Source organism: Cibotium barometz, chromosome 23 (assembly GCF_041138505.1).
Source record: "Cibotium barometz isolate CiBa-2024 chromosome 23, ASM4113850v1, whole genome shotgun sequence".
Classification (NCBI taxonomy): Eukaryota; Viridiplantae; Streptophyta; class Polypodiopsida; order Cyatheales; family Cibotiaceae; genus Cibotium; species Cibotium barometz.
In genome coordinates this window covers 19,737,367-19,853,105 of record NC_141068.1, presented here as the reverse complement: position 1 = coordinate 19,853,105, position 115,739 = coordinate 19,737,367, and the positions used below count along the sequence as shown (strand labels likewise).

General features: G+C 44.9%; 2 protein-coding genes across 5 annotated transcripts; both read left to right on the top strand.

The window, feature by feature from the left end:
- Positions 1-3,215: 3,215 nt before the first annotated feature.
- On the top strand, positions 3,216-74,549 carry LOC147625720 (uncharacterized). The gene is made up of 6 exons (XM_086817238.1): positions 3,216-3,552; positions 3,637-3,777; positions 48,263-48,371; positions 48,534-48,595; positions 73,936-74,039; positions 74,159-74,549. Exons 1-6 carry the CDS (start codon positions 3,460-3,462, stop codon positions 74,259-74,261), a joined length of 612 nt encoding a protein of 203 aa, XP_086673364.1. The 5' UTR covers positions 3,216-3,459; the 3' UTR covers positions 74,262-74,549.
- Positions 74,550-98,201: 23,652 nt separating this feature from the next.
- Positions 98,202-104,368, top strand: LOC147625719 (putative boron transporter 2). Of its 4 annotated transcripts, none has more exons than XM_086817236.1 (14): positions 98,202-98,323; positions 98,774-98,887; positions 99,190-99,272; positions 99,376-99,568; positions 99,869-100,007; positions 100,125-100,290; positions 101,706-101,872; positions 101,973-102,146; positions 102,320-102,415; positions 102,548-102,685; positions 102,764-103,080; positions 103,160-103,430; positions 103,531-103,684; positions 103,903-104,368. In XM_086817236.1, exons 2-14 carry the CDS (start codon positions 98,784-98,786, stop codon positions 103,932-103,934), a joined length of 2,034 nt encoding a protein of 677 aa, XP_086673362.1. In that variant the 5' UTR covers positions 98,202-98,323; positions 98,774-98,783; the 3' UTR covers positions 103,935-104,368. The 4 variants fall into 4 exon arrangements, with proteins under 4 accessions (XP_086673362.1, XP_086673361.1, XP_086673360.1 ...); XM_086817235.1 differs by having other exon boundaries at positions 98,211-98,536; XM_086817237.1 differs by having other exon boundaries at positions 98,232-98,302.
- The last annotated feature ends 11,371 nt before the right edge of the window (positions 104,369-115,739 follow it).

Genomic DNA, 115,739 nt, shown 5'->3' with positions numbered 1-115,739 from the left:
TAGTATGGGGAAGAATTATAGTGGACAACCATAAATTCTTCTAAGAGAAACTCCACCACTTTTTTCCCTTGGTCACTAATGAGTTCAGGGGGACATCCAAACAAGTCCTCATGAAAAACTTTTTTCTAAACCGATCTAAAAAAGGACAAGGTTGAAGCCTACCTGATTTTCATTAATAAAAATCTTGCTACTAGTCGGTTTAACAACTAAATATGTAAAAAATTTGCAGGTTTTTTTAAGGATGAAGCTAAATTCTTGCTAGGAAATTTGAATTTCAGCCGGTTGAAAATACATTAAAGGTTGATTTTCTGTGAGCACTGATCCAAACCTTGTGATGACATTTTCATAAAGGACCTTGGCAGTCATCCTAGTGTCATGACTATGGCTTTAGCCTTGGCCCATTTGGTTACATAATCCATGGTCATGATAATGTATCATGCTTGCATGCTTTTAGTTGTAGGGCTAATGGGTCCTACTAAACCCATTCCCCATTTAGCAAAGAGTTTGAAGAACATTATTGGTTGTAGAGGTATTATGTCTTTTTGTTATGGTATTGTGAAGCGCTAGCACTTGTCACATCTTTTGACATATTCAATGGTGTCTCCAAAGTGAGGGTTTACCAACAACAACTCACCGACATAGAGGACTTCTTGGAGCGGTGATTATGTCACTTTGTTGCATCTTTTGACATATTCATTGGTGTCTCCAAAGACTGTTCCACCAACCACAACCTGCTGACATAGAGGACTTCTCGGAGCGATGATTTCACCTCTAAAATGTCCTTCACAACACGACTCCTACATGAGCTTGTTAAATAATATCAATGTGTTCACACATAGAGTCTTAAGACATCATCTTTTCCCTTTTTATAGAGCTAGCGACCCACCAGAAATGAGCATGTAAAGGGGTTGTTGCCTTCACATGTTATCTTTTTCTTTTTAAGGACATTGATTCCTCCACCCAGAATCCATGGTCAAGAATTAAGTGATTTCATAGCTCTATCTTGGCACTAGACCGCTTTGGAATGAATAGAGGAGTGTTCAAAAGATCATCCTCAACTCCCATTAGTGGTTCTCCATTAACTAATGGTCATCTCTTACATGTGTTGACCCTTTTTTATCAAACTTAAGAAGAGTTATGAGATAAAGTAAGGCCTAATAGGGTCAACACAAAATATATACTTGTTTGCTAAAAGATAATGGTGAAACTTCTTTACAACATTAACTATTGACAATCCGTATAAATCTTCTCAAGCTTGTTCAAAGTGTTTACTTTGCATAGAAGACTAGAAAATCCATGTTCTTTTCTCCTAGTTGAGCTAATATGGGTCCTCTAATATGCATCATGTGGCATAAGCCGATGCATCAATGTGCACATGGAAAATAACATCCCATCTCAGTGCTCTCAAATCAAAGCTTGTTTTAGCTTGTGAAATGCTTCCTCGCATTTTGCAGTTTATATAAAACATGGCAACTTAGGTCTTGTGATCTCGGCATACATAAATATGAATCTTCTATAATACCCCTGTATGTCTCGTAGATCTTTGGGCGGCCTTTTAGATTTTTGGTCTCTCAAGTCCTAAAATAACTTAGATCTTCCATTCATCTATTGTTATTCCACTTTGGACACCACATGTCCTAAGATTCTCACATGCTTAATAGTGAGTTTACAAGTATCTGGGTTTAGGCTTAGCCTATAGTATTGAAATCTCCCAACCACTATGGATGAGGGATATGCTCAACTTTGAGTTCACATAGAGGTCATCCATGAAGACCTCTAAGAACTTCTCTAAGAAATCCTTGTAGCGGTGGACACCAATCGTTGTAAATATAGATGACATGTTTGTTAGTCCAAACATCATTACTTTATATGTGAACGTTTTTACAAATGCGATCTTATGTTGGTCCTATGGATCTATGGATACTTGGTTGTATCCTAAAAATTTGTCGAAGCTGTAAGCAACTATTCTCACTTGTGTAAAGCTTTCTTCTTCTTATCTTGTGCTCTTACCCTTTTGCTTGCTTGGTGGCTTGCATGCTTTGTGTGAATGCTGGTGGTATGTTGAGTGTGCATGCCAGATAGCTTGAGTCAGACAATGATTGTTGAGGTAGCGTAGAGTGGAGAGTGGTTCAAGCTTGCTAGTTAACCATTTCCATAGGAAGGTTTGTCATGGAGGATTGAGAGCAAACAAGAGGGATTAACACACCTCTTGGCCTCTTTTGCCTCTCATATTGGGATTTCATAATCCAAGATAGGTGGTTTTTTCCACTACCGTATGATTCCTCGTATGAGGCAAGAAGGTTCTTTAACATGAAAAAACCTCCCATGTCCACTGCCTCACAAAAAGACAGTGTGTCGAGGCCTATAGAGATGATTATGAAGCCTCTTCCTCCTGATACTGATCATAAATCACTTGATAATCAATAGGTCATTTAGACTTTCCTTGGGAACGAGTCTAAATAAACTTACACACATATATTTAAGATATTCTTTTCTACCTCTCCCTCACCCCTCCCTCTCTCTTTCTTTCTCTCTCTCTCTCTCTCTCTCTCTCTCTCTCAAATAGTTAATGTGTTCAAATATCCCATTTTTGTCCCTTTAATAGAGTTTTTGTTTAGGCTAGTTATATACTTACCCATATTTTCTATGTTCTTTGTACAAATAAAGGTTTTCCTAATATGTTTAGGCTAGTTAATCTTGTTGGCACCTACCTTCATTACTAATACAATTTGTTTATGATGGTGGCATGTATAGGAATTCTACCTCTAAGCTTGTATAAGCATTTTTGAGTTTTACATTTTCGTATGCAAGGATAATACAATTTCCTATAACCTTTGTAGGATAATACAATTCCCTATTACCTTTGTATTACAATCTCATACACCCCTACCCCGTCTCCCCGCCCAAGTTTGTAGCGACAAGGAGCTCCCCATCCATCTTTTTGTGTACTAGCCGGCTCTCCGGCTCTAACTCGTGCTTCACACGTCTCCTCAAACTTCCAAATTCAAGTTCTGCCCCAACCTCCTCGAACCTCCTCTTCCCAAACCTCCAAAATCGTGCCATGTGGCAACTTTGTGAAACTCTTCCTTTTATATATAGAGAAATAATACATATAGAGATAGACGCTTTTAAATTTTGGAAAAGCCGTCTTCCAAATTTCCACGTTGGCCTGTATTTATGTTTTATACACACACCTTCTTCTTTCAGCTACACTCTTTCTACGAGCGGGAGATCTTCACTAGATCATCACGATCATTTCTTCATATTTTCTCAGTATTAGTGGTGGGCGGATTTGAGAATCATAAATCAATTCGCTACTGTGTGCTGAACTAGTACGATATCTGCACTTGGGAGCGATCACCTAGCTTCTGAGAATAACTTCTGAGAAGGGTTGAGAGCCAACGCCATTCAGATCTCTCTCTCTCTCTCTCTCTCTCTTTCTGTGCAGGAGGAGAAGGGATGTTCTCTCTGCTATATGGCCTGTGGAAGTACCTCTTCAGCAAAGCAGAATTCCATGCCCTAATTCTGGGTATAGACAAGGCCGGCAAGACAGTAAGAAACCCTAGTTTTCTGTGTTCTCTTTTGTTTTGTGCGGAAACCCTATTGAAACCTTTAGTTCTTGCTCTGTATGTGCAGACCCTTTTAGAGAAGCTCAAAACGCTCTACTCAGAGATTGAAGGGCTCCCACCTGATCGCATAGTTCCAACTGTTGGGCTCAACATTGGCCGGGCGGAGGCCTATAAATCAAAGCTTATTTTCTGGGATTTGGGCGGCCAGGTATGCCCACAGAAAAACCTTATCTTTCATATCCCATCTATGTAGACTTTACTGTGCTGTATGTGCTTTAGTATGCTGTATGTCACCTGGGTTTTCAACAGATTCATGTTTGAATGTTTGGAGTAACTGAAAGATTTGCTGTATGTGCTTTAGTATGTCACCTGGGTTTTCAGTAACTCTAATATATTCATGTTTGAATGTTTGGAGTAACAAATATGATTAGAAAGCACATGCCAAAGTCTGGGATTCACAATTTTGGTCCATAAAGCAGTGGCCACCAAAGTTAGTAGGTTGAGAGACTAGGGGAGGAAAAAGCAAGCTTAGGAGCAGCAAAAGTGTTCAGCATATTGTGTGAAAATGGCATTTTTCCCAGCCCTAAAAAGGGTTTTTTTTCTGGGTTTTATTTGTTTTTTGGTTTTATTTGGGTCTTGCTGCTGGCTGACAGCACCTTTTCTGGGCCGGCCAGCAGTCCTCCCCTATATATAGCATTCACCTCATCATTCCACATCCTGTACCTCTTCATAGACCATATCTGGTACCACACCTGCTGGTTGTTGCTGCTGCCGGGGCCTGCACTACATCTGCTGCATCATCATCGCCTCTCTGCTCCAGCACATCAGCGTTTTACATCAGTTCATGGGACAGCAGCCCTCTCTGCTACACATAGCACACCAGCGTTTCATCCATAGAAACATGGGACGGGGAACGGGGAACGGGACGGGGACGGGGCAAAAGGCCGTCCCGGGGACGGTGGAAAAAACGGCAATCTGAAAACGATTGTTTTTTTGCAAATTTTTTTAACACACTTGATTTACACTTAGAAACCAAGACATTAAGCACAAAATTGCACCAAAAAGAGGAGAAATGCATAGTCGTATTAGCAAAAAACTATAATGGGGCGCCGATGGCATGATAAACAAAAGTGAGTGTACAATCTAAACAAAAATGCCAAATGGCATAATGAAAGGCCCAAGGAGGGTGTACACTCAAGGCAAAATGACTAAGTGCCAAGATACAAGATTGCTAGCAAAAAAGTGGGGCAAGAGTCGAGACTCGAGACTCTAGACTCAAGAGACTAGGCAAGAGGCTGAAAAGGGTGAAGATCAATCGTGACCTCCTCAGTGAAGTCCTCCATAGGCTGGTCCTCAAGTGGGAGGGGAGGGGGAGGTGGGGGGGACAATGCCTCGGGCACAACCTCAAGCTCCTCTAAAATCTCGGCCCTCTGCTGATCAGAGAGATGTGGGTCCTGCTGTGCCTGCTCCCATTCGGTGAAAGGATCTGCCTTCTTTGCCAAGCCCTTGCAAAGCATTCGCAAGTTGGCACTGACAAATACCAAATCATTTGCACGCTGTATACCAAGGCGGTTCCTCTTCTTAGAGGCAATGTGGCTATAAACTGACCAGAGTTGCTCTAGGCAACTGCTACTGCAAGCTTGTGAGAGTACGCGCACAGCAAATTCCTGCAACTTTGGAGTTTCCGCACCATAATCCTCCCACCAAAGTGCAGACCCTACCTTGAAGCGGTCCGCCTGCGCATCTGCCAAACCAAAAGCCCCCCGCTTCTCTCTATAAATCTGCAATTGGTCCTTGATTGTGCGGCGATCCTCCTCACTAGTGTAAAGGCGATCCAAGGTTTGTCGAAGGCCTTTGCTCACCTCTTTGTCCTTGTGTTGCCCTTTGCCTTGAAACTCAGGATCAACAATGTAGGCAGCAGCATGGAGGGGAGAGTGGTAGGCTTGCCACCTTTTCAAACATAGGGATTTGACCTGTTTATAGTGAGGCTTGACTTTGAACATTGCTTTTAGCTTCTCTGTCATGCGATCCATTGCCTCGTACACTTTGCCAATGCATGGTTGAGTGGAATCCACTACCCTAAGGAGATCAATAATCGGTTGCACCATCTCCACAAGCGCCTTGGCCTCCTCCCACCATGCCGCATCATCCGCCCTTTCCCTGCAAAATTTGCCGACCGTCGTGGAAGCCTCTGAAGTGCGTGCAAACTCATCACTGAGGAAGAGTCCCCTCAATGCCCCGCTACATGTACACAAGCGGCCTAGCATGAGAAAGTTGAATGCAAACCTCGTCTCGGAATACTTAAGAAGAGAGAGGCTTGACTTCTTGGAAAACTCGTGCTGCACCCTTTGATGGTTGAGGACAAAGGTCACTATTTTGTTGGCACCCTCAATGACAGGTGCAACCCAATCCAAGGCCCCTATGTCTTTGATAAGGTTGTTGAGGCAATGGGCCATGCAAAAGCACACGGTGATGCGAGGATAAGTTGCTTGGAGAATTGTCCCCGCCGCCCTATTTGCCGGTTCTCCATCCGCACATATGGCAATGACATTCTCCTCCCCCACTGTCTCTAGTGTTGTTGCCCACTCCGTAGCAAGTATCTCGGCACTCTTCCCCGTCCCGAAAGCATCATGGGAGTCGACAAAGTATGTCTCCCCTCGTGAGTAGGCAACAACTCCATGGATGGAGCGCTTTCTAGTGTCACTCCACCCATCAACGACGAGGGTAACACCATTTTCAGCCCATTGCTCTTTCATGTGGTTGGCCGCCACCTCCACGCTTGCCTTCTCCTTCTCAAGGAGAGAGGTGCGGATGGTCTCCGAAGAGGGGGGAACATAAGAGGGTCCATACTCCGCTATCAATTTGCACATGGCCCGAAAGTATGGAGATCTATCCAAAACACCATATGCAAAACACAAACAAAATTCATATTTTTACCATCATTTAGTCTTTTAAGTTTTAGTCTTTAGAGCATGATATTTGAATTTTGAATAGTACATGAGCATAGTGCCAAGGACTTACCGTGCCGCCCGAAATGCTATGTGGTCATGAAAGAAGAATCGTGCCACCGCCATGTCCACCTCCTCTTTCAATTGAGGGTTCCAATTCTCATCAAGAGTACTTTGGCGTCCCCGGGAAGCGGATGCCTCTCTTGATGAACGAGGTACATGCGGCATTGATGTCCTCACAAAGGATGTGGGGTCGACGGCCACTTGAGGATTGCGTTTTGCCAACTCGGCCGCCTCATAAACCACAAGCTTTTCAAGGAGCTCCTTCTTCTTCTCGGCCGAAACCTCCTTGCAAAATTGCACTTCGTTGCCGGGCTCATGCAAGAAGTGAGCACGCACTTTGTGGGCACCGCTGGTTCGCTTGTAGCCGCAAAGCTTACATACCCATGGTCTTGAACCACCCCCTTGACCGTATTGCGAGCACTCTACCTCATCCCACCAACTCCATCGATGCACGGCGGGCCTCCTCCTTCGTGATGGAGCGGGTGTTGAAGTGGTGGAGGTGGCGGCGGACCCGGGTTGAGGAGAGGAAGGGGTTTGAGAAGAGGATGCCATAGTGATAGAGTAGAGCTTGAGATGGATGGTAGAGCTTGAGAAAGAGTCAAGACGGAGAATCGGGATGGAGATGTTGGAGAAGGAGAGCTTGGACAATGGAGAGGGTGAGCTTGGAGAGGGAGAGCTTGGATGTTGGAGAAGGAGAGCTTGAAGAGGGTGAGCTTGGAGAGGGAGAGCTTGGATGTTGGAGAAGGAGAGCTTGGAGAGGGTGAGCTTGGAGAGGTTGGAGAGGGTGAGCTTGGAGAAGGAGAGCTTGGAGAGGGAGAGCTTGAGCCTTGGGTCTTGGAGAGGGAGAGCTTGGAGAGGAGATGGCTTGAGGAGAGCATGGAGGTCTCTTATATAGAAGAAGAGGGGAGCCATGTGGGAGAGAGAGACTCAAGGAAGAAGCCTTGGAGCCTTGGAGAAGTTGCGCATCACCAAACGGCTAGACAGATAGCCGTTGGCGCCCCGCCAACGGTCAAAAACTGCCGCCAACGGTCAGTTTGACCGTCCCCGTACGGACAGGGAACGCCGTTCCCGGAACGTTCCCGGAACGCGTTCCCGGCGTCCCCGTCCCGCCGTCAGGCAGCCGTCCCCGTCCCTCCGTCCCGCGGACGTCCCGCCCCTGTCCCACACGTTCCCCGTCCCTAGGGTCCGTTCCCCCCGTCCCATGTCACTATGGTTTCATCTCAGCTCATGGGACAGCAGCCCTCTCTTCTATATAGAGCTCACCAGCATTTTATCTCAGCTCATGGGACAGCAGCCCTCTCTTCTATATAGAGCTCACCAGCATTTTATCTCAGCTCATGGGACATCAGCCCTCTCTCCTATATAGAGCTCACCAGCGTTTTATCTCAGCTCATGGGACAGCAGCCCTGTCTGCTACATACATCACCTCAGCATTTTTATCTTCAGCTCATGGGATAGCAGCCCTCTCTGCTACATACAGCACCTCAGCGTTTTTATCTTCAGGTCATGAGACAGCAGCCCTCTCTGCTACACAGTACAGCACCACAGCGTTTTATCATCAGTACATATCTTGGGACTGCAGCCCACTCTTTGCTATAGTTTATCATCATTTTTCTTCTACAGTTTACCTTGGGACAGCAGCCCACTCTCTGCTTACCATCTCACACCACTCGGGACGGCAGCCCTCTCTGCTCCTCTCCATCCCTCAGGTATTGCATCACCCTTGTCACCAGAGCTTGCGCCACTTCCACCACTCAAGACGGCAGCCCTCTTTGCTCCTCTTCTTCACAGAGTCTCCTCGCATTAGAGGACCTGTTGTACATGTTTTCACTACCATCATATATACACTTACCCATTTCATGCTGTGTTGTTTTGCTCTGATCTCCTGTACATCTGGTCCTTTCGTCCGTTTGCCCTCACATGGTTTCAAAGCTATCGTGAGCAAAGGGATTCAAGACCTCGAGAGTACACAGCATGGATCATCTACCTGCACTCCTGGAGGACCAATTGTTCTCACGAGAAGTTGATTCTCCAAACTTTGATCTAGACCACACAGGGAATGGGACTTCTTACTCAAAGGAGAGCCCCGTTCAAGATCTTACACTGGGAGATGATCAACCCATCTACATGAACTCACCTTCACTACCTTTGCCATCACGATCTCCCTCTCTGACTTGGCGTCCATCTTCTTCTCTCATCTTCTCTCATGGTCCCCTTTTTGGGCCTAAGAGGGGGTGTGAAAATGGCATTTTTCCCAGCCCTAAAAGGGGTTTTTTTTCTGGCTTTTATTTGTTTTTTGGTTTTATTTGGGTCTTGTTGCTGGCCAACAACAGCTTTTCTGGGCTGACCAGCAATCCTCCCCTATATATAGCATTCACCTCATCATTCCACATCCTGTACCTCTTCCTAGACTATATCTGGTACCACACCTGCTGGTTGTTGCTGCTGCCGGGGCGTGCACTACATCAGCTGCATCATCATCGCCTGTCTGCTCCAACACATCAGCATTTTACATCAGTTCATGGGACAGCAGCCCTCTCTGCTACAAAGAGCACACCAGTGTTTCATCTCAACCCATGGGACAACAGCCCTCTCTGCTATATAGAGTTCACTAGCGTTTTATCATGGGACATCAGCCGTCTCTGCTATATAGAGCTCATTAGTGTTTTATCTCAGCTCATGGGACAGCAGCCCTCTTTGCTACATACAACACCTCAGTGTTTTTATCTTCAGCTCATGGGATAGCGGCCCTCTTTGCTACATACAATACCTCTTGTACATATCTTGGGACAGCAGCCCACTCTTTGCTACAGTACTTCATCATTTTTCTTCTATAGTTTACCTTGGGACAGCTGTCGGAATACGCAGCGGATATGAGACAAACTGCTGAGAGCACAATGTAGCAAGACACCAACATGAAGATGAACAAAGAACCTCCAGCAGGAAAAACGCTGAAGTGTGTATGGAAGAGAAAACGCAGATGAGAGAGTGAGGCTGTGTGAACTTTGCACTATATACAAGATCTGGTACAACAATACCCAACTAAGAGTGTGGGGGGGCCAAGGGGCCATTTTATATGGCTCCAGCTGTTGGTCGGCCAGTCTAAAACAGGCCAACAGCAGCAACTGCTCACGACCAGCACCAAGTGTGCACACGACCAGAAGTCGGCGTGGTCACCAGAAGGAGTCGGGTAGCAGAATCAACAAGTCGGCCAGCAATAGGATCAACTGACAGTCCTCCACACCTCAAAAAAATGGGAAAAAATACATGGAGAGGGAGGAAAAATGGGGAGACACCAAAATTGGGCAGGTACACCCACAACAAAGGCCCTGGTATAATGTACAGATAGGAGATGACCTCCTAACACTCCTTCTCAGCTCCTGGATGTGGAACCAACCCCAAGGAGCTGGGGTGCTGCCGGAGCATAGCCTTAGGTAGAGACTTCTTGAAGAGGTCTGCCTTATTTTTCTCTGTTGAACAAAACTCTAGCAAGATGTCATCAGCAAAAAACTTCTCACGAACAAAGTGCTGCCCACAAGCAGCCCGGTACTCTACCTCTGTAGACGACAAGGCAATAGTCGGCTGCCTCTTGCTGCTCCATGAAACAGCTCCTGAGCTGAGGGTAAAATTGTAGCCTGATGTAAATCTCCTCGTGTCTCGATCTCCTCCCCAATCTGAGTCACTCCAGCTGTGGAGTATGACTCCATCCGTCGTTCCCCCTCTAGGATCACAGTAGAGTCCAAGATCCTTTGTACGTTGCAGAAACCGCAAGATTCGCAATCCTGCGTCCCAATGAGTCTTCAAAGGCGTCCGTAGAAATGAGCTCAACGGCCCCACCGGGAAGCTAAAGTCCAATCTGGTGTCTAGCAACCAAATCAATGAACCAAACCGCTTCCGAAACAATGAGGCACCAACTTACTCACAAGGATCGTCAACTGTAACTTTCGTATGCCAAGTCCTGGGAACCTGGTAAAGACTATACAAGGCCTTCCGGAACCTATAAACCACCCCCTCTGAACCCGGAACCTCAAAGCTTGGAGGCTTCTTAACATCCTCCTCCACGTGCAAGTTAGCATCTCCTACTTGCTTGGCTTTCCTACAAGTCCCCTGGGAAAGAGCTTCCTCAATTGCAGGAGGAAGAACTAGAATGTTCCTGCCTACTGCTGCCAACATCTGGCAAGCCATCCACCATCTGGTCTCGGAAAGCTTGCTGCAGCGTATCCACATTCAAGTGGTCATGACGAAACTTTCAGACTATGCAGCGGAAATGATAACCAAACTTGGGTAGACGAGAGCAAGTAGAATGCAGAAAATAGACAGCACAAGAAACACAGAGAGATAGGTGTGTAAACTCTTCTCTATACACAAGATCCCGCAAACAACTGAATGAGAAAGTGGTGCGGGGCATGGGGCCTATTTATATGCCCCATGCAAGTAGTCGGCCTGCTGTAAAAGCTCTCCACGACTGCATACAGCAGTCGGCCAGTAGGTAAATGGCCTCCACGACAGTAGGAGCAAGTCGGCCAGCCACCACCACCTCCACGACTGCTGAATATGCAGTCGGCGAGCCACACGACTGCTGAATGGACAGTCGGCCAGCCAACCACCTGGCATCCATCCACACCATGGAAAAAAATTGGAAAAAATACGGGGAGTGAGGAAAAATGATAAAACACCTTATACAGGGCGGGCACACCCACAACAGAGGCCCTGGTGTATAAATATAGACAGGAGATGACTTCTAACACCCCCTCTCAGCTCTCCTGGCTGGGAAATCAACCCAAGGGAGCTGGAGTGCCACCTGAGCGTAGTCTGAGGTAAAGACTTCGTGAAGAGGTCCGCTGCATTGTCCTGCGTCGAACAATAAAGTAGCAAGATGTCACCAGCCAAGATCTTCTCACGTACAAAGTGATACTGTATCTCTATGTGCGTGGTCCGGGCATGGAAGACCGGGTTCCGAGCAATAGCTATACAACTCTGGTTATCGCACTGGATGACTGTGGGCTTCGTCTGTGGAAACCCAATCTCGCCTAGCAGCCTCCACAGCCACACAACCTCACAAGCAGCAGCACAAGCAGCTCGGTACTCTGCCTGTGTCGAAGAAAGGGCAATAGTTGGGTGCCTCTTGCTGCTCCAAGAAACTGCTCCTGAGCTGAGGGTAAAACTGTATCCTGAAATAGATCTCCTCGTGTCTGGATCTCCTCCCCAATTTGAGTCACTCCAACCTTGGAGCTTGACTCCATCCCCTCCCGTGTAAGAGAGTCCTAGATCCTTCGTACTCTGCAGATACCGCAAGATTCGCAATCCTGCGTCCCAATGAGACTTCAATGGCGTCTGCATAAAAGAGCTCAACAGCCCCACGGAGAAGCTCAAGTCCAATCTGGTGTTCAGCAACCAGATCAATGAACCAACCAACTTCCGGTACTGCGAGGCATCAACTGGCTCACAAGGATCAGTAACGGTTAACTTTGTGTTCGGGTCCATCGGCGAAGTAATAGGCTTGCAGTTCTGCATCCCAAAGGTCTCAAGCAACTCATGAACATACCGCTGCTGAGAGACGAAAAACCCCCTCTGGGACTGCCAGATCTCCAATCCCAAAAAGAAGTGGAGTAAGCCTAGGTCGGTCGTCTCAAACTCCTTTGACAAGGCAGCCTTCGTCACTCTAATGTGCTCCACATGACCGCCAGTGAGAATGAGATCATCCACATAAACGATGATAAGCGTGACCATGCCGCGTTCCCGAAAGAGATACAGGTTTGGATCTGCAACCGATCTCTGAAATCCAGTCCGAACAAAGAAGGAATCAATCTTCTGATTCCAAGCCCTGGGAGCCTGCTTAAGACCATACAAGGCCTTACGTAACCTGTAAACCATCCCTTCAGATCGTGGAACAATAAAGCCTGGAGGCTGCTCAACATACACCTCCTTCTGTAGGTCACCATTAAGGAACGCAGATTTTACATCCATTTGATACACGGGCCACCTGTGAGAAGAAGCAAGGGCAAGAACGGTCCGAATCGTGGACATCCGTGCTGTCAGTGCAAAGGTATCCTCGTAGTCGATGCCTGGCCGCTGAGCATAACCTTTAGCCACAAGTCTGGCTTTGTGTTTGTCCACCGATCCATCAGACGCATATTTGGTCTTAAAGACCCATTTGACACCAATGACTGACCACTTCGACGGCCTCGGTACCAACTCCCAAGTGTTGTTCTTCTCGATGGCAATACGAGACATCAAAGCATAGTTCACCTGAAGAAGCTCCGCTGTATTGCTTTTATCTTGGACTCTATGTGATCCATACATCCATTCACGTCAATCCACATTATCCACACATCAACCCACATCATCCATACATCCATTCACGTCAATCCGTGGGCGAGGCCTCGACGAGTGAGAGACTCTGCCCTTAGCAAGAAGTGCTACTTCCGCTGCTAGCATCCCCGAATTCGTTGCGCGGAGGGGGCAGGGATCATACAACTGGTACAGAGCCAATTGGCTAAAGTGGATCAACCAAGAAGCAAGAAATGTCAAAAATTTATGAAGTACCAGTAAAAGATTGTAATGGTGTGATGAAATTCATATAAATTGATATTCAGAAATGGTCTTTGTGTGATTTGCCTATTGGTAAAAAGGCCATTGGATGTAAGTGGGTTTTTAAGTTGAAACGAAAGCCAGATGGCAGTGCTGATCGCTATAAGGCTAGACTTGTTTGCAAAGGGTTATGCTCAAGAAAAGGGCATTGATTTTGATGAGACCTTTGCTCCCACTTGTCGTATGACTACCATTCGTAGCATTTGTGCATTGGCAGCTCATAATGGTTGGAATGTACATCAGTTACGGATGGGTAGTAAGATAGGTATCAAATCACCAATGATTGTTGGACTCTATCTTACCACCATAACCATACTCCCGAAGGGTGTCTAACAACCACCTAGGTACTCGAACAGATCGTGGAGCCTCCTGTGGTCGCGGGGGCTCTACTCCAGCTGCGGGCTCAACCTCCTGTGCTGACTGAGATTGATCAACTGGAATGATGGTTTGGGAATCATCATCAGACTCCTCTGGATCTCCAAGAAGTGGCGGCTCCTCGACAGTGGATACTGGAACATGCTCGTCAAAGACCATATCCCGGCTGACAACAATCTCGTTCCTGTCTGGATCATACAATCTGTATCCCTTGGAAAGAGAATTATACCCCACAAATATAAGCTTGCGGGACTTGGAGTCAAGCTTCCCCCTCTGCTTCTTCGGAATATGACATACGCGCTCCCAAAGACACGGAAGTGCGAGACATCAGGTTTCCTGCCAAAGTATGCCTCAAATGGAGTCATATGGGGTACGAAAGTCGTCGGAGATCGGTTGAGGGTATGGACAGCCGTTGCCACAACCTCTCTCCAAAGTGGACGAGGAAGATCACGATGCTCCAGCACGGTCCTCGCCATCTCCACCACAGTCCTGTTCTTGCGTTCGACAACTCCATTCTCCGAAGGCGATCCAGTATTGGCCAGTTCCCTTTTGATGCCATGATCTGCACAAAATCTGAGAAATACAGTCGAGGAGAACTCACCTCCTTTATTAGCCCTGAGAGTCTTGACCTGAAATCCAGACTCTTTCTCCACCATCATGTGCCAATCCTTGAACCGAGCAAAAGCTTGGTCCTTTTGGGAAAGAAAGTAGACCCACGTGAATCTGGTACAATCATCAAGCAGCAGCATAAAGTAGAGAGATCCTCCCAAAGATGGTGTCTGCTGAGGTCCACACAAGTCAGTGTGAATCAACTCCAATGGTTTCGAAGCCCGCCTGGAAGCCTGCTTCGGAAAGGATTCCCTGTGCTGCTTACCATGTATGCAAGAACTGCAACGCCCTTGCGTACTACCAACATCTGGCAAGCCAACCACCATCTGGTCTCGGAAAGCTTGCCTCAATGCATCCACATTTAAGTGGCCAAAATGAAAGTGCCACAAATCTCCGACCTGAGAACCTGTCAACGAGGAGAGTGCAGAGAGCTTGTAGATACCATTCTCCACACCGCCTTCCCAAACAACCTGGCCAGTCTCACGGTCCCGTAGAGCAACTGAATGCTCCTCAAATTCCACCCGAAAGCCAGTCTTGCATACTTCATGCACTGATAGAAGATGAAAACCCAGAGCAGGGACATAAAGAACACGGGAAGCATGCTTGCCCCCCTTGCCGTCGGGAATAATCTCCTTTCGGTCCTCACTATGTATCGGAATAGTGGAGTTGTCGCCAATAAAGATGCGACCTGACTGCTGTTTCAGATCCAGAAAGAAGTCACGGGATGGAGTCATGTGCCTGGAAGTACCACTGTCAAGAATCCATTCCCGGGTATCCTTCGCGGTGAAGCCAACTGCCTCCTCGCTCGAAGATGATGAAGCGTCGGAGTCCATCATCTCTAAGTGCACAAATGCCGGAGTCTTTGCAGTTGAGGCTGAGGAATCAGCACTCTTCCTTGTCTGCTTAGGGCACTTCCTCCAATAGTGGCCTTTCTCGCCACAATCATTGCAGAATCTTTCGGCCTTCAGCTTCTCGTTCTGAGTCATGCTTCTTCTCAGAAGACTTCTCCGGTGAAGCCTTCCCTTTGCCCTTGTTGTTATTCCGACCTTTCGACCGTTGGCTAGTTAAGGCCTCCGAACCGCCGCTGTGAGGAGGGTTCGTGAAACGTTCCTCCTGGTCCAAGACCATTGGCACAAGCTCCTCCTAGGTAATGGTGCTGAGCCTGCCACTCGTAATCAACGAGTAGTAGAAAGCAGAATACTGAGCACGCAAGTGGGACAGCAAAGTGATGGCCATGTCTTCAGATGATCTCTTTCCCAGCTTGTAGGACTTCCTGCTGAAGGGCCTGCAGCTTGTTAATATGTTCCCGCATCGTCGAGGACTTTGCAGGGTTCATAACCCGTATCTGCACTTCCAAGGAGATCCGTTTCATGGGTGATACCCTGTTATAAAGAGAAGCCAAGTGCTCCCATATGCCTCTTGCCAGCGTCATGTGCTTTACATGATTGATCACTTGTGGTGTGCAATTGAGGAAAATAAATGACCGGATCCTGGCGTTGACACGATCCCACATGTGTGCCTGTGCCTGTGCCTCTCGGTCCTTCCTCATCGACAGTAACTCCCCTTCCTCTGCTTCGGCCGTGGAACCCCGATGATGATGAAATCAGCAAGGTCATATGACTCCAGCACAGACTCCATCATGACCTTCCAGATGCCGTAATTGGACCCGTCCAACTGACGGTCCACTGGGAAGGTGGGGAGAGTCGGAATCTTCACGTGCTTCTCAGCCATCTCTAGTAAATCTGCCATTGCGGGGAGTAAACTGAAAGGGTGGGTGGGTGGGAAAAAAAATCTGTAAAACCTGCAAGTGGCTGTCCAGCCTCTTAGCCCGCCTTTCTCTTGCACCTTCTCTTCCCAAACAGTCCAAAACAGTCCACCAATCAGCAACCTAACGATCCCCCTCTTGCTCAGAAAAACTCCCAAGATCTATCACGAGCCTGATGGGGAGAAAACAGCAATTAGGGTTAGAGTTCATTCATGGGAGACATACACAGAGAAGCAAGGGAGAGAGAGAGAGAGAGAGTTGTGGGGATAAGTCAACTCATGAGGCATGAGTGTGTGACTCCCCTATCACACATGTATATTGCACTAGTACACATAGTGCACTTAGTACATTAAAAGTACTAAGTGTACTATGTACTATAACTTATGGGCTTGTACACACTATAAGGGTGGGCATAACGCCTTTACCCCAACAACCTCCCACTTAAAGGCAAAGTGCCCTTAAATGAAGGAAAAGAAAAATCAGCATGTACATGATAATATACAAGGCCATATCAAGGCTGAAACTGGCCTCATCCAATGCCCATCAAGTGTCTGCAATGAGCAAACCGCTCCGGAGGCAAACTCTTCGTCAACAGATCAGCCGGGTTGTCATCCGTGTGAATCTTAACAAGCTGAATTTGCTTGTTCTCTATCACCTCTCTGATGAAGTGATACTTCACATCCACATGCTTCGTCTTTGCATGAAAGACAGGGTTCTTTGCCAACTGGATGGCACTCTGACTATCACAATGCAACAATGGAATATCCCCTGTATAACCCAAATCAACCACTAACCGAGATAGCCATAATGCCTCCTTGCAAGCCTCTGTGGCTGCAATATACTCGGCCTCTGTAGTAGATAAGGCTGTGCACTTCTGCATCCTGGATATCCATGACACAGCACCTCCTGTGAATGTAAATACATAACCGGTAGTAGACTTCCGGTTATCTGGATGACCGGCATAATCCGAATCCGTGTAACCATGCACTAATGCATCCTGTTTGCCAAAGCAAATGCACAAATCCTGTGTGCCCTTCAGGTATCTCATGACACCTTTCACTGCTTCCCAATGCTTCTTGCCAGGGTTGGCCATGTATCTAGAAACCACTCCCACTGCAAATGCAATGTCCGGCCTAGTAGCAACCATGGCATACATGAGACTGCCACAAGCTGAAGCATACGGAATCTTGGCCATATCAGCCCTGTCTCTATCCGACTGTGGGCTGTCCATAGCACTGAGTTTCACATATGGAGGCAAAGGAGTACTAGTCTTCTTCCCCCCGTCCATATTGAACCTCTGCAAGACTTTGCCAATGTATTCCTTCTGAGACAAATACAACACATGCTGATTTCTGTCCCGAAGTATCCGCATACCCAAGATGTGATTTGCATCACCCAAATCCTTCATATCAAAGGTTTGATGCAGCCTCTGCTTCAAGGCATCTATCTCTTTACGAGATTTCCCGGCAATCAACATATCATCAACATACAAAATGAGAATCAATAGACTGCCATCCAAAGCTTTCTTGGTGTACAAGCAGTGATCTATGTCACTTCTCCTGAATTTCTGTGATTTCATGAATGTATCAAATTTATGATACCATTCTCTTGGTGCCTGTTTAAGCCCATAAAGACTCTTTTTCAGCTTGCATACAAGCTTCTCCTTCCCACTCACTGCATAACCCTCTGGCTGCTGCATATATATCTCCTCATGGAGATCACCGTGAAGAAAAGCAGTCTTCACATCCATCTGAATCAAGTCCAGATCATCATGCGCAACCAAAGCCAACACAGCTCTAAGTGTGGTCATTTTGACCACTGGAGAGAAGATCTCATCAAAGTCCACACCATATTCCTGCTTGAAGCCCTTAGCCACTAACCTGGCTTTGTATCTTGGCTTTGCATCTGATGCAACTTTGAGCCTGTATACCCATTTGCATGGCAAAACCTTCTTGCCTGCAGGCAAAGGCACCAACTTCCAAGTTCCATTTTTATGCAGAGAATCCATCTCTGACTTCATGGCACGCTCCCATAGAGCCTTGTCTGCCCTCTGTAAGGCCTCCTTATAACATGAGGGCTCCCCACAGTCAGTGAGCATCAAGTAGTCAACCCCTGGAACAAACCTGTCAGGGGCTCTGGAGGGTCTAGTGGACCTCCGTACCCAATGACCATCATTTGCAGGTTGCTGTCCAGCCTGCATATCACCCATTGGTGGCTCCTGTTCCATGCCATAAGGCTGAAATATAATGCCCGGTATCTCCTCTAACTGTGGTATATCCATAGGGATATCTTCTGCCATCTCTGGCTGTCCATTTGGACCATTTTCAGCACCATTTAAGGGCTGGTTTTCTTGCTGTAATGGCTGATTTACAGCCCTTTGTTGTTGTCCATGATGTCCATCATCATCAAAGATGACTCTGCTAGGCTCCTGTTGCCTTGCAGGCTCCTTATACATGCATGTTTCATAAAAAATGACATCATTGCTGCGTATAATCTTTCTATTTATGGGATCCCAAAGTCTATACCCCATTTCACCTCTGTCACCATATCCTAGGAATATGCATTTGTGAGACTTAGGATCAAGTTTGGTGCGCATTTCCCTGCGTATGTGCACGTACGCAACGCAACCAAACACTCTCAAGTGCTTGTATGACGGAGGCTTCCCTGTCCATACTTCTTCTGGCACTTTTCCACCAAGCCTCGTGTTAGGTGACCTGTTTATAAGGTGAACGGCTGTCATTACAGCTTCAGCCCAAAAACCATGAGGTAATGCAGCATGTGACAACATAGAACGGACCTTCTCCTGAATGGTCCTGTTCATCCTCTCTGCTGTCCCGTTTTGTGGAGGATCATAAGGAGTAGAGAGCTCCCTCTTGATGCCTTTAGCATCACAAAAGTCCTGAAACTGTTTGGACATATACTCTCCACCATTGTCGGAACGCAAAGCCTTCAGTGTTTTGCCAGTTTGATTCTCAACATGAGCAACAAACTTCTGAAACACTGAGAATGTATCACTCTTCAGACGAAGAGGATAAACCCACACCTTGCGTGTGGCATCATCAATAAAAGACACAAAATATTTTGCCCCTCCCAAAGAAAGCTGAGGCATCTCACATACATCTGTATGCACAAGCTCTAACTGAGCATCTTTCTGTCCAAGAGCTTTCTTGTGGGGGCACTGCAGTTGCCTGCCATATATACAATGCTCACAAAATTGAAAACTTGAAAACTTTAGAGAAGGCAAGTAACCCAAACGAGACAATTGCTCCATTCCCTTGACACTCATGTGTCCCAACCGGCTATGCCACATAGAAATTTCCGGCAGCTCGGTTGCATTTACATTAGCATGGTGACAAACACCTGCATGCATAAAGTAAAGAGTGTCCACCTTAGAGCCTCTGGCAACAACCAGTGAGCCCTTACTAATTTTCCACTTTCCACTACCAAATGTGGTAACATAATCAGCATCATCAAGCTGTCCAGTAGAAAGCAGGTTCTTCTTGATCTCAGGCACATGCCTGACATCATGGAGCATAAGCTGTGAGCCATCTGAAAATACAAGTCTCACATCACCTCTGCCAAGTATCTTGCATGCATGGTTATCACCCAAATAAACCACTCCTTCATTGCCAGCAGTGTACCTGACAAACAAGTCTCTGCAACCTGTGACATGAAAGGAGGCACCTGAATCAATGATCCATGAGTGCATACCATGACCACCTGTAAGAAGTGAATGGGCATCAAGTGAAGAAGTAAATAGGACCTCATCCTCACTGCCACCTGCATGTGACACATTGATTTCTTCGATCTTGACTCCACTTTTGCCCTTTGGCTTTACATCTTTGGCTTCATCCTTCTCTTTGTCTTTGCCTTTTCCCTTTTCTTTTTGATCATTTTTCCATTTGTAGCATTGCTTTTTGATGTGTCCCTTCTTGCCACAATAATGGCATTCCAAATCCTTTTTGGAGCGAGACTTGCTCCTTCCCCTTTCTTGGCTTTTCCCCCTTTGCTGGGATCTCCCACGTGCATTCATTGCATTGGACTTTCCAACAGAGTTGTTCTTCCTGTTCATCTCTTCTTGAAGAAGAGCACCCTCAACTTCTGCATATGACAGCATAGCATTCGAATTGCTAGTGGCTGTCCTAAATGTGTCCCAACTCTCTGGCAAAGTGCATAACAAAAAAGTGGCTTTGAACTCATCGTCCATTGCCAACTTTTGATTAATGACTTGGCTGACAATACCATTAAACTCATTGAGATGGGCTGTCATAGAAGCCCCTTCCTTCATCTGAAGACCTATGAGTTTCTTCAACCAATACACTTTGCTTGAGGCACTTTGTTGGGCATACAAGTCCTGCAATCTCTGCCACATTCCCCAAGCTGTCTTCTCTTCACGAATGCTGAAAAGTAATGAGTCTGACACAGACAACATGATAGTAGATCTTGCCAGCTCATCCATATCTTCCCACTCTTCAGCAGTAAGAGAAGCGGGCATTACACCCCTTTCTTTGATAGGCTTGTGCTGCTTTTTCTGGAGCAACACATTGTAGCACTGGGTTTGCCAAATATCATAATTATGCGAGCCTTCAAGCTTCTTGATGTGAAGCAATGAAGAGCTCTCACTTGTGGTTGCCATAGCAATATGCAACCTTTAATGCCTGACTCCCTGCAAATGTGCAAACACTGCACCCAAGATGTGCAAACACTGCACCCAAAACACACAAAGTGCTCACAAATGTTCTCCCAAGCTTTATCTCCCACTGCGGAAGCAAGAATGCAACTTTTCTCCCACTTTTTGTGATGAAAACACCAAAATCTGGTTGCTGCAGATTTTGGACAGCACCTTAAATGTGTTCTTTTGCCCTTCCAAAGTACTGTACAGCAGTACTAAGTGCTCACCTGTAATGTACCAAACCTGTACCGGCAATTTCAGCAGCTGAAATTGAATCTTTTGGTCACTCAAAACAGTGTACAGCCATGCCAAAACATGCACAAAGCTGTGCCAAATCTGTACCAGCAGGTACAATAGCAATAAATGCTCTCCTGGCTGTCCAAATGAGTGAAAATCACACTTTTACAGTCCTGTACACTGCATAAAACAGTCCCGAACAGAAATTGGGCAAAAGCCCCTTGACTGCAAGCTGATTTTTGATGATTCAAGGCATAAATGTCTTGCCTGCTGCTTTGCCAAGCTCAACAAGCATACAAACTTGAAAAGCCCCTTGATTTGAGATCAATTTCTGATCATACATGGTACATTGACGCACATGAAGGCATCCAGAGTGTTCACGATGCTTCCCCCTGGCCACATATACATCAAATACATGAAAGCCCCTTGATTTACAGGCACATTGAGTGCTTGTAAGGCATCAGCACATTATCCACAGCATCAAATGCGATCGCCTGCATGCAAATCAATTAAATCGGCACAAAAGCCCCTTGATTTGCACTGCAATTTGCTGCAATTTGCTGCAATTTTGCCCAAATGTGCGATTTTTCACATCATACAGCATGTATGAGTGCTTAATTGCACAATTACATCAAAAGCCCCAAATTTCGACATCCAATTTCCTGCAAATTGATCCTGATTTGACCAATTTCCTGCAAATTTATCCTGATTGTGACCAATGTCACCCAATTTTGCCAATTTTGCTCAAAAAATTGAGCAATTGGGCACCTGTACCTGCTCAATTGTTGATTGTACTTGCTCAATTGCAAATCCCAAAAAAAAATTGAGGCAAATACCTTGTAATTTCTGATTTTCCTTCAATTTGCAGGCTGTTGCAGGAAGAGGGGGCGTCGATTTTTGCTGTTGATGAGGTGCTGCACACACTGACTGTGTGGATGTTGAAGGTACTGCTGATGCGAGGACGACGTGCTGCTGGTGACTACTGTTGAGCTGGCTGTGCTGGTTGGCTGGGCAGCCCTCTGCGCTGCCTGATTGGGCAGCCCTCTGCTGGGCAGCGTGGCCCTACCTGGCTGAACCCCACGATCAGCTCCCACGCTCAACGTCACGCTGAACTGCTGTAGGCGCCTGGCTCTGTTGCCTACGTCCAGCAATAGCGGCCACCTATCCGCCTGCGTGTACCAGCCGGCGACTCACGTAGCCAACAAATAGACGCCCATCGCTAATACTGAAGTAAGCGTAAGTTGACGGGCGCCGGGGCCTAGTAGCCTTCGCTTCGCTCGCCTCCACGCTCAAGCCTGCTTTCGCTCACGCTTCGCCTGGCTGATGACGTCTACACGCGACTTGGGCTGGGTTTTGTTTGCTTCGCCGCCTAGCGCCTTTACGCCCAGCGCTAATGCGCTTTGCAGCCACTGCTATCTTCTTCGCTCGCTTATGAGCGCAACCTGCTTTGGCTACTGCGACTGTTGGGCAGCGTAGACTACCTGCTGGTTCTTCTCCTGTTGGGCGCAGCCTGTGTGGTGCTCTTGTCGTGTCCTTGCGACCAGTTGATGTAGGCGCCTCACCACATTCACACGAGCAAGCCTGCTTGCACAGAGATTCGAAGGGCACCGGCTCTGATACCAGTTGATGGGGAGAAAACAGCAATTAGGGTTAGAGTTCATTCATGGGAGACATACACAGAGAAGCAAGGGAGAGAGAGAGAGAGAGAGAGTTGTGGGGATAAGTCAACTCATGAGGCATGAGTGTGTGACTCCCCTATCACACATGTATATTGCACTAGTACACATAGTGCACTTAGTACATTAAAAGTACTAAGTGTACTATGTACTATAACTTATGGGCTTGTACACACTATAAGGGTGGGCATAACACCTTTACCCCAACAGAGCCTAGGGCTCTGATACCATGTCAGAATATGCAGCGGAAATGATAACCAAACTTGGGTAGACAAGAGCAAGTAGACTGCAGAAAATAGGCAGCACAAGAAACTTAGAGAGATAGGTGTGTAAACTCTGCTCTATACACAAGATCCCGCAAATAACTGAATGAGAAAGTGGTGGGGGGCATGGGGCCTATTTATATGCCCCATGCAAGCAGTCGGCTTGCTGTAAAAGCTCTCCACGACTGCATACAGCAGTCGGCCAGCAGTAAATGGCCTCCACGACAGTAGGAGCAAGTCGGCCAGCCACCAGCACCTCCACGACTGCTGAATATGCAGTCGGCCAGCCACACGATTGCTGAATGGACAGTCGGCCAGCCAATAGGTGCTCTTGCCAACCACCTGGCATCCATCCACACCATGGAAAAAAATGGGAAAAATAGGGAAAAATACAGGGAGTGAGGAAAAATGATAAAACACCTTATACAGGGCGGGCACACCCACAACAGAGGCCCTGGTGTATAAATATAGACAGGAGATGACTTCTAACAGAAACTGCCACCCATCACCTAACTGAGAACTGGTAAGAGAGAGTGCTGAGAGTTTGTAAATCCCATTCTCTGCCTTCCCATACAACCTGGCCTGTCGCTTTGTCCTGGAGAGCAACAAAATGCTCCTCGAACTCCACCCGTACACCAGTCTTGCCTCATGCACTGACAACAGATGAAAACCAAGAGATGGGACAAAAAGAACCTGGGAGGAATGCTTCCCCCCTCTGCCATTGGGAACGATATCTAACCTGCCCTCACTGTGAATAGGTATAGTGGACTCGTCACCAATTAGGACGTGACTTGCGTGCCTCCGAAGATCTTGTAATAACTCTTGGGAAGGAGTCATGTGCCTAGAAGGACCACTGTCAAGAATCCAATCCCGAGTGTCCTTAGCGGTGAGTCCAACTGCCTCCCTGCTCGAAGAAGATGAAATGCCGGTGTCCATAATCTCCAAGTGCACAAAAGCTGGAGCCTTCACGGTTACTGTTGAGGAATCATCACCCTTCTCGGTGAGCTGCTTAGGACATTTTCTCCAATAATTGCCTTTCTTGCCACAATTGTTACAAGTCCTCTTTGCCCTTAAGGCGTCACGATCCACGTTGGGCTCTTGCTCGAAAGACTTCTCCTATGAAGACTTCCCTTTGCCCTTACTGCGGCCTTGCGACCGCTGGCCAGTCAAGGTCTCAGAACCTCCGCCTTGTGGAGGGTTCGAAAAACGCTCTTCCTGTTCCAAGACCATAGGCACAAGCTCCTCCCATGTGTGTTAGAAGTCATCTCCTGTCTTTATTAGACACCAAGGCCTCTGTTGTGGATGTGCCCGCCCTTTGTAGGTGTTTTATCATTTTTCCTCACTCCCCGTATTTTTTCCCCATTTTTCCAGGGTATGGGAGGCAGTATTGGACCTGTCGGCTGTACCAGATACTGGCCGACTGGTCACAGGCAGTCCCAGATTCTCTGTGTTGCTGGCCGACTCCACACGTGTGAGGGCCGACCCTGAGAAGCTGGCCGACTGGTGATATTCACTGGTCGTGGGCATTTTTTGTCCTGTCGGCTGTCCCTACTGCAGGCCGACCCCATATATGGGGCCATATAAAATGGCCCCATGGCTCCCCACTCATTGTATCATCTTTTCATTGCGGGATCTTGTGTATAGAGAAGAGTTACACGCCTATCTCTCTCCTTCTCTTGTGCTGTCTATTTTCTGCACTCTACTTGCTCTTGTGGTCTCAGATTTTGTTATCATCTCCGTTGCGTATTTTGACATGGTATGCGTGTGTGGCCCTGGGGCGGCTCAGGCGTGTGTGGTCCTGGGGGCGACCCCCTTCCGCCTCGGTGGCTTGCGGAGCTCGAATTGAGGGAGGGTGTTGGAAGGTTGGTGATTTCGAGCATGTGATCTATGGCTAGAAGGTGCCTTGGATTATCCCATAAGTGGAAGCATGGGAAGTTGAAGAGCCATATATAGGCTAGAGTGGCACGTTGTCATAATCATCTCCTCCAACCGGTCTTTTGGGAGGTAGCTCACCGGGAGATGGGAGCCCGGTGGAGGGATGCTGCAGTGCCCGTTGGGGGTGTTCATGGAGCTCGATGGTGATGTGTCTCCTACGTGCGTTAGTTTTCCGCTGCGCATTCTGACATGGTGGCACGTTGTCATAATCATCTCCTCCAACCGGTCTTTTGGGAGGCAGCTCACCGGGAGATGGGAGCCCGGTGGAGGGATGCTGCAGTGCCCGTTGGGGGTGTTCATGGAGCTCGATGGTGATGTGTCTCCTACGTGCGTTAGTCTTCCGCTGCGCATTCTGACATGGTATCAGAGCCCTAAGCTCTTGAAAGATCTTGGGAGTTTTCTAAGCAAGAGGGGGATTGTTACGTTGCTGATTGGTGGACTGTTAGGGACTGTTCGAGAAGAGAAGTAGCAAGAGGAAGGTGGGCTAAGTTGTTGGACAGCCACTTGCAGGTTTAAAGTTTTTTTTCCCACCCACCCACCCACCCTTTTCAGTTACATCCCCGCGATGGCAGATTTGTTAGAGATGGCTGAGAAGCATGTGAAGATCCCAACTCTCCTCTCCCCACGTTCCCAGTGGACCGTCAGTTGGACGGGAACAATTACGGCATCTGGAAGGTGATGATGGAGTCTGTGCTGGAGTCGTATGACCTTGCTGATTTCATCGTTATCGGGGTTCCACGGCCGGAAGCAGAGGAAGGGGAGTTACTGTCAATGAAGAAGGACCTCGAGGCACAGGCACAGGCACAGGCACAGATGTGGGATCGTGTCAACGCCAGGGTCCGGTCATTTATCTTCCTCAACTGCACATCACAAGTAATCAATCACGTAAAGCATATGACGCTGGCCAGAGGCATATGGCAGCACTTGGCTTATCTTTATAACAGGGTACCGCCCATAAAGAGGATTTCCTTGGAAGTGCAGATGTGGGTTATGAACCCTGCAACTTTGTCACATTTCTTTATATTTATTGCTTGGATACATGACCATATATGCGAGTAGAGATCTACTTATATAGGGTAGGGAAGTGGCTGACCAACTTCATTAGCTAAAGCTGGTTGATTTGCCTTGTGTAGTTTTTATCGGCCTTTTGGCTCTAGGTACTGAGAAACTTTAGAGAGTGTCACGTGCTTGGATATGATTGGATATGACTATTTACGTGAGTAGAGATCTACTTATGTAGGGTAGGGAAGTGACCGAGCAACTTCGTTAGTGTTTGATTAGCCTTGTGGCGTACTTTTTATCAGCCCTTTGGCTCTAGGTACTGAGAGACTTGAGAGAGTGTCAGATGCATCATAAGCATCTATCAGTTGCTTGTTCCAAACTTCCATGCTAGGTTACCAATTAGGGTTAGGGTTAGGGTTTGACAGAGGAATCAGCCTATGTTGCAAGACAAAGGATGAAGGAGGCTATTAGTGTGAGGCAGAGTGCCAAGAATGGGCAACAATAGGCTGTCTACCAAACTAAATCTTTAATCAACTGTGAATGCAACTAATGCAAGACGCAAATCAATGCAAATAACACAAATTATAGCAAGTAAGATTACTTTTTGGAGGTTGCCATTCGACCATAGTCACATGGGTCGGGTGACGGGAACGGGGACGGGGAAGGGTTTGGGGATGGGGAACGCTTGGAGGTAGGGAACGGGGTCGGGGGGTGGGACGGTACACAAGAAATGCATCAATATATCCATCAAATGTTAAGTATTTATATTACATTTGAGTACTCTGAAAGAAAGCACACAAAATAGCACAATTCATGATTCATATTACAAAAATAGTGTACTGCTAACTGTGTACACAAAACACAATACAACTGTCGAGACTCATGGCTGAAGCATAGTCTACTGTCTCTAGAATGTAGATACTAGAAAATAAACCATGTCTACATAAATATAGCTTGGGTAGAGGGCCCTAAAGGCTGAGCTCCACATGTGACATCCAAGGTTGAAGCCTACGGCATTGCACTAATCAATCAGAGACGGAGGAGAGGCTGAGAGCAAGTGTGCACAAGTGACAGCAGAGACGGAGGAAAGCACTCAGCAGAGATTTCTCGCACAACAGCACAGACGGAGAAGAGCAGAGACGGAGGAGAGCAAGTGTGCACACTGCACAGGTTAGAAGGTTGATTTAGGCTGATTTAAAAGCCGACCAACCCACAACCCCTTTGCGTGGCTGACTAGCTCCGAGATACACCATCCAAATGGAGTCATCAAGCATTTCTGCTTTCAAGGCTCCTCAATGCACACGAACACAGGCGTTTGGAGAGGGAGAAGAGATCTAGCAGCCAGTGTTTTGAGATCAACGGTAGCTTTGGCGGAGGTCTGCAGGAATTGATCATCATTGGTACTTTGAGTTATTCAGTTGTATTTTTATTCATTGTACATAATACAGATTAGTGTTAGGATTACTAGCATGTGTATTGTGTTTGCTTGTCTTTGCTTTACTTCTCTCATACTTTCCCTTTTACAATTGGTATCAGAGCCTAAGATGAGTGCAAATTTTTTCTTTTCCAGAATTCCATGTGTTGCATGCCTGGTTAAGGTTAGGTCAGAAGAACGGTAGGGTTTGGGAAGAGTCAGTTCGGGTATCTTGCTGAACCATAGTTTTCAGTTTTCTTTGTGCATCACGGACGTGGAAGCAATGATGGCTGTCGTTTTCAGCATGATGTCACAGTGGATGGTGGCTATGTAGTATGAACCACACACAAGTGGAGCAGCTTGCAGCCATGGAAGCTCACATCTAGGTGTTGGCCTTGGGTCAACGTGGGCATCACCCTCTTGGAGCTGGAAATTTAGCCTCTGTTGCTGCTCGTGACTTGTAGTGGATGATGACCTCGAGAGTAAACTTTGTTCAATACGTTGTGTGCATGATTCTAATAAAGTGTGTGCATGTAAATCCACAAATCCGTGATCTCCCGCATCCATATAAGCCATATTGGTATCCAAAGATAGATGACCACCATGCTGCTGACCCTCAGGGTGCTCGGAAACTTTAGAGGTTATGGTAACAAATCAAATTCGTATGCAACAAGGTAGGATCAAAACGTACGTACGGATCCAATCCGTACCGTACATCCGTACCGTACGGATCGATCCGTACGTTTTTTTTTTGGGGAGGGGGGGCCGCGTGCCTGCGTCTTGCGTCTGGACTCTAGAGGCCGTACGACCTCAACCTTTCGGTAAGGGCTAGCCGCCATGCTCTCTCCTCTCTACAGTCGCACTCCCTCTCTCTTCGCTGCTGTTGCCGCCGCCCTTATTAAGTATGATTGACGACTTGTGATTCTAATTTCTCACTTTTGAATTAGTAGGTTTGTGACCTTGTTGTGTCTCTATTTCGAAAGTTTTATATGTCAATGTGGACATGGATTGAAATTTTATGTAGGTGGCTGAAATTTCTGAGATTTTATGTATTTTTACCAATGGTACGTATTTTACGTACCTCAAAATTTTTTTTCCGTACCAAACAACGTACAGTACATACGGATCCGTACAGTACATAACGTTTGGTACCACCTTGGTATGCAAGATGAAGACTAGTACCTGACTAAAACCGGCTCACCGAAAATCAGACTTTTGCTGCTATCTCTGAAGTGATGCGGCTCGTCTGCACACACTCCTAGTTGTTGTTTGGCGTAGCCTTGCTGTTGACGCCGTTGCAGCGCGGCTGTGTGTTGTGTGGGGCTTGGCCACTCTCGTCCCCTTGCTGTGTGCGGGTTGTAGAGAAATAGAGAGGAAAAGCCTCCTCTCTGTCGCGGCTGTAGAGAAAGCGGGAGAGAAATATTACTCTCTTCATAGCTCCCCGTGCTAGCGCTGCCACGAGCTGTTTGCTTGCTCCTTCCCGTGTTGACAAGTAGAAAGCGAGAGAGAAATATTACTTTCCTCACAGCTGCCTGTGAGAGCGCAGATAGCAAGAGTAGTAACTCTCCTCCACGATCTGTGAGAGCGCACAGAGAGAGAGAGAGAGAGAGAGAGAGAGAGAGAGAGAGAGAGAGAGAGAGAGAGAGAGAGAGAGATTTGTAGGTGACGGCGTTGGCGCGGTTATTTGGGCCGTCTGCTGAGGCTGTTGTAGTTGCTCTTGTGGCCGGATGTGGGTGTTCTCCTCCTCCCGGTTGAGGGGTGTTTGACGACCTGTATACGGCAACTTTTACACTATTGTGGTCAGGTGTTGTAGCAAGTAAAAGAGAAAGAGAGCTTGTTGTTAGACATCATCCCCTTGTTGCTATGCATTCTATCATGGTATCAGAGCGTCGATGCTATTTCAGTCAACGTTTTGCTGATTTTGGAGCATCTATACTTGCATTTTGTTCCTAGCCTACATTGTTACCCGGTTTCTTCATGTTCCTTGCCTTTAGTTGGCGGTGGAGTGTTGTTTTTTGTTGGACAACAGTGTTTTGGCTGCATTTTGCTTCCCAAAGGAGTTTTCTACACTCAGAGGGGGCCCATTCTCCTTGCGGCTAGTGCGCTAGCGTGGCTGCTGGCTGCTCTTCCACGGCTGATGCGAACAAGGCGAGGTAGAGACTGTTGTTCGCCCTTCAAAGACCGGCACTGTGGTGCCGTGGGGGGTTGTGGTTGGGCGATGGTAGCGCAGTTGGCTAGCATGTAGATCTCATAGTTTTGATACCGATGTGGAGCCTCCATGAGACCTCCTAGAAGAGAATAGGGCAACTCTCCACCCAACCGCCGGATATAGACCCTAGCCGGCTAACTATAGCCTTGGCCGTCCACACTTGTCCAGACTCCCCTAACCGCCCGACTCCCCCTAGTCCTACCCTTGTCCTGACAACCACAAACTTATGCACGACTCTCCCCCCCTCTCTCTCTCTCTCTCTCTCTCTCTCTCTCTATCTATCTATTGTGCACATTAGGCTTTGCTTAACTCAACACGTATGTCCTCCACGCTCATCCTTTGGTCCTAAGGAAGCAGCCTCTTTGGATTTCTCCTCCGTTGTTCTTGGACAACCCTTGGTGTGCTCAATGCAATCACACTTAAAACATTGATTGGCTAGCCACTTAGCTCGGAATTCTTCCTCAAAGGATTGTAACCGCAACACTCCCCACTAGAACTATTCTTATCTTTTTAGTCCTCACAACTCTAACCTTTGGGATCTCCTTACCCTGCTACTGCTGCATCTCAAAGCTCACAAGACCGGTGTGCACGAACATCTAAGTGCAAGGACAATTTCAAGACATCCACAAAACACGCTACTTGCTCTAAGGGTCAAACCGTCGTGTGAAGCATCAATAACAGCAAGTCATGTAGTCGTTTACCTGCTCTACTTGATAAGTTCACCCATTGCTTCCACAATCTATCAAAGTAATCAACAAAGGTGAACTCGTTTACAATTGCACCCTGGTAGTCATCCCACTTCCTTACCACATAGTGCGTCAAGTACTCTTCCCACCATAACAACGCGGCCATAGTCAACACCATCCACACAAGTTGTAACTGAAAGGCATCAAACCGCCCCCCACAAGAACACTAGCAAATATCTCCCTGGCCTAGTTTGTGACCACTTAGCTTTCCCATTGAACTTGAGAGTTTAAGTAGCTTCAACAATTGGTTTTTCTCCTCTCAAGGTATGAGACTAGAGTCCTAATTCCTGTAACTTTGCCACGATGAACTGGGGATGGAGATTGAACATGACGTGGGGGTATCCCATTGAAAGGAAAGGAGACTGCCAACGCCACTCAACCAAATGGCAGCTCTCGTGGCAACTTGCATGATGCTCCAAGTACTGCCATTGGTCGGGAATGGTGCTCCAATCAATGTGCACAAAGAGAGATGGGTGGTCCATCTCCTGTGTTCTTTCTCAAAATTTACAGACCATGCAAGCAACTCTCCAGCAGTTGGTCGCTAGTTTAGGGTTTCGGAGTGTCCCGATTGATACTCCAGGGGCATCTACCCTTGGGGGCTCAACTCAAGACATTGAAACACCCGGGAATCAGGAAGTGGCTGCTATGCTCAAGAGCAAGAAGCCTCTTGTGTTTTGCAGGGAAGAGGAGCGTAATAAAGATGCAGTGAACACTTTTTTACTAAAGTGGACGGACTTGCACCTTTTGAAGCGTTCTCGTGATGCTGTTCGCGCTCTCGAGGCAAGTCTCACGCTTGAGGGCAAGGCCTACAAGTGTGGATGAGCCTCGGCGAGAGCGAACGACCTATGTCATGGGCTGTTTTTGAGGCACTTTTTTGGAAAGAATTTTTACATGAGAACGAGAAGGATCGCAACTGGGATGCTTGGGACAATTGTAAGATGGAAGGTCTTACATTGAACCAATATATCTAAGTATCCCAAGATAATTCTCAAGCTTGTTTAACACTTGTTGATACCATCAATGCATATCAAAACACTTAAACATGGCCACAACCTTAACACATATCCATCATCACTTTGCATAAAACATAAAAGCTGGACAAAACATCCACAAATGCTGAAAATGGATCTTGCACATGTGACACCACATAGAGGCCGGAATGGGCCGACCCCCCCCCTTGGAGTATTTTATTACCCAAGGAGAATAATATCATGTACAAGCTTTGAAGGCCTTACTCTCCCCACGGGAGATGCCGGATTATCCATATACAAATGCCATAACACAGCCCAACACGAGGTAACCAAGCCGGAACATAGGCTGTAGAAATGTCGAGCCAACAACATAATCCATATACCTCCGTGTGGGTACTGATTCTTCCCCAAAAACCACGGGTCTTCATGCAATAGAGCTGGTACAGCAAGTACAACTCTCCATTCAGCCGGTGCAGCAGGTACAATGGCTGGTACAGCCGGTACAGTGGTTGGTATAGCAGGTACAGTGGTTGGTACAGTTGGTACGATGGTTGGTACAGTAGGTACAGCAAGTACAAATGTTGGTACATCATGTATAGTGACTAGTATAGTAGGTACAGTGGTTGGTACAACAAGTACAGAAGCTCGTACAGTCGGTACAATGGGTGGTATAGCAAGTACAGAAGCTGGTACAGCCGGTACAAGGGCTGGTACAACAAGTACAAGTACAAGGACTGGTACAGCCAGTACAATGGCTGGAACAACAGGTACAAAGGTTGGTACAACAAGTACAATGGCTAGAAATCATAATAAATGATTAAATACCCTTGCCTTAAGTATTTCTTCGCGATGGAAGCCTCCAAAACAGTCCCCAATAGCCGGTATTCTTCATGGGCAGCCTTCAAGAGAGAGAGAAAGAGAGTAGCCATCATTAGGGCAGCCTGTAATGGTGGTAGAGGCTAGTGTGCAGCAAGAGAGCCTCTATTAATGAAGAGAGAGGGCTCCAATTTATAGATTTGGGCCTCCCATGAGCTAAAATGGCAAGAGAAGGCTACAATGACAAGTGGAGAGCCTGGTCCACTTTCTTGCTACATGTCTCAATCTAAGAGATGGGTCCTTCCATAAACTTTATATCTAAAAATATCCCAACTGGTAGACATTCTGTCATAGGCACTTTGCCAACTCTTGGTATCTGCTCAATGCCAGATGTAATGACGCGAACAAAATTTCCATCGGAGTCGGGCCAAAAATAGCAACTCTCCTAAATTTTAGGAGTGTGGTCCTTTGTATTCTAGGATAATCCCCCATTCCCAAAGCTTGTACTTTCCAAATATTTAGACATCCTGGAGTCCACCAACCCTTTCATACTGGGAAATGTCCAGGCTGGTGACAAAGACACCTTGGGTTGGAGCATTTGACTTCCATAGTTCTAAGGGGAACAAACGGAAAAGGTAGTGACGCGGTTAAGAAGGCTAAGGGGCCAAGGGGTCCCTTGTCTCCGCAAGATTATGAGCAAGCTAAAAAGGAAAAATTATATTTTATTTGCATGGCTGTTGATAACGATAAACAGAATTGTCCCGAACCGTGGCAAAGATGTCGATAAGGGCGGTAGTAAGGCAGTGTACACGGTGCAAGTCTTGCCACTTGAGGCTTCTCAAAATTTTTTTGAAGTTCAAGTATGCCATACTGATGCCACGCATGAGTGTTGTGTAATCTCTACGATGTGGGTACCCTCTTTCGGGCTTTATGATTTGGTTCGGATGCATGGATACATCAACGGACGAAGAGTTTGTGTCATGATTGATGATGGGACTACACATAACTTTCTGAATTATCACTTGGTTAAAAAATTAAAATTGCCACAAAGCCCTAGTGATCATAAATACATGGTATCTCTTTGCTAATGGGCATAGCATGTATGGGCCACCGTGGTTAAGCAAGTCCACTCATTATTTAGATTTTCAAGCTATGCATATTATTAGAGTTGATGTTATTTTGGGTAGTGAATAGTTGTTTCATTTAGGACCATCTCTTTCTCATAGTTATCTAGATAATACTTTTGATTTTGATGTCAATGGTAAACAAGCTCGTTTGCAAGGTGCGTGCGATGTGTCCCCATCTCCACTCATTTGTTCTGTTGAAGTGGACCACCTTGTATATGCTCATGAAATAGAAAATCGCTTTTTGTGTTATATGTCTCCTTTAGTTTTGTCTCATGATGATGCTAGTTGTGGTGATTTTAATTCCAGTTTGAGTATTAAATCTCTCAATTCTGTCATATGTGAACAACATGTTAGTGCTATGTATAATAATGAACAAACTAAAATTTTTCCCAAGCTCACTCAATAAGTTTCTAACTCTTTGCAAAGTCTTTTGCTTGGATTTCATGATGTGTTTCCAAGTGACTTGCCGTCTGGTTTGTCTCCTTCGCGCAATGTCCAACATGCCATTGAAGTGCTCAAGGATGCTAAACCAGTTTGCAAGCCTCTGTATCGGCTTAGTGCTAGTGAAGTGAGTGAGGTAGAGCGTCAGTTTGCTGACTACCTCTCCAAGGGCTTCGTTAGGCCTAGCAATTCGCCATGGGCATCACCAATTTTATTGGTGAATAAAAAAGATGGGTCTATGCGTTTATGCGTGGACTATCGTGGTCTGAATGCAATTACGATAAAGATTATCCGTTACCACGAGTTGATGAGCTTTTTGATCAATTGCATGGTGCGCAATACTTGAGTAAGATCGACTTAAGATCATGCTATCATCAAGTTCGCATCCGCATGGAGAATGTGCCTAAATAGCTTCTCGTACCAAATTTGGGCATTATGAGTTTTTAGTTATGTCGTTTGGTCTAACTAATGCTCCAGCTACGTTTATGACGCTTATGGATAGTGTATTACGCCCGTATCTTGGTCGATTCGTTGTAGTATTTCTTGATGATATTTTGATCTTTAGGCGCACCGAGGAAGAGCATTTGCAACACTTACGATTAGTGTTTGATTTGCTAAGGCAAAACACACTTTGTGCTAAAGAGAGCAAGTGTGAGTTCTTTGCCTCAAAGATTCATTATTTGGGTCACATAATCTTGGCAGAGGGAATTTTGATGGATCCTACGAAAGTAGAGGCAATCCTTAAGTGGCCTCATCCAACCAATCTAGAGGAATTACAATGATAAGCAGGAGGGTGAAGCTGAGGGACAGACAAAGGCTTTCATTCGTGCCTATGGCATTGTAAGGGGACAACAATTTTTTATCCTCTTTGACATGGACAGTTATGAGGATGCCATCTCTGTTAGCAGTCATCTCCTGTCTGTATATTTACACCAGGGCCTCTGTTGTGGGTGTGCTCGCCCGATTTAGGTGTTTCTCATTTTTCTCCACTCTCCATATTTTTTTCCTATTTTTACCAAGTGTGGGAGGCTGTTCTGTGGCTCCTGGCTGATCCAAACATTGGCCGACTGCTGGTCTGGGTGTCCTGGATGTTGGCTGATTGCTTCTTCTGGTGCCCGACTTGTCCTATGTGCTGGCTGACTTTGAGCAGCTGGTTGACTGGAGACTGACCTGGTCGTGGACATTTTTTGTTCTGTCGGCTGTCTTTTGAGCAGGCCGATTGGTTGATGGGGCTATATAAAATGGCCCCATGGTCCCCCACACTTTGTATTCAGTCACCGGGATTTTCTTGTGTATATATAGCAAAGTTACACGCCTCTCTCTCTCTCTCTCCTTCTCTATTGCTGTGTTTTTCTGCAGTGCACTTGCTCTCGTGTTCTCAGATTTTGTCTTCATCTCTGCTGCATATTTTGACATGGTATCAGAGCTCTAGGCTCTTGATAAATCTTGGGAACTGTGTGAGCAAGAGGGGGGCTGTTGTGTTGCTGATTGGTGGACTGTTCTGGACCGTTTGGGAAGAGGAGAAGCAAGAGGAAGGCGGGCTGATTTGCTGGACAGCCACTTGCAGGTTTAAGTTCTTCTTTTTTCCCACCCACCCACCCTTTTCAGTTACACTCCGGCAATGGCAGATCTACTTGAGATGGCTGAGAAGCATGTGAAGATCTCGACACTCCCCACGTTCCTAGTGGACCGTCAGTTGGACAGGAATAACTACGGCATATGGAAGGTAATGATGGAATCCGTTTTGGAGTCTTACGACCTTGTTGATTTTATTGTTGTTGGGGTTCCACGACCGGAGTTAGAGGAAGGGGAGTTACCCTCGATTCGGAAGGAATGCGAGGCACAGGCACAGGCACAAGCATAGGCACAGTTGTGGGATCGTGTCAAAGCCAGGGTCCGTTCTTTCATTTTCCTCAATTGCACACCACAGGTAATCAATCGTATCAAGCATATGACGCTGGCTAGAGGTATATGGCAACATTTGGCTTCTCTCTACAACAGGGTATCGCCCATGAAGAGGATCTCCTTGGAAGTTCAGATGTGGGTGATGAATCCTGCAAAGTCGTTTGACGATGCGGGAGCACATCAACAAGCTGCAAGCTCTTCAGCAGGAAGTTCTCTAGGCTGGGAAAGAGATTGTCGGAGGATATGGCCATAACGTTGCTGTCATATTTGCCCCTCAGTACTCCGCATTTTACTCTTCTTTGATTACCAGTGGCAGGCTTAGCACCATCACATGGGAGGAGCTTGTGCCCATGGTCTTGGACCAGGAGGAAAGATTCATGAACCCCTGTACCTTGGTACCTTACCATTTAGATGTCGACGGGTTTACACTTGGTCTACGTACACATCTCTCTCATAAAGCTCAATAGTTTGAGTTTCAAGTTCAGAGGGCAACATTCCAGTGGAATTTCATTCTCCCCTCTTTTAGGATGTGACATGATCCTCGAGATCCAGTGGTTTAGACAATATGCACCCATTCTTGATTGGAGGCAAGACACTTATACTATCGTCGTTGAAGGTTTTCCTGAGCCCATCATGATTCGTGAGGATCGGCACATTCCTGGAGGCTGGAATTCCACTCATTTCCCACATTTAGGCCAAATGAGCCATCAGAAAAGAAGCGGAAAGTGGGTTACTATATGTTTGCTCTTAGTCTAATGCAATTCAGATAGCACCCGTAGTGGAGCAGATGGCTGGTCTTTTGCCTCAATACAGCAACATCATGCTGCGAGATGACCTCCCACCCAATCTCCCACCTCATAGACCTGAGGACCATTGCATAGAGTTGGTTCTTGGTTCAGAGGCTACCAGCAAGCTCCCCATTCTAAGGCATTGGAGAGCGAGCTGGAGCAGCAGTTAGCCTAGCTACTCCGGTCTGGATTTATCCGACCGTCCTCCTCTCCATTTGCTGCTCCCATTCTGTTTGTCCAAAAGAAGGATAAGTTCGCACGCTTATGTGTGGATTAGAGGGCGCTCAATAAGCTAAAAGTTAAGAATAGATTTCCCATGCCCGGGATAGAGTACATCCTAGAACGGCTCAATGGTGCAAAATTTTTCTCCAAGATGAGATCTTAAGAGTGGCTACCATCAGGTTCGGATCTTTGAGGCAGACATTCCAAAATCCGCCTTTAGGACCGAGCACGACCACTACGAATTTGTGGTGATGTCCTTTGGACTCACCAACGCACTAGCAATGTTCAACAAATGATGTCTCAAGTTTTTTGAGATCTCATTGGCAAATGCGTCTTCATCTTTTTAGATGACATCCTTATCTTCTCAGGGATTGCAGAGCAACATGAGCGAGATGTGGCACAAGTTTTGCAACTCTTGACAATGAGTTGTTTATTAATGCCAAGAAGAGTGAGTTTGGAGTACTGGAAATCCATTACTTGGGATACATCATCAGCTCATCAGGTATTAGCCTCGATCCTGAAAAGGTACAAACCCTTCTCAGTTGGGATGTTCCACTACAACCCAGGAAATTCGCTCATTTGTGGTTCTTTGTCAGGCCTATAGCACACATGGACAAGTTTTCTGACCTTGGAGCACTTCGAGGTAATGAAGAAAGTTGTCTCTGAGTCACCAGTTTTGAAGTTGGCATCATGGGATGATCCTTTTGAGGTGATTACAGATGCTAGAAACCTTGCCATTGGAGCTGTTTTACAACAAGATGGTAGGCTAGTGGCTTACTATAGCCGCAAGTTGAATAACGCCGAAAAGAATTATTCGGTATATGACAAGAAGCTTTTGGGGGTGATGACCGCACTTCGTTTACGGGAGGGACCTCAGTTAAGATAGATCACCAGGCACTTAAATGATCGCAAACCATGCCCAATGCCCAATGGAGTGACAGACAGTCCAGATGAAGCTAATTGTTCCAACAATTTGGGGGAATGATTGAATACGTCCTTGGAAAGAACAATCCCGTTGTCGATGCTCTTAGTCGAAAAGTTACAATCCAGACATTGTAGGAGTCCACTGTGTTGGAAATTCAAGGCAAAGACTTGGAAACTACATTATCCGAATTCAGAAGAGTTCGGGACTCAGTATCAGTTGGCTCTCAGTGTAGAACCGGGCCACTACAGTATACATGATGGTTGGTTGTTTTTCAAGAACCGTCTCTGTGTACTCAAAGAAACGCGTTAAGTCCTTCTCCATGATGCCCATGATTCTCTTGTTGGAGGTCATTGGGGTATCAATAGTACCTTGGCGAAGTTAGAGAGGTCATTCTATTGGCCTAAGATGCGACGGGATGTCTACAAACACGTCCAATCATGTCAGATATGTCAAAAGGTGAAAGTTCCTCATACGAAACAAGTAGGGTTACTTCAGCCTTTGCCTATTCCAAAGGGACCTTTTCATGACATCAGTATGGACTTCGTAGGCCCTCTTTCCACCTCAGCTGGATCTAGAAACACCCAGTGTACGACGATTGTGGACAGATTCAGTAAGTTTTGCATGCGCATTCCATGCAAGCGGATAGAGATTCTAAATTCACGTCTCATTTTTGGAGAGCATTGTTTGACAATTTTGGGACTGAGTTGCAGCTGTCAAGTGCATTCTATCCACAAACAGATGTCCAAACAAAAATATACAATCAATTGGCATTTGACGTTCTCAAATCATATTGCCATGACCACCTGTCGAAATTGGAACAATACCTTCCATTGGTTCAGGCAATCCTAAACGATACTCACTCATCGAGTATTGGCTGGACGCCGTATGAGGCAGCATTTGGTTGCCGGTTCTCATCTCTTTTGATGAGATAGGTATCACCATCTCTAGAGGCCAATAAATCAACCGGCAAGTGTTGTTCCAAACATTCATTCCGAAGTTTCGGACCTTTTTTCGTTATTCAGAAGTTAAGTTGTGTCTCTTTAAAGTTAAAGTTGCTGGAAGGTTGGACTATGCACAATGTCTTTCATGTTTCTTGGTTGAAGCGATATGTATGTCGAGCATTGCAGGATATATTAGAAGATTAACAACTAGATATGATTGATGAAGTTGAAGTCATGACTCATAGGGCTAGAGCAAATTCTTCTCCACAAATGGAAGCATGGTTCCAGTCGAAGAATATGATAGTTTTTTACGAAGGTTAAAGACCAATGAACCTATGAAACAATATGGCTGGATGAAGAGTTTTTTTAGTACCCCCAGTTGTTGGCGGACTACTTCGAAGCCCTAAACCTACCGCAAAGTTAAGCATGAGGGAATGTCACGTGCACCTTACACTAGGGTACACAGCGACATATTGGCATGATCATCAATGCAACGCTTTGTACAAAAGTAGTACCTTTTGTAGGAATATTTGTCGTACGCCGTGACCCCATTGTGAGCCCTTGGTCTAGGGATAGTCAGGCACGAGCTACGCAGGTCAATCTCCGAGCCATAGAGGTCAGCTGAGAGTCAGTCCTCTTAACCCACTTGGAGAATTCTTCAGATAGTGCATGCAGAGTCAGCCTTGGTAGTAGGTATGCATCAGTAGCATTAACATAAGCATTGCATTGCCTATGGGCCAGCCCATAGCCTCAAGAGCATGTCCAAGGGTTGTTCACAGCCTTAGATAGCATATAGGGCCAGCCGACAGCAGTAGGGAGCACCATGCTCCAGTCGGCCAACAGATGGGATCACAGGCAGCAGGTTGGGTTCAGTAGTGCAGTCGGCCAAGCATAGGAAAGGGACATTCTGGCTGTGCAGCTGCCAGCATTAAATGTTGAAAAGTGTAGCATTAAATGCTGAAAAGTGCAGCATCAAATGCTTATTTCTGGCATTAGTTGTCCACACAACATGCTGACAGCCCTAGGATTGGCCGACTAGCAGCCTTTGTCCATATAAAAGCCAAGCGCATCATTCCTCATTAATCATTCAGTAGTTCAGCAAAGTACAACAGCAGTGCCAATGAGGTGATAGCTCAAGTGGTGAAGGTGTTTGCCTAGGACCAAGAGGTCCTGGGTTCAAAACCCCCCTTGGTGCTTCCTCAGTGGCATCGCCTACGGGTGGATAAATAAGCGCCTACGGACGGTGAAAAATTGGTAACTATGGGAGGATCTTGGGCCAAAGGCCAGTTGGAAAAAAACGAAGTACAACAGCAATTCAGCATCCAATCCTCTCCAGGTAAACATTGAAGGTTCTCTTCAGCATCCAGCCAGCATATGTGCAGTCCTACAACTATTTGGACTTGCATTAGTGGCCCGAAGAGTCGTCCGTAGTGCCTCGGAATTGTTGGATACTCAGTTGACGTACGGTCTTCCTCATCCTTGCGTTGGGCAGTCATATCACTTGTTTACTCAAGCATTGTACAACATTCTCCAAAGAATAATATAAGCAAATACTCCTGCTTGCACGGAGGGCCCTTCAGTGGGTATGTGGGACCCAATAAGGTGCTGTCTACTTCACTCTCTTATTCTCTTCTCTCTCTACTCTCTGAATTGGATGCTACAGATTCTCACCACATAAAGGTATAAAGAAGGCCCTGTTGTGCATTATCACGATCAACCTCAGTGCATGTAACAATGAGCCAAGCGCGTGCTATATATAGGCCTTGGAAGCTTTAGTGGACTGCCTAACCTGCTCTGTCGGCTAGGTCCTTGGACAAAATTCCTTGTTTGCTACAGGTGACACATGATCCTTCTCTTTGTGTGCTGGGCAAGAGCCACATGGTCCACTCCGCTGCATCTTCCTTGCAAATACTACCTGCATTAGCTCCATAATCAAGTCCAAAATCTAGCAGGCGTTGGGCGCATTGTTGCCATCTCTCACCTTGTTGGTGGTGATAGGCCTTAGACTAGGGTCTTCAACCTTTTTGATGGGGTAGCCTATGGCTAGCCAGATTGTACTTCCTTTTTGTACACTATGAATATACTGAAACTTAGCTCGCTCTCTCTCTTCTCTCCATCTCTTTCTTGCGTTTTGCATCAGGTTGTTCCAGGATAGGTGTTCCCAGAGCTTCCGCATGTAACATTGGTATCAGAGCTTCAGGCTTGTTCTGAGATGTTGTTGCCCATGTCCCACCCACCGTTACTGCATCGCGCATGGATGAAACCATCGCCCATGTCTTGATCCTTTGGTGGTGTGGTGACCAAGCAACATTATTTCAACATCAGGCTCAGCAATGCTAAACATTGATGTTGTCCTAGATGAAGGTGCATAGTCCAAGGAGAGTAACACAAGACATGGAAGAAGTTCCTAGGAGGTTGGTTGGTGGTGTTTTACAAGACCCAAAGGGAATGGCAGCCCTATGAGTCAGATGCCACTTGGGGCATACTAGGAAAGGCTTTCAAGCAACGGTTCCAAGGGAGGATGATCCTCCAAGGGGTGGAGTGAGAGTGCCAGACTCAATACTCAGGAAAAGAAGACCAAAGAAAGTGTTTAGGGATAGGGCATGAAGGGCTAGGGGACAAAGTGGAAGAGATGCACATATTTTCATCATTTTTGGAGTAGAATTGGAGAACAGGGCAGGGTTTTCAGTGAAAAGGTTGCTAAGAAGGGAAGGATGATAGGTTTGGGAGTCCATGAGGAGAAAAAGGGATGATGGTTTAGCAGAGGGGGATGTCGTGTGCATGAAATGTACATGCTAAATCCCGAGCTAATCCCCAAAGGGCAATAGGATAAACAGAGTCATTAGGGCTGGAGCAAGGCACAAGAGGACAAGAGAAGAGATCCTCAGGGATCAAAACTTGGTCAGCGAGGAGTGGAACCCTTCTAGGCTGGTCAGCAGCTTTTAGTGGATTTTTGTGTCCATTAAAGCTGGCCGACAGTAGTCGGCCAGCATGAATAAGTGTCCATTATGCCTACAAAAGGCTCAGCCACAAGTTCTTTTGGTCATTGAGTCCAGTAGGGGCTGGGTTATAGACGGAGGAGTCAGGACTCTTTTGAGTCAAGATCACCTTTTCAAGGGGCAGCCTATGGCTTGCCACATTTGTACACCTTTTTGTACATTATGAATATACTGAAATTCAGCTCTCTCTCTCTCCTCTCCATCTCTTGCTTGCGTTTTGCATCAGGTTGTTTTAGGACAGGTGTTTAGGGCTGAAAGAAGGCTCCTAGAGCTTATGTAGCTCTTCACCAAGTTTACTTGCTTAAGCTCCAATCGGTTTCATGTTCGTTTGGGAATAGATTTTGTCAAGGACCTTGTTTTCATATCTTCCTCCAACCATTCTATCTATATCTTTTCAAGTCAGTTCAACCTAGGTAGCTCTTCACGAAGTTTACTTGTATAAGCTCCAATCAGTTTCGCATTCGTTTGGGAAGCAAGAAAAACAATAGAGCTTGGCAAGAACATGAGCAGATGGACAAGGAGGAGACCCATACTTAGATCTAGTACTAGTCAAGTGCTAGATCCAAGACGCTTCAGTTCTTGTAGCATTGATCTTGATCCTAGTTGTTGTAGATCCACATTTATGTGGAGCATGTTAGCACTTTCATCCCCAGTTTCTGCCCTTTATGGCTCCCATTTGGTCCCCTTTTGTATGGCCCTTGCTTGTGGGCTGGCCACCCCTTTTTTACTATTTTTTTGGGATTTTTCCCAGCCATTCTGGCATTTTTCCAGTTGGCCATGTCCAATAGCTCCAGTCGGCCTGTTTATGAGCTCCAGTCGGCCAGCACTTCCCCACTATAAATAGTGGGTGCTGGCCTCTCATTTCTCATTGAGTCTTGTACATATTTGCTCCCTCACTTATGAGACTAACACTGTCTCTTGCTTGGGACTGTTTTGGTTCAGTATATTCAGCATAGTTTGCTCCATATCTCTCTCTCTCTCTCTCTTGCACTCTCTGTTCAGCACATTCTAGTGCCACTGTGCTTCTGCTCTGTGCACTCTTTCATGGTATCATTGCTCCCGGTTTAGCGACCTTTCTGCTGCGACAGATTCAGCCCTGTTTTCAGCACCTTCTCCTTTGCGTTTTCTTCCAGATCCATAGCTTTTGCTGCTGCGTTTTCTGGACAGCACTCTGCTGGTCGTTTTTTTCTTCAGATTGGCTTCACCGATTCAGCCATCTGGCTCTTGTTGATCAGCGTTTCATTGCCCACTTGGAGATTGGACTGCAGGCGGCCTGTTTTCTATAGGATAGCACTTGTTCACTGCTGCGTTTTCCTCTCCAGTGGTCCTTTCCCTTTGCAGAGGGGGCTTGTGGTGTTGCAGGCTTTGGTGGCACTCTTGGTACCTGTGGAGGACACTTTTTTCTTCAGAGTTTGTGCATTTTTTGAGATTGAGCCCAAGCTTTTGTGATGGCTGCTCCCACTTCTCTTCATATGTTTGCTGAGTTTGCCAAGTTGGATGGTTCCAACTACACCCTATGGAAGGTGAAGGTGAAATCGGCCTTGCGTGGCGTGGATCTCTGGGATTGGCTTGTTACACCGGCCAATGCCACCCCTCCCACCCTTGTGTGACTCAGGCACAGATTGATATTTGGCAGTCGAATGATCGACGTGTTTTCTCCTTCCTGATGTTGAACTTTCAGGATGCTGTTCTCTCTCATGTGCGTACAGCAGATGCCGCACATGAAGTTTGGAAGGCTGTTGCAGATCTCTATGAGATTAAGTCTCTGGGTCGGATTTTGGCATTGGAAAAGCAACTTATGAACTTATCAGTTTCTGCGTTTCCATCTTTATCTGCTTTCATCTCGAAGATGAAAGATCTCTGGGACGAGCTTGCTGTTTGTGGCAAGGACATCTCCACAGAGGATATGGCTATTCGGCTGCTCTCCAAACTTCCAGAGAGGTTTGATGCATACTTTCAGCCTCTGGTTTCTTCTCCTCGTCCTGTTCCAGTTACTTGGGAGGAAGTTCTCCCCTCCATTATGCAGATAGAGTCTCGCTTTAAGGAGCGGACTGGCACCTCCGGTGGCCCTGATGGAGCTTTGGCAGCACGAGATAAAGGGAAGACTCAACAAAAGAAAGGTAAAGGGTGTTCTGACAAGAACTCCAAGGATTCCGATAAGGATAAAGACAACAAATCTTCAAAGAATAAGGACATTGAATGTCATTATTGTGGCAAGAAGGGTCACAAGTCACCCCAATGTCACAAGAAGAAGCGTGATGAAGCAGCAAAGAACTCTTCCTCAACGGCGGTGTCTCAACCCAAGAAGGATGATGGAATTCTTCTCTTAGCAGGTACTCGGCGTATACTTGCTCTTGTGACTTCTTAGTCACTGTCTTGGATTGTTGATAGTGGTGCCACTGCTCATATGACACCCCATCGAGATTGGTTCGAGGACTTCACTGCCAGATCAGGTGAGATCACTCTGGGTGATTCTTCTTCTGTGCCAGTGCATGGTCATGGCACTATCCCCATCTTCCGTTTTGACGAGGAGAAGAGGTACTTCTCTGACGTTCTGTATATTCCAGATTTGGCTTTTAACCTTTTGTCAGTGAAGTGCTCTTACAGCTCAGGGTGCGGAGGTGATCTTTTCTCGTTATGAGATTACCATTCGTGATAAGGCGACTGGTAGAATCTTGGCTCAGGGAGTCCAAGATAGTGGCCTCTACAAATTGACCGCTCTGCTTTCTTCTGGTGCTTCTTCTGCTCTTTGGCATGCTCGGTTTGGCCATTTGAGCTATCAGCTTCTGCAGCGAGCTTCGAAGGATGGGTTGGTTGATGGATTACCAACCATCAAGGCTCCGTCTTCTTCTTGTTCCTCTTGTTTACAGGGGAGCCGCCTTTCCGAAAGAGGCGACACACAGATCTTCGACATCACTTTCTCTCATTCATGCAGGCTTATGTGGTCCTATGAGTACTGTGTCTTTGAGTAAGGCGTTGTACATGCTCTTGATGGTGGATGATTTTACCAGATATACTTGGGTTTTCTTTCTGAAGACCAAGGATGAGACTTTTCATCACTTCTGTGATTGGAAAGCCGAGGTGGAAAAAGAGACCGGTCACTCGATCAAGGCTCTCAGGACCGATGGAGGGGGTGAGTTCACATCCCAGGAGTTTCAGCAATATTGCAAGACACATGGCATTCGGAGACAGCTTACTACAGCATATACTCCATCACAGAATGGAGTTGCCGAGAGGAAGAACAGGACCATTATGGAGATGGCCCGTGCTATGCTTGAGCATTCTTCAGTACCTCGATGTTTCTGGGCTGAGGCGGCTTCCACTGCTGTCTCATTCAGAATAGGTCTCCTACTGCTGCTCTTCCCGACAAAACTCCATATGAGGCTTTCCATGGTGAGAAGCCCTCCGTTGCTCATTTCCGGATATTTGGATGTACCGCGTATGTTCATGTGCCTAAGGAGCACCGCTCCAAGTTGGACTCGAAGTCTCAGCGCATGACTTTTCTCGGATACAGCACTGTGTCCAAGGCATATCGTCTTTATGATCCTCAAGCCGGTAAAGTTGTTGTGAGCCGTGATGTGGTGTTCGATGAGACTCCTACATCTTCAGAGGGGGGTAGTGAGCTTCTTCTTCCTGCACCTCCTTCTCCTCCTCCTCCTCCTCCTCCTCCTCCTCCTGTTCCCGCTGTTACTGTTACACCTCCAGCTGAGGATTCTCAGTCAGATGATGATGACCCTGCTCCTCCTCCGGCAAGTTCGAGCAGATCTGTACCTGGTTGGTATTATCAGACGGTTTGTGACTCTGGGTTACGTGAGCTTCCTTCTGCTCCTCCGCCTGGTTCTCTTCGGCGTTCTTCCAGAGTTACAGGGAAACAAATTCATGAGGGCAACATGTTTGTTAATTATGCTCTTATGTCTACAATCATTAATGGTCCTTCTGATCCCACTTTTGTAGACGAGGCTCTTTCACATGAGTCTTGGCGTCATGCTATGCAGACAGAGCTGGATGCTATCGAACGGAATGGCACTTGGATTTTGGTGCCTCGGCCTCTACAGCGTAAGGTGATTGGTGTGCATTGGATTTTCAAGTCAAAGTTCCGAGCTGATGGCAGCTTGGACAAGCACAAGGCGAGGTTGGTTGCCAAGGGTTATGCTCAGCGCCTTGGTGTTGACTTCGATGAGACCTTCGCTCCGACGGCCCGGAGGACTACCATTCGCACCGTTCTTGCACTTGCAGGACATCATAGATGGCCCGTTTTCCAGATGGACGTCAAGTCGGCTTTCTTGAATGGAGAGCTTACACAGGAGGTTTATATTGATCAGCCGCCAGGATTTGTTGTTTCGGGCAAACAGGATCATGTGTACCGGCTGAAGAAAGCTTTATATGGTCTAAAGCAGGCTCCGCGGGCTTGGTACCAGCAGCGGATTGATGAGTTCTTTCAGAAGCTCGGCCTGCGCCGTTCTCATGCAGATTCAAACCTTTATATCCTCCTTGAGAGGGGGTTGATTGTTATCATTGTGGTCTATGTTGATGACCTCATCTTTACAGGTTCTTATTTTGTGCGGATCCGTTCTGTTATGGATGCTTTGGAGACAGAGTTTGAGATGACGGATCTGGGCCTCTTGCATTATTTTCTTGGCTTTGAGATTTGGCAGACCTCGACGGGCATTTTCTTCTCTCAGCAGAAGTACACTCGGGAGATTCTCGACAGATTTCAGATGACTGGATGCAAACCAGTATCTTCTCCTATGGATATTGGTGAGAAGCTTTCTTCACTTGATGCTTCTCCAGGGACTGATCAGGGACAGTATCGGGTTCTTGTCGGTTGTTTGGTATGGTTGACCTACTCCCGATTCGACATATGCTTCGCAGTCAGTTTATCGAGTTCCTTCTCATCCAAACCCCGTCAGTAGCATTGGCGGTGTGCTCTCAGAGTTCTTCGGTACTTGCGTGGCACTCTGGATTTTGGCATCTTTTATGGCCAAGGTTGCACTCTTGTTGGATGGTCTGACTCAGACTGGGCTGGAGATCCAGATACACGGCGTTCGACCACTGGTTGTGTTTTTTCACTTGGGTCTGGAGCCATTTCTTGGAGCAGTAAAAAGTAGCCTACTGTGGCGCTTTCCTCTACCGAGGCGGAGTACCGTGCAGTTTGTTATGCTGCATGTGAGGCGATATGGTTGCGGAGATTATTGGAGGAGCTCGGCTGTCCTCCTACCGGATCTACTCTTCTTTGGTGTGACAATCAGAGTTGCATCGCCATCGCCAAGAACCCTGTGTTTCATGCTCGTACGAAACACATTGAGATTCAGTATCACTATGTTCGTGAACGGGTTCTTGCTGGAGATTTGTGTTTGGAGTATTGTCCTTCCGCGGAAAATGCTGCAGATTTGTTCACCAAGCCGGTTTCTCAGGCTTCCTTGGCTCCTCATCTTCGGATTCTCGGAGTTTGTTCAGCATCTGGTGGTGAGAGGGGGTGTTAGCACTTTCATCCCCAGTTTCTGCCCTTTATGGTTCCTATTTGGTCCCCTTTTGTATGGCCCTTGCTTGTGGGCTGGCCACCCCTTTTTTACTATTTTTCTGGGATTTTTCCCAGCCATTCTGGCATTTTTCCAGTCGGCCATGTCCAACAGCTCCAGTCGGCCAGCACTTCCCCACTATAAATAGTGGGTGCTGGCCTCTCATTTCTCATTCAGTCTTGTACATATTTGCTCCCTCACTTATGAGACTAACACTGTCTCTTGCTTGGGACTGTTTTGGTTCAGTATATTCAGCATAGTTTGCTCCATATCTCTCTCTCTCTTGCACTCTCTGTTCAGCACATTCTAGTGCCACTCTGCTTCCGCTCTGTGCACTCTTTCAGAGCATCGGGGATGATTGCCCTCCCAAGTGTCCCAAGATTAGTAGGAGGGGATGACACATGCATCCCCATTCATTAGATGCATGTGTCATGCTAGGCCACTAGTTAGGGTTAGGACTTAGCTTTGGAATTAGACCAATATTTAAGCGGACAAAAGAGGCTATCAATGTAAGGCAAAGTTCTTAGAACAGAAAACAATAGACTGCTTACCAAACTAAAGCAAGTGTAAAAGCAATCAATGCGAGACACAAGTGAATGTAAGTTGGCCTACTTTTTATGGAGGTATTTAAATAGAACCCCTCTCTTATATTCTACACATCTTCCACAAATTTTTTGGAGCTGCCAAAGGAGAGAAGGCTAATCTAGTTCACTTGAGGGCTTCAACAATTAAGAGAGACTCCTGGAGGGTTTCTTGCTATGTTTACAGCCCTGCTTTGTGAGCTTAGTAAGAAGCAATGTACAATAGATTAGGTTGATAGATTCAAGTCTCGTTCTTCCTCTCACTTTCTCTTCAATGTGTATTCTATTATTTGCACTTCAAAATAGTTTAAAGAACCTCGCTTCCCTTTGTGAAGTCTATTTACACATATATATATTTATGTGTGTGTGTGTGTGTGTGTGTGTGTGTGTGTGGAGGGATGATGTATTAACGTCTGAAAGGTGTTGAAACAGCCCATGCGACCCATGATAACTCAATATGTGTGAGTACTTTGGTGGAAGACGCGTATGGCATCCCCTAAAACCTAAACAAAGCATAATGTAAATTAAAAGTGAAAACTTAAAAGTACGTCGAGTAGATAATAATGGCCACCAATGGTGCCGTATGTCAAAGCATGATGGGGTTACACAGCTATCTCAAGACCTCATCTGATGGAGGACGAGAGGGGGATCCAAATTGGTGGATTGCAATAAGATCAAAAGTGGTCCTTTATTGGAGGAGGAACGTGTCTTTGGGTATGACGTCCCTTGGGGCCGATCTTCTGTGTTGAGCTCCAGGCCTTCCTGTCATCAAAGGGCATCTAGCTACAACTAACTGTTTGCAAGGTTTGGATCAGTTATTGTGCTCTCTCTCTAGATCTTTTGTTAGCCTTTGAAAAAACATTTCTTTTTTCATTTTCTTATGTCTGCCTACTCTATGATGAATCTAACGTTTGTTAGTTCTTTACTTTGGTGAATGTTTGGTGTCATGACAGCTAGGCTTGCGTACAATTTGGGAGAAATATTTTGAAGAGGCCCACGCAGTGATATATGTTGTTGATGCCGCTTGCCAGTCAAGATTGGAGGACACTAAGTCTGCCTTGGGTATATCTGCTTCATTCTCATTGTTCAACTGCTAAAGCTGTTAAGGATGTCAACAAATCTGCCTTACTAGTAGACACTTGAATATACTTAGTACTTGAATCTCATAGAGGACCATTCTTATAATGACATTTGGAATAAGAAAACTTTTACTCTACTCTGCAGAGAAGGTGCTGAGGCACGAGGAATTACAAGGGGCCCCATTTTTGATATTTGCAAACAAGCAGGTATGTCATTCTAACCATGAATGTTTTTGAGGAGTTGTTGGAAAATTGAGTGTTACAATTGGCCATATAGGTCTAGGCGGGAACATGGGTTGGTGACATTGATGAAATCACGTGCCTATGAAGGGCCATGGAACAACATGTAAAAATTATATTTGCGAATCATTTGGGCAAAATGCTTTGTTATTGTTTATTTAGATATGACCTAGAAATAGCCCATGTGTCTGCATTTGATTGGTAGTGCCAAAGTTATAGTGATGGATAGTGTGTGTCTGAGGTGTAGCACATGAGCCTTGGAGTTGTGTACACATGTGTGGAGGTTTATAAGGCCTTAAAGTTATTTATATGGTGTGATATCAAAGGTTGACTGCCCAAGGTTGATTTTGGTTGGTGACAATGTAAAAGGTGAAATGGTAGAAGGAATTTAGGTGATTGAGAGAGAATCATGTGATTGAGGAGTCAAGGGGAATATGGAGTCTTACAGGCCTCTCAAAGCTTGGCCTCTGCTCTCTGTGATATTAGTGACTTTTATCACACATGTGCCCTGTCTAAGAGGCAAGAGGCCTTGGATTTAGTAAGGGCTATTAGACGTAGATTGGTTGCCTTGCAGAAAGAGCACGAGAAACATCCTCATACTCAATGGGTTGTAGATTCTTTATGTATTGTTAGGGCAGAACTTCATCACTCTCTTGAGCAGCATGCAGAGTACCGTTTCCATGTTTAGGAATTCTTTTGGACACAGATGGGTGGGAGATGTAACAAACATTTCTTTGCTACTCACGGCCCATCTCATGCGAGAGATAGTGTCAAGCAGTTGCAGGATTCACATGGCACTCTTCACTCAGATCCTCTTATGGTTAGACAGATTGCCATTGATTTCTATCGCTAGCTTCTTAGTGCTGAGTCACACTCTGATTTGAGACACAGGGCACAGAGGAAGGTTTAGAATGCATTGCCACATGTGATCACTGAGGAGATGTGTGCCGCTTTGGATGCCCCTTTTTCTTTGCAGGAGTTCAGTCATGCTCTTCATGCCTTACCTCATGGTAAGTGTCTAGGGGAGGATGGCCTCTCCCCTGTTTTTTTTATTACTTTTTGGGATGAGATTGGGGCTGAGATCACATCGGCTCTGTAGGAGATGTGGGACACAGGTTCTATGCCTTCTTCTCTCACTGAGGGGCTTATTTTATCTTATTCCTAAGAGCGGGGATAAGACATTGATTGGCCAGTGGAGACCTATCACCTTACTTGGGACTGCCTATAAGATTCTTGCTAAGGCAGTGATTATCAGATTGTAGCCAATTTTGTAGGATGTGATTCATGATACTCATAATGGATTCTTACACGGCAGGAGCATCTTTGATAACATTTTCTCGTTTTGGGAGGCCGTCGAATGGGCTAAAGCGAGCAATCAGCCCTTAGCCATTCTGCTCTTGGATTTTGAGAAGGCCTATGATAGAGTGGATTGGGACTTCCTTGAGGGTACTCTTAGCCATATGGGCTTCTCTTAGAGATGAATCAAGGGAGTTTCATGCATGTATCGTGATGCCCACAGTAGAGTGCTTGCTTGCGGTGATAGAGGAGAGCGGTTTCAGATTTCTTGCTCAGTACGGCAGGGCTGCCCTTTAGCCCCATTATTATATATCATAGTTGCAGAGGCCATGAGCATCTTTCTCCACTCCACTGTTGGTATTTCGGGATTGAGGTTGCCTCTTCGTAGTCAAGAGGAATTGGTTGACTCTGAGTTAGCTGATGACACAGCCATGTTCTTGGAGGCTTCACATATATGCTTATGTTCCTTCCAGGTAGCACTAGAGGAGTTCTGTTTGGCAGCAGGGGCACTCATTAATTGGCACAAATCTGTTGGTTTTTGGGTTAGTGATTCGCCGAGAGTTGCTTGGGGTGCAGAGCTTGATTTTACTTGGGTCAGCAAAGGATGCACTGCTAGATATTTGGGATGCCAAGTTGGGATTGATATTTCTCCTGCACAGCAGTTTGCTCCGGTACTTATGAGTATCCAGAAGAAGCTCCTCCATTGGAGCACCAGGAGATCAGATTTAGCTTCCAGAGCTTTGGTGGCTAATCAGGTATTGCTTGCCTCAGCTTGGTTTATTGCCTTTTGTTGGTGCTTCTCTCGTGCGTGCATTGGCCAATTGCAGAGATTGATCCGCAATTTTCTCTGGTCTGGTTTGGATGGCACCTCAGACACGTGCCAGGGTAGCTTGGCTCACAGTTATTCAGCCCAAATGAGAGGGGGGCTTGAATATTATTGATCTGGATGTTCAGTGCAGGGCGTTGCTTTGCAAACTTGTGGTCGAAGGTTTCCTACCAGGCACTAAGCCTTGGAAGGATTTTTTCTTGTCTCGGATTTCCGGATGTACAACCAGGGTCGGGAGAGACTGGATGCCCAGCACACGTTTTTTGTTCATAGAGGTTGATATTAAGGCACTATCTTCCCCTCTTATTGCAGCCATTGTTAGAGCATGGAGAAGCATGAGATCTTTTTTGCGACAAAGGCTTCCTAGGTCTTTGGATCAGGCTGACCGACAACCTATTATGTGGAACGAGCTCATTAGGGATGAGGCTGGTCGGCCACTTGGTGCATCTCGTTATATGCAATGGTCAGGATGGGAGAGATGTGCATACACAGTTCTTGCTTGGAAGACCTTTAAGAGTCTTCCGGAGGATCAGAGAGTTGCATCCATTCAGCATCTTAGGGGCTCTCGCATTCGTATTGATCAGATTGATGCAGCTATTCCGCATGAGTGGCTTTCTGGGACCTTTCACGGAGACTATCATCCGAGTTGGCTAGGAGTTTTTTCGAGGATAGACATACCTCTGCAGGTCATTGCTCTCTTGGGCCAGGAGGCTACAGATTGCATCATTTACTCTATCATGCCTGGAGGGAGATTGAGGAGATGTAGTATGGAGGAGACATCCCAGATACTAGGCTTAGTCCAGTGAGGATTGTTGGTCGTTCGTGGAAGCATTGGTTCATTGACCCTTCTCCTCAGATAGTGACTCATGGCTCTTGGTGTTTGTGGTTATATGGTGGCAATCCTATCAGATATCTTCAGTGGGATCGAGGAGAGTGGGAGTGGATTGATGCCTTCGATCCTTTGAAAAGCCTTCCTTTTTTCAGTTTCACTGTCCGGAATGCCAGGCTTCTCTTCAGTCTACAGATAAATAGGATCCCTACTCTCAGGCCTCATTGGGAGAGCTATGATATTTCTCAAGTGATACAACGCACGTATTGGCATAGACTTTGGCACTCATACAGAAGGAGCCAGATCTCTCATTTCTTTTGGTTATTCTTACATGGTCACCAATCAGTGGAGATCGGTTTTCGGTGTAGCACCTTCCTATCCTAGGTGTGCGGCATATTCTGAGACTACACAACATTGTTTATGGGGATGGAGCACTGCACAGCAGATTTGGGGTTTTGTAGCCCAACTTACGGGCAAATTGAGTGGCTGAGCCATGCATGTAACTTGGGGGGTAGTTGCTTGGCTCTCCCAGTCCGGTCCGCAGCTTTTTTATGAGGGCAGTGGTATAGATTCTGCTATTTTCATTGGTAGAGGTATTGCTCGACATGGTTTATTGCAGGATGTTCCTCATTCTGATTATACACCCCCCGGACAAAGGATTGACACCAGTTGGGAGATTGTTGCCAGTATTACAGCATGGCAGATCTGGAGAGCTAGATGCACGGAGGCTATTGAGGGTGTCCAAATTTTTGGGTCTCAGTGCATTAGTACTATATGGGGTGATATCATTCATACTCTTATGGCTACTTGGACTGGCATTCAGGGGCCCTCTCGTTCTGCGCAGGCGAAGCGCGTGATATTTATGCGGGAGGGGGACTATGGCATCTTCTTTTCCTCTAGTACCACAGGTCTTACATGGCATCATGATGCTCCTCAGTGGTTGAAATCACCTTACATATTGGGGTGATTCTATTCTTTTCCGGCTTATAGCTGTGATTGTTGTATGTTTTTCTCATACTTAATAGAAGTCTCTTTCTGGAAAAAAAAAAGAGTCTTAGTAAATCCATAATGAAATAATCAAGATAATAGAAAGCTAATTCCAAGGTGAGACTGGGTAGGTTCCTCAAGGTGGTGATTCTCATCTGGCATAGACTTGATCAGCACGGCTATACGGCCACATCTTCCTTGTGCACTTTTTCTTGTCCTTCAATGAAAGGCCAAAGGTCCTCTCTCATCAGAGTAAACTTTAGCTTAGTCTGTTGGGTGTGAAAACTCTCCCCATTGATTTTTTCAATGAACATATGTGAGATGGTGATTTTCTATGAGTGTGAAGGTCTTAATTGAGAAATGTATCCAATGTCAGTGTTTAATCCCTTACAAGGAAAAAAATGCCCAAAAATTAGGGTTTTTTTTTGGAATTGATGCTATAGCAACATCTTAATGCTTGATTTGTACCCTCAATTTTGAAAAATGATGGGGTAATTAAGATTAATGCTTTGATTGAGCTGGATACTGTAGAAAAATAAAAAACCCCAAATTGATTTTTCACTTTCCTGAATGTGTTGATTTGTTGAAGCTTGACTTGCTGCAGGTAGTGTTGACTTATTGACGTGTTTGTATGAGAGGTAGCCGATTGTGTGGATTATGTTGTAGTGAATAGTTGCAAGCAAGTTTTGACGGTGTCGGCCAGCTTTTGGTGAGAACAATTGCCATCGATGCCTTTAATTAAGGCTTTTAATGATCCTTATAATATAAGGCCTATTAAGCCTTAGACAAGGCTTAGAAGGCTATCATATGCTGCAAGGGAGCGATTGAGCCACGCACACCTCCTGTGCCATGCTAATCCTCCGATCAAGTGACCAAAGCAACAAGGTCAGCTCTTCGTCATCCCCCCTAGCTCCTTACAGAACACAGAGCCTTCTATAAGTGAAGGCAATACAAACATATAAGAAAAAACATGTACAATGATTATTTAACTCATATTTCGGGGGACTACTCGGGTAGAGAATCCATGACTCACACACAAACAGAAAAAGGTTAATTTTTGGAAGTTTAACGACTTTCATGTTGATGATATGTTGGTGTAGGACTTTTGCGTCGACGTTGCCAGGCTGATGTCACTTGTGCCAAGTGATCGGCATAGTTTTTAGGCTTGGGAGCTAGAGGAGTACCTAAAAACTGCACGAATTGGAAGTTGATGAAGCCCCAAAAATTTGTTAGTGGGGTTCTTCCATTTGATGATTTTCTCAACATTTGAGAAAAGTCCCAAATTCTGGATTGGGTAGCAGCTGTTATTAGGCCAAATTTTTCCTAATTTCTAAAAAGACCCAATTTCTTGTGGCTTATAGAGGTTTAGATTGCTGATTTTTTCCATATTTGGGAAAAGCCCCAAATTTTTGTAGAGGCTACTCCAGTATCCTCAATTTTGCAATAAGATAAAGAAGCTCTAATAAAAAAATTACCATATGTTAAAAAGAACCAACTGTGATGTGACAAACAGAAGCTAAAGGAGCAAATAAGGCAACTCTAGATTCAACTTGAAAGAGTGCAAATGGAAAAAAAACTGACAGAATTACAAGCAACCTTGGCCCAACAGGAGACACCTAAAGAACAAAGCTCCTTAATGGAACAATGGTGTGGATGGATGACTGAAAAAGAAGAGCGAGACCGTGAAGCAAGATTGGACGAATAGCTGGCAGAGAAAGCCAAACACAAGGCCAAAGAGGAGCGATTGCGGGCGGAGCTCGAAGCGAAGGCGAACCACAAGCGACATACCCAAGAAGACTTGAGGGACCAGTTCCAACAGACACTCAAGACTCTGATAACTTCTTTCCACCATTCTCAATCCTCCACAACCCCAGCCATAGCCTCGACAATAGTTATTCGTGCCTCACCGAACTTCACCAAGTACGTGATCATTTAGTTGTGACTCTGTTTATTCACCAGTTTGTTGCCCACTTTCCACTTTCCAAGATCACAGAGACCCAAGACAAAGTCCATCTGGCAGCTCCACACCTCACAAGTGATGCAGTTACTTGATGGCAACATTGGTCCCGTTTGCGCACAGATTCTCACTGGCTTACCAGACTATGATTGGGACGCCTTTGTGTGATTTGAAGACCTGGTTTCTACCTCCGCAGTACATGACAAATCTTGAAGATAAGTTCTACAAACTCACCCAGAATGGTTCTCCTATGCTCACCTACTCCAACAAAGTGATCACATGAGCTTAACAGTTGGGGAAGTCCGAGAAGGAGAAGCTCAAGCGGTTCATTTGGGGATTGGATCCAAACATTTGGTTCCCCGTGAGAAATTTTGAACCCTGGACTTATGACAGGGCTTTGACTCTTGCACAGAATCATGAGATGATGGCTCTCCAAAGCTCAGCAGCAACAGATGCAGACCACCCAACAGAACCAGGCGTCTAACCAGCAGGCAGGTAAGGGGGCTCCCAACAACAAGGATCAAAAGAAGAAGGGCTCTTTTAGTGGGAAGGAGCGACAAGATGGATCTAAAAAGACCCCTGAAGAAAAGATCAAGGAGGGCCTTACTGGAGGAATCTTACAGTTAGATGAAAAGGAGTGGTACTTCAAAGAGAACCGTTGTTTTTTCTGCCACCACACGGGACATGGCAAGAAGGATTGTACCAAATGGCAAGCGGTAAAAGATCCTCTCTAGTTGCTACCGCCATAGCTGTACCACCCCCTCCACCCCCGCCCTCAACCACCAATGCTGTTTAGCTTTTGCCCGCTTTGAATGCGATACCCGCAGTGGTATTCGATGATAAGTAGGAGGGCATAGTTGAGGAGCATCAGAAAGGTCTTTAGGATGATCTCTCCTTCCTTGGAAGCCAACAAGACGACAGAAACTTTTTCAGCCATCATTGAGTCTACCAAAGAGCGTCTTACCAAAGCTTAGGAGGCTTATACCAGACAGGCAAACAAGCCACGGAGAGACGTCAATTTCAAAGAAGATGAATGGGTATATTTAAGGATCATGAAGCAAAGACTCAAGCAAGTGGGCAAGCATTGTCCAAAGTTGTCATTCAAAAGTTCTGGTCCTTTTCCCATCATCAAGAAGATAAGCAATGTCGCCATGCAACTCAGATTGCTAGACAGCTGGATGATGCACGTCGTCTTCCACGTCTCTTGGTTAAAGCCTTATATTGGACCTTCATTGGAGAATGTTCCAAAAGAGCAGCAACTAGAAATGGTTGATGAAGCAGAGGTGATAGAGCTTGAGTAGATCCTTCTACATCGCTGGAAGCATGGTTCTAGACGACATTTTCGCCAATTTTATACAAAGTGCAATGATCGAGGGACCCATGAAGCTGTTTGGCTAGATGAAGAATTCTTCCTCCAGTATCCACGGTTATTGGGAGACTATCTCGAAGCTATGAACTTACCGCCAAGCTAAGCAAGAGGGAATGTCACATGCACCCATGCACTATGGTACACGGTGACAAACTGGCTCATCAATAGTGCAAGAATCATGTACAGTAGTACCTTTTAGGATATTTTGTCGTATGCTGTGACCCCTTTGTGAGGCCCAGTCCGGGACATGTTAGGCATGAGCTACGTAGAGGTCAGTGTTAGGTCAGTTCTCTTAACCCACTGTGGAGAATTCAGCAAGTGTTCATCATATAGGTGTAGAGGTCAGCCATAGCAGTAGGATGCATTGTAGGCATTCAGTTGGGCTCCATGTAGAAGGGGCCAGCCCCAAAGATGGGCAAACCTTGCTAGGGGTGGCCAACACCCCTAGCCATGCATATAGGACCAATTGGCAGCCTATTGGGGGGGCTTAGAAGCAGTCAGCCAGGTCATGCAGCCAGCCGACCAGCCCAAAACCAGCATTGAATGCTAGTCGTAGGCTTTTCCTGCAGGCCGACAGCATCCTCAGGCAGCCGACTAACACTTAGTAGCCATATAAAAAGGCAAGACCAGTTCAGTCCCAAAAATCAGCAGGTAAAATCAGAGATTATCAAGCAAAGTCAAGCATGTATGCTTAGGCTCCAGCCTTTGCATACCTACAGCCCCTCTTGTGCTTTCAGCCCAAGGCAAAGAATCTCAGTCTCTTCAGGAGTATTCAGCACACCAACTCTCAGTTTTGGGCCGGTGTATTTCTCTCGAAGATAAGTTCACAGTCGCCTCCAGCTTATGCACAGTTTTGCCCAGCGTTTGGTCACTTTGTCCTTGTGTTTGGCGGTCAGTCAGTCCATTTGTCTGCTCAATCTGGTGGACACAGTCCAGCTTGTATACAATTCTCCAGAAGAAGAAATAAAGCAAGTACTCTTGCTTGCATGTTTGGGCTTGACACTCCTTCAAGAACTTACACTATCGTCATTCTAGGCTCACACGTCAACCTCCTCCACTATGTCCGGCCTTCAATATTCTGCTTATGATCATCTCCTCTTTGGGTAACCATCCACATGAACATGCCACATGGCTGTGCTCACATACACAAAACCGTCAAGTGCATTTAGCACAAGATCCGCCTTCAGAGAGCGGAGTGGATTCAGTGATGACTCCAATTGTCCCTTCGATTCCAAAAGGGGCAATAGTCAATGAAAGCGCCCCCGCCGCCCCCCCCCCCCCCCCCCCCCACACACACACAATCGTTACGAGGGTCCCCAGTCACAAGGCTCCCTCAAACCCAGCGAAACCCTGAGGAGGGCTCGCCAGCTCACCACACTGTAAAACTACTAGCGCAAAAAACTTTGTGAACAGAGTAGATGCACAGCAGAAGACTTGCAGCACATACACATCCACAAGTAATTCCATCTGGTTGGAAGTAAAGTCTGGCTTCTGGCTGCAGCTTCGTCTCTTGGGGCTTCCAATGGCATGTGCTCTTGCTTGCTGATGAAGAATATTTGATGGAAAGTGAGGGCTCCATGGGGGCAGGCTGGCCTCTAGAAAGGGGTCCGCCTGCTGCCAGACCAAGCCTACCCTGGAATGGGGAAACACCACATCAGCAAGTGAGAGGTAAAATAGGAGGGAAGGAGGAAAAGAAACACATGGACATGTAAGAAATGTTGGAAATGAGGGGAAAGGAGATTGATGATGAGGAGGAGAAAACGAGAAGCTAATACTGCCCTGAAATTGGGTGTTTTGGAGGGGCAACACCAGGTGTCACTAGTAACACAAGGGAAACGTTTCCCATTGCCATTTCCCTTTCCTATGAAAGAAACATTTCCCCAACGGAAATGTGTTTTGGGCTGCAAGCAAAAGGGAAACGCTGTTTCCTGCCTGTGGGGATGCTGTTTCGGCCATTTCCCGCAACTCGCCTGCTGCTTTTCCTGACTAGTCCGACTTGCTGCTTGAGTAGTGTGTCCACACCTGGCCTACACAGATGATGCTTCCTGGCTGTCCTGGCTGCCCAGCCGGTCTATCCTCTGCAAGGAGAAAGAAAGAAAGAAAGATATATTAAGTGCCTATGAGACTAAAGTGATACAATAATGTCCATGGCATATCTCATCATGGAATGGAAAATAAAACAGAAACAAAACATAGCTATCTCACTTGGGTGATACAAAAAAAATGAGAGAGAGAGGGGGGGGAGAGAGAAAGAGGGAGAGAGAGAATGTTAACATCTTACAAAAGATCACAAGGGTCTATGAGATACGAAAGAGTGTATCTATCATACACATTGGCATTAAAACATGTAAAAAAACATAACTGAATCTTTGATGATAGAGTCTGACCATAACAGCTGTATATAAGAGTGGCACGATATAAGCACACATGGTGTTGCGAGAGAAGTCCTGTAAATAGCTATGTAGCATCTGCTTCTTGGCCTCTGCTATAAGAGTCTTTGGGTCACGGGTTTGGTCATGGTGCATCCTGATACCTTTGTTTAATTTTGACTACCTGTGTGTGTGTGTGTGTGTGTGAGAGAGAGAGAGAGAGAGAGAGAGAGAGAGAGAGAGAGAGAGAGAGAGAAAGTTGTATTAACGTCTTCAAAAGGCCAAAATGACCTATGAGACCAAAAGGTTACATCATATCCATGAGGTACATAATCCTGGGTACAAAATAGTAATAAAGAAAGATAACAAAAATCTAGAACTTAAAAATCTGATCTAGGTACATGAGCAGAGAGCTCTCATATCACCCTAATACATCCCTCATGGGCCACTGTGACATGGTGCTCAAGGTGGTAAAACTGAGGTGGCGCGAGAGGGTCCTACGATGATGGGAGATGATGGCCCGGATCTTCTTGTGGTGGCGTGGCCGTGGGCGAGGGCCATGGGGTCTGGGGCGTCAAGCTCTGCATAACTCAGTGGCTTTGTCGAGTGTCACACCTCTCGGCCGAGCTCCTACACTAGCCTGTGGTCTGGGTATGATGGGTGGATCAGCCCTCGGAGTGTTGGTATGGAAGAAGTCAGTGAGAGCTCTCGGTGCTGGTCCTCGAGCAAGTACAGCTGATCTGGATCTCACTAAGGACTCCCCGTGTCTACGGAGCTCTAGAAGAAAAAGTCCCAGGCATCTTTGATCCGGGAAGTCCATGATCCTGGAAAGTGGTCCGAACCCAGCTCGGAAGAGGTAGTGGAACCTCCCCCGAATCTCATAGTACACGGGGCATCGGCATATGTAATGGTCCTCTGTCTCGGGCTCTGTGTGTGACAGAGCTGGCATATCCTGTCCTCTGGTGCGGCCGCCCTAGGCCCATATCTGGCAGTCTCCACTTCAGCTGGTGGGACGAGGTGTGGATCTAGCCGATCGCACATCTCACCCCAAAGGATAGGTGTATGTCCATGTAGCGTGGACGGATGATGAACCCATCCTCTGTAGAAGGAGGTGATCTCTGTAGAAGGCCATCTTTGTCCCAAGTGGACGACTAGGTGAACTCCATGTCCTCTAAGTATCCAGTATGACAATGTCCTTCCTGATAACCCTGTTGCGCTCTGTGTGGGTGAGAGCAAATGATGGGGCCTCTATGCTGTACTGGAAGGGGGCGAGTGCCTCCATCTGCATACCGTGCATGCCAAACCAAGTGCCTACCTGTGCATACCAGCACTCTGTATCTCCCTCAAGTGTCAACTGTCTCGAGGACTCCAGGGCTAGCCGGGGGTATCTATCAAGTGGAAGCTCCCATAGCCTATGCCAATATGTCACTGTCTGGAATAGAGCCTCTGTGACTATCAGTGCAGCGCCCATCTCTGCCCGCACAATCTCATGTGGCACTGATGGTTTACTCCTAATCATGCATGAGATCATCGCCACTAGGGGCCTCTCCATTGGCTTCCACCCATCATATACCTCCTCTATATCTGTCTCGGCCGGCTCTCTCCTCTGTCTCCTCCTGTGGTATAAGCTAGGACCCCAGATGGGGGCACCATACAGTAGTGCAGGTGTAACTTTTCTATCAAATAGCCAAAGCTTCGTCCTCGGCTCTTGAAACTGTATCTGTGAGCATTTCCTCTCTAGCGAGCCAAGGGCTGCATATCCCCTCGTCAATCTAGCGTCGGCCGCCTTCCGCATTGAGAACTGAGGTCCAGCAAAAGTGATCCCAAGGTATACATATGAGGTAACATACTCCATAGGCTCTCCACTATATGTAAACTATACTGCAGATCTAGTTATCCACTGTGAGGAGGTGTTAAAGATCATGACCTTGGTCTTTCCAAGGTTCACAGTAAGGTCCCGGTCCTCGCAAAAGACCCGTAATGCATCCAAATGCCTCTGCAGCCCCTCTGGTGAATCAGAAATAAGATCAATATCATCTGCATACAAGAGGATCGGTATCAAGACTCCTGCCAAATGTGCTCCTGGTCCTCCCTGTCTGTCTATGTAATCTGAGATCTCGTCAATGTATAGACCAAATAGAGTAGGAGACAAGGGGCAGCCTTGCTTCACCCTCACTCCAATAGTGTTGTGTATGATCTCTGAGTCACCTCCTGGAGCCCGTACTTTGCCTGTGAGACTGACTCAGAGTGTAATGATCCCCCATAGCATCTATGCTGGCACTCCCATATCCTGCAGTCTCTTGATCAGTCTGGCCTGTGGGACAGTGTCAAAAGCTTTGCGGACATCCATAAAGCAGCAGTATATCCATTGCCCGTGAGCTCTCCCCTCCTCAATGATCCCCCGTAGTGTAAAGATATGATCTAGTGTGGAGTGTCCTCTCCTAAAGCCTGCCTACCCCGGTGCTCTGAGTCTCTGCTCCTCGGACCATCTACTAAGCTCATGCACCAAAATCGAACCATAAATCTTGGCCAAGGTGTGACCAATCATGATAGTCCTATAGTTGTTGGGGTCCATGGGGTCACTTGCTTTGAAGATAGGTACAATAGTATTGGATGACCAGCTGACGGGGAAGCCTTCACATAAAGCCTTGTTAAACATGTGAACCAGTAAAGGGGCTAGCGTGTCTCTAGCATGGGAGAAATGCTCGGTGAGGAGTCCATCATGATCTTGTGCTTTCCCAGTCTGCATCCTGTCAATAGCATCTCTCACCATGCTGAGGTGAAAGAAGGAAGAGTGGGGGACGAGGTTCGGGTGGATGGGGGAGAGGTGGCTGCTCGGGGACATGGTAGAGAGAGGTGGCATAGGTGTGCCAGGTGCTGGTTGAAGTAATTGGAGTTGGAAGGCGATGATCCTGGAAGATCCTCTAGGCCTCCTTATAGTCCCTTCCAAGAAATAGCTGGTATAGCTCTTGCTCAAGCCTTGCTAGGTAGACTCTCTTCTTTCTCTGTGTGAGACGTCGAAAGATCACTCGCGCTTGCTGGTGAGTGGTGGATCCTAATGCCATCTCCCGATGTAGACGGGCTCGGGTATCACGACATTCCTCGTCGTACCAGCTATTTTGTGGGACAGTCCCTCCTGGTGATGTAGGGGTGGCTCTGGAGTGTGGGAAGGCGGCTGCAGCGGACGTATGGAGGGTGGTTGAGAGGTGTGTAGTAAGCTCATCAAGTGGGATGTGGGGGTCGAGGTCGGAGAGGATGCGGTAGACGTGATCAGAATAGATGGAAGAGGTCTCTCTGGTGAAGTGGTATCTCGGACGGTGATGGGGCAAAGCAGGTGGTTGCATGGTGTATCGGCATGTGAATGAGAAGGCCAGGTATGCATGGTCGGTTGCAACGCTGATGGGGCGAGGAGAGATGGTAAACTCCGAAATGAGTGGGATCAAAGAGAGGGATCCCATTAGGTACTCCACTGTACTAGCTCTATGTCCGAAGGGGTAGGAGGTGAAGGACTTGGATCTAGGCCATCTAGCCAGGCCATTATAAATGGCTAGCCTATGAGCCTTGCCGAGGGCTAAGAGATACTCTCCATAGTCTGTGCGGGCTGCTGTATCTTGTGATGTCCGCTCCAGATCTGTACCCATCGTGTCAATCTCCTGGTACATGGGATCATCTGTCTCAAAGAATAGTACCTGTGCACCTGTGGTGCGGGCATTGAAGTCTCCAGCCAGGAGGATGTCCCCTAGACTGGAAAACTTCTTAATGTCACCGTAAAGGGGCAGGTACGGGGACTTTCCATGGGTGGCATATTTAGAATTGGAGGGTGCACTGCAAGGTAGATGTCTCGGGCCCTCTCTATTTGGATCCTCACCCACAAAAACCGCGCGGCCTCATCCCGTCCGACCACCTGTATCACATGTTGAAGCTCCTCCTGTCAAAATACGCAGTGGAGATGATAACCAAATCTGAGACCACAAGAGCAAGTAGAGTGCAGAAAATAGACAGCACAAGAGAAGGAGAGAGATAGGAGTGTAACTCTTCTCTATACACAAGATCCTGAATACGAAAACAAGATACAATGATGTGGGGGCCATGGGGCCATTTTATATGGCCCCATACATGCAGTCGGCCTGTGCAAAGGCAGCCAACTGGGCCTACATGTCCACGACCAGCCCCATCAAGCAGTTGGCCAGCTACGCACAGTCGGCCAGCGTGCAGGAGAGGTCGGGGACCAAAAGGGGTAGTCGGCTAGCATCCAGATCCTCTGACCAGCAGTCGGCCAGCATCTAGATCAGCCAGGGTGCAGAAAATTGCCTCCCACACCTGGTAAAAATAGGGAAAAATGGGGAAAAAATACGAGGAGTGAGGAAAAATGAGAAAACACCTACAAAGGGCGGGCACACCCACAACAGAGGCCCTGGTGTTTGATAAAGACAGGAGATGACTTCTAACACCCCCTCTCAGCTCCTGGTTGTGAAATCAACCCTAGGGAGCTGGAGTGCCGCCTTAGCGTAGCCTGAGGTAGAGACTTCGTGAAGAGGTCCGCCGCATTGTCCTCCGTCGAATAATAAAGTAGCAAGATGTCACCAGCCAAGATCGTCTCACGTACAAAGTGATATTGTATCTCTATGTGCTTGGTTCGGGCATGGAAGACCGGGTTCCGAGCAATAGCTATACAACTCTGGTTATCACACTGGATGACTGTGGGCTCCTTCTGTGGAAACCCAATCTCGCCTAGCAGCCTCCGCAGCCACACAACCTCGCAAGCAGCAGCACAAGCAGCCCGGTACTCTGCCTCTGTCGAAGATAGGGCAATAGTTGGCTGCCTCTTATTGCTCCAAGAAACTGCTCCTGAGCCGAGGGTAAAACTGTAACCTGAAGAAGATCTCCTCGTGTCTGGATCTCCTCCCCAATCTGAGTCACTCCAACCTTGGAGTCAGACTCCATCCCCTCCTGTGTAAAAGAGTCCTAGATCCTTCGTACTCTGCAGATACCGCAAGATCCGCAATCCTGCATCCCAATGAGACTTCAATGGCGTCTGCATAAAAGAGCTCAACAGCCCCACGGAGAAGCTTAAGTCCAATCTGGTGTTTAGCAACCAGATCAATGAACCAACCAACTTCCGATACTGCGAGGCATCAACTGGCTCACAAGGATCATTAACAGTTAACTTTGTATTTGGGTCCATCCGCGAAGTAATAGGCTTGCAGTTCTCCATCCCAAAGGCCTCAAGCAACTCATGAACATACCGCTGCTGAGAGACAAAAAACCCACTCTGGGTCTGCTAGATCTCCAATCCCAAAAAGAAGTGGAGTAAGCCTAGGTCGGTCATCTCAAACTCCTTTGACAAGGCAGCCTTCATCACGACATGACCGCCGGTGAGAATGAGATCATCCACATAAAGGATGATAATCGTAACCATGCCGCGTTCCCGAAAGAGATATATGTTGGGATCTGCAACCGATCTTTGAAAACTTGTCCAAACAAAGAAGGAATCAATCTTCTGATTCCAAGCCCTGGGATCCTGCTTAAGACCATACAAGGCCTTACGTAACCTGTAAACCATCCCTTCTGATCCTGGAACAACAAAGCCTGGAGGTTGCTCAACATACACCTCCTCCTGGAGGTCACCATTAAGGAACGTAGATTTTACATTCATTTGATACACGGGCCACCTCTGAGAAGAAGCAAGGGCAAGAACGGTCCGAATCGTGGTCATCCGTGCTGTCGGTGCAAAGGTATCCTTGTAGTCGATGCCTGGCGGTTGAGCATAACCTTTAGCCACAAGTCTGGCTTTGTGTTTGTCCACCGACCCATCTGACGCATATTTGGTCTTAAAGACCCATTTGACACCAATGACTGACCGTTTCGACGGCCTCGGTACCAACTCCCATGTGTTGTTCTTCTCGATGGCATCAAGTTCCACCTGCATGGCTTTCCTCCAAGTATCCTGTGAAAGGGCTTCCTTAACGGAAGTGGGCTCCTTGTCTCGCATAATGTGAGATATCAAAGCATAGTTTACCTGAAGAAGCTCCGCTGTATTGCTTTTGTCGCGGACTCTGTGCGATCTTCGAGGGCCGTCCTCTGTGGTCCACTCGGAGGGTAGCTCCGTGACACTTGACTCTCGAAGGGTGTCCATCAACCACCTGGGTACTCGAACAGATCGTGGAGTTGCGGGGGCTCTACTCCAGCTGCGGGCTCAACCTCCTGTACTGACTGAGGTTGATCAACTGGAACAATGGTCTGGGAATCATTATCAGACTCTTCTGGATCTCCAAGAAGTGGCGGCTCCTCGACAGTGGATACTGGAACATGCTCATCAAAGACCACATCCTGGCTGACAACAATCTCATTCCTCTCTGGATCATACAATCTGTATCCCTTGGAAAGAGAATTATACCCCACAAAGATAAGCTTGCAGGATTTGGAGTCAAGCTTCCCCCTCTACTTCTTTGGAATATGTACATACGCATCACTCCCAAAAACACGGAAGTGGGAGACATCAGGTTTCCTGCCAAAGTATGCCTCAAACGGAGTCATATTAGGTATTGAAGTCGTTGGAGACCGGTTGAGGGTATGGACAGCCGTTGCCACAGCCTCTCCCCAAAGTGGACGAGGAAGATCACGATGCTCCAGCATGGTCCTCGCCATCTCCACCACAGTCCTGTTTTTGCGTTCTACAACTCCATTCTCTGAAGGCGATCCTGTATTGGCCAGTTCCCTCTTGATGCCATGATTTGCACAAAATCTGAGAAATACATTCGAGGAGAATTCACCCCCTTTGTTCCACCATCACGTGCTAATCCTTGAACCGTTCAAAAGCTTGGTCCTTCTATGAAAGAAAGTAGACCCACGTGAATCTGGTACAATCATCAACAAGCAGCATGAAATAGCCCAATGATGGTGTCTGCTGAGGTCCACACAAGTCAGTGTGAATCAACTCCAATGGTTTTGAAGCCCGCCTGGAAGCCTGCTTCGGAAAGGATTCCTTGTGCTGCATACCACGTATGCAAGAACTGCAACGTCCTTGCCTGCTGCCAACATCTGGCAAGCCAACCACCATCTGGTCTCGGAAAGCTCGCCGCAGTGCATCCACATTTAAGTGGCCAAAACGAAAGTGCCACAGATCTCCGACCTGAGAACGTGTCAATGAGGCTCAGAGTGCAGAGAGCTTGTAGATACCATTCTCCACACCGCCTTCCCAAACAACCTGGCCAGTCTCACGGTTTCGTAGAGCAACTGAATGCTCCTCAAATTCCACCCGAAAGCCAATCTTTGCATACTTCATGCACTGACAGAAGATAAAAACCAAGAGTAGGGACGTAAAGAACATGGGGGGCATGCTTGCCCCCCTTGCCGTCGGGAATAATATCCATCCGGCCCTCACTGTGTATCGGAATGGTAGAGTTGTCGCCAATGAAAATGCGACCTGACTGTCGTTTCAGATTCAAAAAGAAGTCACGGGACGGAGTCATGTGCCTGGAAGCACCACTGTCAAGAATCCATTCTCGGGTATCCTTTGCAATGAAGCCAACTGCCTCCTTGCTCGAAGATGATGAAGCATCGGAGTCCATCATCTCTAAGTGCACAAATGCAGGAGTCTTTGCAATTGAGGCTGAAGAATCGGCACTCTTCCCAGTCCGCTTAGGACACTTCCTCCAATAGTGGCCTTCTTCGTCACAATCATTGCAGGACCGCTCGGCCTTCAGTTTCTCTCGTTCTGTGTCAAGCTTCTTCTCAGAAGACTTCTCCGGTGAAGCCTTCCCTTTGCCCTTGTTGTTATTCCGGCCATTGGCCAGTTAAGACCTCCGAAGCTTTGCTGTGAGGAGGGTTCGTGAATCGTTCCTCCTGGTCTAAGACCATGGGCACAAGCTCCTCCCTGGTAATGGTGCTGAGCCTGCCACTAGTAATCAAAGAGGAGTAGAAAGCGGAATACTGAGCAGGCAAGTGGGACAGCAAAGCATGGTTAGTTAGTATGAAAGGTACGATACGGTACGGTACGATAAAATACGGTACTAATTGGTACCTTGAAATTTTTTGAGGTACGGTACGATATTAGTACGTTTTTTTTAAAAAAATACTTCCTAAACTTAAAAATTGTAGACAAGAAGTTACAAAATAGTAGAACCATGAACATAATGTCATCATGCCATTAGAGTACAAAATTGCTACAAAAGGATAGGCCAAAAACTCATGGCATGGGCGACTGCCAACATGCGTACATACATGATACTACATACTACAATACATCATCGATGGGCTAGAAGGAGATAGATGCCCAATGCCTAGAGAGCTATAATATATCAAAAGTCTACATCATCACCAACATCTGCATGATCATCAACATGATCACTACTAGAGTGTCCATCAAGAGAGTTCTCTGAAGAGGACTCTTCGAAGGTGGACGAGACACTCTGGGGATCATTCTCGCTAAGTAGGTTGCCATCATCATCAAACAAGGGCTCTCTAGGCAGTGGGGTATCATCATGAGGGGGCAATGGAATATCATCATGAAGGCGGGGATTGGAGCTCGAGGATCCCCGCCTCACATATGTGCGAAGGCCACCCTTTGCTGATGCCGAAGGTGGAGGCCTTTGAACTCCATCTGCTCGGCCCCGTCCATGCTGACTCCTGGTGCTGCGAGTATCTGCTGCCACAAGCTCACTATAGAGCTCCATGAAGATTGCCTTCTCCTCCTCATCAGGCAGTATGATCGCTTGCCTAATATGGCAATGGCAAGTGCACACGCTCCTGACAAACATCTCCCTATAGGCTGCAAAGGGCGATGAATGGCTCTCTAGAAGACTGAAATTGCTCCACGCAACAACAACAACAACAACAACAACAACAACAACAACAACCCACCCCCAAAAAAAAAAAAACGTACGGTATCGTACGAATCCGTACGGTACCGTACGGTACGGCAGGTACGTACGGTTTCAGTCGTACGACGTACGGAACTAACCTTGCAGCAAAGTAATGGCCATATCGTCTGATGATATCTCCTTCCCAGCCTGGAGGACTTCCTGCTGAAGGGCTTGCAGCTTGTCAATGTGCTCCCGCATCGTCGACGACTTTGCAGGGTTCATAACCCGCATCTGTACTTCCAAGGAAATCCTCTTCATGGGCGGTACCTTGTTATAAAGAGAAGCCAAGTGCTGCCATATGCCTCTGGCCAGCGTCATATGCTGTACGTGATTGATTACTTGCGGTGTGCAGTTGAGGAAGATAAATGACCGGACCCTGGTGTTGACACGATCCCACATCTGTGCCTGTGCCTCGCGGTCCTTTCTCGTTGACAGTAACTCCCCTTCCTCTGCTTCCGGCCGTGGAACCCCGACAGCGATGAAATCAACAAGGTCATATGACTCTAGCACAGACTCCATCATAACCTTCCAGATGCCAAAATTGTTCCCGTCCAACTGACGGTCCACTGGGAACGTGGGGAGAGTTGGGATCTTCACATGCTTCTCAGCCAGCTCTAACAAATGTGCCATCGCGGGGATGTAACTGAAAAGGGTGGGTGGGTGGGAAAAAAAAACTTTAAACCTGCAAGTGGCTGTCCAGCAACTCAGACCGCCTTCCTCTTGCTTCTTCTCTTCCCGAACAGTCCCTAACAATCCACCAATCAGCAACGCAACAATCCCCTTCTTGCTCAGAAAACTCCCAAGATCTTTCAAGAGCCTAGGGCTCTGATACCATGTCAAAATACGCAGCGGAGATGATAACCAAATCTGAGACCACAAGAGCAAGTAGAGTGTAGAAAATAGACAGCACAAGAGGAGAGAGATAGGCTTGTTGTCACCAGCCTGGACATTTCCCAGTCTGAAAGGGGTCTGGTGGACTCCAGGATGTTTAAATATTTGGAAAGTACAAGCTTTGGGAATGGGGGATTATCCTAGGATACAAAGGACCACACTCCTAAAATTTAGGAGAGTTGCTATTTTTGGCCCGACTCCGATGGAAATTCTGTTCGCGTCATTACATCTGGAATTCAGCAGATACCAAGAGTTGACAAAGTGCCTATGACAGAATGTCTACCGGTTGAGATAAAGTTTATGGAAGGACCCATCTCTTAGATTGGGACATGTGGCAAGGAGGTGGACCAAAGTGAGACAAGTGGCCTGACACTTGTTAGAAAGTGGATCAAAGTGAGACAAGTGGCCTCACTTGTCACTTCAGCTATTGTGTGGCTCTCCACTTGTCATTGTAGCCTTCTCTTGCCACTTTAGCTCATGGGAGGCCCAAATCTATAAATTGGAGCCCTCTCTCTTCATTAATAGAGGCTCTCTTGCTGCACACTAGCCTCTACCACCGTTGAAGGTTTCTCTAATGATGGCTACTCTCTTTCTCTCTCTCTTGAAGGCTGCCCATGAAGAATACCGGCTGTTGGGGACTGTTTTGGAGGCTTCCATCGCGAAGAAATACTGAAGGCAAGGGTATTCAATCATTTATTATGATTTCTAGCCATTGTACTTGTTGCACCAGCATTTGTACTTGCTGTACCGGCTGTACCAGCCCTTGTACCGGCTGTACCAGCTTATGCACTTGTTGTACCACCCATTGTACCGGCTGTACCAGCTTCTATACTTGTTGTACCTGCTGTACCAGCCACCGCACCAGCTCTACCAGCCACTGTACCTGCTATACCAGCCCTTGTATTGGCTGTACCAGCTTCTGTACTTGCTGTACCACCCATTGTACCGGCTGTACCAGCTTTTGTACTTGCTGTATTTGCTGTACCAGCAACCTTACCAACTGTACCAGCTATCGTACCGGCTGTACCAGCCACTGTACCTGCTGTACCGGCTGAATGGAGAGTTGTACTTGCTGTACCCTCTCTATTGCATGAAGACCCGTGGTCTTTGGGGAAGAATCAGTACCCACACGGAGGTATATGGATTATATTGTTGGCTCAGCATTTCTACAGCCTATGTTCCGGCTTGGTTGCCTCGTGTTGGGCTGTGTTATGGCATTTGTATATGGATAATCCGGCATCTCCCGTGGGGAGAGTAAGGCCCTCAAAGCTTGTACATGATATTATTCTCCTTGGGTAATAAAATACTCCAAGGGGGGGGATCGGCCCATTCCGGCCTCTATGCGGTGTCACACGTGCAAGCTCCATTTTCAGCATTTGTGGATGTTTTGTCCAGCTTTATGTTTTATGCAAAGTGATGATGGATATGTGTTAAGGCTGTGGCCATGTTTAAATATTTTAATATGCATTGATGGTATCAACAAGTGTGTCAAAGGCCCTAGTCCCCCGGGCACCCGCCACGAGTTTCATTGGTATCAGAGCATAGGCTTTCTTGGAAGCAGAGGCTTCCTTCTATCAATAAGAAAGAGAAAAGATCTCAAGTGGGGACCACACTTACCATCATTGCTGTTAAGCATGGCCAGCCGCTTCATAGCTTATGAAGCAAGAGCATGAGCAGTAGACAGCTTGTTGATCTAAGGATTTATGAATTCACAGAATTTTATCGTGGAAGTGTGAAGTTGGCTTTATGTGCACACGTTTAGCACTCTTTCCATATGGATATTGTGGATTATATTATCAAGCTTATAGGCAAGCTATATGGAGATATATCTCAGGATATCTTAAGGATATGGTGACGAGATATTTTGCTTTCATGACCAACCTGGCAAAGAAAAGCTAAGTATACTTTGAGTTTGTAAAGTTGGTGCTTTTGCTATTTACTATGAAGCGTTCTTGATGTTCACTAACCCTTGTATAGCTATGCAAGGAGAAAGGTGTTGTTGTTTGCCTTGAGATGGTTTCAGGGAAACATTGTTTATGGCTCCCTTTAATGGGATGAATTCTTTTCATGGCTCCCTTTATTGGGATAGATTATATCTATGGAGATTTCTTTCTTGGACGAGATTTATATAGATATTGGGCTTCACAAGCAATTTCTATGGACGAATCTGTCCGAGTTTATAGAGAAGCAATCTTTGGATATCTCATGGATATGATGCTTTTATGGATAAAGTCCACCTCTACTCCAAGGTGTGTGGTTAGCACGGAGTATGTGGTAAGAATGGTATACAAGGATTATGGTATACAGGTCTATGGATTCCTGGACTTTTTTTCTAGGGATTTGGATCCATCCTCACGTTTATGGATTATGCTTATGACTCCCTTTTACTGGGATGGATTACTCTTTTTGGCTCCCTTTATTTGGGATGCATTGGACTTATGAAACTCATGATTCACATACCTTGTGTAGTGTTCTCTTGTCCTACGTGCTCTCTTGAAGATTGTTTCTACCATGTGAGGGTGGAACAATAGAGAGCAGATGGAAGGGAACATGGGCACTTCAAAGGGTAGTGACAAGCACAACATACCCTGTGTAGTGTTCTCTTGTCCTACGTGCTCTCTTGAAGATTGTTTCTACCATGTGTGGGTGGAACAATAGAGAGCAGATGGAAGGGAACATGGGCACTTGAGAGGGTAGTGTGAGTTGGTGGCCGAAATGCCTATAAACTATGTGTAGCAGAAATGCGTATGGAACACCAGGTTATCTATGCCTGCAAGTGATTGTTTTCAGGACTCCTTGTTTAGCCGCCTTGTGTAGTATTTCTCTTGTCCTAAGTGCTCTTCAAGATGTTGCTACCTTGCTTGGTAGAACATAGAGCCAATGGTAGAGAATATGGGCACTGAAGTCGGGCCGGGCGTCAAGGCAACTCCTTGGTGATCTACATGGATTATGATATCTGGACTTATGGGACTATTTTGTCTCGCCCATTTACTTGGGACATGGATTATGATATCTGGACTTATGGGACTGATTTGTCTCGCTCATTTATCTTGGGACATGATTATGATATCTGGACTTATGGGACTGTTTTTGTCTCACCCATTTATCTTGGGACATGATTTTGATATTGGTATTATGGAGACTGATTATGATATCTGGACTTATGGGACTGATTTGTCTCGCTCATTTATCTTGGGACATGATTATGATATCTGGACTTATGGGACTGTTTTTGTCTCACCCATTTATCTTGGGACATGATTTTGATATTGGTATTAGTCTCACCCATTTCTTTGGGACATGGATTCTTCAGTTATATTGGATTTTTTGAGACTGTCTCGTCTCGCCCAATCGATGGGACATGATTATATCTTGAATATATGGCTTGAAGCTTAAAGTTGAGGACAACTTTTAAGAAGTTGGGGAGGATGTCACCAGCCTGGACATTTCCCAGTCTGAAAGGGGTCTGGTGGACTCCAGGATGTTTAAATATTTGGAAAGTACAAGCTTTGGGAATGGGGGATTATCCTAGAATACAAAGGACCACACTCCTAAAATTTAGGAGAGTTGCTATTTTTTGGCCCGACTCCGATGGAAATTCTGTTCGCGTCATTACATCTGGAACTGAGCAGATACCAAGAGTTGGCAAAGTGCCTATGACAGAATGTCTACCAGTTGGGATATTTTTAGAGATAAAGTTTACGGAAGGACCCATCTCTTAGATTGGGACATGTGGCAAGGAGGTGGACCAAAGTGAGACAAGTGGCCTGACACTTGTTAGAAAGTGGATCAAAGTGAGACAAGTGGCCTCACACTTGTCACTTCAGCTATTGTGTGGCTCTCCACTTGTCATTGTAGCCTTCTCTTGCCACTTTAGCTCATGGGAGGCCCAAATCTATAAATTGGAGCCCTCTCTCTTCATTAATAGAGGCTCTCTTGCTGCACACTAGCCTCTACCACCGTTGAAGGTTTCTCTAATGATGGCTACTCTCTTTCTCTCTCTCTTGAAGGCTGCCCATGAAGAATACCGGCTGTTGGGGACTGTTTTGGAGGCTTCCATCGCGAAGAAATACTGAAGGCAAGGGTATTCAATCATTTATTATGATTTCTAGCCATTGTACTTGTTGCACCAGCATTTGTACTTGCTGTACCGGCTGTACCAGCCCTTGTACCGGCTGTACCAGCTTATGCACTTGTTGTACCACCCATTGTACCGGCTGTACCAGCTTCTATACTTGTTGTACCTGCTGTACCAGCCACCGCACCAGCTCTACCAGCCACTGTACCTGCTATACCAGCCCTTGTATTGGCTGTACCAGCTTCTGTACTTGCTGTACCACCCATTGTACCGGCTGTACCAGCTTTTGTACTTGCTGTACTTGCTGTACCAGCAACCTTACCAACTGTACCAGCTATCGTACCGGCTGTACCAGCCACTGTACCTGCTGTACCGGCTGAATGGAGAGTTGTACTTGCTGTACCCTCTCTATTGCATGAAGACCCGTGGTCTTTGGGGAAGAATCAGTACCCACACGGAGGTATATGGATTATATTGTTGGCTCAGCATTTCTACAGCCTATGTTCCGGCTTGGTTGCCTCGTGTTGGGCTGTGTTATGGCATTTGTATATGGATAATCCGGCATCTCCCGTGGGGAGAGTAAGGCCCTCAAAGCTTGTACATGATATTATTCTCCTTGGGTAATAAAATACTCCAAGGGGGGGGGTCGGCCCATTCCGGCCTCTATGCGGTGTCACACGTGCAAGCTCCATTTTCAGCATTTGTGGATGTTTTGTCCAGCTTTATGTTTTATGCAAAGTGATGATGGATATGTGTTAAGGCTGTGGCCATGTTTAAATATTTTAATATGCATTGATGGTATCAACAAGTGTGTCAAAGGCCCTAGTCCCCCGGGCACCCGCCACGAGTTTCACTTGTAACTCTTCTCTATACACAAGATCCCGAATACGAAAACAAGATACAATGATGTGGGGGCCATGGGGCCATTTTATATGGCCCCATACATGCAGTTGGCCTGTGCAAAGGCAGCCGACTAGGCCTACATGTCCACGACCAGCCCCATCAAGCAGTCGGCCAGCTGCGCACAGTCGGCCAGCATGCAGGAGAGGTTGGGGACCAGAAGGGGTAGTCGGCCAGCATCCAGATCCGCTGGCCAGCAGTCGGCCAGCATCTGGATCAGCCAGGGTGCAGAAAACTGCCTCCCACACCTGGTAAAAATAGGGAAAAATGGGGAAAAAATACGGGGAGTGAGGAAAAATGAGAAAACACCTACAAAGGGCGGGCACACCCACAACAGAGGCCCTGGTGTCTGATAAAGACAGGAGATGACTTCTAACACCTCCCTGTATATTAAAGCCACCCTTTCCGACCCCGGGTACCCCCTACTGTGCGTGGGTGTGGGCGGTGAACAGACTCCCATCTGTATCTTCTCACCTTTGGAAGCCGACTCCCCTGGCACTGATGAGTCTCTGTGTATAAGACCAAGTCTCTCCCTCTAAATGTCTCCTCGAACAGACCTGCATCTGTCCTCAAGGCGCCATTGCAGTTCCAAACCGCAAGCTTGGTCTCATAGGTCTCGCACCGTCATTGGGCACGTCGCTCGGTGATGATCACCCTCCCATCTCTGTACACTGCCCATTTCCCAGCCTTCCGTGCATCCAAGATGCGTGGCATGCATTCCCTCCTGTGTGCCACCTGTACTAGTGTGAAAGAAAGATATATTAAGCCTCTACTAAAGACCCAATGGGCCTATGAGACCAATAATGTCCCTGGCATATCTCATCATGGAATGGAAAATAAAACAGAATGAAAACATAAATATAGCTATCTCACTGGGGTGATACAAAACTGTCCATGGAAACTCGTCATGGAATACTGAGAGAGATTTTTTCTGCATACAGGACTTGCCAGAGGCTCTCTCTGCTGATGATTTAGCAAGCTATTTTGACTTGAAAGAATTGAACGATCGTCCCCATCTTTTCCAGTCTATCTCAGCATATGATGGGTATGGGCATCACAGATTGCACGTGATTTGAATCTGTTGTTGCACACATTGGCATTTCTCCTTTTCTGTGCTGTAGTGTGCTTTCTAATTAATTCTCACTCTCCCATCTCTTGCTCCAGGTCTGGTATCAGAGATGGAGTGTCTTGGTTGGTAGAAGCCATGAGGAAGAGCAAACGTTCAGAAACGCTCAGGCAGCGTTCAGATGCTGTTGTAGTAGCGTAAGTGAGCTTCCAACCATTACATGAGTTTGCTTCAAAGTGTACTATGAGATGGTGATATGCATGAGTAAAATTTTCAACCTATGGCTGGTCTGGTTTTGCACAGTAGTCACCAATCATTGATAGTGGGCTTTTGAATGCCAGATCTTTGTATAGGGAGAATTGTTTTGACTTGAGGGAAGCACATTACTGGCAATTGTAAAACGTAGTGCTATAATTTTGCTTTTCAGCAGAACACTAGGAATATTTACAAAGCTGGGTTATTGATCTTCATTTTTGCTTTTAGATTTTTTACATGCGAGCATGGTGATTGTTTAGGCCTGGAGCTAAATTGTGAACCTGATAGTAGCAGAGATCTAAGTGTATGTTAGCTGTGTTTTGCTAGTGGAAGGTGTGTCTTGCTGGCAGTTGCAGCGTGACAAGTGTATGTTGGGTGGTGTTTTGAGTTATGAACTTGCTTGCCCTCTAATTCTGTGTTGAAGGCTATGCAACACAAAATTTACCTGTGGTGGTCTGTCCTAGAAAAAGCGTGGGCTTTTAGTGCCTATTAAAACAGTGTGTTTGTTATTGTTGTGCATGATTTATCCATACATTCCCTTCAGGTGTCTTTCACCTTTTTTTTACAACTTTCTTGCTCGTTTGTATGCCATTAGTTTTAATGCCAAATTTTTAATTGGTTTTGATCACGATGGCAGTAATAAACTGATTGAGATCAGATCCTCGACTCACGAGGGGGACAATGTAGCAACTTTTGACCTATTACAAAGACAGTTTAAATACGATAGGAATTTTCAAAGGAGTGTTATTTGCTCTCTCTCTCTCTCTCTCTCTCTTCATGCAACTGGATCTGAAGAAAGAATAAAGTGATGATGTTTTCCCACATGATGAAGAGTAAACATTAGTGCCATATCAGACTGCTCGCTTAGTTTGAAGGGAGCCCTTTGGCCCTTGTGCTATTTTCTACAGACCATCGCTTATATTTACCAGGTATACACATTGGATAGACACTGCCTCCCGTGGTTGGCACTTGAGTCTTTGAGGCAGCTTGTACATGATACATGTAGTTGTTCTCACATCGTTAGTTAGTCTGATTCACATGGTCTCTACATGGATTGCCTCCCCCCGTTTTGAGTATAGCTTAGATTCGACTTTCTTGTATCTCTCTCAGAAGGAGATCTATTGCATCAAGACAACTAACTATCATGAAGTGCTCTCAGTGTGAACGCGAGCCAGGTCTAAGTCAACCCCATCACTTTCGAATAGAGAATGGGAGAGTAGAGGGCATACCATGATGCATGGATATTTAGACTATGTGGGACTAGGGAGTGGGGACTTACTAATACTTGTTTAGATGCTTGGTGTATGATGAAATGCAAGGAAGGTTTCATTGTCTTTTCACAGAGAGATTTTCTCCCCTCGCGTGAATGATGCAGTACCAAAATTAGATATGTTTGGGCCTTTACCTTCTAGAGCTCAGCATGGAGACTGGATCAGGAGGGCACCACTTAGAGATTCATTACAACTTTCTTAACCATGAGGTTATTATGATTGGCACTCAGCCCAAGCAAAGAGATCATATGCCATGAGTATTACCACTAGTCAATAGAGGGTGTCTTCCTACCTCCTCTGAATAGAGTCTGGGAAAGCAGAGGGTATACCATGACTAGCATGGATGTAGACTATGCAGGATCAGGGAGGTAGAGACTAAGGAGCATGGCGTGTTTAGTTGCTTGGTGTGTTACGAATCACAAGGGACATTTGATTATCTCTTCAAGGAGAGATTTGCCCCCCTGATGTAAGTAATGCATTACCGAGATCAGATATGTTTGAGCCTTTACCTTCTAGAGGTTTGGCATCGTAGAGAGAATTCGTTGAGGCTACAAACAAGGAGAGAAGATCAGAGGGCACCACTTAGATATCCAGTACGGGCACCATGAGGTTATCATGACAAACACCCAGCCTAGGTAGAGAGATCATGGATGGGACACCTGAGCTTGCTATGAGAGACTCAGGGTTTACTAGCCCCTTGCACACGTGGAGTGATTATGGATTGGGCACGGTCTCTTCTGAGAGCGAGGGACCCTCACTCTTTGAGATCCAGCACACCAGATCTAGATCTAGAATATACTCCATGCCATAGAGCACTGCACAACTACAGAAAGACCCTTAAGTTTATGAAAGTTTTGTCCTTCAAGATTCTCAATGACACGAGGCTCTTGCCTGGGCCATGGTTCTGCAACTTCATTTGTAGTCCATAAATTGTCAGAGCAACATTCTGATTTCTAAGAATAAGTATGCAGTGAGTCCTGCAGTATCTCTTGGGTGCGCTTTCTCACATGTTGCTCATGATCTATAGGATTACTTATAGATGATTGAGGTATTATCATGTCCATATCCTCAAGAAGCACATTCCATCCTTCATCAAACATTTTGAACATCAAGTGAAAAGTTTTGAGCCTCCTTTAGATTTCTCTTCAAGAACTTTCAAAATTTGAATTGAAATATCTAAAGGTTTTAGCTTGGTATCACATATGAATGTATTGTTTTAGGGTCCTTGATGGCCTTAAGCTTGGCTTCGAACTTCTTGCTATTACATATCATATTTGTAGATTCTTCAAGTCTATTCATCTATGCTTTTAGGATTAGGATAATCTCTTGTTCATTTTGAGGCTTTGTTTTAAGACTCTTTTGATGTTCACCAGCTTAACCTTTATCGTAGTTTGCTTAGCCCCTTATGGGTCTTTCTTTGAAGAAGTGGTTAAGAGGTGATAGTTGTATCTTCATCCAAAGCACTATGGACAGGACTCTATCTTCTCCTTTTCCCACTTTCCTCACTCAAAGGGTTGTCCCGAAACTATTGGGGTCGGGCATTTGGTCCTTGTGGATTACTATGGCAAGCCTTTGGCATTCTCTCAATGTCTTAGCAGTCTCTCCATATTTTATAGTTGTTCATGCTGCTTGCTTTGCTTGTAGCCTTGTGAGCGTGTGCAAAAGTATCACGATCACTTTTCCTTTTTGTACACGCAGGATATTAATCATAGTTGTTGGATCTATGAAACTCCCTATGGGTGCTCACATTGGACAATCCTTGAACAAATGTTCAGGCTGCATTTATTGCAAGTTAGAGTTGTTGAGACTATTGCTTGTGTATTCATTCACAACATTCTTCATCAGGAGTTATGTAATTCTTTGTGGTCGTTGACAATGATAGCATTGTAGTGGAGATCTATCTGAAGTTGAGTTAATATCTCTATTTGGAGGCTGAACCTATCTTGCAGAGTCAAGGGCAAAAGACTAAGGCCATAAACTTGAGATGCTTTTACAACATGGAGATGTTGAGAAGATGTAACATATTAGAGGAAAGCTAATATGAGTAAACCAACGTTATCATTATCATTAAACCAACATACAAATGTAATGGAGCATAGTTGCTACGTGCCACCATCTAAAAACGAACATCGGCTAATACTTCATGTGTTTGTAGTTGGGAAGGCATCCATGCCATGCCCACTTGTTATTGTATTTGATAATAGTGTCATGCCATATTAACGCAACTCCCTATCTATAAAAAGGGTACAAAAGTTCAAAGTCTAAGTATTAAACCATACAATGGGCAAACATATAGTGAAAAGTGTAAGTATACTTTTTACAATAAACACTTACTGGTGAATATGCATCTATATCCAATAGTTCTACGCACGTACGCATGGCCTCAATAAGTTATAACTTAATGACACAAAGCAAAGACCCTAAAAGAAAACAAGTAAAGAAGAAGTATATATACATTATGATTAAGAAAAAGGGAAAAGGTAAACCTTATGCAAGTTACCTTAGAGAATCCAAAATCAAAGGTAAAGCACATACTAAAAAGGGGTTATGTTAATTAAGGTTAGATTAATGTATAAGTTAAGGTCAAGGGAGTGGTATTTGAATTTAAATGTATAAGTGTTAGTCTTAGTAGTAGAGGTGTGTGTGTGTGGTTCCGCATAACCATAGGTGCCCCAAGAGATGCTTCTCTTGGTCGCTCAAGGAGGTATGAAGCTTGCATGTATCATTGGGTAGAACTGGTAAAAGGGTTATGGTTACTAAGAAAACTTATTCTAATCACACAAATCCACTCACGTACACTCAAATCACACTCAATAAACACTCTAATCCACTTAATACACTACTTTAGAACATATTTTTTGAACATTAACCAAGGATTCGCATCCAAGGGCATGATTAAGTGATAATAACGGAATACTTTTGTGAAGAAGATGGTTCTACTTCCTTCCCTCATCCAAGATAGCAGCATCATATCAAAGAATCTTCTTGCCCTCAGACAAGGAATCATAGGATAGTGGAAATGGGAGAGGCTAAGAGGTGTGTCAGTTCTTCTTGTTTGAACCCTTCCTCTACTCTCAATTTTCCATAATAACAATTCCTATGGTAATGGTTAAGCTAGCAAGCTTGAACCACTCTCCACTCCACTCTACCTTAATCACTCTCTCACTCAAGCTATCTAGCATGCACACTCAACACAACGCAAACACTCACACAAGCATGCAAATCATCAGGCAAACAAGAGGGTAAGAGTACAAGAGAAGAAGAACAAAGCCTTGCACAAGTGAGAATAGTTATTTTATTCACATTATCAAAATTTATGTATAGCCCAACTCAAGTGGGTGCTCAAAGTCTATCTCTACTAATATTACAAGTTTTATGGGACTAGGCGTTTTCTACATCACTAGTGCGCATTGCCATACATAATGTGGATTGATATATTAATATAGAGATAGGGATTTCAAGTGTATGATGGAAAGCGTGAGCAATCTAGTAGGCAAGCTATAAGATAGGGATGAAGTCATTGTCATCTACCCCACCATCAAACCAAGAGAGAGAGTATGCATCATCCAAAGCCTCTGTGGCTAAGGGAGCCCAACTACCACCAAAAAGAGTCCTAGTCAAGGACATGAGCATGGATGAGTTGGTAGATATTCTACTTAATCGATTAGGCTAGCCCCAAGGGCAACCAGCTCCACAAGCCACCCACACCTATTTCCATACAGAGATATATGGTTTGGTGTGCAATTTGCCACCGAAACCATACAAGCATAGAGTGTTTTGTTAAGGCCTACACAACAACAATTTTGTGATCTTATTTCCATAGAGACATATGGTTTGGTGTGCAATTTGCATGTCAAAACCATTGTTAAGGGAGAAGTTGTAGCTTCATAATAAGTATTGTCAAGCTTCATAACAAGTATTGTTAGTAGCTAGAATTATGAATCCATCTAAAGCAAGAAAGGGCATTGATAATGGGAAATGGAAAGCCTCAGGGGGTGTCACGCTCTCTCAATCTCCTCTTCTCCACAGCTAGCAATCACAAGACTAGAACCGTCCAAGCTTCAAGCTCTCAACATGCACACACACACACACACACACACACACACCAAGCATACAAGCAAGCAAGCAAGATTTATAGCCATAGACATGCAAGAAAATGAAAGCAGTAAGAGACATAAAATCACAAGACAACGCAAGTAGAGAAGCTCTCCAAGCTTGAGCTCAAAAGTAAATTATATTACTTCGAATCCCTTACAAACCTCTATAAGTCACTTATATACGATGGAATTTTCCCGACCACCCACACTTATGGGGTGTCCAATTCTATTTATAAGCCTTATATGACCGGCTTCCATTATAAGGTTAGGCTGTAGTGCTCGTCCAAAAAGAATCTCATTACCTACCTCATCCAATCTTCATTTATCTCTTCCCGCTATGGCACTGATGGCAGTTTTGGAAAATTGACTAGAGATTCATTGTAAGCTAGTTTATTTGTGTACTCGTGCCAATGGTATATCCTTAGCATTGCATATACTCTATAGATCCATCCTTTAGGCTATAGGGCATGCCTTCATGTGTCTTTATAGATGCAACCTTTGTGAAACAAGGGTAGTCACCATGTGGGTGTTCAATTGTACCCTATGTAAAAAAAAATAGCCTGTGATGGTTACATGAGCCCAGCCCACATGTCTCAATTGGTGTCTCTGTTAACCTATGTGACGGACATTGAGATGTACTATGTTTTACGTCATGTAATTAATTTAAGTATTCTGAGTCATGTGCCGGGCTTGTCGGCACCATATGTAAAGGATAAAGGGATTGGGTGATCGCCGACGATGAGAGGCGCACCTTGAATATGAGCAGGATAAGGGTTAGGATCGGTCGGCCATGTATGGGCGCCCATGTGTGAACGGCTAAGTCACCTATAAGAGTCAAATGTAACCCTAAAACTCTCATTCTCAATGTGTTGAATACAAAGTGTGCTCTTGCCTTATCTTCTCGTTCCCCTTCTCCTGCGTGTGTGTGTGTGAGAGAGAGAGAGACAGAGAGAGACAGAGAGACAGAGAGCGATCGAGCACTGTGTGGCGGCACGACGGCGGCGAGGCGGCGACGACGGCTCCTTCTTCACTGCGACATGCGGGAATCCTTCACGGCGGCAGTTTGAGCGGTGAGTGACACACCTTTGCTTTCTGTTTGAGCTTGCTAGGTTTTGGTTGTATGCTTGCAGCCATTCGTGGCTCGCATACGGTGTTCGACAAGTCCCCAGCTCCGACTCGTGCGGTAAAAGCGCACATTTTTGGCGCCGCTACCGGGGAAATGCCCTGCACCAAGCTCCAGTTTGCAGCTCGAGCTTCTGCGTGAAGTGAAATTTATACTGTAGGAAAGACGACTGTGTGTATGCTATTGATGTTTTTTCGTGTTTCGTAATTTGTTTCTGCAATTCTGGTTTCCCTGGTCATTTTCTTGTTTCGCAATCTGTTTTCTGGTTTTCTGCGTTGCGAGGGAGATTTCTGAATCCCTAGGCCTGCGCTGTGAGCGAGCTGCGCCGCGGCCAAGTCCAAACCCTAGAAAACTTTATTCAAAAAGAAAAAAAAATAAATTTAAAAATAAAAAATAAAAAATAAAAATAAAAAACGAAAAACGAAACGTGGTGAGGAAAGATTTTTTTTTTGGAGAAAAAAAAATTTGAAAAGAAAAAACCCCCAATTGGCCTTGACCCCGGCCTCGGCCGCCTCGGTCTTTTGATATATATGTATAGGAGAGTGAGCCTCCATAGCTTTCTTTCAAGTGAAAGCTTAAGGGAAGTGGAGCTCTATATGTAGTCCACCCCCCAAGGAGTGGAGTGAGCATGTGGGATAAAGCCTTCACCCTTCCCCCACAAGCAAATAGACTGTTCTGAGGACCACAGGAGCTCCGGATAGGCGAACACGGTGCTGTAAAGCACGCTAGGACCCTTTGAACGATACGCTCGTCTCGAGCTATCACACGCCCTAGTCCAAGTTCGACCATAAGTAAGGGGGTAAAAAACGGGTTGAAAACAATACAAAAACAAGTAAAAACGGGGTGCGAAACACCTAAGAAACCACTTGTGTGGGCTTTAAGGGTAGTTACCAACGCCCATAGGGTACCCACGTCACATGCATCTACGCTCTGGTCGGGTGCTAAAGTCTGAGCAACTAGAAAGCGTTTCAGTTTACTACGCAGGCTCACACCATCCCTCCACGTTAGCATCTTGGCCTTCAGTTGGAACCCAAGGAAGCGCAACCCAAGACCCACGAATAGCGGATAGTGACTCGTCCTCTGACTCAGAAGCCATGGAAGGACACCCTACCAAGAACCCTGAGGAGGCAAGCCAAAACATGCCAGTTTGTGCCCCACAACCCGGATCTAGTATGTTTAGTCATCTAATAGAGACCTTTAGTAGAGCTACACGCTCTGAACATGAGACAAGCGAAGTAAACAAAGAAGGAGGGGTAGTGGATTCGCTTGTCTCATGTTCAGATGAACATGAGACAAGCGAAGTAACAAAGAAGGAGGGGTAGTGGATTCGCCATTCACATCTCATGTAGACCCTATCTTTCCAAGGAGTGTCCATGTGGATATTCTACCCACTTCGTTTAATGAAGGCCCTACTGAGCTACCACCTTCTGACGCGCTTCCTAAAGTAGAGGTCCCTAGAAGTCAATCCATAAGAAGTGACATTGCATCCACTTCAAGAGAACCGTTTGGCACTCCAAGTCTAGATGGGATATTTCTCAATGAAAATTGGGAATATGATCTACACACGGAGACTCTGACTGACCTATACACTGGTTATACATACCATGTAGGTTGGTTAGAAGTCATACGATCTACATCTAGTGCCACTAATCTAGAGGAGCAACAACAAATGATATGTGAGGTTATTCATAGAATTATCCAATTTGAGAGGCAAAATAGGGGAGTGAACCTAGTTTCCACTGGCCCTTTTCTTATGAAATTTTTGGATACGGGCAAGGCCAAACAACCAACCCTGTCACAATTGGAGACTCCCTCGGTGAGTCCCATAGACCCTTCGTATGTTGTTTCGCCTGGAGTCTCAATGCAGGTTGAGCCCACGAGCAGTAACTTTAGCTTTCCAACCTTGGCTCAACTTTCCATTATTAGGGAATCCACAATGCCTACTCCGATGATGAGCATGACGGAGGGCGCACCTGTTACCACTGTAGTTAGTACGACACCGCTACCTAGTGGAACAGTACCTACAACAGTGCGTGCCAGTGCCTATCGACCATATGTACCTATCGCTACCCATGCTCATGTAGCTCCTCTCTTAGTATGCCAATGGCATATGCTCCACGACCGCCTTATCACAACCCTTATCCAAGAGGAGCTAGGCCTAGTCACATATCATATCTTACGTCAGCTGCTGCATACATACCAAGACCAATGCTAACTCTTATCAATCAGGCTATCCCAGAAGTGCCTCCACCAGCTATGCCTGCTCACCTAGGTGATCTCGCAGCGTTTGCTGAGACGATCGGACGATCTATTGCGGAAAACATGCGGAGCATGCCTGAGAGAGAGCCTAGAAGCAAGGCGGTACAAGTGGCTAAGCTCACTCACAACTTCAGTGGTAACGAAGATGTTAGGAAGCACATTGAAGTTTTTGAACACGTGTGTGATTCCTTGGAAGAGCACAATGAGCTACATAAATGTAAAGCCTTAGGCTTAACCTTGAGTGGAAAAGCCGGAGATTGGTATCGAACTTTAAGGGTTGAAGAGCGTACTCACTATCCCACTCTCAAGAGATTGTTCTTGAAGGAATACATACGCGAGGGTGTGCTTTGGGGAGTAGCATCTCAACTCCAAAAAGCTGAACGCGAGGAAGGGGAGTCAGTGAGAGACTTTATTAGTCGATTAAAGCATCTAAATTCTCCCGCACTCCCGAGCGCTTCAATAACAACCAACTGCTTGATAGATTCATCCGAGGATTGCGCCACGAGGACATATACAATGGCCTAGTCATTAGAGGTCTTACGACGTGGGAAGCAGTCACTGCCAATGCAATCCAGTTAGAAGACAACTTGATGATTGCAGGTAAAAAGGTGTCTTCGGAAACAAAATCTGTTAGTTCATAAGTATCTGGGCACGAGCCAATGACCGTAAAACCTATCGCCAAGGAGCCCAAGATATCCGAAATGTCTGTGTGACTGACCTTACTAAGGCTCTCCAAGAATACTTTAGGGGTAATCGAGCTCCTCAAAATAGCCATATGTACCCAAGAAGAGAGCAACAATGGTGTTCGGTTTGCTTAGGACCACATAGTACGAGTGAATGTCCCACATTCAGAGTTAAATTCAATGGGAATTGCAATGCATGTGGTAAGTATGGCCATCAATCCAAGGATTGCCTAGTACTTAAGCGTATGTTGGCAAATCAGGCACCACTAGCTTGGTCAAACACACCTCAAGTACCTGTGCTGATGCCTGCACCACCTGTCGAGCAACCGTCACAGCACATAGTTCCAAGGAACCCGAATGTAGTCCAATCTGTGCCGTTACCACTGCCAGTGCTAGGACCACAACCTCCACATCCAAGGATTACCCCTATAAACCAGATGGGTTGTGAGTCACATAGTGCGTGTGGGGATTATGAAGAGGAGATAGACCCCACTGCTCCATATGGGATTGATACGTTTGAAATGACTCCCCAGTACTACATGGAGGATCATTTCGGGCAAGTCAAGCCTGTATATCAAGCGGCTGCTCTCGCCACAAGAGGGCAAAACCTTAATACCTTGGCGAGGAGACCACCTCTTCAATGCTACGATTGTGGTGGACCGCATCGTGTAGCGGAGTGCCCTAATAGGCTACAGAAGATCGCTACTCAAATGCAACCAAATCAAGGGAGCACATCGGGAATGCCGGTACTTACATGTAATCGTTGTGGCATAGATCATTTGATTGCTCAATGTCCACATAATCCTAGTGCACTTAAGATTACGCCATTGAATTTGGTTGAGGTCACCAACCAGGCACGAGGAACCACTCCTGTTGTACCCGCGAATGTAGTTACACGGTCAATGCTTCAAAATCAAAACTACATTCTTGAAGAGAGGGATACTGCATCAATTGCTCGGGCAAAGAAAAAGAAAATGCGGCTGAAGAGATCGCTTAATGCCACGAGCTCCAAGCCTAGTTCAAAGACTAACATAGGAACAGGAGACGACCCCGTGTATATGAATGATCCTGAAGATGATTCTGATTCAATAGAAACCATGGGGACCAAAGCCACTACCTTAAGGGAGGATCCCACTCGGGAGCTCAACGAAGGAGAATCAAGCGAATACATAAATCAGGGGAAACAGAAGGAAACTTCCTCAGCCCCACAACCAAGTCAGCTAATGCCCTCTCGGCCACCCAAACTGACTGAGACTCCCCAAGACAAGCCACGTGGGCCAAAAACCCTCAAGAAAAAGATTGGAACTTACCCAAACCCAATTGAGGAGATTGAACAAATGCAACACTTAAGGGGTTTGGTGGAAGAAACACAAAGAGAACTGGAGCCAACAGACCCTAGAAGAATCAAAATTCCAAACACAGTGTTTCCTACACAAGTTCAGCCTCACAAGAGCCATAAACCGTTAGCTATACCTAGTATCATTCGGGAAGAAAGTGAGGATAGGACATCAGGAAGTGGGCAACCACCCTTCTTGCTGGAAAGAATGTTTAGTGAGGGAATGCCTGACCCCATCAAAGAGGAAGTGATTCCATCTTCACCAGTCCCTAGTCAAGGGGCGATGTCTCGAAAAGTACCGTTGAATGTGTCCAAGCTAATGGATTTCATGTCCTCTGAAATCAGAACCACGATCATATCCAAGTTATACGGAGATCCTGAGCTATTCTTAGCTCTTCGGGCATTTCTCAATGGAGAACTGAAGGCGGGGTTACCACAATTTGCAAATATGGATAGACCCGACACGCTTCAAGATGAAGGGGAACATTGGGATCTACAACCCAACCTAGATGAAGACTCAGTCGTTGAAATACCTGTTAACAAGTTGGGACAGTATTTTGAAGGTGACGAATCTAATGCAACCCTCCCCATTACTACCAAGGGATTAACTTTAAAGGGAATCCTTGATGGTGGTGCTGGAGTGAGCATTGTGACTAAAGACTGTTGGGAATCTATAGGAAGACCTCACCTCGAAGTCACAAACATAGTGGTTAAGATGGCAAACGGAACTATTGCTAAACCTATTGGAATGTTAAGGGACCTTAAGATCAAGGTTCTGGGGTACAAGGTAAGACATACCTTCATTGTAATGGATTTCTCCAAGCATCCTATGTCATATCAAATGATCTTAGGACGTCCTTTCATGAGGGAAGCACAAATGGTACATGACTGGTCGAAAAACCATGTCTACCTACAATTCCAGGACTCTGTCATTCGAGTTGATCTTGAAAATGGTCGCGCGCATCCTTTAGGAAGCAAGGTTATCATCGATAATCTATCGGATACTACTATTCACTAGCCCCATTAAAGTATTGCTATACATGCAAAAAAGAGACTGATGATGGGAAAGATTCTCCTTATATGGATGTCCTACCGAGTATGACTGAGTCGGATAACGTGGATTGGGTACACCTAGCGGCAACCATAGACACATGGGGAAATAGAGGCACAAGTTGGGTAACGCCTGAGGGGCAAGATATGCCACCGTTAGTGCCAATAAACATGATAGGTGTTATGCACTTGACTCCTGATGGCGAGAAAGCGGCAAACTCCCTTGACACTGACAGTAACGAAGACTCTGACCAATGCAACTCTGAGTCGTTTGAATCTCAAGAAGAAACTGACTCTGAGCCGAATGGGGGGGGATAAATCAAATATTCACCCAAGTGTGGAAGCAAGGTGCTCAAGGCCTCGGACAGTGACCTCCTACAGTTCATCCGAGAGTGAGGGGGACACAAGTGAAGATCGACCAAGTGAGTTCGAATCTGATAGAAACAAAAATCAAAAACTTGGTAAGAAGAAAACGAGACATAAGCGCCAATGCTATCGAGCTAATGTACGAACTGCAATAAACAAAGAGAGATCCACTGCAGAATGGCTTAGTTATGTAGGAGTCATTGACGCTCATCTCGGAAGTTAGCGGATAATTGGGGACAATACCTCCAAAGTGTCATGTGGTATATTCCGCAACCTCATGACGTCGCCCAATAAGAAATCGAAGAGAAACCGAAACTAAGTCATACTGCGAGAAGGCGGCAAAACCAAGAGTTAGCTCAGCAACAAAAGGAGGCGAAATTAAAAGAAAAAAGCCTGGCATAACAAGAACCGGTAGACTTACACCCCGCACTCGAGCATTTCAAATCATTTACCACAGGAGGGGAACGTAAAGTCGTCTATACAAAAGCCCAACGAACGCCTACCACTGGGAGTAGAGGTGTCTACGATGGCCCGGCGGTAGTTAAGGAGATAGAACTAGCATGAAGAGTCTAACCCAGTTTTTATTGCTCAAGACCTCACCCAGACAGAGGAAGCTACACTCAAGAAGCTTCTTAAGGAATTCAAAGACATATTTGCTTGGACATATCATGATATGAAGGGTGTTCCACCCTCGGTGGTGCAACACACGATTCCAATGATTAGCACTGCTAAACCAGTCCAGTAACGTCCCTACCCAATGAATCCTAAGTACGCAAAGATTGTATAAGAGGAAATTGAAAAGCTTGTAAAATGTGGATTCATATACCCTATTGAGCACTCATAATGGGTTTCTCCGATAGTCATCGTACCAAAGAAGAATGGGAAACTCAGAGTGTGCGTTGATCTCAAAAAGGTTAATGCAGCCACCAAAAGGGATCATTACCCCTTGCCATATTCTGAACATGTGCTTGAAAGAGTTGCAGGCAAGGAGGCATATAGCTTTTTAGATGGGTACTCTGGTTACAATCAGATCACAATTGCAGTAGAGGACCAAGCTAAAACAGCATTTATCATGGAGTTTGGAGTGTTTGCCTTTCGCGTCATGGCCTTTGGCTTGACCAATGCACCTGCAACATTCCAACGATTGATAAACACAGCCTTTAAGGAATATCTAAGGGACTTTTGTGAAGCTTTCTTAGATGATCTTTGTGTTCATTCCTCTTGGGACGAGCACTTGATGTGTTTACGAAAAATATTTGAAAGGTGTAGATTATATCGCATCTCATTGAATCCTTTCAAATGCCAATTCTGGGTTAAACACGGAGTTATCTTAGGGCATATAGTGTCCAAAAATGGGATTTCCACTGACGAGAGTAAAATCAAGGTCATTCTAGAATTACCCCCACCCACCAACTATAAGGGAGTCCAACGCTTTATGGGCCATGTTGGTTATTATCGAAGGTTTATTCTATTCTTCGCTGAGATAGCTCGACCATTGTATAAGCTTCTCATCGAGTTTATTTGGACCGAAGATTGTGACCGTGCGTATGAGCTATTAAAGAAGGCCTTGGCGAGTGCTCCAATCTTGCGAATGCCTAACTGGGATTTAATCTTCCATGTGCATATTGATGCATCAAACTTTGCTATTGGGTGTGTGTTAACTCAACCTAGAGAACACAAACTAGACTACCCCATTAGCTTTGCCAGTCGTCGCCAGTTGAACGATGCTGAGATGAACTACACCACTACGGAGCGAGAAGGGTTGGCAATGATATATGCAGTAAGGAAATTTCGTTATTACCTCCTTGCCACCAAGTTTGTTTTCTATGTGGATCATCAAGCATTGTTGTATCTGGTAAACAAACCATGCTCCACAGGAAGAATCACACGATGGTTATTGATTCTTCTTGAGTTTGATTTCACTGTTGTTGTGAGACCTGGCAAAAAACATGTCATGGCTGATCATTTGTCTCGCATACCTAATGGTGAAGCTCCTACAGGAGTTGATGATGACTTACCTGACACTTCCCTGTTCATGGTGGAGACAATGCCTGAATGGAGTGAGAAGATTGTTAACTTTTTGGTTAATGGCTTTCCACCCAAGGAGCTTCGTAAAGATCTAGCTCGAAAGCTGATCAAAGAATGCGAACCTTATTGCCTGATAGCCGGGACTCTTTATAAAAGAGGAAAGGATGACGTTCTTAGACGTTGTGCCCGAGAGGATGAGTATCTATACATTTTGCAAGAGGCACAGCGTAGCTGGTGGTCACTTCTCAGGAGACTTAACTGCGCGAAAGATCTTACAACCAGGGTATCAGATGCCCCTGCACCCAATTAAAGTAAACCAACCATTTGAAAAGTGGGGTTTAGACTTTGTAGGTCCAATTAGCCCAGCGGCCCGCAACACACAATCTCGCTATATTATTGTGGCCACTGACTATATGACCAAATGGACTGAAGTGAAAGCAACCCGTAAGGCAGATGCAAAAGGACAACAGCCAAGTTCCTCTTTGAAAATATAATCACACACTTCGGTTGTCCTTTTGAACTTGTGAGCGACAATGGTACGCATTTTATAAATGAAGTGATTAAGGAGCTCACAACAAATTTCATGATATCCCATCATAAATCTACCCCTTATTATCCGCAAGCGAATGGCCAAGCTGAGAGTACAAACAAGACATTAATCTCTGTTCTGATAAAGACTGTTGAAGCTCATCGCACGGATTGGGATCTAAAGCTTACGACAGCCTTATGGGCCTATCGTACTGCGTACAAAGTGGCTATTAATTGCACACCATTCAAAATGGTATATGGCCAAGAAGCAGTCATGCCGTGGGAATTTGTCATTCCTAGTCTTCGTGTTGCTACTCAAGAGGGTTGGGATGGTAATCCCTTAGTAGAACGTCTGTATATCCTTGAGCGGCTAAACGAAGAAAGACAATTAGCTGTGTACAATGCCCTTGTGGAGAAGGATAGAAGGAAAAAATGGTTTGATCGCCACCTGAAAGACAAGGACATCAAGGTTGGGGATAAAGTCCTGTGATGTATGGAGTGCGCAATGAAAAGAAGAAGCTCAAATATGCTGGTAAGGGACCGTATAGAGTGTGAAATTACCCCGCAAGGTACCATCCGAGTGGAGACTCTCGACGGAGTTGAAACCATTAGATTCCTTAATGGGAGTAAATTCAAAAGATACTACGACCCCCTGAGCCAAGAGGAGTTACATGCAATCCATCAGAAGAAGGCAACTAAAGAACAAGCTGAGCTTAAGAAGATACAAGCAAGAATTGAAGCCAAAGAATGTCAACAGCATGCTAGGCGCCAACGAGAAGCCAACTTGGGGATTACGCAAGTATTTTTCGAGGAGGCAGAGGAGGATTCACTGGAATCTGACCCACCTATTTTTCGAGGAGGCAGAGGAGGATTCACTGGAATCTGACCCACCTCTAAGATACCCAATTGAGTTACAGAGTCCTTACGGGGAGGTGCTGTATAATGCATTATTGGATACAGGAGCTCAACACAATTTGCTATCATATGGCGTGTGGTGTCAACTTGGAAAACCACCTTTATCCAAGAGTGCTATCCAAATTAAAGTATCCAAATTAAAGGTATCAACAAGAAGAAAACCCATGTCTCAGGAATTCTGCACACTCCGGTTGCCTATGACAAGGGGACCGTAATTCACAGCTTTTTGGTTATGCCTGCTGGTACCATGGAGGGGACTGTAAACTTAGGGCGCAAATGGATGTTAGCCACCAAGTGGTGCAATATTGATTGGGCAACCAGGCGAGTTACAACGCAAGAACCCGCTCTCGGTCTAACCGCTCAAAATCCTGCACCTAAGTCATCAACTCAAATGCTAGATAACAAAAAATCACAAAGTCCAGTGGCAAAACCATCTTTGATTGTTTGCCACCCCTCTAACGCTTCAACGCCAAGAGTGGAAACAGGCAGTGTGGTCTCTAAGGCTCCGCTTACTATGCCAAAGAGTACATACAAATGGGTCCCAAAAGCTTCGTTAATAGCTACTTCCCCTGCTCAATCTCGTTCAGACAAGAAGCCTCGTAGAAGGAAAGCAGCTACCCACCCGAGAAAGGGCAATGTAACATCACAATGGATCCCTAAAAAATTATTAGTAGCCCAAGGGTACTACGAGGGCAATGACCAGATTTGGGTCCCTAAACATAAGCTAAATCCCTCTACATCACCTGTAAAACCTTGCAAACCAAATGTTGCCACCCCAACGACAATTCAACACCGTGGTAAGGGAAAGGTAACAGAGTGCTCCGCACCACTTCTTCTAGAGCTAGTTTGGATTTCCAAACGATATCGATCAATACCACCTAGCTCAGGAAGGGGGGAGCCACATGAAGCTTCTAGCTCCTGATGCCAGGCACACGTTGATATAGAAGTTTCTTCATGCTCTACACCTACTCTTGTCAACACCCAACAAGAGACCGATGAGTCTATGTCTCCCTTTGTAAAAGTATCGTCGGAAACCATTTCCTCCATTCGTTCATGGGAGCGTACACTACCATCTCTGCAATTTGATGTGGCCACAAGGGTCATAAAAAGCTATCTGCCCACATCACCACCTATGACCCACTGGACAAATTGGTTCCAAGAGGCTGCAACATCATTGCAAAAAATATGATCTACCCAAGGAAAGGGGGAGCATGTACTCACGCTCGACATTCTAATGCTTCCTCCCTAACCTTCTCCCCTGACCATGTAATTGCCAAATTCAAGGGGATGTATATATATAGCTTCATACATAAAAAAGAAAAGAAAAGAAAAACAAAAAATAGTAAAAAGAGCAAGAGCACATTAAGAGGAGAAATATCCATATACAAACAGGAACTAGGTTGACCTGTCATAAACCTACTGATGCTATATCTGTGTTTGCAAATATGGCAAATGCAAGAGCATCACACACTTCATCCACCTTTGGTGAGAGGTATCATCTGTACCTTTCTCAGATATTTCACATGTGCTATCCTGTGATTAAAGCCGAATTGGATCATATAGATCTACTGGCCAGAGAGGAAAATGTTGAGGAATTAGAATGGCTAATTCGCCTATTGACCATGACTGACCCCTAGAGGACATATCCCCGATAGCCCAAAACTTTCATTTTCCACAAGATGACTATCCTCGCATGGTTACATTCTTGATGAGTTTATGTGGATGGGAAAACGAAAAAGATATATCTGACGACGATGAATGGACGGATGACCGAGGCTGACTTTATTTATTTGGATGACGCGGATAGAGGCTTAGCCTTAGGGCTAGAGCCAGGACTCTACACCATCCTCTAGTTTGGAGTCCTTAAACGAGTCTTTAATTTTTCAAACTGATGTGCCTCTCGAGGTATAGTGCTTGTTAGTTGGTTGTACAGGTTGAAAAGTTTGAGGTGGGTTCGCTTTCAAGTCCTGAGATAGCCCCAACGCTCATACATAAATATCTCATCAAATTGCGGGCATTTCTCTCATCGAATCAAGAAAATCTCCAAAATACAGGTGTAATTCTTCCATGCCCACTCTCTTTCATTTTTACTGTTCAATTAATTGCATAAACTGAAGGCATGACCACATGGAACTTGTCAAAGTACTACTTAGTTTTTGAAGTTGCCTGACGTGCTAGTGTAAATCACTAATGAGCTTAACTTTATTGGATATATTCTTGAGAATGCATGAAGTCTTTAGTTAACCTGGGAATATGGTTGTCTTAAGTCTAGGGTTATAACCATCTTAATGTTTGAACAACTTGGCTGTGTGTATGTTGACCTCTAGGACATAGCTTTTTCCCCTTTGGATGTAAGAACACATTATAGTTCAGGAGCGAAGATCAAAATAAATAAATTAAAAAAAAAGCCTACAATGAATGGCAATGCAAGTCTATTATGTGCTCTAATGTTGGCCTATCGCCTTATTGACACTTGGTAGGCGAGGAGTATTCTACTCCAGACCGATGCCCTGGGTTGGTAGGGGTAGCCTTGCCTAAGGTGAACTAATAGATTCCTGGAGAATGCCTTGTGTTAAACATGGTACCAGGATCGATGTTAGTTTTGCCTTAGGAAGGTCACCATTGTGTGTAAAAATGTCACGTGCATAAAGAAATAAAGGCAAAAGGCTCCTGTAACTCTGATGTTTCTTATATCCCTAGGCTCGTGGTATTAACTTGTTCTTAGAGCGGACACATTGTGGTCATCTGTTTATTTATTAAGCTGGGTAATTTTTCTTGACTTAGGCCAGTTATAGACCTTGATTAACCTTCGACACCTTGCTAACTCTTGATTTACTTTTAATATTTTTAAACTCCTGTTAATTTGCTACGCTAGCTCATTCATGTGACCCCTTAAACTAAGTTCTCATAGCAACATCCATTGTGGTCTAACATGCTTGAATTTATTACACTTTATATCTTTTGAATTCCAGCATACTTTCACTCTACTTCCCTGTTTTGCAGACGGTCTACCACAACAAACCCTATCGAGCTTACCATACCATAGATTCCGAGGACGGAATCTACATCAGGAAAGGGGGCATGTTAACCTATGACGGACATTGAGACGTACTATGTTTTACGTCATGTAATTAATTTAAGTATTCTGAGTCATGGGCCGGGCTTGTCGGCACCATATGTAAAGGATAAAGGGATTGGGTGATCGCCGATGAGAGGTGCACCTTGAATATCAGCAGGATAAGGGTTAGGATCGGCCGACCATGTATGGGCGCCCATGTGTGAACGGCTAAGTCACCTGTCAAATGTAACCCTAAAACTCTCATTCTCAATGTGTTGAATACAAAGTGTGCTCTTGCCTTATCTTCTCGTTCCCCTTCTCCTGCGTATGTGAGAGAGAGAGAGAGAGAGAGAGCGATCGAGCACTGTGTGGCAGCACGGCGCGGCGGCGAGGCGGTAGAGCGGCGACGGCGGCTCCTTCTTCACTGCGACGCGAGAATCCTTCACGGCGGCGGTTTGAGCGGTGAGTGACACACCTTTGCTTTCTGTTTGAGCTTGCTAGGTTCTGGTTGTATGCTTGCTAGGTTCTGGTTGTATGTTTGCAGCCATTCGTGGCTCGCATACGGTGTTCGACAAGTCCCCAACTCCGACTCGTGCGGTAAAAGTGCACAGTCTCGCCACTCTTTGCATCGAGCTTCCATGTAAACCTTAATAATTGCATATCCATTTTATATCTCTATGGTTTTGCCTCTGTTGGCTTGTGGTGGACAACATAAATCAACTTATTATACCTGGTGATATTTTGCTCCCATAAAAGGTTAAACATGTTCTATATATATATATCTATGGCGTGGCCTCTGCTGGCTTCTGGGTGACATCATAAATCAACTTATTATATGTGGTGATGTTTTGCTGCCAATAGAATGTAAACATGTTCTAGTGGCATATCATAAACATCCTCCTCCAATGGATGTTCATGTTCTATTTGGTTCCATTCAATGGGAGGGTTGTTTCAATGTGTCAGTGTTGGCCATGGGTCGTCCTTAGGGTTGGCAATTTGAATTTTGGGTTTCCTATCCTTTGTGTTTAGTGGTGGAGAGGCATTTTGTGGGTTATTGTGTGGAAAGGCAATGTCTTCTTCTTTCATCTTTCCCTTGCCCTTGTCCTTGTTTGTATCATCTACCTTAGGCTTCTCTTTGCCTTGCTAACTATAATCTATTGTGCCCTCTAGTTCTTTGGTCTCATCAGCATGCTTTTATTTCAGCTCACTTCCCTATACAAATGGCTAGTGTTCACACTTGGCTGATTATAACTTAAAAATAGTCTCAGGCAACTAGTTCTAATCGTATAAGTAAGTATATACATGAAGTTTATCACTTCCCCATTTGGCATTAAGCTTAGGGTAAGACTTCTTTATAAAATCCAATTCCATCTTAGAATAGGCTTTTGTCACATATGGGTAGAACATCAAAAAGCACCTTATGATATGATGGTGTAGATGGGTGAAACCATGTTAATCAACAAAGTGGTTAATACACATGTACACTCTCTCTCTCTCTCTCTCACTCTCGCTCTCTCTCTCTCTCTCTCTCTCTCTCTCTCTCACACACACACACACACAGACACACGCACACATGCACGCATACATGCACACACACACACACACACACACATTGTGATAAAGAATAATAGTTGGACACTAATGTTGAAAGCTAAACAAGTATTATACATTTTAAAAAAAAAAGCTACAACCATAAACGACCAAGTAAAGTATGAATAATGCTTAAAGCCAATCCCATCCAATCAAAAGGAGAATTACTAATAAAGACTTGGCTTAGTGCGAAAAAGATTACTATAAAAGCTTATCAGAATTAACCAGCCACTTTTTTATAGGGCCAAGACTGCCTATTAAGCCCATGTTTTTTATGTTGTGATAAAATTGATTCAAAACTTCGATACACACCTACATAAGAGATTATACTCAAAACCCTAATACTACAGCTACATAATAGATAATATTCAAAACTCCATTACTACAGCTACATAAAGGGAGGGAGATAATCTATATAATTTCAATGGTCACATTACTAATAAGGGAGGGAGACAGACAACTTATGTGATTTCAATGGTCACATTACTAATATTTATGTGGAAACAAAATTTTATAAGACCTTAGCTTCATCTACTAATGGCAACATTTAGGGACTCTTCAGGGTAGGTCCCTAGTTTCTTGTAGTTTGAACTAGATTAAAAGGAACCTAAATATTTAGAGTATTACGTATCTAGAAGATCCCAATGGTGGGTAGGTCCCTAGTTTTAACTAGCTTAAAAGGAACCTAAATATTTAGAGTGTTACATCTAGAAGATCCCAATGGCAAAAACATGGAGCACAATAAGAGACAAACATCTAATTAGAGGTCCCATCTTTAAGAACTTTCACAGTGCATTCATTCTATTACTTAGAATCATGTGTTTTGTGGTTTTATAAGTAACAAATTGAGATTCACTATCACATTATGCATCAGTTGATCGCGTTTAGAGAGGTCAAGATGGTGTAGTACTTAACAATAACGCATAATGTAGAACCTTTACAAAGGCTTATTGGATACAATGCTCCACCCTCATATTATGATAGTGCTTCGATTAGCTCATGTTTGAGTAGCCATCTTTAAGCAACCCAAGCACTTAGCATCCTTGTATCTACATGGGATGGTGGCCTAGGAGGCTAAATAGTGGCTTAGATAATATTTGACATACATTAGCAAATAGGCTACATGCTAGGGTAACAATCCATGCATGGGCTAGGTAGACTTTACCCTTGGACACCCTACTCAAAGGTAATAGGGCCTAAGATGAGCTCACACTGATCACGAATCATTATAACCACCCCATCTCTCTAGGTCTATATGGAAACACAACGAGCCTTCCTACACAGTTCATCAATCACTATTTGTTTCCATCCTAACTTCTACTAGCTTAGAATGACTTGTCTCTGTGCAATTCTCTAAATCAAGTTCATCAATAACTATTTGTTTCCATCCTAACTTTTACTAGCTTAAAATGACTTATCTCTGTGCAGTTCTCTAAATCAATCATCAAAGCTCCCTTGATAAGAGCACACATGGAGCTTGACCATCTAATATATCACATTTGTAAACAATACTTTCTTTCTCCATTATTGTGCAATTTAACTTTAAAGTTTTGTGTTGTGTAAGTTCCTATTTGTGTGAGTGTTGTTTGTATACGTCACACATTTTATCCTCATATAAGGCTCTTCGTAGAGACTAGATAGCGTAACATTTTCATGAACTCTACATAGTACCACATAGGCAGTTCACCCTTAGATGAACATTGGGGGGGTGTTTTGTAATAGATATCGATACGGCATCATTAGATTATTGTAGTGGCCCAGGTATAGCTAGTTCAAGTATGTATGTATGCCTCCCATTATGAGTAGCTATCCCGTGTCTATAGAGGATGGTTGCCTAAGAGGCAAAATGATTTAGAGAAGGTTTGGCACACTACTAAATGGATTATTATGTGCTTGTGTGGTCCAATATGCTTAGAACAAACCATAGATGGGTTTGGCATGCCCCCTTCTTTTGTGGAGGAGCTCTAATGAACACCCAAACATATGTGGACATGACTTTGCATAAATCCATTTGCATTGACCATCTATTCTTGCCATGGAAAAGTATTGAGCATAAACACATAACTTTTATTATTTTGTTGGTTATATTATAGAAAAAAGATATTCATTACCTTTTAAAAATCTAATAGAAAACCCAACCTTAATATTGTTTTTTGGGGCATGACCTATAGCCAAAGGCTACGACACTCCCCCCTTTTCAGGTGCCTTCTGCCATACCTCTCTTCTGTTCTACAAGATTCATTTCCCATCTTCTGTTCTACAAGATTCATTTCCCATCTTTTATATAGAACATATACATATCTCCTTTAAAAGGCCATATTTTTTGTAACCATCCAACCCCTGCCCCCCCCTTCCCCTCCTATTGATCACTTTTTATGTGCTCTCACCATATGTAAACAGAGCCAAAATTCTCAAGAATATTCTCTATTTTTTTTGATAGCTTCCCCCCCCCCCCTAAATTTAGCCAAATTTAAAAACATTGCCCAATCTCTCTCTCTCTCTCTCTCTCTCTCTCTCTCTCTCTCTCTCTCTCTCTCTCTCTCTCTAAAACACACACACACACACACACACATAAAGTGGTGATATAAAAAATATCATAATTGATGGTGGTAAAAAAGAATAGAATGTATATCTTTCATACTTACATCCTTAAACTTCTTTTGCTCAATAAGAAGACATATCACACAAGTTTTAAATCTTTTCAAGTCACAAAGAGAGGGATCTCTTTCTTCAGATTCCATCAATCACCTAATTTTTAAAGTTCACTAGTTTGAACACTTAGATCATTGCCTTACCAATATAACCTACAAAAACCGAAAGACTTATACCAAGGTAAAAGAATTAAAAAGAGGACACAACCAAGGGGGGCAAATCAAACTCATACATGTTACAAGCTATATTAACACAAGATCATTCCAAACTCCAAAAGAAGAACGAAAATGACGATGTGTGTGCAAGCTGCCTAGTGGCCGAAAAAAAATCACTCTTTAGTGCTTTCTAGGGCATTTCTGTTTTTTGTTGTTCATCTATTCTACTATCGGCCCTTTGAGATTATAGTAGGTAATGCGCGATATAGTTTCTAAGCATAGAAATTAAAGGGATTACCAGTTGGAAATTGTGAAGTCATTAATATTTATAAATTTGTCAGGGTATGATGCTCCATTGAGGCCATTTTCTAGAAAAAAGGACATGTATTCCTGTTTTGCGCCTTGACTCTAGATTGCTTATGTTTGGGAAATTTGGGATGCAAAATGCAAGTGTGGTGTGAAACGCCCACACAATCGAGGCTCCGAGAGAGAGCGTGTGAATTCTCTCTAGAGTGAGTCTCTCCACACTTGGTGGGGGGCGAGCATTAATAGGGTGATAGTGCGTAACAGCTCTCTCTCTCTCTCTTTTTTGCCATGCAATGGAGACCAAAAACAGTTCGTAGTAATAACAAATATAAATAAATAAAGAGATACATGCAGGGTGATAGTGCGTAACAGCTCTCTCTCTCTCTCTCTCTCTCTCTTTTGCCATCATGCAATGGAGACCAAAAACAGTTCGTAGTAATAACAAATATAAATATATAAAGAGATACATGCAGGCTGTATATACCGCAATTCGGCATCTTCATTGCGCGCACAAACTACAAGTTCGAGGAGCGGCGATGCCGGCCAGAGCCATTCGCCTGCTGTGCGCAGGTTGGTGTCGGCCAATAAATGGTATTTTTCCAAACATACCGCGTGCACATTTACCGTCACCACTCACGAGCGCCACTACACCTACCTACAGCTCACAGCTTCCAAGCAGTTCTTGTGTACCTGCCCGCATTGCTTAAGCTTGCTGTAACGGCGTTTGCTTAAGCTTAGGGTTTCCAGCTGCAGGAGTTTCTCATGCTGGATTAGGATTCCTTGCCTCCCCGAATAAGGTTTTCGGTATGTACGTGGAGCTTCTCATCCTGGATTAGGGTTTCCAGCATGTTTTCTACAGCCTTTATGGCGTTTATCACGCTTGGATTAATGGGCTTTGTCATACTTGATCAAAGCTCCCAGCCGGAATTCTAGCTTGTCCTACGTGTGGGGCAGGGTTTCTGCTTTGTTTTCTGTGCTCGTTTTGGGGTTTTTGCTGTGTCATGTGAGGTTTTTTTGGCTGACAATTCTGATCATGAGTAGCGGCAACACCATGGAGGAGACATTCGTTCCCTTCCAAGGGATTAAGAACGACATAAAAGCTCGCCTGCAGTGCTACAAGCAGGATTGGACCAGCGGCTTCAGCAGCGGTTTCAGGTACCTGTTTTCTGTGTGTGTGTGAGCGTGGTTTTTCTCTTAACCTTTTAGTTTTTCTCCGCATAACTGTGTCCCAGTGTATGGCTCTACTATAGCCATTGATAGATTAGTAACAAAGCTGGCTCTCAGCTGAACCTTCTGACTGTACTAAGCTATGGAACAAAGATCCTTTAAACCCACACAGAATTTCTGAGACCCGTCACTGAGCTCTTTGTTTTGCACGACACTATGAAATTGTGTGCACTTTGTTGTAGAGTTTGGACATGGCATCCTTAGCCTTTCTGTTCTCTTTCCACCTGCAGGATTTTGGCGCCTACCATGTACATCTTTTTTGCATCAGCATTGCCAGTAATCTCATTCGGAGAACAGCTAGATCGTGCCACAAGTAAGAGTGACACCAATGGAAAAGTAATGTGTGTGAAAAGTTGACCAGGCTCCTTTCTCAAGGAAGTGTACTGTTAATTGATTGATGCTCGTATTTTAACCAGATGGAGTTTTAACAGCTGTGCAAACTCTGGCTTCCACCTCCTTGTGTGGTATTATGCACTCAATTTTGGGAGGTCAGCCGCTGTTGATTCTTGGAGTAGCAGAACCAACCGTGATTATGTACACCTTCATGTTCAACTTTGTGAAGGATAAAAGTGAAATTGGCCCTAGGCTATTCCTAGCCTGGACAGGGTGGTGAGTTTTGCATCGCTCAGTTAGGAATCTTAAAGTTTTGGCTTCTATCATGCATGCTTCCACACACATGAATGTACGCTGAGGAGTGTGTGTCTGTATCTATCTAACTATTTATCTAGACAGACAGACAGATAAATATAATCTTCGTCAGAGGTCTTATTGGATCCATGTTACTGAAATAGATAGATAGACATCTTGGTCATAGGCTATATCAGATTCATGTTGCTAGACAGATGGATACAATTTTGATCATATGCCATATTGAGTCCATCTTGATGTGACATGTTTGCTGCTTGACAGGGTTTGTGTTTGGACTGCCGCACTATTATTCTTGTTGGCAATCCTTGGTGCATGCTCCCTCATTGATAGATTTACCCGCATGGCAGGAGAGTTGTTTGGCTTACTTATATCTATGCTTTTCATGCAAGAGGCAATCAAGGTAAGATCCATGTCTTTCCTTTTGGTCTTTGAGCTACAATTGGTTCTTTGCCTTTTGTCTGTTGTATTTTGTGTGCAACACAAGCTAGGTGTACTAATCAAACACGTGTTTGTTCAGGGAGTTGTGGGAGAATTTTTCATTCCAAGAAGAGAGAACCCATTTCTTGAAGAGTTTCAACCAGCATGGCGATTTGGGAATGGGGTGCTTGGCATAGTACTCTCTTTTGGGTTACTTGTGTGTGCATTGCGAAGTAGAAAGGCTCGATCTTGCCGGTATGGACCAGGTATATACATAGATGTGTTCCAGGGTTTCAAGGTATTCTACTGTTAAGGATAATTCTTCCTTTGTATCTTCTACATTCCAAGTTGGAGTTGGTTTAAAGCTTTCACAAGTGGACTTTCCTAGTAAGGATTAAAGCCCTTTTTAGGTTCGATGGTGCTATAGGTCACACCTGTTTGTAGATGTGATCTACATTTCTGCCTACCAATATCTGCTATGTAAGTATTTGAGGCTCCTTAAGGAGAAGGTCCATGTGGCTGTATAGATCGATGAGACAAACCAGCAAGGTGATGCCACTGGTTAATGCATCATAAAGATGCTGTATCTAATACCAGATTTAAGGCCGAGGGCTGAATGCTCTTTTGTGATGGGTATGCTGCTGCTGTTTGTTGATTTTCATATGCTTTTGGGTGCAGTGATTCTTTTCCCCCTTTCCACTTGGTGCTTGACAAATGGAGGCAATCCCCTCCAGTTCTTTTCTATGAGATGACTTGATGCTGTGATGTTTTGCATTCAACTGATGCCGCCTTGGTAGTGTAGCTACTCAAATCACATGGTGTATGTTAGTGTTCAAAATAGCATACGGCTTGTGGCCACGTCTTTGGAGCACATCTCACGGATGGCTTGCCAAGAACTGAATGTTTAAGAATAAGTGAATTTTTAAGAATGGTTGTAATGGGAGAATGGAGATTATCTTGTCCTCCTGGGTGTTGAATGCCAGGATGTGAGCTTTTAAGAATGTCTGGTTGTAGTGGGAGAAATGGAGATTACCTTATGGAAATGGAGAGCATAAGCCCTATGTACAAGCCTGTCCCACAACCTTCATTGCCCATCTCCATGCTGGAAGAGCTCTTGAATTGAGAGTTTGGGAACGACACTGCAGTTTATCCATCTGGGAACCGTTTTGCTCTAGTGATAGAATTTTGCCTTGCTTATGGGGCTGAAATCAACTGGTACAAGTCATGCGGCTTTTGGGCTGGTCCCTTCCCGCCTTGACTTGGCATTGTCCTGTAGGCAGCCCCAAGCGCTACCTCAGTTTCAAGGCAGGCATTGACATCTCTTTGGAGCATCAAATTACCCCCTTGCTCTTGAGGGCATTCGGTGGGAGCTTTTATTGGCATTCATGGTGCCAAGATGGAGCATGTGCAAAGTGAGGGATGGTGGTTCAAGCCATGACAAGTTGGTGCACTGAGAGAGAGAGAGAGAGGGAGAGAGAGAGATAGAGCTGTGTTTTTTTCGTACCTTCGTCTCGTTTCGTACCTTCGTACCTGACAACTATGCTTGATGGCGTGAAGGTCTGATCTCATTTACACGTGCAAGTTGATTACTCCTGATGACGTCATATAATGTGTTGTATATAGTTGAATGTTCATATAGGTGTTTCTGGCTGGCATAATTTATCTTTGGTGACTTTTCTAGGCTGGTTCCGTGGATTTGTTGCTGATTACGGAGTGCCTCTGATGGTCCTCCTTTGGACTGGTATATCTTATGTACCTACCGGACACATTCCTGAAGGTATACCCAGGCGGCTTTTCAGTCCAAACCCATGGTCATCTGGTGCAGCGGCAAATTGGACAGTGACGAGGGTATGCTGATTTCAATCATGCTCGGGGAGGTTTTTGTATGTGCAGTGACTGTTTTGTACCAGCTGGGATTTTGAGAGTTTCTTTTTTGGGTTGCTCACAGGAAATGCTACACGTCCCAATTTTACATATTTTCAGTGCCTTTATTCCTGCTACCATGATAGCCGTTCTTTACTATTTTGATCACAGCGTTGCATCTCAGCTTGCTCAACAGAAAGAATTCAATTTGAGACGTCCTTCAACGTATCATTATGATTTGCTTCTATTGGGGTTCCTGGTAATGACATTTTGCTCTTGTAAAAAATGTAGTGCTATTTCTTTGATGTGAAAGCTGGTGCAATGTGCCCACCCCACCCCCCTCCACATATGCTTGAAAATGCCCAATGCCCCATTCCCTATACTCACACTCGCTCGCTCCTACAAGCACACCCACTTTTCAACGACATGCAGGTCATTGCATGTGGACTTCTTGGTATTCCTCCTTCCAATGGTGTTATTCCTCAATCCCCTATGCACACAAAAAGCTTAGCAACGTTGAAGCACCAGGTAATTGATACTTTTAACGTGGCAAATAATATATGATGATAGCTACTGAGTATCAAGGCCAGATGTCGTTCCATAGAAAATTCAAATTTTTGATAGTTTTTCCAAGCACATGCACATATATGTGGTTTGCAGTTAGTGCGTAATAAACTAGTCAAAGTTGCAAGGAAGAGTATCCAGCAAAACACAACGCTCTCGCAGCTTTACGGCAACATGCAAGAGGCCTTTAAGCAAACAGGGTCACCACTTGTCCTGCAACCTCCGTCGTCACGGGTATGTTGCTTAATGATTTTTATGTGCCATTGACATCTTTGTGGAAAACTGTGCCAATACCAAAAATTATGGATATAGGTTTTGAAAAAAGTGAAAAGTAGCAGTTTACAACCAACACTCAGTGGCAATTTGGATACCCAAGTTGACGAAAATAATTTCGACCCGGAAAAGGACGTGGATGAGTTGCTGCCGGTAGAAGTGAAAGAGCAGCGGCTAAGCAACATGTTGCAGTCTCTTATGGTGGGGGGATGTTTAGCTGCAATGCCTTTTCTCAAGAAAATCCCGACATCTGTCTTGTGGGGCTATTTTGCCTTCATGGCCATAGACAGCTTGCCTGGTAATCAATTTTGGGAAAGGCTCTTATTGCTTTTCACTGGGGCTAGTCACCGTTACAAGTAAGTATTTCTCAAGATTCACTTTTATGGTTTTACTAGCGGCTTTTTTGAAACCAACACTTACGTTTTTGGCTTTCAGAGCGTTTGAGCAATCACATGCTTCTTTCCTAGAGGCGGTCCCTTTCAAGACAATTGCTCTCTTCACCATCCTTCAGCTGGTGTATTTGCTTGCATGCTTCAGTATTACGTGGATCCCATTGGCCGGGGTTCTGTTTCCACTTTTGATTATGTTGTTAGTACCTGCTCGGCAATATGTTTTACCCAAGTTTTTCAAGAGTCAGCATCTGCAGGAGCTGGATGCGGCAGAGTACGAAGAAGCTCCAGCCATGCCATACAATTGTGCTGTGAGGGTATGCAAATCCTACATTTCAGATGTGGTGTTAATACAGGTAAAAGAACCAAGTGAGCAAGTGAAAAGTGTTAGTCTTCACAAATATGTGATTGTTTCAGGAAGCAGAGATGAATGGTTTTGGAAGGGCAAGGGAGTTGGATGGCCAGATTGAGGAGGGCGATCTATTTGACGAAATTATGACTAGCAGCCGTGGAGAGATCAAGCATCGATATGAGCCATTCCTGTCAAGATCTTCCTCCTTAAAGTCCTCAGGTACATGAAACTGTCTTTTCTTTTAGGGCTTTTACAGACATGCCGGCCTTAGAAAAGAGATCTCACTTAACCTGTTCATCTTGGTTGGGGTATCTCCCCTTTCTGACCCCTGCCCAAGGGGGAGGAAGATGTATGTAAAGGCCCTGTTTTGTTTTGTGAAAGGATGGCATTGTGAAGTTTACTTAAATATGATTCTTCTTATTTTCTGTACTCTATAGTGCCAGGTTCTCCAAGGAAAGTTGATCTTTGAAGTGGTTAAGCTGAAGTGCTGGCCTCTTACGCAGTCCTATACGCCAAAAAGTCTGCCTGAATGACTGACTGCCCTTGAGCTGTGACTCAAAACAAGCTAGAACTTGGGTCCACTTAACAAATCTGGAAAGGCTTCATGAGCCTTTCTTTTCCAAAATCAACCAAGCAAATTGCTATTTAATGTGATTTGGAACAAGGGTGAGCAATCACCTCCACAATTAACTTCTGCGTGTGTCTCTCTTCTTTATCAACTAATGGATATATAAAGCAGCCGCCTTATGTACGAGGTATGGTTGCATGGGGATGCTCACATTAAAAAGGATCTATGTGTGGCCTGATTAAGCAGCCGATCTCTATATATTCATTGTTGCTAAATAAGGATTGCAAGTGATATGTATGCGAATCTGACCAGAGAAATATGCTCACTTCGTTGCAATATAGTGCCCAAGTTCACACATGCTAACTCGGAAGTGGAGAACATACTTCTCTTGATGTCAATGAAGGCTAGTGTCTAGTGATTTGTAAGATGGAAAATCAAAACTCAAAGGTATCCAAAAGGACGATTTTTGTCTATGGCTGCTTCAAATTTGTAATTATCTGTTCATGTGAAACTTTACATATGACATCTACAATTTTCATCTTTTTAAGTCGTCTGTTGGCATAGTACTTAAGAAAACTGAGTAGACGACAACTTTCTCTCTCATGTACCCAGTTTTTCTTTGTAAATATGAAAATCAAAATGAAAATGAGTTAATTTCAATTACCCTCCACTTGGATACTTATTTTTTTTGGCAGTGCCCAGCATTGTACTGACAACTCTCTCTCTCTCTCTCTCTCTCTCTCTCCCCTATTGTAATGAAGTGGCAAAGTCGCAGCCCAGGCAAATGTGATGCTGTGTTGTTAAGGATGGCGCCACAGAGTAGGGCGCACTTGCGATTATGGGGCAGAGCTCCTTCACATGGGTCTGCTAGGGTCTGCTCAGAACAAAGAGTTCTCCTTCACATGTAACAATTAGTTTCCCCAATCATCTGCTGGTTTTCCTATTCAGTGGATAAACCAGGTCGGTTAGAAGGCTAGTTTTGTGGCCCTCTGTAGAGAAAAACTTGCTCCCTCTTTACAGGCAAAGTATCTGGAAGCCATGAGCCACTAAATTACGCATCGATGAGTAGTGGTCATGGTGTAGCCCTATCTAGGCATTCCTAATGTGAAGAAAAAAAGAATGCCTTGCCACCTACGCCATTTTTCGACCAAGAAACTGTACACTTTTGTTCCTTCACTCCTTGTGAAGGAGTGTGAAGCAGCTGTATGCTTAATGTACGGAAGGGTTAGTTAGATGCACGAGAAGTGCAATGCGGAGACTTGCAGAGCTACCACTGATGGGCTATGACGTTATCGGTGATATGGGCGCACGGCCGCGATGCAGGGGTGGCACGTGCTGGATGCCCATGCGGGCAATCAAGGCTGGTGCCGCTTGTAGCAAATTTTCTTTGTGCTTGCTTCTTGTCTGGACAGAGAGAGACAGAGATAGCGAGGGAGCTTGACTTCTAATTCTTATATAAGCAACTAAAACACTATTCTGTAAGGATTCTTAGCATCCAAGTCTCAGGCTCACAAAAGATCAAGGCCCATAGTAATTAATACAACCTTAGAAGGTGGGTTTCCCCACCCCTCTTTCTCCTGCTCTCTCCTTCCTTCTACTTGTTGAGTGAGCCCTTTGAGGCTTTTTATAGAGAATTGTGGACCTTAAATAAAAAGGATATGGGTGAATGCATGCAAATAAAACGATATGGGGGTCATCATTTTATTGCCTTAAATAGATAGGATTGCATATAGAAAGCATATGGGTGTATGGGGGGCCATTAGTTTATTGTCTTAAATAGAAAGGATAATGGGGGTCATCATGACATTAACTTTTTCAAGCATTAATCATTACATACTACTGAAATGAAACCTAAGAAAAACACTCTTATTGTTGAAAATCTCACATAATATATTTGATGTAAATGCAAAAAATAATTTGGTGCCATATTAGGTTGATCTCTCAGTTGACTAATTGACTCTTGATCGTTTTGATGTCACATAGTCTTGTATGCTCATAACAATAAGTAAAAGTTATCGGGGTAGGTACCATTGCCAAATTAGTTTTGCATAAGAAAACCCATGACCCATCATAGTTTTTAATCATGATGTGTTGCCTTTTGATCAACACAAGCATTAGATTTCCTTAAAGATTCAACCACTTTGGGCTAACCCTCTGTCCTTAATCATGGTGCCCATAAGTGTGTGATGATTCTCTCATCACTTATCCAATTGCCCCAATGCCCTCATTGGTATAATCGTCGCTCAATCATTTACCTCGATCAATCAGTCATTGGTAACTATAGATGCTTAGGCTTCAAGCTAGAAACGCATGTACTAAAGCATTTGCATAGGTGATGTCAAATGAAGTAGACTACAAGCTCAAAACCTAAACCTTAGCATTCACAAACTTTAAAGTTGTAATAGGACCGGTCAAAGGACATGAAGAACATGCCTTTTTCCTAGCATCCACCTTATCTAGCATCATAAGATATTGTTTCTATCGGATCAACTAGTCATGTAGAATCACTATCTAGATAAAGGTGTTTGCAGAGTGACTCCACTATTTGGAAATCATTGCATATTCTATACTGATGACCTATCATGCATATCCACATGAGTTGAAGTGATCAAAATGAAGTCCATGGCCTCCTACATCATGCCAAACATGTCTACCCATGTGATGTCATCATCAAATTGCATGGAAAACTATGTATGATGCATTGTTGAAAACTAGCTCTACTAAATTGAGCTACAATTGTGTCAATTGATGCGATACCCATCATCTGACATGCTAGAGTTAAAATAGCTCATGGTTGAACTTGGCCTTGCCATCACAACCATTAGGTCACATCTAAAAGATCTCATAAATTTCATGGATTACATTTTAATCCTCCTCTTTAAGCCTAAAATATGGAAAAACACACACACACACACACACACATACACACACACACACACAGATAGATAAGTAGGTAGGTAGGTAGAGAGAGAATGAAATAGGGTGCGTGTGTGTATGTGTGTGTGTATGTGGGTATAAGGGGTGTGTGTGTGAGAGAGAGAGAAAGAAAGAAAGTTATATTACTATCTACGGAAGACCCCAAGGGCCTTGAGAACAATGGTACCATGGATATATTGAGCCATGGAAAATTGAAAGAACAAAAAATAGAGTGCATACATCCTTCACCTCCATGGGAAGCTTAGTATGTATGACCTAATGGACATAGATGGTGAGTAATTGGTTGATTCCAAATACATCATTTGTTGTATGTTTCCTTGAAAGATTGTTTTTACTAAGCAAAAATTATATTAATTAAAGCATTCAAAAGAATACGGCATGAGGGCCAGAGGAGAGGTCTAGAGAGGTCCCTATCAAGTCGCCTGTTTAGAATGTGTATAATGGAATTATGCCATTTGATTGTTGTGTAAGAGCCCCCATTGCGTTATGCTCATGGTTGCCCACCATGTTTGTTTTATTAAACAATGATGAGGTGTAACTAGAGGTGTGGACAGGTTAGAAGTATAGCTGTGATTTACAACTACTTCCAACTAGTGTAGTTGTTTATAGCCCACCACATTCACCATTGACTTCGAAGACATGTTCATCAATGCGCATCCATACAAGATGTTCTGCCATGGCCTTCTGCTCTTGTAGCTTCTTGTCTTTTAGCAGTACTTAGCTTTGTCACTTTTGTAATCAAGCCATGTGATTAGTGTTAATCAGAAGGATAACATTCTTGTCTATTCAGATAGATCCATTACTATGTCGAGTAACAAGAGAGGAGAAATTTCCTAGGCCATGCATGGTTTAAATGTACAAAGCCCATACAAGGATGATTGTGAGGCGTATATGCCTCTTTCTCAAGAGACCCACGAGGTACAACGGCCACAAGGTTCAATTTCTTTTACTGATATGATGACTACTCTTTGGTGGGGCCTAATAGAGGCAGTTAAGTTCCCTACTCCTAAGAGTGCGTCGTTTCCCCGGTGTATATCCCACGAATGGAACACTCTTCTAATATTACCACAACTCACAATATCAGCACGTATAGCATTAGAGTTCTACCCAACCAAAGCGACTTTAGTAATGCAAAGAGGGCAAAGGTCAGCCATGTAATGTGGGATAATTATGCAACATTCACACTTCTCAAACAATACATTGAGGTATGGTCACATATTAAGAAGGAAAATTTACAGGCCAAGGATTGGAAGAAACTCTTAGAGGCATTGAACTTGGACACTAAAATGGCACCTACAGCCCAGATCAAATGAGGAATAGAATAGAAAATTTAAAGAAACAATACAAGAAAGAAAGAATGAAGCAGAAATCATCTGAAGCAACCCTAACTTCTTGGCAATTCTATGTGGTTTGTGATACTATGTGGACTAGTACTCCTAAATGCTCTGGATTGAATGGGGCTATTGATAGTGAAGTACCGACAATTGATGGATCACAAGCAACACCAACTGAAATAGCTGATGAAGACGAGAAGGATCCACAAAGTACATGCAACCAACACAAATAGACTGGGAGGAATCGTGACCAAGTGGAGCTGATGTAATCAACTTGGAAGGGGTGAAGGGAAGAAGGCTAAGGTATCAAAGAAGTCTACCTTGGCCAATCTTGCTTGCACGATGGGTGATGGGTTGCAGGGGATGTGTGAGACTATCCACCGCAAGGTTGAAGAGAAGCGTAATGTGACATTACGACAATTGGAGAAGAATAGAATTGCATCAGAGGAACGGCTCATGCGGATTAGGGAGGAAGAGGAAACCAAATGATAACAAACATATCTTAGTACTCAACTTGAAATAATAGCAAAGCTTTTGAGCAAGTTTATGGAATAGTGAGTTTTCAATCATTTGTCATATCCTTCACTAATAATAGCATCCTTGCTTCAGGCTATTACCTAATTATTTTCAATGTTGTGCAGACTTCTTGGATCTTTGCCCACAGGTAACAAGACGCTTGATACATGTATAGAACTACATCCTTCTTATTCATGGATCCATATGTGTTTATGTCGCTTATGTTGATGTGGGATTGTAGTATGCTTCAAAGTATGTCCATGTATCAGTGCTCATCTACTTTGCCTCATTTGCATGAGTTTACATTGTTGACTAGGTATATGCTTGTTATTAGTTGCCTTACAATGTTTTCCATAATCATAGTGTACTAAGAGAAGGAGGGTTGGAGGTATGGGCCGAGGGAGTGGTGGTGCTTTCCATGACAAGAGACCTTTTGGCGAGCCATCCACTCCAACATTTAGTCTAAGGCACGATTAGAGAATCAACACAAGTTCTTCTATGCATATAGAATGTTGTAAAAGTTGTTTCATGTTTTACGTGCATTGATAGAGCCTCATTTGCCTTGCTCTAATAATCTAAATACTGTTTGAGACCACTTATCAAGTGAGCTTGCATTAGTGACGACACTATGGAGATTAGCACATGGACATTCATCCACTATCATGTCCCAGTTGTTTGGTGTGGGTGAGTCAACAATCCATAAGTATATGGTATAATTGTGGATTTTTTGTGTGCCCTGGAAATGTTTGGGAGACTTGGTATTAGTGTACCATATGGTGACCGTATAGAACGTATCATATCTGACTTTGAAGCGTTGACATCTTTGCCTAACATGCGGTGTTGTAGATGGTTCCCATATCAAGCTTCAATGGAAGCCACCAAAAAGGTATTTCCCTGCCAAATATATGTGTATAAATGGATTGCCTAGTGTTATACTACAAGGTATTGTGGACTCTAGGAAGATATTATGGAGTATCGTACACAATGCTCTGGGGGGGGGATGCAGGTATTTCCCTACCCAATATATGTGTATACATGGATTCCCTAGTGTTATACTACAAGGTATTGTGGACTCTAGGAAGATATAAAAGAGTATCATATGCAATGCTCTGGGGGGATGCATGACTCAACACACTTTAAAGAGTGTAGGATTCATGGACGATTAAAGAGAAGAGAGGTACTTGATGTCCCTAGGTTGCAATTGTAAGGAGAATCCATACAGTTGTGTATTGTTGCTGATTCTGCATATAAGCCCACTACTTTCTTGGTCAAACCTTATAAATGGGGTCTAATGTTGTCGTTCTCTCTCCTCTTCTCTTTCTAGCAAACTCGTAACTAAGGGGGGGGCCCAAAATGGACATTTTTTTTCCCATTTTGCAAGTTTTATACTTTGAAACTAACCCCAGATCCATATATATATATATATATATATATATATATATATATATATATATATATATATATATATATATAACATTCAATTTTTAACCTTGATTTCCCCCTAAAACCCACTCTATCTCATCATTGAATGCCTCCACGTTTTTCTCCTTTATTTAATGCTTCCATTTCCCCACCAAATCAGAGATCTCTTATCACTTTCCACATCATCAATCTCGCAACTAAGGGGGGGCAAAAAAATAGTAATTTTTTTCTCTCTCATTTTTAAACTTTTTTGCTTTAAAAGTTATCCCAAACCCATATATATGTCAAAAAAATCAATTTTCCAATCTCTTTTCCCTCCCAAAATTGAACCGACTCTCTTTCTCTCTCTCTCTCTCTCTCTCTCTCTCTCTCTCTCTACTCATCTCTCTCTTGTGAGCTTGGCCTGTATAGCCTCACTCTATCCCTCTCTCTACAATCCTCTCGAGGATACTCTCAACTCTTACTTTCTCTCTCTATTGTGAACTAATGGCCCGCAAACACACACTCTCTCTCTCTCTCTCTCTCTCTCTCCCCCTCTTGTGCCTGCATCCTCCCTCTCTCTAATCTCAACTCCTTGGAAGATTATGGCATGCACTCACTCCCTCTAATCTTAACTCCTCTCTCTCTCTCTCTCTCTCTCTCTCTCTCTCTCTCTCTCTATATATATATATATATATATATATATATATATATATATATATATATATATATATAGTGTTCTTAGGGCCTCCCTCTTCTTTTCCACTATCAACTCCTTCTAAGCATGGCATTGCATGAAATCACTAACACTAACGTGCCATTGAATCAACGAAAGGTGGATTTGCCACACAAGAGCAGCAAGGGGAGCAAGAGGAGCAGCAGGAGCAGGAGCAAGAGCAAGAGCAACAAGGGGAGCAAGAAGAACAAGCATTGGCTCCAAAAAGAAACAGAAGGAAGTCGAGGTATTACAAGCCTTGCCCCCTACAACCATGTTCCGCCAATCGTCTTCCTCGTGGCCCCTCTCGCAGGAGATGCTCAGGGTATAGGGCTTTCCAGGAGATATGACACTACCAGAAGTCCATGGAGCTTCTCATCCGGAGGGCACCTTTCTCACAAACGTGCAAAGAAATTTTATGGGAATACAAGATGGAATGACGAATGCAGTCGGTTGCCCGGGAGACCTTGCAGGAAGCGGCTAAAGCATATCTCGTTAATTTATTTGAGGACACAAGCTTGTGCGTGATCCATGCAAAGTGGGTCACCATAATGGTAAAGGATATGCAGTTGGCCCGTCGTATTCGCGGAGAAAAGGGGAACGAAAAATGATGTATCTCAATTTTTGATGTATCTCAACTTTTCATATTAATGAATTTTCGATGTGTTTTATATCTTCCTTTTGCATATTTGATTGTCTATTTCATTATCTAATTGATTTAATCGTGTAATATATCTTCCATCATGTTTCAATAAAGGGCCAAAAGGGTGCAAAAAAGGCCCCTTCGGGCCATGTGCAATGGCCATTTTCGCACCCTTCTAGCCCACATGGTTTTTAATTGTAAGATGTATCATCTCACGAAGAGCATGGGGTGGGAAAATGGTGTGTACAGGGGCCTCATATAGCCATTTTCGTGATGGCAGAGGGGTGCAAAAATGCTGTGTATGGGGGCCTCGTACATGCCATTTTCGCACCCCTCTGGCCCTCCTAATTTTTTTCCTAAAATTTGAACGTTTTTATGAATATTAAAACTGAAATCCCTTAAAATCGGTCGTAGATCAAAATTTCCATTAGGATGGAAATATCATGGAATTAAGATGCTCTATAGGCAACCCAATACATCATGAAGGTCTCCTTAAATTGTCTTTTCCCAAAGTGAAGAATGCAAGGAAGGAAGACGATGTAAATACAAGACATGATTGATTTTAAACCTTCAAAATCAGAATGCATGTAATTTTTGATTTCCTTTGTTAAATTAAGGTAAATTAGAGATCAAAAGGGATGGCCTTGTACATCTTCGTGTGGTTCTCAATATCTTTTTGCATGCTCCTAATTTCCAAACCAAAGTTATTTTTTTAATTTCCACCATTTTCTGTGATTAATTATAGGGACTAAATAAGTTATTCTCATTCTAGTGGAGGGTGTAAAGCTATCAAAATCGTGATGGCCAGAGGGGTGCAAAAATGCTGTGTACGGGGGCCTTGTACAGGCCATTTTCGCACCCCTTTGGCCCTTCTAAAATTTTTTGTAGTTTTTTCCCTAAAATTTGAAGACACACCATTTTATATGATTAATTAGGGGCTAAAGAAGTTATTCTCATTCTAGTGGAGGGCTTAAAGCTATCTAAAGTGTGATGGCTAGAGGGGTGCGAAAATGCTATGTACGGGGGCCTCGTACATGCCATTTTCGCACCCCTCTAGCCCTTCTAAAATATTTTGTAATTTTTTTCCTAAAAATTTGAAGACACACCATTTTATATGATTAATTAGGGGCTAAAGAAGTTATTCTCATTCTAGTGGAGGGCGTAACACTTTTAAAATTGTGATGGCCAGAGGGGTGCGAAAAAGCTATGTACGGGGGCCTCGTGTGCAGGCCATTTTCGCACCCCTTTGGCCCTTCTAAAAATTTTTGTAGTTTTTTCCCTAAAATTTGAACGTTTATTTCTGGCCATGTCATTAAGGGAAAACACGTTTATTTCACTTGAAAACCAACTAAAATTAAATGGAAAATATTTTCACATTACAAATCAAACACATGTACTTAAAAGCATTATTCTACATTGTATTGATATAAAAAGTTACATATGGGATTTCGGAATACTTTTTAACAAGTGAGGTTTGGCGCTTCTTAGCTACGGGGAGCTCGCTGGTTAGAATGGCAATGGCAATTTCTTGAGGTGAGTCATGCATAAACCATAGAGTATGCAAGCTTCATACATAGAGAGTATACATGGCTCATATGCATGCATAGAGTACACTGCAACTTGGCAATTCCTAATTGGGCAAGCACCTTGCCTCTATATTGGCTCCCAAAAGTGGTCATGACTAACGACTTTTTAACTAGGAAGCTGGCATTCGGTGTGAATTCTTTATGAATAATCACAAAGTCATTGGGTGGGACGTGTCCGATGTAGTGGGCAGCAAGAGCCAGATATGGACCTACAGTAGATCACGTTCCCCCACCCCGCAGAGTAAAACTATCCATCTCTAGCATCCTCTCTTACTTATCATCTTCATCTCCATCAGCCTTTCTTTCCAAGTCAATATTGGACTCTAGCATCCTCTCTTGCTTATCATCTCCATCAGCCTTTCTTTCCATCTCTAGCATTAGCCTTTCTTTCCAAGTCAATGTTGGACTTGGATTTTGTCGTTATTATGTGTTGGAGTTGGTGTCCAAGGCACAATTGTGTGGGATACACTGTTGCGTCGCTTGGAACTCCTCCTCTCAGTGACGTTTTCCTGCTCTGCATTCTTGGCTGCCTCCAGAGAAATCACCAATGTCTCCTCCACGGAGTCTGTGAGTGGGAGGAGGTTCTCCTCCATGTTTCCTATGTTGGAGTCGTCGAATGGGAACTCCGCCTTCACCTTGAGCATGCTCAAGCACTCATCCATGTGGAGGCCACATAACTTTTCAATGTCATGCAAAAAATGAAAAGCTCCCTCCCTACCACAACCAGACTTAGAGAGTCAATCTCTATCTTAGGAAGGGGGGCAGAGTCATCTTCATCTTCAATGGCGGTGTCACTTCCACTGGCCTCAAAGTAGTGCGAATTTTCTATGAGCACTAGTGCGCCTCCTGGAAATTGTTTTATGACAATCAGGCTTTCATTGACACCTGTGTGTGCTACACTTTGAGGCTCTTCCTTGTCGTGGATGAATCCTCCAAGGCACAGTTGTGGCATTTCAACCTCCTCTTCCTCCTCTCCTTTTTTGAAAGGAAAAAAACAAAGCAGGCGAGCCATGATAGGAAGTAAAGGCCAATGGTACCTCTATTGAGCGTACGTACTTGCTTCTTGTCAAGCTCTAAGAAGTGTCCAGATTTCATAGCCATTGCTTCAAAACTTCTGAGCCACTTTTAGAAGGGCCTTTCGTTTTGTGCTTGATATACTCTAGGAGGTTGGAGGGCACCCACAATCTTTCATCGGTGGCCAAAGAGACAGAGTGTGGCTTGATATGGGTGTCCATGTAAGATAACGTGTCCACAAATAATTCTTCGTGGAGGCGAAGTGTGGAGATCCAATCGATCTCATGAGTGAACGTTGCATGCAAGTGTGTGGTCTCTGGAAACTCGCTCTCATGGAGGAAGTCCATGAAGCATTCGTAGGCAGCCATGTGATCTAAAGCTCGAGAGTGGAGGTGGCTTGTGTTGTTGAGAATGAGTGAAAAATGACACATAAGGCCTTCAAAGTACTATTTATACAAGATAGTGGCTATTTCACACTGGACCAAAAAAAAAAATTGTTGATTTTTTAAAAGACGAAACCACCTCTTCAAGAAACCAGACAATATATTTTAAATACCGAAGTATCTCGTAAAATATGTTTTTATACAAAACTCCGATGGAGGGATATTACAAAATTGTTCCAGTGGATACTCATAGCTTAGATTCTTTGAACAAAGGTTACATCATCTGTCCCCCAATCTGAGGACACCTTCATGTTTGCTTCCATCCTCCTTCCAACCTATCCAAACACCCAACACAGTAAGTGACTCTAGGAAGGGGTGAGCAAATACAAAGGTTTAAATGTCAAACAATCCTTACCTTCCTACCTTGCACATTGAAGCAAGCATTATTGAATCCCTCAAATCCCAAAATGCATAGGTGATCACGGACGTTCAAAAGGCTCCAATGCTTACTTGCTTGGACAATCTCTACCCTCACATTACGTAGGCCTATAGAGAGAGATATAGGCTCTGCAACCTGCTCTTGAGCTTGTAAGGGTATCCATGCACCCTTCTTCCTCATCCACCGCTCGTAATAAGAGAGAGAGAGAGAGAGAGAGAGAGAGAGAGAGAGAGAGAAAGAGAGAGAGTTGCACGGTAGAGAGAGAATAAGCTATGGAGATCTGAGGTTTGGGGTGAAGAGGATGATGTTGGAGAGAAGAATAATGTGTAGGGAGAGAAATATGAGGTGAAAAAATAAGTTTTTTCATATAATATGGTTTGGGTTGGGTTTTGAGAAGGAAAAATGCACTTTTGAAATTTTTTTGAAAAATCCTATTTTTTAGGGTTTTTTGACCTACGAGAATGATGGGGCTAAATTTCGTGGAGCCCTCTACTTTTTAGAAGCTACTCCCTTGCTTTATGGCACCCTCCTACTTTTTGCACTCCACCTCCCTAATTTATGAAGGCCACTCTCTACTTTTTGAATCCCACAAATGTAGTAATGAGGGAGACAAGCCTAGTTGCTCCCTGGTTTTGGAGGAGACCAAATGTGCACACTCCTCTCTTCCCATTGGTCCATTGCTAATGAAGGTCATTAGCAAAGGGCCCAAAAGATGTCCAAAGGTTTCCTAATGCGGGC

What these genes read in the sequence shown, in the direction of transcription:
- LOC147625720 (XM_086817238.1), top strand. Translation starts at nt 3,460, where the DNA reads ATGTTCTCTCTGCTATATGGCCTGTGGAAGTACCTCTTCAGCAAAGCA. An exon ending in TGATATTTGCAAACAAGCAG is followed by an intron (nt 48,596 to 73,935) that starts GTATGTCATTCT and finishes TTCTGCATACAG; the next exon opens with GACTTGCCAGAGGCTCTCTC. An exon ending in TCTATCTCAGCATATGATGG is followed by an intron (nt 74,040 to 74,158) that starts GTATGGGCATCA and finishes CTCTTGCTCCAG; the next exon opens with GTCTGGTATCAGAGATGGAG.
- LOC147625719 (XM_086817234.1), top strand. Translation starts at nt 98,766, where the DNA reads ATGAGTAGCGGCAACACCATGGAGGAGACATTCGTTCCCTTCCAAGGG. An exon ending in ACAGCTAGATCGTGCCACAA is followed by an intron (nt 99,273 to 99,375) that starts GTAAGAGTGACA and finishes TATTTTAACCAG; the next exon opens with ATGGAGTTTTAACAGCTGTG. An exon ending in TTCCTAGCCTGGACAGGGTG is followed by an intron (nt 99,569 to 99,868) that starts GTGAGTTTTGCA and finishes GCTGCTTGACAG; the next exon opens with GGTTTGTGTTTGGACTGCCG.